General features: G+C 41.8%; 2 protein-coding genes and 1 non-coding gene across 3 annotated transcripts; 2 read left to right on the top strand and 1 right to left on the bottom strand.

The window, feature by feature from the left end:
* The first annotated feature begins 437 nt into the window (after positions 1-437).
* On the top strand, positions 438-2,061 carry LOC127185925 (testis-expressed protein 13C-1-like). Its single transcript, XM_051142556.1, has 2 exons — positions 438-1,047; positions 2,012-2,061. Exons 1-2 carry the CDS (start codon positions 438-440, stop codon positions 2,059-2,061), a joined length of 660 nt encoding a protein of 219 aa, XP_050998513.1.
* A 5,753-nt stretch (positions 2,062-7,814) lies between these two features.
* Positions 7,815-7,921, top strand: LOC127186115 (U6 spliceosomal RNA). The gene has a single exon (XR_007830345.1). It is a non-coding gene; the product is annotated as a U6 spliceosomal RNA (small nuclear RNA).
* A 22,934-nt stretch (positions 7,922-30,855) lies between these two features.
* Lamp2 (lysosomal associated membrane protein 2) lies at positions 30,856-79,481 on the bottom strand. Its single transcript, XM_051142560.1, has 9 exons — positions 79,267-79,481; positions 63,870-63,988; positions 62,431-62,644; positions 55,294-55,452; positions 53,114-53,313; positions 51,370-51,492; positions 45,911-45,974; positions 44,703-44,867; positions 30,856-31,381 (listed from the first exon to the last, which is right to left on the bottom strand). The coding sequence occupies exons 1-9, from the start codon at positions 79,328-79,330 to the stop codon at positions 31,242-31,244; spliced, it is 1,248 nt and encodes a 415-aa protein (XP_050998517.1). The 5' UTR covers positions 79,331-79,481; the 3' UTR covers positions 30,856-31,241.
* Between the last annotated feature and the right edge of the window lie 35,214 nt (positions 79,482-114,695).

Genomic DNA, 114,695 nt, shown 5'->3' on the forward strand with positions numbered 1-114,695 from the left:
GGACTTGATGAGCTGGGGTGGGTTGGTGGGGATGGACTCCCCTTTTCTGAGGAGTAGAGGATAGGAGGAAGAGGCAGGGAAGGTGGCATGGAGAAGAGGGGAAAGGAGAGAGGAGGCTATGATACCATTGTAAAGTGAATTCATTATTTAATTAATTTGGGGGGAAAAGAGCAGACACCCAACTCACCCGATGAACCAGAATTATCTGTCACTGAATTTTGGTCCTAGCAGGCTGTCCTGCAGGTCTCATAGCCCATGTCTATGACGTCCCTGGCATGTTAATCCCTTAGTGGGAGGAGTTAGTGTGCGTGGCTCTAGGGTTTCAGTCTAGGAGAGGAGGGGGAGGGAAGGAGGTAGGAGCTAGGAGCCAGGACTGGACAAGACACCGAAGTGACGGGTGAGCCCGTTGCAGTCCAGTACTTAGAGCAGGCTCAGCTATGGCTGTGGACTTGAAAGACCCCAAGAGCGGTTTCCGCCACTGCGATGTGGTTCTGTTCATCAACGAAGAGGTAACAAGGAACGGTGGTGGCCCTGCCTTCTACCTGACCTTCCGTTCTCGGCCGTGGAAGGATATAGAAGATGGCCTGAAGTCTGTCGTGGTTGATGCCCATGTACCGCGCACCATCAAGAGAGCCTGCGCCTGGAGTGCTCTGGCCCTGGGAGTAAGGGTGGCTACGAGGCAACGACAGAAGCAGATACAACGTGTTCAACAGCTGTACAGTCAGGTCGAAGAACATGAGGAAGCCACCTGGACTTTGGCCACAGACATCCGACGGCTGCGCGAGGAACGGGATGAAGTGCTCTCGGAGCTTCGCAGTGCAAGGGACAACCTAAAGCAAGTGCTACACGAGCGCGATACGCTGCACAGAAGGCTGATTGAGTTTGAACTGTCCCAGCAACTCCTTGCTGAGTCACAAGATGCTGATTACCCAGGTACTCCGCCATGGTCTCTAATTGTCAAAAAACATAGAGAAGCTCTTGCCACCGGCTTGCAGAATGGCCAGTATGCAGTGTCCCCGAAGAAAACCCAAACAGCACCCATAACAGGTATGGCAAGATCCCCTCCCTGGTCCTTGAGCCTAGGCCCCACATCCCCCTCCACTAGTGTTCTCTGCATTGTTCCCAATGGCATCCCCCCCCCAAGCCGAGTACTCAAGAAGGAGAAGGAGGCGCTCCATCCACTAGCTCCCTTGCCTGCAGTTGACTGCAGTTGGGATCCCTGTGCTGGGGCCTGAGGGACCAAATTTGTTGACAAAAACTAATGGAGATATCCCCAGGGGAACTGGGAAGCTTTGGCCGCAAATAAGCTCCTCGCAGAATTTAGGGAGGGAGAAAGTAAATTGGACATATGTTCCAAAAGGGAATAATTTCTTAAGATCCCTTTCTTAATATATGGGTTTTTTTTCCATTTATATCATAGACTATTTGAAAACTCACGTAAAACTTTTCACTATTCCACTACCAAGCAATAACCCATGAGTTTCTTTGTCTGCTGTGCTATGGGATCTAACTCATGGCCTCGTGCATGCATGCTAGGACAGTACTCTGCCAAAGCTATAGCTTTAATCTGCAATTACCCTCTTTAGAAAAGTAAATCTAATAGCATATAGGGATCTCTTTCTAAAGATTCAATTATTCTATAAGTGTGTATAATTTGCATTGGTTTTGAAAAAGGATGAAATTGTACTGAATATGTCAGTTTCTCTTTAAAAGGAAAACGTTTCCAGTTGCAGGTACATTTACAGGCACACAGGAGTTGACTGTTATACATCCAGTTACCATTCTGAAGATGCTGATGCTACGGAACATTCTCTTTTTCTTTTTCTGTAGCTCTCCTTAACTTTCTTCTTGCACAACACCAGATCTTCTGCAGGCCATAGCTCTGCTTTGAAAACAGAAGGTGCAGTGTGCTCTGGGTAACATGCCTTTCCTTTGAGAATGCTATTGTTTTACTGTGGTGTTTCTTTCATTTGTACAACATTCACGGGTGCTATTCTTTTGTGTCTCTAAGTTCTAGAAACTTTGCATGAGGCTGAAGAATTTCCAGCTTCCACTATGTGACTCTTCAAGAAATCCCCTTGAGAAGCAGCCTCCACCTCAGTAAGACCTCAGCTAGCTACTGCTACTAAAAGAAATGAAGGAATTGGAAGAAGAGGATGTCTGGGTATATGTTTTAGGAGGAAAAGCATACCAATCTTGTTAGAACTTAATCCACTGACATCGCAGAGTTCAAAGAGATTCAAAGACCGATGTAAAATTTCAGAGAAAGTCCCAAGTTTGTTGAATTTCATTCTTTAGTTCCTTGAACAGATACAGATAAATTGCTGTCTGGTAGAAACCACAATTACATTATTCAGTATGCACATATAATCCCTTTGGCTAAGCTTGGTTAGATGACAATAGAGAATCTAATTTCAACCCCAGTGTGAATCATTGTATTCTTTGCCCTGCATGAAATGTAACCTTTGGAAAAACTCTATTGGGAAAAAAAAAAAACAATCAAGATCCTTGTCTCTAATTTGGGGTGGCAACATTAGACGTTTATTTGGGGAACACCAAAGTACAAAACAGTCTTGTTGAAATGTAATTTCTCCCTTTATCAAGGAATTAACTTGATGACTGAGTAATTTAGAGAGCTATAGTATTAATAGAAAATATGATAAGTTTCATGCAATTCATAAAACAAAGTTACTGATTTCTGGGGGCTTACTAGGAGTTGGAAACCATATGCTCTATTAACTGGTACACATCATGGTCCTCCTTGGTTAGTTTAGCTAGATGACAAGAAGGGAGCATAATTTGGGATACAAATTCGATGAGAAGTTTTTCTCTGTCTTGCATATAGTGTGGTCCTGGGTAAAACTGATAGAATATCCGGATCCGTTTTTGAAGCTAGTTTTGGGGGCAACGTGAAAGAAATCATCAAGGGTGGATCTGAGTGATCAAAGTGTTCCTCTTCTTAGTCTAAAGTTAAGACAAATGCACACTGGCAAAGACCGGGAAGGTGGTCTCATGGAAACACAGCTAGAGCTTTTCTGATCCTCCAACCATTTCCTCTCTTGAGAGCCATAGGTGTTTCCCTACTGGATTGTCTTAAAGAAAGTATTCAGGGGGTGTTGGCTATACTCTCCAGCCCTCAATCCTGACCTGCCCACACCCCAGGCCTCTTTCTCATCAGAAATGCGTGAGGAACGTTGGGGTCACCACAGCACTCTGTATGAATGGTGCTTCCTTTGGGGGCATTAATTGCGTTTTACAGACTCCTCTTCCAGTAGGCATGGGATTTGCAGGCTTTCTACTCCTCTGGGTCAGCGGCTGCAAGGTATGAAGAAGCCAGGGTGTAGCTGGACCTGGGGGGTTAGATACAAACTTCAGTCTGAACTACAAGCGTCCCTGAGTTCCTGGAAGGATCCTGGCCAGCTAACCAGGATCTACTTTTATCAGAGTTTTTCTTTTAATTAGTAATGGAGGAGACACTTGGGCCTGGTGTATGTTCTGGGAGGATTGTATTTCAGAGATTTGTTCAAAACTGACAGCTCCAATCCTTACTTTCCTTCTATTCCAACAAGGTAAAGTTCAGTCTCATTCTCTATTGGAATGCTGCTCCTTTTCTGAAGATTACCAAGAACTGGAGGCACCTCCATGGGGCCTTCAATCCACTGTAATTTTCCCAGCTACCTTCAGTGTCTGACATTGCATGGGCCCTTGAAAGTGGATATAGCTGCAGTTCCTCAAGAGAGCTAGGGGAGTGAGATGGGTGTTTTTGCCCTGATATCTGGGAGGCTTTGTGGAACAAGAAGTCATTTTCCTGAGGCTCCCTGTGGTTCCCTAGTATAAATGGAAATCTCTCTTGCTTTTCTGCCCCCCCCAAGGCTTTGTCCCCATACTCCCGTACATAATTTTCTTTCTTTCCTTTCTTCCGTCTTTTCTTCCTCCCCACCCCCTCTCCTTCCACCACTCACCCTCTCTCTTTTCTCCCACCCATCTGTCTGTCCATCTGACTGTCTTTGTATCCCACACTGGCCTTGAACTTACTACCTGATGATCCTGCAGATCCTCTTGCCTCCTCCTTCTGAGTGCCTGGATTGCACATGGGGCCCACCACTTCCAGGTTTATGTGAAGCGGAGGACTTTCACCCTGTGCCTGGTAGGGCCAATTAAAATACACCCTCAACTCTCTCCTACACATAAGCTTGCCAATGTGATGATGGTGACGGTTCTGGAGCAGCCAGACTATAGACTAGCCACAAGATAAAAATTCCATGAGGCTTAGCAAGAGTGTAGGCTGGCTGCCTGCTTCGTATTGGGATAAGAAAGGGGAGAAATAACAAAAGTGACTGCCTTAGCAGTGTTCTTACACCCCAAATTTATGATTATTTATAGGGTCTGGAGTGCTAGAGAGAAAGGAGTCCACAATGGATATTAGTCCCAAAGCTAGACTGTCTGGGTTGGGGCAAGTTTTATGATATTCTTGCATGTGATCATAGCTCCCTGGAATAGGGGAAAGACAGGACACAGATGAGACTTGGGAATGTCATGGTCCTCTTTAGTGTGGAACCAATAGCATTAAGATTACTGGTGACTTTGTTAGATGTACATTCTTGAGTACTACTCAGATGTCTGGACATGACACCTAGCAGGTAAGTCAGATGCATGCTGAAATTTAAGGTTTGTCTTAATCCACAGCATAAGGTGGACATACTATCCTGGATCTCATCGCAGCTGCTTCATCTAAACAGACTCTCCGTTTATACTTTGAGGCCCACCAAAATAGCTATAGGTCTCTATGTGTCATTTTTTTTATATAGATCAATGGGATTACCTACTATTACAGGGGTATTTTTTTTCACATCAAGTTGCCAGGATCTTTGACTAGATAGATTCCTTTACAAAGGTTTTCAATTCCCTCTTCTTCATCCTAGTCAGGATACATGAAGGTAAAGATAGTGAAGTGTTTTTTTGGTGGAGGGGGCTGGACCATGAAGCCAAGGGATTGGGTTCAAAAGGCTACTCTGCTCTGCAACCTCAAACATGTTACTAAATATTTCCAAGCCCCCCTCAAGTATTGGCCCCTCCATCTACCATCTGAGCTGTTCTCTGTAATGATGGGCTAATGGTTTAGAGTAGTAGTAGCTAAGAACCTACACATACCATTAAGAGCTTAGTATCTGAAACCCTATGACTATTATGCTGTTGTTGGCTGCTGAGGTTTGGATGTTGTTTGTCCCTCCCTGAAAGGTTTATGTGTTGAAGACTTGGTTCCCCATGGCTGGGAAGTGGCAGGACCTTTCAGTGGTAAGTCCTAGTGGGAGATCCCTAAGATATTGGGAGCACTCCACCAGAGGTGAGCATTCTTCTCCTGGAGTAAATTCTGAGGAGAACATGTTGTAAAAGCATGAATGTGAGTTCTGAACAAAAAAAAAAAAGGTTTTTTTTTAACTTCCTGTTTGAAGATGTAATTTCTGTCTCATTCACATGCCCTGCCAGGTGATGCAGCCAATCGGGCCTTTAATTAGAGTTGAGCAGACACCATTGCCATACTTTTAGATCTCAAAAAAATGAGAGATAAACGTTTTTTGGAATTTTTATTTATTTTTATTATAATAAATCACTCCTCCGTTCTCTTTCCTCCCACTGAACCCTCCCATATACCCCTCTGTACTCTTCCAAATTCACAAATTCATGTCCTGTTTTTCAGTAATTGTTGTTATATATCCTGGTCAGTTTGTATAATGTTACTCCAATGTATGTTTTTCAGGCTGACAGGTTGGTATTATATAAGCAATTAGCATGGTTTTCCCTGGGGAAGACCAATATTTGTACCAGTATCAGTATTCTTTAGTTGTCTGTAGGTCTTAGCTTAGGGTTGAGGCCTCCTGGGCTTTCCCCCCATCTACTTTGGCATGTCTACTGTTGTTGTTGTTATCCTTGCTCAGCTCAAGTTTAGGCAGTTATGCTAATGAGACTTGATGGGTGTAATATTCCTAGGAAACACAATCTCAGAGCAAACGATCTGACCCTCTGGTTCTTAGAATCTTTATGCCTCATCTTCTGCAATGTTCTCTGAGGTTTAGGCGAAGAAATACTTTGTGGATGTATCCACTAGGACTAGGCTCCACACCTGTGCATTTTGATTGATTGTGGTTTTCTGTCTGTTGCAAAGTGTCCTTGATAAAGAGATAAGACTACACTTATTTGTGGGTATAATTAGGGATTATGCAGTTTTAGTAAACGGGTGGTTGTAGGTTCTCCTCCAAGATCTATGGCTTCACCAGCCCTGAGTGGCTGGTTAGGCTTTCAGCACCAGGCATGCTTTCCCTCTTCTTGATCAGGTCTTGAGTACAATTAGAGAGCTGTTAGTTCCCAGCAAAGTATGTAGGCCGCTACTGCAACCCTAGGATTATTGGGCCTTGTTGGTTCTTATTGTGGTTCACAGACATCATAGCTAAGTAGATGTATTGGTTGTTTCCTTCCCTTGAAAGCTTGTATGATGCTTTCTGGTGCCATGAGTGCTAGTCCTCAGGGAGGAGGCCATCAGGTCAGTTCCAGTTCAGGCATTTCTGGGCTGTATGTCTGAAGCCGCAGTCTTCAGCAACAGGGACTTACCTTCCACCTCTTTGGGGAAACCAAGAGCAACAGTAATAGGCATGTTCTTGGACTTTAATCATGAAGGCGTGTTGGAGTTTGTCAAAGGCTTTTCTCCGTGTAATGAAATGTTCCTGAGATTTTTGCCTTTTAAGTTCATTTACGTGGTTTGTTACACTTATTATCTTGCATATGTTGCACCATCCCTGCATTTCCAGCAAAAAGGCAAATTAGTTGTAATAAACAGTTGAAGTGGAAGTTTCTGGATACTTTAAAACCTTAGTTGTGTCATGCGATGTTTTTCTGGAGGCTGTCTTGTGAGAGAGCATTTGATATTTTGCTGAAAACAGATACGGTAAGAGGGTGCGTGATGTTAAAAAAGAATATATAAAGAACCCCACAGACGATGACGATGCTTTTGCATTGCTATGCCATGCACTGATTTCTTGGTCTTCACTTCATAGAGAGAAACACACCAGAGAACTTCTTGTAGTATTCCAGCTGATCCAGGCCACTTCTGTTGTTGATTCAGTAGAGCTTTACTGTTTCTGCTGGATCATGCCACCCCTACTGATTCATGTTGCTGTTTGGTGTTTGCTATTGAACTGGACTGCTGGTATCCTGACAACGCAGAGTGGAATCACACCCTCCTCTCCAAGGAACTACATCTAAACATGCCCACAACGCCCTTTTCCTATTAACCTTCTTTCTCCCATACCTCTGGTCAGTGGGTTAGAAGGAAGGTAGAAGCATTTAAGAACCCTAAATAAAGTAGATTGAGAAATATCTAGGCCTATAAACAATCTTTCTGATATATGTCTGTGCACTGTTTTGCAAGTATTTTATTGAGCATTTTTGAGTCTATGTTCATCAGGGATACTGACCTGTAGTTTTCTTTTTTTGTTTTGTCTAACTGGTGTTGGTATTGGTGATGATGGCTTTGTAGGAGTTTGAGAGCTCTCTCTCTGTCTCTCTCTCTCTCTGTCTCTCTTTGACTCTCTGTCTCTGTCTCTGTCTCTGTCTCTGTCTCTGTCTCTGTCTCTCTCTCTCTCTCTCTCTCTCTCTCTCTCTCTCTCTCTCTCTCTCTCTCTCCTTTCTTTCTCCTCCTTTGTATAGTTTTAAGAATTGGCTGTAGATCTTCTTTGAAAGTCTAGTAGGAATCTGCTGTGAATTCATCTGACCTTGAACATTTTTTTCACCTGGAAGGCTTCTTAAAAGTACTAGTATTGGTGCTCGCTTCGGCAGCACATATACTAAAATTGGAACGATACAGAGAAGATTAGCATGGCCCCTGCGCAAGGATGACACGCAAATTCGTGAAGCGTTCCATATTTTTATGCTCCGGAGGAATCTCCATACCTGATCTCAAACTGTACTATAAAGCAATAGTACTTAAAACAGCATGGTACTGGCACAGCAACAGGCTGGTTGATCAGTGGAATCGAATCGAAGACCCAGATATGAATCCACACACATATGGTCACTTGATTTTTGACAAAGAAGCCAAATCCATTCAATGGAAAAAGGATAGCATCTTCAACAAATGGTGCTGGTCTAACTGGAGGTCTATGTGTAAAAAAATGAAACTGGACCCATATTTGTCACCTTGCAAAAATCTCAAATCCAAGTGGATTAAAGACCTCAACATAAAACCAGAGACACTAAGCCACTTAGAAGAAAAAGTGGGAAAGAGCCTGGAACATATTGGCACAGGAGACAACTTCCTGAACAGAACACCAACGGCCCAGGCCTTAATGTCAACCATTAATAAATGGGACCTCATGAGGCTGAGAAGCTTCTGTAAGGCAGGAGACACTGTCAAGAGAACAAAGCGACAGCCTACAGACTGGGAAAAAATCTTCACCAACCCTACATCTGACAAAGGTCTAATATCCAAAATATATAAAGAACTCAAGAAATTAAACACCACCAAACCGAATAACCCAATTGAGAAATGGGGCTTGGAACTAAACAGAGAATTCTCAACAGAGGAGTATCAAATGGCTGAGAAACACTTAAAGAAATGCTCAACCTCCTTAGTCATCAGGGAAATGCAAATCAAAACAACTCTGAGATTCCATCTTACACCCATCAGAATGGCTAAGATCAAAAATTCAAGCGACACCACATGCTGGCGAGGATGTGGGGAGAGAGGAACACTCCTTCATTGCTGGTGGGAATGCAAACTAGTACAGCCACTTTGGAAAGCTATCTGGTGCTATCTCAGAAAAATGGGAATAGGGCTTCCTCAAGACCCAGCTATTCCACTCCTTGGAATATACCCAGAAGATGCTCCAGCACACAACAAGAAAATTTGCTCAACCATGTTCGTAGCAGCCTTATTCATAATAGCCAGAACATGGAAACAGCCTAAGTGTCCCTCAGTAGAAGAGTGGATAAAGAAACTGTGGTACATATACACTATGGAATACTACTCAGCTATTAAAAACAAGGAATTCCCGAAATTTGTGGATAAATGGATTGAGCTAGAAATGATCATAATGAGTGAGTTAACCCAGAAGCAGAAAGAATCAAATGGTATATACTCACTTATATCTGCATACTAGCCCAAGGGGCATGTCCCACGAAAGCCTTCACTTACCAGGAAACTGGGACAGAGGGGAAGGCATCCGATTGGGACTCTAAATGAGAGACGCATGGGAGAACAGCAAAATAAAAGGATACAGAGGGTCCTAGAAATCTACAAGTAGAACAATATGATAGGCAGATTTGGGCCCAGGGGTCCCGCTCAAACTAAGGCACCAGCCAAGGACAATACAGGAGGTAAACTTTAAACCCCTTCCCAGATCTAGCCAATGGTCAGAATATTCTCCACAGTTGAGTGGAGAGTGTGATACGACTTTCTCACGTACTCTGGTGCCTCACATTTGACCATGTCCCCTGGAGGGGGAGACCTGGTGGCACTCAGAGGAAGGACAGCAAGTAGCCAAGAAGAGACTTGATACCCTATGAGAGTATATAGGGGGACGTAATCCCCCTCAGGAACAGTCATAGGGGAGGGGAATAATGGGAAAATGGGGGGGGAGGAATGGGAGAATACAAGGGATGGGATAAACATTGAGATGTAACAAGAATAAATTAATAAAAAAAAAGAAATTATAAAAAAAAAAAAAGTACTAGTATTGTTTCCACCTCCTCACCTGACATGTATGGGTCTGCTTAGGTTGTTGAGCTCTTCTTGGTTTAATTTCTTTTAGGCTTTCCAGCTTAATGGCACACAGGTAGTAAATTTAAAAATATTCCCTTATAATGTGAATTTATTCTGTGTCTATTATAATGTTTCCCTGTTCGTTTCTGGTTCTGATGAGGGTCCTCTCATTTTCTTTTGATTAGTTGTGCCAAAACTCTGTCAAGCTTGTGTATCTTCTCAAAGAACCAGCTCCTAGATTTGTCTATTGCACTGTTTACTGTTTCTATTGCACTGACATCTACTCTGATTTTCATTAATTTTTGCCATTAACTGGGTATGGATTTGTTCTTATTTTTCTATAATTTCCACTTGCATCACTAAGTCATTTATTTGTGCTCTTTCTTTTTTTTTTTAATGTAAGAACTTAGCTATAAATGTTCCTCATAGAATTGTTTTAACTGTGTCTCAAGACCTTCTTTGTGTTGTTTTCATTCTCTTTTGAACTTTGTTGTGTTGTATTTTCATTATCTTTTAGTTACAGGAAGTCTTTTTAATTTATTAATTTCTTTGACCCATTCATCATTCAGTAGTGAATTGTTTAATATCTGTGTTTGGCTAGAATATCCTAAGGATATCTATTAAGTTTATGTGATGTATACTGTCAATTAATTCCGATGTTTCTGTATTTTTTGTCCAAATGAACTGTCTATTAATGGATTGCTGTTACTCGCTATCATTAAATACAGTAATATATTTTTTTATGAAACTGGGCACCCCAGAGTTTGGTGGATAAATGTTTAGAAGTCATGTCTTCTTGGTTAATTTGTCCACTTGATTAGAATGAAGTATCCTTCTTTATCTCTTCAGATTAGTTTTAGTTTGATGCCTATTTTGTCAGATATTAGGATATTGATGCCTGTTTGCTTCCTGATCCCATTTGATTGGAGTGCATTTGGCCATCCTTTAACTATAAGGCAGTGTCTATCTTTAAAGCCGTGCTTCATATAGAAAACAGGGAGACAGATTTTGTTTCTTGGTCCATTCAATCAGCCTGCGTCTTTTGATTGGGGAATTGGGGCTATTGATATTTAGTTGCTATTAAAATGTGTGTGTGTTAATTATGTTCACCCTGTTGTTGGTTTTTGGTACTGCGGCCTCAGTGGTACTTTGTGTTTTGATAGTTATGGCTTCATATTTCTTTCCACAGTCTTTCTACTCTGCTCATTTTACATTTAGCCAGAAATAGTACTTTGTATTGACTATGCTATGCCATGTGGATGTGAAGGTTTTCTTTTCTATTTGTTTTTCAGTGTGTTTCTTGCATCTATATAGGTATGTCTTTCCTTAGTTTGGAAAAGGTTTCTTCTCTGATTTTATTGAAGAGCTGGTCCACACCATTAGATTTGGGAGTCTTCTCCCTCATCTATACCTATAAGTCAAAGGTTTAGTTATTTCACGGTATCCGTTTCCTGTGTGTTCTTTTCTTGTAGTGTTTTTAATTGTTCATATTCCATGCCTTTTTATTTAGATCCTCTAATTGATATTCAAGCCTTGGTATTCTATTTTCTGTTTCTATGTCCTACTTGAACGGCTTTCCTTCAACTTTCCTGGTTGAATTCATTGGGGTTTTCAATTCTCTCTTCATTCCAGCTTGAATCCTCTTCAATGTTTCTATCTTCTAATTGAATTCTGTTCTCAAGTCCTGGATTGTTTTTGTCTTTTCCAGCAGACTTATGCTTGTGTTTTCTTGAGCATCACTTGGGCATTTATTCTCTTAATTTCTTTGAGATGTATCTCTGTCTTCTTTAAGCTCCTTGGATTCTTTGATGAAACTTACAATTGTTCTTTTAAATGCTGTGCCCTGGGTTCATCTTGGACATTGTCATCTGCAAACATTTTTACACTTACTCTTTCATACTGTTGGTATTTTTTTGTGATGAAACAAGGACATGTGGACTTCTTTTGTTAGTTATGAAAATGGCAGAGCAGGTTGGGGCAGAACAGAAGTGCAGGCAGGTTGGGCCTAGAACTTGGAAATGGCTTGGGTGGGATGAAGTCAGGTGGACAGAGGGGACTGGGATGGTGTACAAGATGTGCGTTCTGGTCCAGTCCTGGAGTGTGGCGATAGATCTGGCTGGTTGGAAAGGTTGAATATGGCATGGGTTGGATATGGCATCCTGTGAGATGGAGAATAGTTGGGGATGATCCTGGCCAAAGCCTCGAGATCATTTGTGGCACAGGCAGGGGAGCCAGACTACACTGGGACACTGGGTGTGAGACTGAGCCAAATGTGGCAGGTGAGGGAAGAGGTGTGGATGGGGAACACACAGAGACTCGCCAGGCTAGATCCTAAAGAGGGAGATGGGAATTTGAGGTGGATGCAGGCATGGAATGAGCACAGAAGGGACCTGTTGGTGGTGGCAGGTAGGGCAGATCCTGGGAAAATCTAGAGGCTGGCTATGGTGTAGGAGAGATAGCCAGACTAGGGAGGGATATTGGATGTGAGACACAATGCAGGCCTCTAAACCTCTTTTCTTTGTAAAATATCCACCTTAAGATTTCATTGTAGTGGCAAAAAAAAAAAAGAAAAGAAAAAGAAAAAGAAATGGATTATGTGGTGGTTTGAATGAAAATGACCCCCCAAAGGCTCATAGAGAGTGGCACTATTAGGAGGTGTGGCCTTGTTGGAGGCAGTATGTCACTGGGGATGGGCTTAAAGGTTTCAGATGCCCAAGCCTGGCATGGGGTTTCTGTCTCTGTTTCTCTGTCTCTCTCTCTCTCTCTCTCTCTCTCTCTCTCTCTCTCTCTCTCTCTCTCTCTCTCTCTCTCCTTCTCTCTGTCTCTCGCTCCCTCTGTCTCTCTGTCTCTGTCTCTCTCTCTCTCTGTCTCTCTCTCTCCCTGTTATCTTCTAAGCTGAATGCAAAACTCTCAGCTTACCTCTTCAATACCATGTCTCATTATGTGCCACCATGCTCCCTGCCATGATTGATAATGGACTAAACTGTAAAGCAGCCCCAATTAAATGCTTTCGTTTATTTTTTTCCAGTTCCAGAATATACAATTTTATTACTGTTATTTTCTTACATATGTTGTTTTATGGGTATTTTTACATAAGTTTAAAGAAATCAGCTCCACAACATAGAAAAATCAACTCACTTTTCTTCAAGATCAATGTCCCTGCAGTTGGCAGGCACAGCTGCCACCAAGAGTTCGGAGTCCTTTTCCTGTGTCCACCCTACACAGTTATTTGACCTCAGGCAAGTCATCTGACTTCATAAGTTTCGGGGTTTTTTGTTTTTGTTTTTGTTTTTTGTTTTTTGTTTTTTACATTTTCTGCTGCCACGGACATCTAGAGCTGCACCTATACAGATTCTTCCAAATGTATGACATCCAATCTTTCTTGTGGACCTCTCTTTTCTCTACATAATTTCTGATTAACACTTCAGCAAGAACTTAAGAAAAATACACACCATCTTTCAATCATTTCTGGATTTCTAACTTTTTATTAAAAATTTTTATATGTACATTTATATTATTAAACATATATACAATAAACTACATACAGCAAGAAGAACCATGAAACAATCAGGAATTATATAAATGTTACATTCCTAGTGTTTTGGCTATTTGTATTTGGCAGCCTTGAAGAAAACATCTTTCCTATCATGGTGAAATGCTTTCATTTATAAGAGCTGCTGTGGTCATGGTGTCTTTGCAATAGAAACCTTAACTAAAACAGATCGATATAGTACTTACTATCATTGTGCATGGTATAGGTATAACAGGATACCCTTATGAAAAATGCTTCAGGGAGCCAGGTGGTGGTGGCACATGCCTTTAATCCCAGCACTCAGGAGGCAGAGGCGGGCAGAGTGAGTCTGGGACAGCCAAGGATACACAGAGAAACACTGTCTTGAATAAAGGAAAAACAACAACAACAACAACAACAGAATTCTTCAGGGACATTTACCCAGTGTACAGAAGTATAAATCAATCGCGTACCCATAGTCATTACCTTGAAAAAAGTGTAACCAGGATTCAAATCCCAACTTGACTGGCATCAAATTCCCATGCTGTTTTTACTGTTGTGCAATACATTAGTAATCTTTTATTCTTCTAGGGAAGGAAGAGGGGATGAGGGAGGGAGGGGGATCAGAGAGTGATGAGGGAGGGGGCTACAATTTGGATGTGAAGAATTCAAACTGCAGAACAAGCAGGTAACTTGTATTGTAATCCCACTACATGGGAATAGCTCTGAGACTGGCTGAGACATGAATGCCTATGCATAGACAAGGCTTCTTGTTGGTCACAGAATCCCTGTGACTTATTATTAGATGCCATTCTTAGTATGGCATGAAGGAAGATTTACAGATGTCTTTCTTCTGTTCATGCAAAGAGCAAAGAACCAGCCTTAATTGTTCTGTTTATCCCACACACCTCATACAATTTTAATTTTAGGACTGTAAAATGCTTGTGAGAAATTACATGTTTCCAGAACAAAAGAACTCGACACTGACACTGGATCAGACCTGACAGGATTCATTCCTCTCAGCATGCTGGACCCTGACATCCTGCATCCTTCATGTTTCAGCCCCAAGTGCTTCAGTTGCTGTGGCTCATCAGAATAGGACAGCTTCAAAGAAAGCTTCCAATCACAATTGGTTCAGTCCCACACAGGACTCTAATTAAGCCTGGAGTTTCTCAACATTAGGAAACTGGACAACAAATGCTATTCCTAGCTAGTTTAGTCATTTTCCCCAACTTTATTTGGGCCCCTACAAAGGTATTATTCATCTCAAGCCAGCTGAAAGAAACCTTCAGAGAATGATGCCCCATTTCCCTTAAAGGGGGCTGGGCAGATTTTTGGTTGCATTCTTGGGTTCTAGATGTTTGTTTTCATTGAGGTTTGGTTATAAGTTATTATTGGTCTTATTCAGAGAGAAAACAAGGTTGGACTCAGAGATGTCTCTCCTTTATCTTTCTTTTGCAGGTATGGAGATGGGGATTGAAAAGAAAGAAGGGGGACTATAGAAATATATAGGGATGATAGGACAAAAAGTAGATTATTGAATCTACTCCTCAACTTAAGGACTTGTTACTCACAAAGGTATTTTTAATTCATTGGTATAGAATTTTGTATATTGATACAGAATAAGGTTAATTTTGATATATTTGTATAGAATTCAATTTTAAGATTATTCTTCACACATATTATATATATATTTCTATTCTGAGATTTGTACCCATACAAATTATAATGCAAGGTTTACTTCCAATACTTTGAAAGTGCTATTGCAGACTGTTTAGGATAGTAAATTATACAGATTATTAGTTGATCAAATCATGGTCATGTCAATTACTAATCTATTTTTATCAGAGGAATATACATCCTAGGTTTAACAGATAGATATGATTCTTTAGATCGATAAGGTAAAATAGATAGATAAGGTCTTCAAAAACCTCAGAGACCTACAGAATATGGCATTTTAAGATGTTTTTATTAGTTTAACAATTCTTTGACAATAAAACAGGTTAACTCCTGGCACCACCCAACCTACCTCAAAGAAGATGATGAGCATCAAAGAACCTCCTTGTGGAGATAGCTTCAAATGTGACAAACCAGGCACTGGGCAAAAGGTCCTTATTTCTTCCACAGACAGAAATCTGCCTAAAAAAGGGGGCAAGCTTGGATGCAGGCAGAGTTGACGGCCAAACTCTGCAAAGACAGGGTAAGCAAGTCCTCAATAGTTCCTGCCTCACAAATATGTCTGTCAGATATACTGGGCCAGAAGGCTGAAGATGGTGCTCCAATGTTATAGAGAGTTTTGGGTGACTGTTCAGGCAGCAAACTGCCTCTTAATATTCTCATTTGGGAAGCTGCTAACCTGCACTTCCTGTTTACTCAGGTAAACAACTTTATTCTTTCTCAAGTCTCTGATGAAGTATAAGACCAGATAATTTAGTCTTACAATTAAGCTTAGTTGTTTAGGGGTTAAGATGTTTTTAGGTCTAAATAGATGTTTCAAGTTGATAATGATGAGATATGATAGGTACTGATTTACATTCAGAATTTTAGATGCACTCAGAGATAGGAAAGATGTTTTCTTCAAGACTGCCAAATACAAATAACCAAAACAGTATGAATTTAACATTTATATAATTCCTGATTGTTTCATGGTCTTTCTTGCTGTATGTAGTTTATTGTACATGTGTGTAATTATATTAATGTATATGTAGAAAAAGAAAAATAATTTTAAAAACTCATAGTACATGTAAAAAAATCTTTTATTCTTGAAAATTAATAGTAAGCAACAGGATCTGGTGATGCCTTTACTCACGGGAATGACAACAGTGTAGGGAATTTCAGTTGTAGAGGCAATCTGATAGAAAGGGAAGAGGGTAGAAGTGGCAACAGAGCCTTACAAATTCCCTAATGTTGGTGACAATTGAGCACATGGCCCATTGACACCATCATGGACATTGATAGAGCCCCTTCCCCTAAGCAAGTCCACTCCTGTTTGTCTCAACTATAAGTACTGGCTCCGAGATGTCCTCAGTTGGTTAAATTTTTAGTGCTACTATTCACTTTTGCCCATGAGTCTGAAAACTGCACACTAGCATAATAGAGCAAAAGTGGAAAATTTGGAAATAATAATAAAAATTCCCATTTTGACAAATATGTAGTGAAACATTCATATAATCAAATATCATATCACCATCTAAAATCCATTTAAAATATGGTAAGGTGTGATGACAGAAAGCACCTCTTGCCTGTCACCTGAAACAGACCGGAGAACTGTGCTTCTGCACCCTTCTGGGGTGAGCGCCTGAAAGCACAGAGCCATGTGCCTCGACAACGAACAACATGAAAAAAAGGAACCACTCTTGATAAATGTGTGTTTCCCCGAGAGCTGTGAGATGTGGCAGGAGTCAAGGCTTTTTCCTTTCACAGGGTTAGGCTCTCATTTGTGTGCAGAAGCAGCCAAGGAGATTCAAGATCTGCTCTGAGGAAATTATTTTCCCAAGGCCTTTAGCACTATCAAGCAAATTGGATGCATCACAAATGAACTACAAAAGTGGTAAAAAGCATTCATAATCCCAAACCAGGAACAAGTTATTTATACTCTTCTCTTTTTTGAGGGGGTTGGTTTTGTTTTTTGTTTTAGGGGGGTTGGGGTTTGTTTTTTTCTCAAGACAGGGTTTCTCTGTGTAGCCTTGACTGTCCTGGACTTGCTTTGTAGACCAGACTGGCCTCACACTCACAACGATCCGGCTGCCTCTGCCTCCTAAATGCTGGGATTAAAGGTGTGCACCACCATGGCCAGCTTTGATTAATTTATATAAACAAATACCTTTCTACAGTCATTTATTGAAGCCATGGCCCAGTGTATCCTTCAGTGGTAGACTGTATACTCAGCATAAGGGAAGACCCAGGGACAGGAAGACTGTTTGGAGGGGTAGAGGAATGATGAAACAGGAAGAGAAGTTTATCAAAACAAAATGGGATAACATACTTTTGAGAACCAACCTTATGTATATGCAGATGGCAATGAATTTTTTTAATGTAGCTGAAGATGACCTTGAACTTCTAATAGCCCCACATCCACTAGTGTGATGTTTCCAGTCACTAGGATCACAGGCATGCAGTGCTTGGGAACAAACCATCTTTCATGCCTGCTAGGCAGGTATCTCACCCACTGAACAACATCCTCAGCCCATTATTTTTACTTAACAGACACATTGCCGTTCTTATTTGAGAATGTGATTTTAAATGGCTATATAATACTCTATCATATGAATGCTTCACAATATATTTTTCAAAATTGGAATTGTGACTATTTCCAAATTTTCACTTTCACTCAGTATTATGCTAGTGTACAATTTTCTGACTCATGGGCAAAAGTGAATAGTATCATTAAAAATATAACCAACCGGGGCTGGAGAGATAGCTCAGCTGTTAAGAGCACTGGCTGCTCTTCCAGAGGATCCTTGTTCAATTCCCAGCAACCACATGGGGGCTCACAACTAACTGTAACTCCAAGATCTGACACCCTCACATAGACATACACGCAGGCAAAACACCAATACACATAAAATAAAAATAAATGTATATACATATGTGTGTGTTACACATATGCACACACACACACACACACACACACACACACACACACACACACGGGTTGGCGAGATAGCTTAGTGGAGAAAGCACTTACTGTGCAAGCTTGGTGATCTGTGTGCAACCCCTCATGATCTACAAAACAATGGAAGGAGAGAACCACTCCCACTGGCTGTCCTTTGGCCTCTATCCATGTGCCATAGTATAAGCACCCACCCACTTTCACACATCACACACACACACACACACACACACACACACACACACATACACGCACACACACCGAGACACAGTATTTTTAACTTGAATAGACATTTAGCATATTTTTTAATTTCTGTTTCTTCAGCGACCAGAAAGATGGAGCCTCCTCTTAAGTTGTCACAGTATTTGCAGCTTTTCTGCTATGATTCACCTAGTCAAGCTTTTGTTTCAGTTCACTCGTGGGAATGGCTGTTTTCTCTTGTTTTGTCAGTATTTGGTAGTATACTTCAGAGAACAAATATTCTCTTGTTTCTGCTGTCATGTTTAACTTTGTGTCTGGTGTCACTTAAATGCTCAGAAATAGTAAATTTTTATGTATTGAACTGTCTCCCTTTTCACGGTCATTTTTCAGCTTTCATTGTTTGTTTGTGTTTGTGTGTTGCTGGGATTGTTCTACAGCCTTCTGCATGACAAGCCACATGGTCCGCCACAACATCCTCAGTACTGTGCTCTTTGAGGTAAGATATGTAGCTATCAGTATTTAATTCTGGATCTTTTATAGTTTAAATGTTTAACCTCTTGAATCATACTTGCATTTGTTTTAATGTTGTGAAGTTAGATGTCTCAATCTATTTCCCTCTAAATAAATAAACTATTGTTTTAATAGCTAAGCATCAGGTTCAATGATCTGAACTCTACAAATTAACACACACACACACACAAACACACACACAAATACATAACATGCTTGTGTGTTCTATAGCTTACCTTTGAAACTGTTTATTTTCATAATATATTTCAATAAATACATTATTTTGTTACTCATCAGTTCTTTTTAACTCATTGAAATATGGCCTTTTAAATTATTGTTTTATTTTATATATGATGCATGTGTGTTGTACATGTGTATATGCTTGTATGTGTGGGTATGTGTTCCAGCAGAGACCAGAGGAGGACCTCAGGTGTAATCTCTTGAGAGAAGGCCTCTCACCTATCCTGAAGCCCACCATTTCAGTGGTTTGGTGTCTTACCAGCAAGCTCCCAGGATCCATTTGTCTCTCTGCCACAGCTCTGTAGTAAAAGATGAACATGATGGTACCTAGATTTGACGTGGGTCCTGGAGACTCAAACCCAGATGCTCTTCTTCGCACAGCAAGCCTCTAGGCAGGACAACTTATTATATATACTAGTTTTTTAATATTCAAAATAATATTTTCCAACTATAGCTGCCCTACTCTGCTATAGAACACTAAAGGTTATTCCTCCTATCCGACTTTATCTCTGTCCATCATTCTCTGTCCACCCTCCTTTTCCCGTACCCTTCCAGGGCTCCAGCTGCCGTGATTCCACTCCAGACGTTCTACGGGAAAGACTTTTTAAAATTATTTATTTTTATTTTATGTGTATTGGTGTTTTGCTTACATGTATGTCTGTGTGAGGGTGTCAAATCACTTGGAACTGGATTACGGTGTGAGCTGTCACGTGAGTGCTGGGCATTGATCTTGAGACCTCTGGAAGAGCAGCCAGTGTTCTTAACTACTGAGTGCTAAGTTTGCTCATACCAACAAGAACATATGGTATTGTCTTTGTATGCCAGACACATTTCACATAACAAATATCCTCCAATTCTATCCACATTGCTGCCAATGACTAAATTGCATTGTTTTCCTCTTTCTACTTAAAAATAAAATACGTGTATGGGTGTTCAGCCTACAAGCATGTCTGTGCACTATGTATATAGCTTCTGCCTGTTGAGGTCTAAGGGATCTGACACCCTCTTCTGACCTCTGAAAAGGGTGTCAGATCCCCTCGAAATGGAGTCACAGATGCGTGTGAGCAGACACGTGGGCAGTGGGACTCAAACCCAGGACCTCTCCAAGAGCAGCCAGTGCTCTTAAGTACTGAGCCATCTCTCCAGTGCCACACTGCGTTCTTCTGAGAGTGACTAATGTTCTACTGTGTGTTTGTCCATGTTCTTTATTCCTTTGTCTACCAATGGACACATGGTGCTTCCATAACTGGGCTCTGGTGATAGCACTTCAACTAAGCTATAAGTGGAGAACCATACTGATTTCCTCTGGACGTGAACCCAGTAATGGGACTGATGCACTGTGTGATAGTTCTACTTCCAGTTGTGAGGAATCTTCATATTATTTTCCACAAATATATGTCCACAGCAAGAGTTTGTCAAGCCTTTGTCAATGTTAGGTTTTGCCCTTTTAGTGGAGGTGAAGTAGTATCTCGCTGTGGCTTTCTGGTACTCATCACCTGTGTATTCTCTTAGATGAAGCTTTAAAATCAAGTTATTTATTCCTTTGAGCCTCGTGTGTGCATCTTTCAAGTGCTTTCTGACAATCACCATGTAACTTCACAATTCAGTCTTCTTTTTCTAACCTTGAATATTATTTTTCCGTTTCTCTGGGTTTTATCTTAGTCCCGTTCTCTCTCCATTCCCTCCTCCTGTGATCACAACATCTGAATTTATCATGTTAAAGGAAAAGTTCTAGCTTGATATCATTAAGCAAACATTTATTGCTTACTATGTATATATATATACATATACACATAAGGATATACATATATATATACATATTCTTTTAAAAATTTAAAACTCTACGCTATAGAATGTATTGTTACTTTAGAGATAGGTAAACCTAACTTACAGAGGTTAAATAAATTGTCCAGGGCCACACAGCTACTCTGTAGTTTAAAAGTCAAGGTTCAAAAATCTATATATGTCATACTATAGAAGATACAGCTGTACTTTCAGCTCCTGGGGAATCTAACGCCCTCTTCTGACCTCTGTAGACCCCTACACTCACATGAATACACACAACACACAAGTGCACCTGTATACATACAAATAAAAAGAAATCATGGGACAGGCATGGTGGTGCACACCTTTAATCCCAGCACTTGGGATGCAGAGGCAGGTGTTATCTATGTGAGTTCGAGGCCAGCCTGGTCTACAGAGCAAGTCCAGATCAACATGAAGAAACCCTGTCTCAAAAAATAAAAATAAAAACAAATGAATAAATAAATATCTTTTTTAAAAAAGATAACGTTTATGGGGAAGTAAGTGGAACATACTTTCTCATGTGGACCCTAGTAAAAATATACATATGTTTGTGGCTTTGTGGATGTGGTTATTAGTCATAAAACTAAAAAGAGGACCATGAAAGTGGATCCCCTGGAACTAGAGTTACAGATGGTTCCGAGCTGCCATAGGAGTGCTGGGAATCTAACCCAGGTTCTCTGCAAGAGCAACATATGCTCTTATATGCTGAACCATCTCCCCAGCCCACACATGTCAATTGTTTAAAAGTTAAGAAGATCATTGCGGTAGATCAGTGGGTTACCATTAACTGGCACCAAGCCTGACAAGCTGAACTGATTTTATTTGATTCTTGAGATTCACATAGTGGAGGGAGAACCAACTCCCACAAGTGGTCCTCTGACCTCTGCACATGCATGCATGCACAACAAATAAAAATGTAGTAACAGGTTTCAAAAACGGAGAACTAGTATGTTGCTCTATTGAAAGGATGTAATAAGAATACATATAAGGGCCCTGGCTTGATCTGCTTCGATGATACAGATTGTATATAGCTAGCTATTCATTATTAGTTAATAATTAATGGTAGATGACATAATCTATGTATAACACTCTCCACAATGCCTGGAAAATATCAATTCTAAAATCCCTTTTCTTTCCATTTTTAACATCTTTGAAATCAGCATGCCTCTTATGGGCCTCATTATAATTGGCAATATTGATCTTATAATTGATAGATCTTAGACCAAATGAAATAAGGTATTTGGTGCATAATGAATGTTTAGCTACTGCATGATTGTTTATTCATTCAATAAGCTTTTTTTCCTGTGCAAAATATGTTAGGCAGTAAGCATTTTAGGGATTGGGACAGAGTAGCAGATTCACCAATAACTCCTGTTTTCACTAAATCCATCTTCTAGAGAGAAACATACTTGAAACACATTAACAAGTATGAGACACAACAGTTCTGATGGATGCAGATAAGTGACAGAAGGGGAATAAAAGTCATAGGAATGCTATTATCGCGTGTGTGTGTGTCATGCGCACATTCACATACTCATGTATCCATTACAGCAGGTCTATGTGCACATACAAAGGCTAGGAGACATTGAGTGTCCTGGTCTATCACTTTCTGCCTTATTTCCTTAAAACAGTGTTTCTATTTTTTTCATACATTATGTTGTTATCCTGTTTCTCCCTACCAACCCAATTTCATGTTTTCTCTGTCCGATTCCCTCCTCAATCAAAACAAACAAAAACAGTAAGAAGATAAAGAAAGGATTTCAAAAACAAAATGAAACCATAAACACACACACACACACACACACACACACACACACACATACACACACACGCATACACAAAACAAAAGCAAAACAAACCCAGAAGTTTCTTACTGGCCTGAAGTTGGCCACTTCAGCTCCGCTGGCTGGCCAGCGAGCCCTTCCAGGAGCTGCCCGTGCCTCTGCTCTCCAGTGTTGGGGTGATGATTATGCATGGCCATACCCAGCTAGGGCTTCAAATGCACATCCTTAAACCTGCACAGCAAGTGCTCTTACCCACTGAGCCATCTCTTCATCCTTGGAGTGCCATTTTAAACAGGCTGCGCAGGTAATGCTTCACTGACAAGATGACAGCTCAAAGAGACTTGACAGAGATGGGAGGGAGAGCTATGACGAGAGCGAGGGAACAAGCTTTCCAGGTAGAAGGCATAGAAAGCGCAAGGTCTTGAGATGAGGACACCATTTGGGCCTTTCAAGGGTCAGTGTGGCCAAAAAAGAGTGCAGGAATGTATACGAGAAGGTAAACTACAGAGTATGGCTCTTAGTTTAAATATGTAGGTAAGAGTTTCTTGATGCTCTTTCCAGACTGCTCTAGATTTGGGAGTAGGAGCTGTGTATCAGGGCTCAGACTGCCAAGTGTCAAACAGCTATGGTGCACTTAAAGCCAAGGGATGACTCCAGGATAGGAATGACATTAATTTCAGGAAAGCGGGGACAGAGAGAGTTCCATTTAGTTTCTTAAACACAGTAATGCACAGTCAAAATGATTCATGATGCAGAAGAATTTGAGGGCAGAATGATGATACGTGATCAGAATAACTGGATGGGGCTAGCTTGGGAAAACAACAGTGAAAGCTTAACATCAGTAATGAGGCACACTGCAAGCCAGCACTGATCCTTCAAAAGGCATTCTGCCACAACGTTTATCCACCCTTCCAAACTCAATAGTGAATGAAGAACAGCTATGGATTGATTATAGGCAAGCTGGTAGAGCACAAAAGTCAGGTTTCTGTAACTAATAAGGCAAATGCTTTATCAGCCTGGTGTTTCTTAGAAGGGCAGGACATATAATGCTAAATGGCATGGTCTGTGAAGGCAGACAAAGCTGAGCTCAGATGTCAGCCTGGCTACTATCTTCAATGCTTCGGTGACCTCACCTCTGTAAACTGGGAATGGTAATATAGAACCTCAGAATTACTGTCCTAAATAACACAATGTGTGTCAAGACCTTATCATAGGAGGTGCTCATGGAAACTAGAGTTGCTATCAGGTGGTTGGTGGTGGCGGCACACACATTTAATCTCAGTACCGAGGAGGTAGGAGATTCTGTTAAGTTTGTGGCCAGCCAGGGCTACATAGCAAGACCTTGTATTGAGAAAAGAAACTAGAATCATTTGCTATTAAAAATGCATAGTGAGTCGGGCATGGTGGCCCATGCCTTAATCCCAGAACTCTGGAGACAGATGCAAGCAGATCGCTGTGAGTTCGAGGCCAGCCTGGTCTATAAGTGAGTCCAGGACAGCCAGGGCTGTTACACAGAAAAACTCTGCCTCAAAAACCAAAACAAACAAAAAATGCATAGTGGCCTTTAATCCCAGCACTTGGGAGGCAGAGGCAAGTGGATCTTTGTGAGTTCAAGGCCAGCCTGGTCTACAGAGAGAGTTCCAGGACAGCCAGGGCTATTATAGAGAGAAACCTTGTCCCAAAAAAACAAAAATAGATGGAGCATGGTGGCTCAAGCCTTTAATCCCAACACTAGGGAGGCAGAGGCAGGCGGATCACTATGAGTTCAAGGCCAGCCTAGTCTACAAAGTGAGCCCAGGACAGCCAAGGCTACACATAGAAACCCTGTCTCAAAAACAAAACAAAACAGAAAATACTTAAAGCTGTTGGCGCATACATTTTGGAGTGGGTATTTTCTTGGCATTTTCATGAATATGTAGGCACTCATGTTTGAAGGCTCTTGTACCTTCCTTACAATGGGACTTGAGTCAAGTTTCAGACCTTTGAGATCATGATTCCTGCTGACATGTCAAAAGAACTGGATTTAAAGATATAAATCTAGAAACCTACAAGAACATTGTGATGGGTGGATCGGGGCCCAGGGGCTCTGCTTAAACTATTTCACTAACCAAGGACAATACAAGTAGTAAACATTGAACCCCTACTCTGATCTACCCAATGGACAGGATATTTTCTGCAGTTATGTGGAGAGCGGGGACTGACTTTGACATGAACTCTGGTGCCCCATATTTGAACCACCTCCCCTTGGTGGGGAGGCCTGGTGGCACTCAGAGAAAGAACAATCAGGCTACCAAGATGAGACTTGATAGCCTATGACCATATAGTGGGGGAGGAGGTCCCCCTTGGTCTTAGGCCTAGCGGAGGGGGATAGGATGAAAGCGGGAGGAAGGGAGGAACGGGAGGGTACAAGTGATGGGATAACAATTGAGTTGTAATCTGAATAAATTAATAGAATTATAAAAATATATAAATCAATCTAAGCTCTTAAGACTGTGCACACAGAATAAAAATGAAGTTATCCATGGTGGCATGGAATGCATCACCTTTATTTATTAGCTTTAAAGTATCAATCTAAAATAACACATATGAGATCAAACAAGAATACCACAGTATACTTTATTTTCCCCGGATCCATTAGTTCCTTAAATAGACAAATCCAAGACTTGAAAGAACAGCACACATCAGTTTTCCCAAAGACGCTTAGGTAGAAAATGATTCACTATTCATGAGTTCAAAGTCTTCGTCTGATCCCCTGTTCTATTAGTATAACACGAATTCACAGAGAAAAGTTAATTGAACACTCAACTCTGTTCACAGACTTTGAACTTCCTGTATTTGATTGGAATTGAATCAGCTTTTTAAACCTTCTATTATTTTTATGTTTTAATGCTCAGAGAATAAAAGTCATGTCTGCTAATTGTCTAAGATAAAGCCATGACACCTAATGAAGAATTAGTTACATTACTTTTCTGCTCAAAGAGTAAAAAGGTTTTGAATAAGCCCATACTTTTGGAACCTATCTGACTATTCAAGTCATACACTTAGCAAGCCAAAAAGTCCATTTAATTAATTATGCTTCTAGATAGTATCCAAAATATGTATTGAAAGGAAGCCACTGTTCCTTATAGTAACAGCATTTTTGCCTAAATGACTTTTGCTAAATAACAAATAAGCAGGAGCCTTTGGAGGACATCTTGTTAAAAGCTATTGTGTAGATAGTAGAGCAAATGGTTGACTCTGCTCAAGGAGAGGGATTGAGTAATCTGACATTCTACTCACTTGGGAGTTTCTGCTTTTGAGATGGACATAGAGATAAGATAAGAGGGAAGCATCTTGGCTGCCCTGCTTTCTTTTTAACAGGATTTCCTAACTGCAGTTAATGACAAACTATCCCGGCATCGGTTTGTGGCAGCAGCCGCAGTGTGCTGAGAGGTAGATTGGGACTTGATCCTGAGATCTGCTATAGAACTAATATCACTTAGACCAGTGGTTCTGAACCTTCCTCACGCTGCGACCCTTTAATGCAGTTGCTCCTGCTATGGGGACCCCCAACCATACAAATATTTTGTTGCTACTTCATAACTAATATTGCTGCTGTTATGGATTGTAATGTAAATATTTTTGCAGACAGGGGTTTGTTTTTTGTTTTGGTTTGAGGTTTTTTTTTTTTTTTTTTTTTTTTTGCTTGTTTGTTTTTTGTTTTGTTTTGTTTTTGAGACGGGGTTTCTCTGTGTGTAGCCCTGGCTGTCCTAGACTCACTCTGTAGACCAAGCTGGCCTCAAACTCACAGAGGTCCACTGCCTCTGCCTCCCTGAGTGCTGGGATTACAGGCGTGGGCTGCCACCCCCTGGCAACAGAGGTTTGTTAAGTGTGTCACGATCCACAGGTTGAGAACCACTGACTTGGACTTAAGATCAATAATTTTAGGCTTAACAAAAAAATCTCTCAAGTGAAAGCAGATCTTTGGACTCTTCTATTTTTAGTAGAAAGAAAACAGCTCGAGAAAAATCAACATGTGCCTCGTGCTAATATCAGGTGTCCAGAGCTGACATTTAGAACCTAAACATGCACAATATTAAACTTCCAAAGTAACTGAGCAGCTAAAGAATCCAGCAAAGGTAAGGATGAGTAGGCTCTACTATTGTACTCCAGAAGCCACAGCCATTAGAGGCCCCTACAGGGCTAGAAGTCTTGATGAAGATCAATCCCTTTAAAAGATCATCCCAGGTAAGCTTTGGTTAGGCAGCTATCTGAAGGATGGCACGTCAGGGTCCAATAGATTCACAGGAGCACTTGCTACTGTGAGAGGAAGAAGTCAATGCATTTGAAATATCAACTTGAACTCACTGAGGCATAAAAAGTATACAGAGGGGTTTTTTCTTTTGCTAGTACAGAATGAATTAACTTTCTGAACAAGGTAAAGTTGTGAAATAATTCTAAATTATAGCCTTTAAAAAAAACATAGCCTATTCTAAATCAACACCTTAAAAACGCTGACAATATTGCTTCATTTAAGAGTAGAAATGTCAGGTTTGATATAATCAATACATTCGAAACTGCAGAAGCAAAAAAAAAAAAAAAAAAAAAAAAAAAAAAACTCATGTTAAAATATAGCAGCTCTAACAGTAATGGCGAAATAGGCAGAATTTTCTGTTGAGTGCATTTTGGGTTAAAACACTGTCCTTGCAGTTGTAAGAGCGGAACCCAGAACCTCACATATGCATGCAGTACCACTGAGTACAGATTTAAATAATTCTCCTTAGAAGGTGAAGAAAGTCATTCTTATTATGAGCCAAATTTTTTGTTCATCATCAAAGATGATGAACTCATTACATTTTAAAATTTATTTCGGGAAGCAAGTAAAATTCTCTATCAGCTTTGATTTTGCAAATAACATCAAAGTAGCAAAATACAACTAACTGCAGCATATAAAATTATACTTCAGTAGAAAGTCTTTCAAAATTGGATCCAGATGCTTAAAATTATTATTTACCTTAAAAACACAGTCTAAGTTGTAAGTTTTCTTTCAATTACATCTTAACATATGGAGAAGAAAATGAAGGGGGAAAAAAAAAAGACTGGTCCTAATACATTTTTAAGGTTCTATTCATGTCCAAACCAGCTTGCAACTCACTGAGGTCAGTTTGTGAATTCTATCTATCGCATAGCGACTCTTGGCTTTTAGCCAATGGAAGCCCTAGCTTGACTTGATTATACAGACTGATAACCAGTACGACTTTTCCTCCTTCCAATCATGTAAGATATAAACACGGCAATTATAAGGAAGCCCAAGGCCACACCCACTGCAACAGGAATAAGAAAGTTGAGGTCAGAGTCAGCAGCACATTCTTCAGCTGTTAGAAAAGAAGAGACAGACAGCAAAGAAAGGAAATTAGTAAGGATGCAATGAGATAGAAAGAAGCAAACAAGAAGCACTGAGAGCATTAACCACATGCTAATTTTTTAGAGCATTACTCATATTTTCTCAATAGCTGCCTAAACGTATGGAACCCAAGCACATTTGGGGAAAAATAGTCTATACAAGTAAAAGACAGGATCAAGATAACATGCTATAACTTCTTAAAGATTAATTTATTTGCATGTTATATATGTGGCTGTTTTGCCTGCACATATGTCTGTATACCACATGTGTTCAGTGCCTGTGGAGGCCAGAAGAGGGCATCAGATCCCAGAACTGAAGTTATAGGTGGGTAGTATTAGCTACCATGTGGGTGCTGGGAATCAAACCCAGGTCCTCTACAAGACCAACAAATATTCTTAGCAATCTCTCTAGTTAATATTTTTTACACACAGGCATCAGGTCACTCACAGGTCACATGTAATTCTTTTCAACTAACTGATGGCCTCGATGAAGAATATCAGCATCCAGGCTATAAAGCCCCATGATTAAATTGGATGCCTGTGGGCACAGCGTGGTTTGAACTCATCCTTGTGGCACCTATTATGGTTAATACTCTAATATTTACCTGTGAAGAAATGCGTAATTTGGAAATGTGCTGCTCTTGAGACAGATGTATAATGGATGCTATACATCCTTTTCACAGCATTCTTCATTTTTCACCTGATTCTGTGTGCATATACACAGACAGGATACATACACACAGCTGTCCATTTATTGTCCTGGGATGACTGTTGTAAACTAATTATCGCCATTGTTTAAACTGCCCTTGTATTTACATTTTACTTTTTGGATCATGTCAAGCCAATTCATACATTCCCTTTGGAATCAAATGTTTGAGAATTTTCCAGAAGTGATTCCCTGGAAACAGACTTGCTTCTCCACCCTGAAGTGTTCACATGCTGTCAGGCCTTTCTCATTTATAATAGTGTGGGTTTTGTTTATTTAAGGCAGTCAATTGGGTCACTTTTCTAACGTTCTATAATAAACATGTTTTCATAAAAAAATGAAAAAACAAGTCCATCCCATGGAATCACCAGACCACTGCACAAGCAATGTAGACATTAAACGTTGACTTAAGATGTAACTGAATTGGAAATCAGACTCTCTGAAGTACAGACTAAATTAAGGAACTCTGTCAAGGAGGCTGGGCCTCACTTCCTTCCACTAACGCCTCCACTATAAGGTACATCAGGATTAAACATATTTTAAAGTATCTGGCCCACAGCAAGTGATCCACAATTACTCATTTCTTTCCCTTTTCCTCCTATAGTCATGATCCAAAGCAGCTTAGGTTTTGACAGCAGGTATGTCTTAGACTAAGAAGGCCTATATTCATCATTTCCAAAGGCCTAAAGCAAAACAAAGGACTACTCAAAGTGCCCACCTCTGGACTCAGAAGTTCAAGTTTTAATCGGTCATCATTTTGCTATCAAGTGATTACATTTCAATGATATTTTAATCCAAATACTAATGATTTCATTGCTCCTGAACATGCAACATCAGTGAAGTCATGTCCCTTTCCACACAACTCTGGACTTGAGTAAATAATCTCTAAGGTCTTTTCAGTACAAGACTAAGGCAATGAATAAATTATAATGTTCTGTGTTATCTGTGATCCATCAACAGCCTGAACATATCCTCTGAGATCTCTTCTTACACTTTTGTCATTCACAGAAACATTGTCAAGGTTCTGAAAACATAATGTAAATTTCAGTATTTACAATTAGCCTTTTTTTTTTTTCAGGGCTACTGTTTTACAGAAAGCTCCCTATCAGACACTGACAGCTGGAACCCTAAACACATTTGTACTGTTAATTAGTACGTGACAGAAACTCTGAACAAGCCAATATACACATTAAAATGAATTAATGATCATTTTAGTGTGAACACGGTCTCATTTGTTAAATCTTTTGATTTATTTATATGTTCCATCAGCACTTCACTTTTACCATGAAAATGTTTCAATCTGGACTAACTGTCTAGCTAATTTTAATGCCATCAGCCTCCTTCTCAGCCCCTCTCAGCACTGTGGCCCGCAGTGGCTGTCTTGGAGAAGCAAGAGCTGCAGTGCTTCGTTACCTCCCTTCTGAGATTGCTGTTAGCTTCCATTTCATAAGTACCAGTCTGATGACAACACTAAATAGATTTTAATGCTCCAGAGATCAACAAGATGAGGTAGAGAAACACAACACAATCTGTCCTAATTAGTTCATAGAATCTTCTATCCTTCAGTGCTAACCAGGCATCCAAAGAGGAAAACAAGGCAAGTGGTTAAATGTTTGAATCTTTTCAGTCTATACTGCTAAAAATAAAATTTTCTTTAAAACCCAGGTTGGGTATATTAACACATGCCTGTGATCTTTGCATTTGTCAAGCCTCCCTGTCCCACTCTCCCTCCCTTTTCCCCTCTCCCCCTCCCCTAGTCCTCAGAAAGGGGGAGCCCTCCTCCCCTACCAACTGACCCCAGTCAATCAAATCTCATCAGGACTGCCTGCATCCTATTCCTCTGTGGCCTGACAAGGCCACCCTGCCAGGGCGAAATGATCGGAGAGCAAGCAACAGAGTTCATGTCAGAGACAGCCCCTGCCCGAGCCTGTTTTTAACCTAGGGAAAAATCACAAGTTTGAGAATCTAATTTCATATTTAACTTGAACTCAAGGCATCTGTGAAAGTCACAACCAGAAAAAAAAAGTGATACTTAGCCCGCCAGGCAGTGGTGGCCCATGCCTTAATCCCAGAACTCAGGAGGGCAGAGGCAAGAGGATCTCTGAGAGTTCTAGGCCAGCCTGGTCTACAGAGTAAGTTCCAGAAAAGCCAGAACTACACAGAGAAACCCTGTCTCAAAAACAAACAAACAAACAAAAAACAACCAAAACAAAAAATGCTCTGGTTTCTCTTGAGATCTTATAAAAATGTGGATGGCCCTGAGGACTCTCTCTCTGAACATTTCTGATGGGCATTTTAAACCATGAAGTAAATGTAAAGACATAGCAGTGATGAGTTTTAATCAGGACAGCTGTTACACATCAAAACAGAACACCAGTGGGGAAGCAGTGTTTATTAATTTCAGTAAGATACAACTCCATACTTTAAATAATGGTCATGTTAATAGGTTTAAGGCATCTTGGATTAGGATCCCAATTTGGCCAAAGCTTCTTAAGACAGACCTTAAAATATTGCACATACATGTTTTTTCTTTTTTAAAAGCCAGTCTGCATTTTAAGCTGATCAGAGAACAGTTTTTTATGAAAAAAAGACTGATCTCAAAATGCTGGAACTGACTTAGGAGTGAAAGTTCTGAGGTGTCTGTTTTAAGCAGCAAAGTGCTTCATACAGCTGACAAACAAGAAAACCTTGTTATTTTAATGTATTTTGTAATATAAGCAATGAGATTGCAGGTTCTAAAACTGCTCATATCCAGTATGATGGCGCTTGAGACCAATAAAATAAGCCAGCAACACTAGAATAAGCACTCCTGCCAGGGCTGCTCCCACTGCTATGGGCACAAGGAAGTTGTCTTCATCTGCACTGCAGTCTTGAGCTGGATGTGGAAAGAGGACAATTGAGAACAGAGACAATGGCATTTCATACGTCTCCATTTTAAGTTAAATGACAGCACTTCCCAACATACAGATTTTTTTACATCAAAATAGCAAGTTATCAGTATAGCATTCATTGTCAGTATTGAGATATCTCATATCAGTAAATGAGGTGGTCCCTAAAAAGTGAGTCCTTAAAACAAACAAAAACAAAAAGCAGCACCTGTATGTGTACCCCCTCTATAAAAAGCAGTCATTGATACCCTAGCATCATATTCAGGGGGAGGAGGTCCCCATCAGTCACAGTCATGGGGAAGGGGAATGGGGTGAAAGTGGGAGGGAGGGAGGAATGGGAGGATGCACAGGATGGGATAGCAATTGAGATGTAATATGAATGATTTTATTTTTCAATTAAAAAAGTAGTCATTAGGGGAGAAATATTTATAGTGATCACACACTCCCAGGCTTCTTACAGAAACCAATGACTAACTAAAACTCGCTTTTCCTTGATCAGCCTGGGGCTTTCAGAGCCAACTATCACACTGAATCCTGAATGTTATAAAGTACTAACTCACCAAATAAATAGCTATTTACAGCAGACACAAATGCTCAACACATAACATGTGAGCTCGCTTGGTAATAAGAAAAGATAATCTGGCCCTGTTGGCATCAATTGTTGACTTCATGATGTGTGTGTAGTCTAGGAAGAGAGGAATACTTATTTGCTACTGGTAGGAATGTAAACTTGGTTTAGCCACCAGGGAAATAAGTATCAAGTTTCCTCAAAAAAAAAAAAAAAAAAAAAGCATGAATCTGGAAAAGTGACTGATCAGGAAGTAGGGCATGTTGATAGGGATGGGAGGGAGATTAAAAGGTTACAGGACAGAGTTTTGATTAGAAAACAATATATGCATATATAAAATTTTCAAAGAAACAAAATTAATCTGAAAGTTAAAGAGAGAAATACCATATATACAGTCATCCAGGGATTCACTCTGGCTATGTATCCACAGACAATTAATTTAGTGTGTCAGAACAAAAACACTAAAAACAGAATTACCATATAACCCAGCTATCCCACTCCCGAGTACATATCCAAAAAAGAAAATCAACACATCACAGGGAAACTTGCACAAGTCACAAAATATATAAAGACCTAACCTAGATGTCCAATGAGCAAATAGATAAAGAAAGCAATATGTAGTCATAAAGAAAAGTGCAATTGTGTCATTTGCTGGAAAAACTGCAACTGAAGATCACTATGTTAAATAACCAAAATAAGTCAGACTCAAACACCATTTTTTTATATGCAGTTTCTAAATGTGTGTGTAAATACAAAGAAGACCATGAGAGGGGGAAAGCTTCTAAAGAGGAAGGAGATGATATTTATGTGGTATATATGTAAGGTCTAAGGATGGCATGAAAGCAGGAGAGGCTATTTGTCAAGAAGGGATCAGCAAGAGGAGAAGAGGAAAGACAGGGAAGGCACTGGTGAAGAAGAAAAGAGAATAAAATATAATGGAGTATATGTATGAAGTGTTATAATAAAATGCGGTATACTAACTTAAAAAATAAAAACGTGTGTAGTCTAGTGCGAGAGTCAAAGAAATCAGCAGTTAGAAAAGATGTGCTGTAGTGAGGCAAGCAATACACAAAGGAGCATGGAAAGGTTTCAGGCACCCAGTCAACTCAGCTTTGTTACATGAGACACTTTGGAAAGGTGACATTTGATCTTGAGTGGGGGAGTGTTTTGTTTTGTTGGGGAGGTTGTTTGTTTGTTTGGGGGTCTTGGGGGTTTGTTTGGTTGGTTGGTTTTTTGGTTTTTCTAGACATGGTTTTTATGTGTAGCCCTGTCTGTCTTGGAGCTCATTCTGTAGACCAGGTTGGCCTCAAAATCAGAGATCCACCTGCCTCTGGCTCCTCTGAGTGCGTGATCTGAGTTTTTAAGACAAGGAATTAACGATTAGTTAATTGTAATAACTATGCATTGCAGGTGTTAAGAAACAGTGCAAAGAGGGGGTGGTGCCTGTTATCCCAGCACTCAGGAGGCAGAGGCAGGTGGATCTCTGAGCTCAAGGCCAGCCAAGTCTAGAGTTCCAGAAGAGCCAGGGGTACACAGAGAAACCCTGTCTCAAAAAAGAAAAGCAATATAAGCAAACAAATATAAAAACAATTTTTAAAAGTGCTGTAAACGCATGGAGGGTAAAAAAATTAAAACTCCAGGAACAATGCTAAGGAAGTTGGCAGAGCAATGGATGGAAGAAAAAAAAAAAAGTGAATTTAACTCTTAGGTGGTTCTGCCTTATCCCAATGAAAAAACAAACAGTAACATGAATTCAAGCTTTTTTAAAGAATTGCAGATGAAAGGTAGTAAGCCAGGAGCCATCTCTATCACTAGCATCCAAGTGACCAATAAAATTTTCCTGAACTGGGTTAATGACGTGTAGACACAAAAGGGAGAGACCATAGATCAATTTAGAAGGCAAAATTGACAAAAATGGATGTAAAGAGTGTAACAGGCTTTGATAACAGGACGGTTTCCAATTCCACACTTGAGTGGTTATGTAGATGGTGGTGCCCTTCATAATGATAGTAATCCAAAAGAAAAATGTGAATTTTAGACTTGCAGCACTCATAGTTACTGAGGATGAGTGGGTTAGAGAGTGAAAGAGGATATGTAGAAGAGGGAGATACTCAGTTTTGGGTTGAATTTAAGATGTCTGTGTCCCAGCTATACCATTCCTGAGTACATACTTAAAGGAGTCTATCCTACCATAAATACTGGCACATTTGTGTTTATTACTGCACTGTACATAGTAGTAAAATACATAGTAGGAACCAGCCCAGATGTCTATGAAAAGGTGACTAGATAGAGAAAATGTGGTACATATATACATTGGCATTTTATTTGGCCATAAAGAAAAATGAAATCATCCCCTTTTAAGAAATATTGATAGAACTAAAATTAGTGTGTTAAAAGCAAAATAAGCCAGACTCAAGGGCAAATACCACATGAGTTCTCTCATACTCAGATACTATATTAATTTGTATATACAGTCATGAAACTGTAGGGAGGAAGAGTGTGACACAACATATGTGACATGAAAGCAGGAAGAGGGAAGCGGAAAGAGCATCAGCAAGAGCAAGCATGTAGGAAACTACCTTAATGAAAAGCCTTATTCTCTGTAGTATTTTTTAAACACTAACAAAATAAGATACCTGGGTCCCAACCAAACTGTCTGTAAACTGGGGAAAGTACAATGAAAAGGGGCCAAAGAGAAAACCCCTAGGAATACTAAATTTGAGGGACAAAGGTATAAAAAAGAAGTAGGAAAGGCGGGTATAAGATAGCGTCACAGCTCAGGAAGGGAGAGCTCCCATCATGAGAGAAGAGTTTCCTATACTAGAGAAGTCTGAGACGATGCCCATTAGATCTAGCGATGGGGAGGATTGTGGTATGAGTCAAACTGCTACAGAGACAAATGAATGGCAAGGGACTAGCTGGTGATCAATCATGACATCAAGGACTAAGGAGAATAAAGCCATTTCTATCCATTTAAGATTAAGAAAAAGACAGCATGGAGGTACTTAGCAGAGGGACATAAAGAAAAGGTAGCATCTGGAGTAGATAAATATGAGTGTAAGATGAGATAAATGTTCATAAAAAGAACAAGGCTAATGCTTCTCCCCCCTTGTCTTATCGGCAGAGTGGAGTTGCTTGAATGTGTGTTCTGTGTGGTATCTCAGCAAAGTTAATGGACAGCAGATACAGAGTTAATAGTTCCCCTTTATGAATGTGGACTTTGGAGCTTTTAGAAGTGTCTTTTATTACCATCTGCAGTTTGAAGAAGTTACATTTAATTTTTTAAATTTAATTTTAAAAAGAGCAAGGTGCTTTTTGACAAGTTGGTGCCAAAAGCAAAAAAGGAAGCTCTTGCCCTTCCCAAAGCCAAAGCCCAAGTGAAGGCCTTGAAAGCTAAGAAGGCAGTGCTGAAAGGCACGCACAGTCACAAAAAGATCTCCATGTCACCCACCTTCTGGTGGCCCAAGACACTGCAGCTCCAGAGGCAGCCCAAATACCCTCGAAAGAGGACACCCAGGAGAAAGAAGTTTGACCACTAAGCCATCGTCAAAGTCCTATGAGCACTGAGTCAGCCATGAAGAAAATAGAGAACAACACCACACCTGTGTTTATTGTGGATGTCAAGGCCAACAAGCACCAGATCCAATAGGCCTTGAAGAAACTATGGCACTGATGTGGCCAAAATCAATTAACAAGGCCTGACGGGAGGAGAAGGAGCATGTTCAGCTGCCTCTTGATTAGGATGCTGCCACCAAGATTGAGATCATCCAGACTGAGCCCAGTTGGCTAGTTCTAAATACACACTTTGAGCAAGGGTAATGACATGTTGAAGAAGGTTTCTGGGACATAAGAGAAATGAGATTCCAGAAGAACTGATCATGAAAAGAAAAATCTACGACAACTGCAGGGAAGGATGGAGAGATAAGACACTTGCAAAGAGACAAAGAGGAACAGGATGGTGAAACGCCACTTACCAGTATTCACCAATCCCTTGCCTCGTGTTGCCTGCAGTTTTCTTCCAGGGGTTAGACTATACCAGAGGTTGATAAATCATATAGTTAAGTAAGTCTGAGGATTGTGTCAAAGAAAGAATGAAGGGAACTGGAGTTAAGAGCACTAGCTGCTCTTCCAGAGGACCCGAGTTTTGACTCCCAGCATCCACATGGCAGCTCACAAACATTTGTAACTCCCATTCCAAGGGATCTGAAGCCCTCTTCTTTATTCCACATTCAAAGAAACACAAGTAGTACAGATACACACATGTAGGCAAAAAAATTCATACACAAAAAATAAAAAAAGAATGAACAGGCTGCAATGCAGTTCTGACTATGCTTTGCAATCACAAAATGTACCAAGCACTTTTCTGACTGCCAGTCTCTGGGACAATAACTGGAAACAAGATGCAACCCCAGAGTTAATAGACATTTTGACATTGACTTTGCTGCCAACGTGATGGTCATTTTAAAGTGTGTTCTATTAAGAATCCAGATAGTTGATAATGCCAGATTTGACTTGAGAACAGATGGGGTGCTAAAGAGCTCCGTTAACTCTGCCCCTTCAATTTCCCACATTACCACCCAGCCTAGAAACTATTAGGTGGCATATACCATAAAGTATTATGCCTTGGATTTAATACCTCTTGGATTTTAAAACAATCATTAGTAGCTTAATTTCTTATTTAGGCTAAAGTCTCCACAGTCCTCTCTTTCCCAAATAGGGTGTTTGACTTAATACTGAAATAGCTTACATAAATATTGCCAATAAGGCTTTCATGTAAGACAATTATTCCCAGAGCAGATCAAAAAGGCAATTCTACTAATACAAAGATCTTTCTAGATGCTGTCACTTACTTAAAATGTTCACTTTGTATGTGAAATACTAATTTATAAAACTATTGATTTTATGAATTTAACTTTAAAGGAATCTGTAGGTAACTGAAACAAATTCTGATTAAAAAACAGTTGCTTTACTCTTTGTTCTTTTCTGTTTTTTTTTTATTAATTTATTCTTGTTACATCTCAATGTTTATCCCATCCCTTGTATCCTCCCATTCCTCCCCCCCCCCCCATTTTCCCATTATTCCCCTCCCCTATGACTGTTCCTGAGGGGGATTACCTCCCCCTATATATTCTCATAGGGTATCAAGTCTCTTCTTGGCTACCTGCTGTCCTTCTGTTTTTGAAACAGGATCTCATACAGTCCAAATTCAACTCAAATTCACTATGTGGCCAAGAATGACCAAGAAATCCTGATCTGCTGAGATTATGGGTATGCTCCACCACTAAAACAGAGTTAATAGGACTGTGTCCTGAAGAAAATAAATACTTATGTAGGTCAACTTGACCTCAGCTATTTGCCTAATGTACACTTAATACTACAATGAAAATGTTTCTGAGAAAAGAAATAAACTGTATTTGTGGGATACTTTTTGAGACTGGATCTCATTGTGCTATCTTGTTTGACCTTAAAGTCAGTAATGCAGACCTGGATGGGCTTGAACTGGCAGAGATCTGACTATCTCCAAGATGCTGCAATTAAAGGAGTGTGTGGCATTGTGCCTAACTGTTGAGATTTCCATCCCACTATCCTCTCCTCCCATCCTGTAGCAGTGGGAATTGAACTCAGGGCTTGATACAAGCTAAGAAAGTGCTCTATCACTGAGATACACCCAACCCTGTGAAAAAGTTTCAAAGCCACGGGATCAATAAAATTTAAAAGATTGCCAGGAGTGGCAGCATATGCCTTTAATCCCAGCACTTGGGAAGCAGAGGCAAGAGGATCTGAGTTCCAGGCTAGCCTTGTCTGCAGAGTGAGTTCTAGGGCAGCCAAGGCTATTACACAGAGAAATCCTGTCTTGAAAACCCAAAAACAATGTTTCATGGCCATTAAAATTTCATTGAATAATTACCTATAAAAGAAAAAATACACCCTGCTACTCTTCAATTTTCTAGTCAGAGACCTTTCAAAGATAATTTTCAGTCTAAGATTTAGAAAACAGTTTTATCTATAACAAAATATGAAACTCTTCTTTAAAACTAATTGTTCTGTTTTAGAGTCACTTCTGACTCACCTTATTTATTTATCTTTTAGATATATACTCGAAAACATTTTAAGTTTATCACATGAAGCTGAACAGATACTTGAAAGTGGCACTGAAGAGCCAGGTCAGTGGGAAAAGTACATGTTGTGTAAGCATGTGGAAGTAAGTTAAGATGCCTAGCATCCACCATGTGCATCTGCAACCCCAGGTCAGCACTGGGGGATGGAGACAGGTGTGCCCATGAATACTCTGGCCAGGCAGCCTAGCAGAAACAACAAGCTCCAGATTAATGAAGACCCTGGCTCAAAAATAAGGTAGAGGGGGCTGGAGTGATGGCTCAGAGGTTAAGAACACTCACTGTTCTTCCAAAGGTCATAAGTTCAATTCCCAGCAACCAGAAGGTGGCTCACACCCATCTATAGTGAGATTTAGTGCCCTCTTCCAGCGTACAGGCACACATGCAGGCAGAGCACTGAATACATAATAAATAAATATTTTTTTAAAGGTAGAAAGTACACAGGATGAAACTTGACATAGAATTCTGGCCTTAACACACACACACATACACACACACACACACTATACAATACACACATGTAAGTACCTGCATGTATACACACAAAGTATTTGAAGCTATTCAGTATAACTTATACATGTCTACACCAATTTCAAAGATAAAATATAATGATTACAGACAGGAATCTAGCTTCCCAGGTAGAAGAAAAGGAGATCAGTAGAAGAAAAATGAAACCAAGATAATTTATCTACCTAAACAAACAGATAGAAAGTGCCATAATCTTAAAAATATATGAATCTTCTAAGACTTCCTCTTGAGAGTATGCAGGAAATGTAAGCCGTATATTGTTCACTGAGTTTAAGTAAGCACTTGAAATAAAACATGTGGCTTCTCCGGTTCCTTCAAAAATACTCAAGGGTGTATTTATCTTTTCTGAAACAAAATGTACTACTCAAAGAAGTAAAAGCTGGGTGGTGGTGGCACACACCTTTAATCCCAGCACTTGGGAGGCCGAGGCAGGTGGATCTCCGTGAGTTCGAGGCCAGCCTGGACTACAGAGGGAGTTCCAGGACAGCCAGAGCTGCTATACAGAGAAATCCTATCTCGAAAAACCAGAGAGTAAACAGAATTTTAAAGCCCCCAAACTCTAGATGAAGAAACCTATAAGACTAATACCCCCAAAGAAATTCAGTGACCTGGCCAAAGTCACAGCTGAGAGCTGTGATAACAAACTGCAATCCCCGTAGCTTACCTCGGTAACCCGGGAGAAACCTGCCATCTGGGTTGCTATGTTGTCTTGCATGACATACTAATATGACTGGGAAATTACATGGAGATTGGGAAACCAAGTGTTTGGGGAATACTCTAAGAGACAGATTGTGTAATAAATATGAAATGATACCTCGATTTAAGAATTGAGAAGTGTACTAAATAGATGTTCTGAAGCTTTTACTATGAAACAAATATCCTAGATTACTATTTCCCTCACTAGCTGGGAGCCTGATTCAACAAGCATGTGCACACGTGCGTTCTCATCCCTCCCTCCCTCCCTCCCCCCACCTCTCTCTCCCCTTGTAAGAGTCTTGCCAAATAAAATCATCCAGACCTAGAACCTAGGCATGTCTTAAGTAATTCTTATTCTGCAGCCATCCTTGTGTCAGTCAAACTTTACATGTGGGACTTTCTTTCCAGACAGAGCAGCACACAGACAAAATGTACTGCAGTCTAGTTCTACTCTTGAGCACTTCTTCTAAGATGTTTTTCCCCGTTTGAAATTTCCATCATGTAATATACAAAAATCTTCACTTTAACCACGGGAAAAAATGTGAGCAACTTTCCTTAAGAAATAAAAGAATCTTTATTGATTTAGAAGCAATGTTGGGCAAACAGACAGGCAAATATCTGAGAAGAGATAATGTACATCAACTAGCATTTTAAACATTGAAAAAAAAACATGGAAAGTATTTACATGGACCAGTTTCTTATACAATGCTGTTGTTGGGTTTTTGTTTGCTTGCTTGTTTGTTGTTTTGGGGGGTGTTGGTTTTTCGAGACAGGGTCTCTCTGTATAGCGTTGGCTATCCTGGACTCACTTTGTAGACCAGGCTGGCCTCGAACTCACAGAGATCCCCTGCCTCTGCCTCCCGAGTGCAGGGATTAAAGGCGTGCGCCACCACGCCTGGCTTCTCATACAATGCTAAGTGTGGAAAAACATCCCAAACCAAATAAGAGTATTACCATCAAGTAGCAAAAGCAGTAAAACAAAACAAAAATACAAAAGATATAAAGATAGTGTGTCTCTAGGAAACAATAGTGTACATAGCACTACATAAACTGGCCCATGTAAAATACAAAAATATTTATTGAAGTCAGATCTTTCTATAAAACAGTGCTTTAGAGGTATTTTAATATGAATCCGATATATAATCTAAATGTAAAAACTTCTAGAAACATTAACAGCATTAAGCCAGTGGCACCCACTTGTTCCAATTAGTCTTTTTTAAAAACTGTTTTGTTGATTCATGACAAATATATAATACCTGTGTTCTTAAAAGCATAATCCTTTAAGATTAGCAAGCTTATGCTAAAACACAGTTTAATGAAAAATTTATTTCAAAAATCAGATTTCTGTTTCATTTCTAGTGAGTGCTTTAAGCTGGCCATGCAGTTCCCTGTTGCTCTAGGAGACAGGAATATGATTCTGAACTAGTAAGAAGGTTTTCAGACTAAGTAGACAGCAAGTTGAAGTGACACAATCTCTGTCACTCTTATATAACTCAAAAGACAGTTACGGACATAAACATGCTAACATGCAATTGCCTATATATGTGTGCATATGTAACATATATTCAACATCAGCATTTTGGAACCCAGATAGTTCTTTACTTCCTTGTAAATGAAAGGCATATAATCTGCCCTCCCCAAATAATAAGAACCATCTATATATGGCTGTGGATCAGTACTTTAAGAAATATTTGCTGGGCTATACCAAAGTGTACACATGAATGCATACATGTATGGAAGATCTCCTAGAAGCTGCAAGGAATACATGATGTACTAACTATCAGGGTGAACTAATTTGTTCTTTCATATAAGCATAAGATGGTGCACTGTAAATGAACAATTGGTGCCATCTCTGAGTACAAAACTGAAATCAAAAGCACCACAATGAACAGTAACTACGTAAGTCTTGAGTATCACAGAACCACTTAAACATGAAAGCCAAATCAGTAAATGCTGTAGCAGTCAATGCCAACTGGACATGAAGACCATGTTAATGGACTAAGTAAGGCAAGACCACGACCTCTGGACCAGGGGCAAGCTATTTTATTAACGTTAAGTGCACTTCGTTATCTAAGTTCTAGGACATACTAAACTAACATTTCTTCTTAAGGAAAAAAAGGAAAGAACAAAGCATATTGCCACCAAAAAGGAAGACTGGAAGGTTCAAGAGAAATCTACATTCCTCTTAGTGCTGCATGTAGAGGCCAATTTCTGGGTACAAAGCACTAATGCTCTCATTTGGCACTGCCTAGCAATTATCTCTAAAGCACCTAAAACCAGATTGAAGTGCCCAGTTGGAATTGCCTTGTGTCTTGCAATTTAAAAGATTGAAGTATCCAGTTTTTAAAAAGAGATTAAAATAAAAAGATTAACATCTATTGTAAAATTTAAAAAGCCTTTGTGTTTTTCATTTCAGCCACATTAAAACAAATGTATTCAAAAAGCATAGGAAAAGAATTTTCCTGGCAAGAACATGATACTGCTGGGCTCTGCTCAAACCTACTGACAGCTCTTCCATAGGTCAAACATGGAGCAGTGCCAAAGTAGCTAAGTTAACCTACAAATGAAAGTCATGAACAATGCAAAAGGAGCAAGTACAAATCCACTGGAGACTGTGATATCCAAAGTCAACCTCCTGTAGGCAGAAAACACCTGCTTTTTTTTCTACACTATTCATTCTTGTCAGAAATCCAGCCAATCAAACAGAACCTGTAGTCCAGATAGTTTTGTACGTGCCTTTTGCTATAGTAGTTTAAAACTTCTTAGTCAGGGAAATCAAAACCATATGACTCACTTGTAGTTGATGGTATTTGGGATTTTGTTTGAGCTTGGCATCTACTATACCACCCAATCTAAGAGCAGGGCTGTAACTAAATGTACCTTCAACAGTATTGCGTGCGTGAACTTGTACTTGCTTTATTATTTTGTAACAGAGATCACATGTGGATTAGTGTTACAGAGTCTGATATCCAGCATAACTTTTTCTTCTGCCAATTAGGTAAGCAATCACTATAATGATAATCAAGCCTGAAAGACCAGCACCAACTATAATTGGTATTAGAATGGTGTCATCATCCAGCGAACACTCCTGGGCTGTAGGTGAGAAAAAGTGTGTAACAAATAATGAGTATAATCAAAAATGAATGTCCAAAAGTAAAAGATGTTGATTCAAAAGTCAGAAATGCTCTTATAAAATAAATTTCAACTAACAAAAGCAGGCATATTTTTATGATAAAGTATAGAAAAAGATGACCAGTTAAAGCTAAAATCCTAAACTGTTCTTTCATTTGTGAGCACATATGTGTGAATAATGCAGATTTATTTATAGCTCTAAGTAAACAGTATACCACATGATATACATGCACTGTATTATACTTCTAAGATGGGAGAATTACTTTATAATAAATAAAGAGATCTAACCCAGCCCACGTCTATAGAACCAGCTTAACCTCTGAGTGGGAGAGTGTACATCCATGGAGAAATAGAGAACATCAGGTTATTAAAGGACTGAACAAGCAGGCTGCCTCTCGAGTTCCTTAACAATAGGGGTCACCAAACTACAGCCCATGGGCTAAATCTGGCTGAAGAGCTAAAAATAGCATGAATAATTTTTAAATGACTGGAAAAGAGGACAGTCTTTTGTACAACATGGGAGTTACAAGACATTCCAATTTTCGTATCCTTAAAAGTTTACTGGAATGCAGCCACACTCATCCAAGCTACAATAGCAGAGTTAAAGAGTTGTGACACACACCATGACCTCAAAGCTTGAAAAATCACTGTTGAAACCGGTTCACAAATAGCTAGTATGTCCCTGTCTTAAAATATGTGATTTGAGTGGGAGCAAGAGTTAAGAAGCTCTTACTAATTTGAGTGTGTTTACTATGTGTTTGTCAATCTGGCTCAGAATAGCAGACCAGAGGGGCTATTTTTTCTATTTATAGCAAGTAGTCTGATCTAATAAAATTCAATCAACACTGTTCAACCTGACTCCAATTCTATTTCCTCCCTGAACACACTTAAGTATTACCTGTGTGTTATATTTATAGTTACCCACAACCAAAAACCTAGTTCCATAAATAGATCATGCATTCAATATCAGTATTAAATGTTATAGATCTCTCTAGCACCCAAACTTTCAAATTAGGCAAAGAGCATAGCTCATCTCAGGCCACTGCCAAATGGATAAACAGACCTGAACTGAGAATAGTACTGCAGATGACTGTAAATTCTAAATACAAAACCAGACCTCAAATTAGGATAATGATGTAGGGGAGCTAGATGGAGATTTCAAAAAAAAATCTATTACAAGATCAAAATAATTAAAGTAATAATCAAAGCAAACACAGGAAGACATTTGATTCTGTTTTGGTTTCTTTAAAACAGGATCTCATAAACCCCAGGCTAGCTTCGAACTGATTATGGAGCCAAGGATGGCCTTGAGCTCCAGATAATCCTGCCTTGACCACCTGAGTACTGTGAGTACAGGCAGGTGTCGCCACTCCTAGTAAAGGAAACGGAGTCCTAAAATTTCCTAAAGTTGTGATTAACCTTTCTACCCACAAGAATGGAAGGGTAAAGGACCTGAACAAAGCCAGCTAGGATTTCGGTAGCACTGCAAAGGCAGCTGAATAGCTGAGTGTCTCCACTGACTTATAAGCCTCTAGATTAACTGTTTGAACGGATGGGGATGACTGGAATAGCTCTGCTCAGCAAAGCTCACAAGCCTCCAACTTTAAGTAATTGGTTTAAAAGCATAAGTCACTTAAGGAATATGCTGTACTTTTTTCTGTTGTGCAAATTTTAATCTTGCAATATCAAATACATCTTTCATATTCACACAAATGCAGTATAATGAAGCCTAAATGAGGATTTCATTAAAAACCTAGTCCTTTTAAAGTAGGTCTTCAAAAAACCTTATTTGAACAAAGACATGCTTTAAGGATTCCCATGTCACTTTGGCTACCAAGACTAGAATTCATGGGATATGGGGCTTTGCTACCACCCTTTGTCTTGTGCCTTAAGGAAATCAAAGCAAGCTGTTCTCATTGGGGTATGAAAATCTTCCCCAAGAAGATGGTCCCAAGAAGGCTGATGTAAGATACTTAAAAGCTGCTGCTCCACGTGCCAGCCCCACTTGAATTCAACCCCAGGGGAACACCTGTTCCTTACAAAGGACTTTAAGTACTTCAAATGATTTTCAAAAATTGCATCTACTTTGAGCAAAAGGATGAGCCGAATGAAGAGTTACACAATTCGTTCAAGGTTGTGAGAACTTTCTATCAGAATCAAGAGGGGAATCTATTTCTCTCTGTTCATGTACAGGACCCCTTCACTCAAAGAAAGGCCACCTAGAAGGTGATAGGAGAATGTAGTGAATAAAGGTTGTCTGAGTCTTACCTGTAGAATACTTTCCTTCTGTGACATTAAAAGGTTGAACCTTTAGGTTAAAGGTGTTTATCTGAAACTTTTCAGACACGAAAACCACCTGTTCTTTGTTGCACAGATAAGAACTTCCCAGAGGTGCATCCCAGAAGCTAAGGTTATTATTTGCAACACTGAAAGCTGCAGGAAAAAAAAGGCAGGATAGTAACTTCTTAGTCTATCAACATAAGAAAAGAGACAGTTGTTAGGGGTGTCTAATGTGTGTGGGTGAAGGGGATACGTGTGTGTGTGTGCACACATGTGCAGTTGCACACTCACATGTTGATGGTGGCCAGAGGACAACCTTGAGTATTGTTCCTCAAGTACTGTCCATCTGTTTTTGGACAGAGATATTTCATTTGCTTACAGTTTGCCAAGTAAACTAGGCTGGCTAGCTAGCAAGCAAGCCTCAGGAACCCACCTGTCTCTGCCTTCTCAGCACTGAAATCATAAGTGTACATCACCACACCCACCCCATCTTTTTTTTTAACTCTTTGTGCCTGCAAGCACTTGAACAACTGAGCTATCTCACACACCAGGGTTTTAAGTATAGGAATTTGGAGTCAGGCTCTAACCCCTCAAAAAAAAACTCTTGCCAATCACTAAGTCCACTTCTTTGTTTTCTGAGAAAGGGTCTCACTATATAGCCCAAACGGATCTAGGGCTCATTATGCAACCCAGGCTGCCCTCAAACTTCAGGCCTCCTGTCACTGCTTCCCAAGGCTGCAATTTTGACATGCACCACCACATCCACTTCTCCCTCCCTCATCTTGCCATAGATGTTTCAGTAGTCTAAAATTCAGTCATTTCCTTTCTGCAAGGGATAGAACACTATAGCTCTATGTTAGATTTTAAGTTGTGATCAAGAAAAGCTTTTTATGCTGGGAATGGTGGCGCACGCCTTTAATCCCAGCACTTGGGAGGCAGAGGCAGGTGGATCACTGTGAGTTCGAGGCCAGCCTGTTCTACACAGCGAGTCCAGGACAACCAAGGGTACACAGAGAGACCCTGTCTCAAGAAAAAAAAGAAAGAAAGAAATATAGATAGAAAGAAAACTGTTAAAGAAAGACTTTTTACATAGCATCTTCTATTTCATAAGATACAATCTTGCCATAAGCTAATTATCATTCCCACTCCTTCCATAAAATCCATACTCTTCTCCTTCAGGCCAATGTTGTGCTTACCTGAGCCATTAGCCAAGTACATGCTGACATTCACTTCCTTCAGATAGAATCGGTTTTCATTTTTCTGTTTGAAAAAGACCTTCCAATTAATAACGTATCACAACTGTCTAAAGAAAGAGCAATCTAGTACTGTTATACAGATGAGGAAACCATCATAAGACCTGGACCAGCAGCAGTATAAACTAAGTATTGCCACTAATTGTAACAAACCCATTTTCCAATGCATTTCACTTCTAAACTCTTTGATCACAGTAGTCAGACATCCCTGGACATAGGGCAATTCATCCCCTCCTCTCTTTTACTTTTCATGTCACTTACTGAGTCCATATTATCTAGCCTAGGTCACAATGCGACCATTTTTGTTTTGTTTTTCGAGACAGGGTTTTCTCTGTGTAGTCCTGGCTATCCTGGGACTCCTACACCAGGCTGGCTTCGAACTCACAGAGATCCACCTGCCTCTGCCTCTGGAGTGCCAGGATTAAAGGCGTGTGCCACCATGTCCAGCAGTTAATTGTATGTATTAATGGAGCTCAGTTGTGATATTCTGACACATGAATACAGTGTGTGCTAATCAAATAAAGGGGAATTGGCACTTCTCTTGCCTTAGCACTGTTACTATTTGAAGCTTTGAAGTCTCCTACATCTTCATAAAATATAAAATGGGGTACTTTGAACTAGTCATCCTCTTGTGTGGAACATTTACTGTCCTTCTACCTAGTTTCCTCTCCCTATTATCTTTCTGAAGTATTTAACTTATCAGTCAGTCATTTTAATTGTCAGTGTTTAGTGTGCATAAAGTAGCATGTCTAAGCACTCCATGGATCTAGTAAGATGAACCAGACTTGTAGTTTGCTCTCCCAGTGCTTGCAATCTACAGCTCAGTGGTGGAGTATCTATGAGTCCTTAGCATGTATGAGTCCTGGAACGAAAAGATATACAAAGAAGTTAATCCTGTTACAAAAAAGAAAGTAGCAAGTTAAGAAATTTGACAGGAAAGAAATTATGTCCAATGAAGGAAAATGCAAAAATCATGCCAGCTGAGGGACAGGGAATTTAGAGTGGGCAAGATTTGGTTAGGAAACAAGTAGACAAAGGATATATTTAAGAAGGCAAGAGCATAAGCAAAGGTAATCAGAAATAAGCATTACCTAAATAAACACTTGAGAAGTAAGTGCCAACTGTTATTCTTTCTGTGTGTGAGACATTGGAGATTGACCCTAGTATTCTCCACACATTGGACAAGCATCCTGACACTGAGCTAGCTATATGCCCCCAGGCATTTTATTTGCTATTTTGACACAAGGTCTTACTAAGTTGCCCAGACTAGCACTGAACTCAACAGTACAAGCTGGCTTTGAATTTGCAATCTTCTTATCTCAGCTGCCCAAGTGGCTGTGATGACCTATGCCACCAGCCCTGACTCCAACACCCCTATCCTACTGATGCTGTTATTGTTTAGGGTAAGTCATTCAAGCACAGAGTTGCTAAGTGACCTCCCCCCCCCCCATTGTTGCCAATTAGTAACCAGTGAGCTGGTTACTGCTGTGCTTTTAGACCTCACAAGCTATTGCATGAAAGAGTGAAAGAAAATTCATGAAGTGAATTGAAACTGCAAGAGTAGAGTTCAGTGCATGGAGGAAAGGGCTTGAGTCCCCTTCTGTAGTTTAGATGCTACCTTATTGGCAAAGGAGAATCACTGAAGATTTATGGGGAAGAGGTGTGCTTTGGGAAGATTAATCTAAGGGAAATAAGGAAGAGGGAAGGTTAGGTAGGAGGCTTTTGGATAATCCAGGCAAGAGGTACCACAGCTGGAAGCAGACCTGAGGCAGAGAGAGGTGAATGAAATAAAGACAGAGAGAAATTTCCATACCAAGTGTAATGAAGGACTTGATGTCCTCTTACTATGTCCTTACCCAAGATTCTCCTAAGTTTGTTCGAACTACACCCATTTACTCAACTAAACACCCATCTCGCATCATCCTCCCAGCTGATCTTGATTACATTCCTTTACTCAGGGACAATCTTTACTTGTCCACTTGTCCTTATTTCTGTATGTACAAACCTGACCTATCCTTGAATGGCCTCAAATGTCATCAGTTCCATTAAACCTTTGCCTCCTCTCCAGTGAGAACTAAGCTCTTCCCTTCCTCTTTGCACCCATAGAACTTTGTGCTAACATCTAGCCTGACAGTAGCATGTAGCAAGGTATGCTATGCTTGCCTGGCATTTGTGAAGCCCTGAATTCAGTCTCAAGAGAGACAGAGAGAAGGAGAGGGAGAGGGGGAGAATGGAATGACTGTCTAGGAAGGCCTGGTCTTGGCGCACGGAAGAGGATAATTCTTTTCTGTTTGTCATTTTTGCAGTGCTGGAGATGGAATCCCAGAGATTCACACTACTAGGCAAGCATTTGACCAGTGAAACTCAAGAGTATTTGGACATTTTTAGTAGTAAATGGGTGGTCACATATATACTGTAACATAGACTTTATTTGAATATTAGGGAAAAGATTTTTTTGTCAACATCTATAAATAAAATCGTTCAATATACTCATGAATTGCTCAATAAATAGTCTGTGGAGAAAAGTATATAGTAGAGATAACATGTTAAATTTGAAATAACATACTGGCGTTTTTGTGTGTATTGTTTTTTGAGACAGCACCTCACTATACAGCCCAGGCTGGCCTTGAAATCATGATCCTCCTGCTTCACTCTAGGTAGCTATATACCACTTTGGCTGGCCACAGCTACTTTTTATATATCAGGTGCTAAGACTGTATCACCATCCCTGCATACAGTAATACAAACTGAAAGTAGAAGTGTTTTGTATATAGTTAGACAACAGTTGTACTCAAAAATGGTAGTGGCTCCCCATCTTCCCACACCTGTAACTAGCTCCTATTCTTCATTCCCGTTTGCTACTATTGTATATGTAACAACCACACAAAATTAAGACTAGCAATTGGAGGCTGGGCACGGTGGTGCGTGCCTTTAGTCACAGCACTTGGGAGGCAGAGGCAGGCGGATTGCTATGAGTTCAAGGCCAGCCTGGTCTACAAAGTGAGTCCAGGATAGCCAAGGCTACACAGAGAAACACTGTCTCAAACAAACAAACAAAAAGACTAGAAATTGCTTCTGAAATAATAGAAATTAAGGTCCTCAGTTATTAACAGATGCTAGCAACAAATAAAACAGGTATACCTAACTTCTCACAGTTCAGGTCTTTTTTAAAAAGATTTATTTATTATGTATACAGTGTTCTGCTTGCATATAACACCTGTAGGCCACAGTAGTGCATCAAATCACATTATATATAGTTGTGAGCCACCATGTGGTTGTTGGGAACTGAACTCAGGACCTCTAGAGGAGCAGTCAGTGCTCTTAACCTCTGAGCTGTCTCTCCAGCCCCACAGCTCAGCTCTTAATATAAGCATGAACAACAAAAACCTGAATGCTGGCACTGTAAGGATCCTGATTTACTGAGTCAATGTATCCTGTATATAACAGGAGAATCATCCCTCAAATTCTCAGAGGATTAGTACCAGGATCCACTACAGATAACCAAACTCTAGGGTGTCCAAGTGCCCCTTTCAAAATGGTGTGCGATTTACTTTTGATTTATACACAGCTCCTGTATACTTTCAATCATCCCCAAATTACCTACAATCCTTACATATAAATGTTATGTAAAAGGAATAGTGTACTGTTTACACTTTAATAACAAGAACAAAGTCTATACATATTCACAATAAGTACAATGTTTTGTAGTTCTGAGGATCAACTGCAGGGTCTTGTGCATTCTAAGCAAGAATGTCTGGCATGCCAGGCTAGTGAGGCCCACCTTTAATCCCAGAACTCAGGAGGCAGAGACATGAGGATCTCTGTGAGCTTGAGGCCAGCCTGGTCTACAAAACCAAGTCCAGAACAGGCAGGACTGCTACACAGAGAAATCCTGTCTCAAAAAAACAAACAAACAAACAAACAAATGTCTGCCACAGAACTTAAAGACATCTTTACTTAATATTACTTCAAGGTTGGTTTAATCTGTGTATGCAGGACCTAGAGAAATAGACAGCTATCTAGGCTCATTAATGCTAGCTATTACTAGTAAAGACACTATAAAGAATTTTAACAGGGGCTAGAGAGATAACTCAATGGTTGGGAACACTGGCTGCTCTTCCAGTACCTGGGTTCAATTCCCAGGACCCATATGGCAGCTCACAGCTATCTGTGACTCCAGTTCCAGGGTATCTGGCACCTTCACATATACATATATGCAGGTAAAATACCAATGCACATAGTAGCAAGTACATCTTTTTTAAAAATAATCTTAACTATAAAAGGTTTAAAATGTGATGTATAAGCCTGGTATAGTAGTACACACACCTGTAATCCTAGCACTTGGGAAGGCAGAAACAGGCAGATCTCTGTGAGTTCCAGGCCAGCCTGGTCTACAAAGTGAATCCAGGATAGCCAAGGCTACACAGAGAAACCCTGTCTCTGGGGTAGGTGGGTAGGAGGGGCTCCTCTTTTCCAAGGAATAGAGGAAGGGGGTGGGGGAGGCAGGGTGAGACTGGGAGGAGAGGAGAGAGGGGGTTATGGCAGGAATGTAAAGTGAATAAATAAATAAATTTAAAACAAAAAATGTTATGTGTAACCATGAGCACTGTTTAATACTAGAGAAAAATATCATAAAGACTAAGTATAAACAGGGCATGGCAGTGCACACTTTTAATCCCAGCACTGGGGAGGCAAAGGCAGGCAGATCGCTGTGAGTTCGAGGCCAGCCTGGTCTACAAAGTGAGTCCAGGACAGCCAAGGCTACACAGAGAAACCCTGTGTCAAAAAACAAAAATAAAAAAAAAAACCCCACTAACTATATAATGAGTAATTACAGTTAGCGCGCACTCTCGCGCGCGCTCTCTCTCTCTCTCCTCTCTCTCTCTCTCTCTCTCTCTCTCTCTCTCTCTCTCTCTCTCTCTCTCTCTCTCTCTCTCTCTCTGTGTGTGTGTGTGTGTGTGTGTGTGTGTGTGTGTGTGTGTTTTCAAGACAGAGTTTCTCTGTGTAGCTCTGGCTATCCTGAAACTCACTCTGTAGACCAGGCTTTCCTCAAACTCAGAGATCCACCTGTGTCTACTTCCCAAGTGCTGGAATTAAAGACACGCACCACTACTGCCCAGCTACATAGCTTTCTCTTGGTGTAAGTTCATTCTTGTTCCTACATTAGAGTACATATAATGGCAGAATGGCCGCATTCTGTGATTATGAATACAAGAGTGCAGTCTGTCGACAATCCAGCTGACTCGGAGATGAGAAAGGAGACGATAGCTTTACTTCATAATTAAATAGTCTTATAGAAGCAAAGAAAGCAAATTATCCCCTGCACACCCCTACCACAGGTCAGACTTTCAGGTCCACTTCTCAGAGAAAGAACTTAACTTGAGCATACAGTCGGTACTCACCACAGCAAAGACAAAGTCAAGATACTTAATTTGGCTGTTGTTCAGCCTAAGTTGAGCCTTTTCAGGATGACAGCTGCCGGTAAAGTTGGTCATGCTGGGGTTGATGTTAAAAATGAAAGGTACCTTCGGGAGAATAAGCAGAAGGAAGGTGCTGATGAACTTTAAAAGTCGACAACCATGCTTTATACACTCATAAAACCAACTTCAACACACAACACAAACTCCCCTGGGTGGATACTTGAATTCATGCTGTCTTACTTTCACAAAAACTTGGAACAAGCCTTCAAGCTATGACTCATATGACTTCAACAACAACAACAAGAGGGAAGTTTCCTCAGTAATGAGCCAAGTGAAAACACCTATTTTCAGAGCACAAGAGCCATCTGTCTGGCTTGTTTCAATGGCAGAATCCTGATAAATTGGATGTGTTCAATGGTGCTCCCCCTGGTGCACCAATGAGGTACTGCAACCAGACAAGAGCCCTATTTCCAGGCATTACGATAACTGGGAATATGGGGCCACCCCGAACTTCTCCAGTTAAAAGATAGTTTAGAATATACTCGCTGTATAAGACTACCCCTCTTCCAACGCACCCTGTGCATCAGATTCAGGCATGTGTCTATTTGCAGGCAGGGCACAGACAGCCAGGTGCTTTTTTAAAAATATATTTTATTAATTTATCCATATTACATCTCAATTGTTATCCCATTCCTTGTTTCATCCTACTCCCCTCCCCTATGTCTGTGACTGAGGGGGACCTCCTCCCCTGTATATGCTCATAGGGTATCAAGTCTCTTCTTGGTAGCCTGCTATCCTTCCTCTGAGTGCCACCAGGCCTCCCCATCAAGGGGACATGGTCAAATATGGGGCACCAGAGTTCATGTGAAAGTCAGACCCCACTCTCTGCTCAACTGTGGAGAATGTCCTGTCCATTGGCTAGATCTGGGTAGGGGTTCGATGTTTACTGCACGTATTGTGCTTTATTAAATGCTGGCAGCCAGCCAGCGCCAGCCTACACTGCCCCTTTAAAGTGCACTCCATACTCAACCTGAAGACACAACCCTCAGAGTCGAATGCTTGGCTTCTGGTGGAGAGGCAATCCATGCTCATGTTCTCCTCCTCAGGGTATAGGAAGATATATGCAGCTTGCTCCTCCTTGCTTCATACTCCCCGCAGAGAGCAAGGAATTGACCTTGACCGCGGCACCTCCCACTACATGCACTGGACATTTGAAGCAAGGGGAAGCGACCTGCAGGTTAAGATGACCTCCGACATTGGCACAGATTTCGGGGGTTAAAAAGTTGTCTTATATGCCGGAAAATATAGCACTTGAGCATAACTGTATGCTCTGACTCATCCCTGCCCACCAACCTACAGTGTAGTTCAGATAAAAGGGTGAAAAAACTTTGATTCTTAATTTTGTGCAGTGTTGGGATAGTACCTAGGGTCTCGTGCAAGTGCTCTGCATTATCTTATCTCACCCCCATCTTAACTACCTGTATGTAGGCTGAGCTACTGAAAGCTGATAGAATCTAATCCATACAGAAATCTTAAACTGACAGATGCCTTGGGGGTGGCATTAACTCTTTATGGATATAGTCATTCCAAACTAATCAAAACTCAAGTCGGCACTATCTCTGTATTAAGTGACTCATTCTAACAGCTCCTAAGTGTGTGGCAGGCTATACATTACTTGAGATGCAAAATTTTTAAAAAGGTTTACTGATAAAACAGACAGCCCTACCTTCTCCTCAGTGATGTTCAGCTGCAGTCCCATGGTAGCCAGCAGACAGGTAGTATTGCCATTAGTAATGGAATAGTTTCCAACCACTGGAGTTGGAGGGGGTGTGGAAGTTGGAGTGAGTGCCGTAGTATGAGGTGGCATGGTGTTGTGAGTTCTGGGTTCTTTAGTGGTGATATCGCTGTCTTCCTCACACTCGTATTCTAAAACAAAGGGTAAAATAAGCTAGGGTGCTCTTTTTGCTTTATTAGGCCAGGAAAGAGCAAACTTCTCAGAGTTAGAGTGTTAATTAGAGCAAAGGAAGCCATTGGTGGTTTACTTTTAAAGTGGATGCACTGTTTCATGAACAGACTGCCTCTTATCAGTTGTGGCAAGAGTAGAAAAACTCAAAACATATCAAAAGGTTATAGTTACTCAAGTGTACTAGAGTAGACTATACATTACTTGAGATGCAGATTTTAAAAAGGTTTACTGATAAAACAGACAGCCCTACCTTCTCCTCAATGGTGTTCAGCTGCAACCCCATGGTAGCCAGCGGATTAGTAATGGCACACTACCACATACTCTTCTTTTTCAGGCCCACGAAGGCCTTTATTTCAAAGAATTTCACCTGCCTCTGATGGGAAATCCAGAGATAGGTCTGACAACATCCCCTCCAGATAAAATTTCTTTGTGCTTCCAACATACAACCACTGTGAGGAAGGATACTGCTTACTAAAAAACAGTTGGAAATTGTTAAAGAATTTAAATACAAAGGAATCTTTTGTTTCCATTACACCTACAGCAGCTTGCCAGCATTTAAATTCCTTCTTAGGAGATGTTAGTAATTTTCTAGAAATGAATGAAAATTATTACACTTCCATTTAAAAGCACATAACATTTTAAAATCAACTTCTAAAACTAAGGTTAGAACAAAAAAATCGAATTTTTAAGCTTCAGGCAAGGAACGGCTAAGAACACATGGCCAAACTATTTGAGGACTTGTTTTATAAGCTGAAAACATCACAGAAAGTATTTCTTAAAAACTATTCCAGGGGCTCAGCAGTTAAGAGTTCTCTGTTCTTCCAGAGGACCTGATTTTGAGTCCCAGCAGCCACATAGTGGCTCACAACTCTAGTCCCAGGGAATCCAATACCAGATATGCATGTGGTGCCCAGACATACATGCAGGCAAAACACATAAAACTTGGGGCGAGGGGAGACCATTACAGAGCCAGGCATGGTGGCATACATCTTTAATCCAAGCAGTCTAAGAGGAAGAGGCAGGTAGATCTCTGTAAGTTAGATGCCAGCCTGGTTGCTATAATGAGTTCCAGGTCTCATCCTTCTCACAAAAAAAAAAAAAAAAAAAAAAAAAAAAAAAAAAAAAGCCATTCAAAGGCTGAGCCTAGAAAGATAATTCAGTTGGTAAAGCACTTGCTCTGCAAGTCTGAGACCTGAGATAAACTCCCAGAACCCATGTAGAAAATCTAAGCATGGAGGTATATGCTTGTAACACCAGTGCTGGGAGGGATGGGTGGAGCACCTGGGAGATTCCCTGTAACTCAATGCACAGCCAGCCTAGCCTTCACAATAGTTTCCAGGACAGTCAGAGACCCAATGTCAAAACTCCATGTGTAGTGGACCCAAGAAATTATATTTCACTGCTGGCCTCCAGTGTATCCTCCTCTGTGTGTCACTAGTCCTCTCTCTTTCTCTCTCTAGCGTTCTCACCCCCCTCTCTCTTACACACACACCCACATACACACACCCACACACACACCCCGCATATCACACAGAAGAGTAAAAAACCATTCGGTATAATTTCAACTGAAATTATCAGTAAGAATGACTATCACTTTAAGCCAGCAGTGGTGGTGCATGTGTTAATGCCAGGAGGCAGAGACTGGTGGATCTCTGGAGTCTAAGGCCAGCCTATTCTACAGAGCAAGTTCCAGGATGGCCATGACTACACAAAGAAACCCTGCCTCAAAGAACAAACAAACAAACAAAAAAGAATTACTATTACTTCAAACATATTTAGTCTGAGCCGGGCGTGGTGGCACAGAGAAACTGTCCTGGAAAAAAAAATTTAGTCAACACCTTAAAAACTGTTCTCAGCTGATGACGTCAATGAATGCTACCTGATGTAGTCTGCTCTTAAAATAAGAGCTACATATATAAATCAACAGTTTAAGGACTCACCTTTTTTACTCACTGTACCATTTTGGATAAAAACTTGTAGGTCAATATCCCAATAGTTCTGGGTAACAGAAGCCGTGCTGAAATTGAATAAACTACGGCACTTAAAGATGACATCGAATGGAAGTTTAAGGCTCTCAGAATGATCAACACGAACAATTCCTATAAAATAATATTAACAATGACATTTCCAGGAAGACATGAGAAACTGCTAATATATTTATATTATATTAATATATAAATATAGGTTCGCTTTTCTTCTAGGCTTTCTCCACCCAATGCCAAAGGTGATAAAATGTGGGGCATGTTGACAGGAATGACAAATTCACTCTGACTAAAACCATAGCGAGTAAGGAAGACAAGTAATAAGTGTTAAGAAAGAAAGCAGTAAGGCTGGAGGGATGGCTCCATGGTTAAGAGTACTGGCTGCTCTTCCAGAGGAACCAAGTTCAGTTTCCAGCACCCATTTGGTAGCTCACAACTAACTGTCTGTAACTCCAGTTCCATGGGGATCTGACGCCCTCTTCTGGCTTCTGTGAGCAGCCTGCACATAGACATAAATGCAGGCAAAATGCCCATACGCATAAAATAAAAGTTAGAATAATAAAGAGACACTGTTTTGTTTAACAAAGAAGATATTTCTAGGTAGTGTTACTCTGAAACTTCTCCCATCTAGGAACAGTATGGGCTTTGTTAGCAATGGAAAGCTTGCTTCAGTTTTTCACTCTATGTTATTATTCTGGGTGTGTGTGCACTCGTGTGCAAGCTGGTTATGAACACCATCCATGTGGGGAGCTCAGAGGATGAACTGCAGATGGCTCTCTCCTTCTATCTCATGCTCCAGAAACACAACTCAGGTTGTCAGACTGGCACAGCAAACCCTTCTACACACAAAGTGATCCTAACAGCCCCCACATCAGGGACTGTTATTTAAATTTTTCATACAATATATTTTGATCATGTTTTCCCACCCTCAAAATCCTCCCTACCTCCCTTACCCACCCAACTTCATGCTCCTCCCTCTCCCTAAACCCTCCCTCTCAAAATGGCCAAGAGTACAGCAATGAAAATTGAAACAAACAAAAAACAGTAAGACAAGATGTGTCAAAACAAAAGGTACACACGTGTACACACACACAGAGACACACACAGACACACACACACATACACACAAACCACATAGGAGTCCATTTTTTGACTGGCTAACTACTCCACTAGAGAAAAATGATCTCTTACCAGAAGATACCAATTATACAAATTAGCTTCTTATGTAGGAGTGGTCCTTAGTTTATTTTAAAGAATATAACAAATTTGCAGACACAGGCAGAGAAAAACCCTAACCCTAATTTTTAATTAACAGGGGAAACAGAAGGCCAAAGCCTGCTTAGGTGAAAAGTGAGAGTGAAGGAGTGTGTGTGTGTGCCAATATTAATATAGTGAAGGGCAGGAGGAAGAAAATGAAGGTTAAATTAAAAATGCCTCTCTACAGTAAAACAGATAGGACTTAGTTACTATAAAAAGGGAGAGTTGGGGCTGGAGAAAGGGCTCCGAGGTTAAGAGCACTGGCTGCTCTTCCAGAGGTCCTGAGTTCAATTCCCAGCAACCACATGGTGGCTCACAGCCATCTATAACGTGATCTGGTGCCCTCTTCTGGCCTGTAGGTGTACACACGGGCACTGTATACATAATAATAAATAGATAAACCTTGGAAGGAAGGAAGGAAGCGTGCGTGAGCCACTCAATGTGGTGCAAGACTGTGATTCCAGCACTCAGGGAGGCAGAGGCAGGGGGATCCCTGTGTGTTTGAGGCTAGCCTGATCTACAAAGTGAGTCCAGGACACCCAAGGTTACACAAAGAAACTCTGTCTTGAAAACCCAAAAGGAAGAAGAAAAAGAAGAGTGCTGACAATGTAGTTCAGTGGGTAGAGCACTAGTCTACAGGCATATTAGAGACCCCAGGTTCAATACCCAGCATCCCATAAAATGAGGTGGTGGATCCACAGGCCAGTACTGAAATCTCTGTCACTCCAGTGGTAGAAGCTGGAAGAGTGGGACTTCAAGCACATACTTGGCTTCAGCTGGCTAGAGGCCCACCTGGGCTACATTAAAAATGTTAGATCCTTCCTCTTTCTGGAGCTAGTGAGGTGGCTCAGAGAGTGAAGTGACTTGGCACACGGGCCTTGTAACCTAACTTTAATTCCCAGGGTGTAGATGGAAGAAGAGAACTAACTCTACAAAGTTATTCTCTAACTCCCCCCCACACACACACACCATGGCACACACTGGCGCACACACGCACATAATGATGATGATGATAATTATTTTTCAAAAAAAAGATTGGATTAAACACATATTTTTGTAATTAATCAATATTTTTGTCCTACTGTCGACAAGTATGTTACATCAACTCTAATTTACTTATGACCTAGTTCCTGCATGGGGTTTCAAGATGATTCCAGCCTGACCAAGGTGGCAGACACCTGCAATCCCAGCATTGAGGAGGCAGAGGCAGGAGGATCTCTGTGAATTTGAAACCAGCCTGGTCTACTAAGTGAGTTCGGGACAGCCAGGGCTACACAGAGAAATCCTGTCTCAAAAAAAAAAATCAAAACATAAGATTTAATAAATAAAATTTTAAAAGATGATTTCATTTCAGGAAATCTTCAGGTAAAAGAAGTTATGTCATTGTGAACAGAATTTTGACTGGAATGCCTATAGTGAAACTGCAAAATACTGAGATCATATGGATCTAGGTGGCTTAAATCTATTGGAGAAGCAGAAAAGAATGTAGTCAGGATCCTTAATGCAGGCCTTCTGTGAGTCTGCATCATCTAGCAAGGTGGCCATTTAACACTGTCTTGGCACCCCCTAATGGACAGATGAGGTTTTTGGAGTTTTTTTAAATTTGAAATTTGTTTTCCTAAAATTGTCTCCCTGTTATCAAAAGGGAACAGATGTGAACTTGCTATATAAAGACAGACCTCAAAAAAACAATGACGGGAAGCCAGGCATAGTGGTAAATGTCTTTAATTCCAGCACTCAGGAAGCAGCAGATGGCTCTCTCTCTCTGAGTTTGAGGCTATCCTGGTCTACATAAAGTTGAGTTCCAGGCCAACCAGGGCTACTTAGTGAGACCCAGTTTCAAAAACAAAACAAACAAGCAAACAAAAAAAAAAGATTAAAAAAAAACAAGTTCCAGACATTGAAAGTTATACTATGAAACTATAAGGCCAGGCAGTGGTAGCGCATACCTTTAATCCCAGCACTCAGGGAGGCAGAGGCAGGTGGATCACTGTGAGTTTGAGGCCAGCCTGGTCTACAAAGTGAGTCCAGGACAGCCAAGGCTACACAGAGAGACCCTGTCTTGGAAAGAAACTATATAAAAATTAAAACTATTATTTATGAACATAGACAACACATACTACACCTGAAAGTTAGAAGGCTTTCTAGCAGGCAGGGAGGAAAATGGGGCTGAGAAGTACCTCAAATGTGTCAGTAAAGTTTTACTTCTTTAAATAATGTAGCAGCCATTTTAAAATTACGTTTATTAAGCCAGGCATACTCCTTTAATCCCAGCACCCAAGAGGCAGAGGCAGGCAGACCTCTGTGGATTGGAGACCAACCTGGTCTATGTAGGGAGTTCCAGGACAGCCAAATCTACACAACAAGACTCAAAGTTTTTTTAAAAGTTAATTCTGGGTAATAAGACTCTGTGGGTCTGCGATATTATTCTGTCTATGTTTTTTTTTAATCATGCAAACTTTTTTTTAAATAATAGCTTCAAAGTTACTTCAATTATTAAATGTCTAAAAATTAGTATTTCAGAGCAGGGCAGTGGTGGCACACCCCTTTAATCCCAGCATTCAAGAGGCACAGGCAGGCTGATCTCTGTGAGTCTGAAGCCAGCCTGGTCTACAGAGCAAGTTCCAGGACAAACAGGGTTATCACACAGAGAAACCCTGACTTGACTTGAAAAAAAAAAAAACGGTATTTCAAAATATTAAATTATTTCAAAGGCAATTAATTCTCTAAAGTGCATGTAAGGAGAGTATTTTAAATTCCAAATAGTTTTATCTATTTATTATTATGTATACAGTGCTCTGCCTGTATGTACACCTGCAAGCCAGAAGAGGACATCATATCACATTATAGATGGTTATGAGCTACCATGTGGTTGCTGGGAATTGAACTCAGGTCCTCTGGAAGCGCAAGCAGCACTCTTAACCACTGAGCCATCTCTCCAGCTCCCCCCCCAAATAGTTTTGATAAATACTTTATTATACAGAAGACAGTCATAGAAAAATTCAACTGCTTGTATAAATAAAGACAAGGAAGGGGGCTAGTTAGCATGTTAGTAATTTTTATCTAAATTGTCAGACTAATGCCATCTTCCTTCCTTTAGCAGTTGCCCACGTGGTTAGGGTATGCATAATCATCTCCTGATTGTTATAACACACAGTGAAGCTGGCTTTTCTACTTGTAGTCTCCTCGCTTCCAAATTAATCCAGCAGTATATTCTCTATAAACCATCCCCTCTGCTTTGCTTGTATCATTTCCTGGTTTAGAAAAACATATCACAGTTTCCCTAGTGCCTACCCCATCATGTTAAATGCCCTTTCTTGGCTTCACAGGCCCCATATAATGAGACCTACTGCACTGAGCCAACTGTCTTTGCCTCCTGCTACACATGCAGACAGCCTGGATTTTAATAAAGCAGCTCTCCAATGAGTGCTGTGTATCCTCTGCTTCCCCCTGGTGGAAACATCCTGCTCAAATTCTTCCACTTACTCATATCCCCACCATTAGCATCTCTCCATCAAGAACTTTTACCCCTCCAGCATAAACTGACATCTCTCTTTCTGCTCCGAATCCCTCTTTTCTCCTCTTTCCTCTCTCCTCTGCTCCCCTCCCTCCCCCTCAGCCCAGGAATTCGTTTTGTTATTGTTGTTTTTCGAGACAGGGTTCCTCTGTGTAGCCTTGGCTGTCCTGGAACTCCCTTTGTAGACCAGGCTGGCCTGGAACTCAGAGATCCACCTGCCTCTGCCTCCCAAGTGCTGGGATTACAGGCGTGAGCCACCATCACCTGGCTAGCCCAGGGATTCTACAGACATGAGTGGTGAACGCATAATACACTCTGAATTTACTGTGTGCTTTCTTATTGTTGGGAACTTTCCTCTCAGAGTCAAAAATATTTACAAACGCTCTACCCAATTAAAACAGAAAACAACAACAAAACTTGGACTGAGCTCATTTTTCTTCCTATCACCTGCGAACACAATCAAACGGTCTTCCTCAATGATTTCTAAACTCCTTGAAAACCGAGAACAAATCTTACCCTAGTAATTAAAATTAATGCAACTATGCCCCAGCCCCAGAGATGAATATCTAAAACAGCCAATAACCTCTTGCCTCAGTTACTGTCTCAAAGGAAGAAATTAGTAAAATTAAAACTTGAGCTTGATTTTCGAGCCTCAGTCTGTGCTAGCTCTCAAGTTTAATGTGAAGCTCATTTACTTCGGAGCCTTGTTTTTGTTTGTTTGCTTTCTGAGACAGGGTTTCTCTGTGTAGCTCTGGCTGTCCTGGAACTCATTCTGTAGACCAGGCTGGCCTCGAACTCAGAGATTCACAGCACGCACCAAAACCACCACCACCCAGCTCAGTTGAGTCATTTTGAGTTTTCCATCCACAAGTCCAAAGGTGCTACTAATCCCCAGATCTAGGCACCTGGTATTGATCTGCCAGTGTTTCTGCAGTCAGAATGCCACACTCTGTGTGAGAAGAGCTAACTATACCAGACACCATCCTAATCTCATCTCACTACAGGGGGTTGAAAAGGGAGAGAATTACATCCCTAAGAAAATCAGCATCATAAACTGAGCATGGTGGTATGCAAGTACCAGTAATCACAATGCTCAGGAGTGCTGAGACAGAAGGAGTACACATTTCAGGACAGCCTGGCTTGCCACAGACAGACAGCCAGACACACACACACACACAGACACACAAGCTGGGCATGGTGGCCCACGCCTGTAATCCCAGCACTTGGGAAGCAGAGGCAGGCAGATCGCTGTGAGTTCAAGGCCAGCCTGGTCTACAAAGCAAGTCTAGGCCAGCCAAGGCTACACAGAGAAACCTTGTCTCAAAAAACCAAAAAATAAAAATAAAAAATCTTAAAATTTCCACTATACACACCATCAGAATATTTTAATGTGTAATTGTTTTAAGAATGATAAGACTGGTAGTTGGGCAGTAGTGGTGCATGACATTAGTCCCAGCACTTGGGAGGCAGAGGCCTCTGAGGCAGAGGCAGGTGGATCTCTGTGAGCTCAAGGCCAGTCTGGTCTACAGAGAGAGTTCTAGAACAGTCAGAGTTACACCAAGAAACTCTATCTTGAAGACCGAAAAAGAATGGTAAGACGAGCCTAATCATCTAAGTTGTTCTTGACCTGAAGTTTTCTCAAATACAGCAAATGTTGCGTTTAGTTAGTTTAACTTTAACCACTATTTACACTCCAAGTAAAAGTTTATCTTAATAGTAAAAAAGAGCTGAAGGTGATGTATTTCTTCTAATCTTAAATCACTGAAGTTGTACACTTTCAATTAATAAAGAATTTCCTCACCCATCCAACATTTGTTGAGTGCCCGCTACTGAATAAATAACAGCAATTAAGTATATTAACTCTTTTGTTTTGTTTTGTTTTTCGAGACAGGGTTTCTCTGTGTAGCCCTGGCCATCCTGGACTCACTTTGTAGACCAGGCTATAGCCCAGTAAACTTTGCTTCAAACACGAGCTTTTTTTGCTCACTTATTAAATTTGGAGCCCTTGGGAAAGTCAGCAAGCCTCATTCCCTTTCTTTACTTCCCAGGGTGGCTATAAGCTGTGTACTCAGTAAAATATTGCATGGGACAATCAGGGTAATAAGTGGTATAGAGTAAAACACTCCAGCAATGACAGTCAATATCACTTTGTGTCCAATACTATTCTATGCGTGGAGTCAGGGCTGAGCTAAATAAAAAGTTTTTGATTTTTCACTCTTACTAGGGAGACAGATGACCATGATACTATTATTCTAGTTGTTGACACCTTTTCTCACAAATGAAAACAAGAGACTGTAACACAAATCCAATCTTAAGGTTACCTTTAGGTGCAGCACCAGGAAATCTTGTAGTATCATTAGTGTTGTAGGAAAGCAAGATGTTGCCAATAGAATAAGAAGACTCTGCTTTGCTAAAGCTCACACTCCAAGAGACAGAAGGTTCAATGTGTACATTTATTTTGGCCTCATTGCTGTCATCCCCACAACGGCTCCCATTATATGTCACATTGGAATTTTCTGTAACAAATACAGAACTCTAAAAGATAAAAAAGTTTAGGAGTGAGTGAGAAAAAAACAGACAGCAGTAAGCCCCATCCCTAGAGAGCCCAGTTGAGTGTGCCACTCTTAACTACACATCATACTTGCCCCTCAACCGAGAGGCCTTTTGTTTGGTGTACTATGAGAACCAGTCTCAGCTCATTTTGCTACACACCAGGTGTCTGGACAAGCTTGTGTATGTCTACAGAAAAGAGGAGAAGTTGCCTGGACTCTTGTGTTTGTTCAATTTGCCACACCTGGAGGGAGAACCCAGGGCATTGTGCACAATGGGCAAGAACTCTACCAATGAGCAATTTCACACCCTGTAGACTGTTGTTTTTTTTAATTGATGCTATAGATAGGACTTTAATAAAATAAAAACAAGGCAAAAAAGACCAAGAAGAGACCAACAAAAAGGTAGAAACAGCAAACTATTTCTTAGATGACTCGGTGGCTAAGAGCACTGGCTGCTTGTCCAGAGGACCTGGTTTGGATTCAGAGAACCCACATTGTGAGCTCACAGCTGTCTGTAACTCTAGTTCCAGGGGAGGCAATGCCCTTTTTTATCCTCCTCTGGCACCAGGCACACAAGCAGCGCAGAAGCACACAAGTGGTACACAAGCACACAACCTACATACCCACTCACAATTTTTTTAATCAAAAATTTTTAAAGATAAAAAAAAAGAAATTCAAGTGGCTGGGGAGATGGCTCAGTGATTAAGGGCACTGACTGCTTCTCCAGAGGTCCTGAGTTCAATTCCCAGCAACCACATGATGGCTCACAACCATCTATAGTGTGATCTGATTCCCTTGCAGATAGAGCACTCTATACAAATTAATTAATTAATAAAAAAAACACAAGCCAAATAAAGGAATGGGGGAGGGGGTTAGGGGGTGGGTAGTAAGGTGCCACAGTAGTCACCTAGCACCTCTGTGTCCCTGGGTTCAAACCCTGGCACCACCACCACCCAAAAAAAACCTGTTTACTATAAGAGGCTAGAAAAAAACTGCTCAGTGGTTAACAGCATGGACTGCTCTTCCAGAGAACTCCCAGCACCCACATGGCAGCTCACCCTTACCTTTAATTCCAGTTCCACAGAGGTCTATTGACCTCTCAGGGCAGTGTATGAATATGGTGCAGACACCTATTCAGACAAAACACCTATATACATAAAAAGTACATAAATCTCAAAAAAAAAAAAAAGACAAATACATTTACTTACAAAATTCCCGTTTGCCGTTTCATACATTATTAGGAAACTCATGTTCCATGATGCGTAAAGGCAAACAATACCTTCTGAATCCGTCAAAGTCAGGTTGAATGCATAGGTCTGAACAGCTCCTACATTAAAAATAACAACAATAATAAATTGCACAATATAAGCTAAAAATAAATCCTAGCTACTACTGAAGTTCAACCAGCTCTAAACTGAAACATCGATGTTTAAGTACGTGGTACCGTGGTGATTATTTTTCTTTGTAGTTTTTAACAGGACAGTAATAACAAAGGTAGTGTTTTTCTCTTCTGGAAATGGTTACTAGATCCTAACGCTTAGGGGATGGCAGAAACTAGTGACACCTGAGTCCTACATTCACGTGTGCCTTATTACTTCAGTTTTAGACAACTGCAGTTGTCTTTTTGCTGTTGTTTGTGCGTGCAGTGCTGTGAATCAAAGCCGAGGCTTCACACATTTACTTTCTAAACTCTCAACCTGCTCCTTCTGGAAGGCAGCTATGCTCACCACTATAGGACCAACGTCACTTAAACCTTCAGGTGAAAACATTTTGGGGATTTTCATCTAACTTAACTCTAATCTTCAATTACTTGAAGATGACTGAAACATTACCTACTAAACTCAAGAACCTAAAGTTCCAATATTTTAATGGAGAAGGGGGAAATATGCCAGCAAACATAGCAGGCAACCATTTGAGAACTGTCTTGCCTGTCTCATATATTACCCAAGGGGAAAGCTACTTCCTGTTAAGATCCCTGCACACCCTTTGATGCTATCTGAGCAAGCCAATGTCATCTACAGGTAGGGGCATGCTATTAGACTAAAGAGAAAACTCCTAAAAAGAATACCAAGCCAGCATGCCTCAGCAACAGCTTTCAAGCTGTACACAAAAGGCTTTCATGCCCCAGAGACCTGGCTGCCTTAGCAAGCCCAAACACTGTGCTAAAGCTTGTGGTTGCTGACAGCGACTAAGTACTGGCAGAGATTCAGAAAGGCCTAGTATGAGGAATATAGGTTTTTGCAACCATCCTTTTCTCCATACACATGGAATGGCCCCGTCAAGCAGCTCCAAGTCTACACTATAGAGTGCTGCTGAGAACTCCAAATTACAATTTTCCTAATGAACTGGAAATTTGCTTTGCCTGTGCTCACTCTCTCAGCTTGACAGAAAGTTCCCAGCTTGTATCCCTGGTATAAAGCTTACTTGGTCATGATAAATGATTTTTCTAATAACACGCTGTTGTATTCAATTTGCTTCAATTTTATTAAGAGTTTACATCTATATTCATTTCAGGTATCAGTGTACATCTCTCTTTCACTGTAATCCTTAGAAGGTGAGAGTAAAATACAAGAAGCTGGGCAGAGTAGCTTGAGAAGAGGTGGAGAAATACAATCAACAGAATCTAAGTTACAGTTAAGCCACTTAGGAGGAAGCATTCCTGATGTGCTTCACCACACTGCCCAAGACAGCAGCAGAGTACTGCACATCTCAAAAAGAAAGTACTTTCAAAGCTTTCCCACACAAAGAAATAACACCAGGGATCAACGGTATAGCTTGATTCTTTAAAATTACACAATATTCATATGCACCCCAAAATCAGGATACCCCATTTTATTGTGTACAACTATGTTTTATGTGTTCCTTAAAATCGATTTTAAAATACAGGACACCTGCCAGATGTGGTGGCGCACGCCTTTAATCCCAGCACTTGGGAGGCAGAGGCAGGCCTCCTGGTCTACAAAGTGAGTCTAGGTCAGCCAAGGTTGCACAGAGAAACCCTATCTCAAAAAACAAAAAGGACACTTTTCTTCTACTCAAATCACTCAAAACTACTATGAAAATAATTGAGAAGGCAGGCATAATAGTGCACACTTACAACCCCAGCATTTAGGAAATTGAGGCATGGGATTCAGGAAGCTGAAGTATGGGGCTACAGAGCTGGCTGAGTGGATAAGAGTGCTTGTTCTTGCAGAAGACAAAGGTTTGATTCCCAGTACCCACATGGCAGCTCACACTGTCTTTAACTCTAGTTCCAGGGCATCCCTTGTCCTCTTCTGGTGTCTATGGGTAATAGGCACCCATGTAGTGCAAACATACATGCATGCAAAACAGTAATACATATAAAAAAGCAAATCTAAAATGCCTTTTTAAAAAAAGAAAGAAAGCTGGGATGGAGAGATGGCTCAGTAACTAAGAGCACTAGATGCTGTTCCAGAGGACCTGGATTTGATTCCCAGCACCACATGGTGGCTTACAACCAACATTAACTCCAATTCCAGGAGATCTGATGTCCTCTTCTGGCCTAGGCTGTCACCAAAAACACATGTGGTCACAGACAAATATGCAGGTAAAGCATCCACGCACATAAAATTAAAAATAAATTTAAAAAGTTTAAGGGGGCTGGAGAGATGGCTCTGAGGTTAAGAGCACTGACTGCTCTTCCAGATGTCCTGAGTCCAATTCCCAGCAACCACATGGTGGCTGACAACCATCTATAGTGTGATCTGATGCCCTCTTCTGGCTTTCAGGTGTATACAGGCAGAGCACTGTATACAAAATAATAAATAAATCTTACTTTTTTATTTTTTTTAAAGCCGAGGCAGGTGAAAAGCTAACCTAAGCTTCAAAAAAATGATGGTCTCAAAGAACAGTATCTCAAGGCAGGTGAGTTAGAGTCTACAGAGCGAGTTCCAGGACACAGGCCTCGAACTCACTGTGATCCACCTGCCTCTGCCCCCCTGAGTGCTGCAATTAAAGGCATGTTAGATTATCACTTTTAATCAAACTCAAAATAGCTCATCTACTTTCTGGCACAAGAGTGGGAACAGAGGGAACACCCTGAGGACCCAGACACACCTATCCATCCCTCTCCAAGTCCGCGGACATCAGGATTGCTCAGAAGCTTATCAGCTGAACTTAACAATTTCAAAATCCAGATTCTTTTTTTTTTTTTTTTTTAACTGTCTCCTCCTAGTGGGTTCCCTCAACACCATACCGTGAAATAAAAAGGCAAAGCCTGACACTTTCTTCCTACTTCTATTCCCAATCACTCCATCCTTACATTACTACAAACCCTTCTAAGCTGTCCCTGAAAAGCTCTGCCAGATACCACTTCTTTCTCCTTCACATTTTAAAAACCGCTACTGGCTCCCAAACTCCTAAACTACATTTAGATTCCTCTGACTTTCAAAGTAATCCTTAATCTTATTCCACCCTATTGCTTCAGCATCCCTCAGAGCATTTTCCCAGAAGACGCCCTTTAATCAGGCTGAACTGGTTTCCACTGGGCCCAAAGGCTACACTCCACTCAGGTTGGCTTCTGCTGTTCCTAGCGCTTGAGATCCACTTCCTTCATATGGCTTAGATCTCCACCTCAAGGACTTCCACTCTTTGAGGCTGTGAAGGTGAAATAACTGTACTCTTCAACATGATTCTAGCCATTGGCCCACACCACTGGCTGCTACAGAAACCGGAAATTTTGGACACTTGCTTTCCCAACCTCCCTTACAGCTAAACTGTACCTAACTCCACCCTAGACTTAAAAGTCAAAATGAACCAGCTATAGAAAAAGTATCCTATGAGCAAGGAAATAGCTCAGCAGGTTCAAGGGCCCAGGAAAAAAAAAGGACACTAGCCAATGGTAGAAGCTGAAGTTTTTGTACTTGGCCATAGCAATGCAATCCAGTCATGTGACCTGGGGTACTGAATCAGGTTTACTATGTACCTTTTTAAATTTTTCACATTATTTATTTTGTGATTTGGGTACTAGAGAGTGAACTTGGGAGCAAGTGTGCTACCACTCACCTACAAGCCCAGCCCTTGCTCACTTTAAAGCAAAATATGTTACTAAGATGTAACATACCATAGGCAGAGGCAGGCAGATCTCTGTGAGTTCGAGGCCAGCCTGGTCTACAAAGTGAGTTCAGGACAGCAGAGATAACATAGAGAAAACCCTGTGTCATAAAACAAAACAAAACCAACACACAAACAAAAAGATGTAGCATACACAACATAGAGAAAATGAGTATGCAGGGTTCGGTACAGCTCAGAGTATTTCTTGTATTACATAAGCAAATGAACTCTCCTTCAAGAAGCAAAACATTCCATGTACAGTCTCAGTATCCATAGGAACAGCTTCCAGGACTCTTGGAAGATACTGAAGTTCACAGATGCTCTAGTGAGTCCCTGACATAAAATTGTGTATGAAGTATTTTCATATAACCCAGCCACAACCTCCTATATACTTTAAAACCTCCCTGGATCACTTATATAATACAATGGAAATGCCATGTAAATACTTGTGCTACTCTCCCCACAAGATCCGTAATATTCAGTACAAATACTGTTTTTCCTTTCATACTTTGATCCACAGCTGGCAGAATCTGTGGCTATGGAACCTAGGGAAGACAAAGAAGGTTGACTATAGCCCCAAAGTTCCCCATTCAGTTACTATTTCCCTTCCAAGGTAAAATGCCATCCTGTATTATAACAATATAGATGACTACTGCTCGTTTTTTAGCTTGATATAAACAGAATGATGTACTGTGCTCTCTTTTGGGTCTGGCTTCTTTCATTCAACATTCTTTCACTGTGATGTGTGTAACTGCAATTCAGTCTTTCTATTCTACTGTTTCTGATTAGGAGGTGAATCTTTGCTATATGTCTGAGGTGTTATTGATGGAAAGCTAGAAAGTTCCCAGTCTGTCCCATCACAAATGCTGCTGTAAACACTTTTTCATGTATCGGTAAACTCTATGTTAAGTATTTACCTAACAGTGGAATTGTGGTTTCAAAGCGTAAGCAATATGTCCCACTATAGTTTGAGGGTTTTGTTGTTGTTGCTCCTGGTGACTGGGTTGGGGGGAATTGTAGTTTGTTTGTTTTGAGATGTCTTTTTCCCCTTTCTTTTTAAGACAGTGTGTCACTATGTAGGCTTGGAGCTCACTACGAGCTGGCCTTGGAACTCAGAGATCATATGCTTCTGCCTCCCAAGTGCCAGGATCAGAACCACACCAGTCAGTCTTGGTATGTATGCCAGAATGGCCTTGAACTTACTCTTTTCCTAGGCTGCCTAAGAACTTCAGTCCCCTGCCTGGAGTTACAAGTCTGTGCTATCAAATGCTGCCGCACAGTTTTCAATAAATTCCCTTTCTGCTTCAGATCCATCAGGTTTTCTTTCTCATCCTTGTAACTGAGAACCTGGACTGAAGCTGGCCATGGTGATAATGCATGCCTGTAATACCAGCATTTGGGAAGCTAAGGCAGGAAGATCATGAGCTTAAGGCTAGACTAGGCTAGGCTAGGTTGAAAGCCCCCCTCCCCCCCAACCCCTGCCTCCAAAAACAAAACAAAACAAGACCATGGCTTACATGCTATCCGTTGTTTAGCAGTCACCCCTTCACAAACTTCCCTTGAACATAAAAGCCCTTATAGAGTACTCCATAATGCATATTTGCACATCTCAGTGCTCTTTACACTATCTTGAATTACTCTGATATTTTTAATGCCCTTCCAATATTTTTTATTATACGATCAAATGACAGGTAATTTTCGAATGAGGAACTACAACTGACAATATATACATTAAAAAGTATTCAACATCACCAGCTATCAGGGCAATACAAATCCAAGTTTTTATGTCATTGAATCCTGTCTCCCCTACTGGCAAGGGCTCCAAAATATAGCACTTTTTAACTGTCACTTCATAGCAAACTAGTATATGCTGTGGAAACTGATATACAGTAAGCAGTTTGTTATTAATAATGTACCAAAGCCTGTGAGTGAGTGATAGATATGGAGACAGATTCCCTTTCGCTAGTGTTTCCATCACTCATTTGAATTCCAACAATACTCCTTTAATCATAAGCTGTTATCTAAGCCACAGTTCCTAGGAATGTCTTTTATATGAATGTCATCTATCTTGTCTGTCACACTGGATGAGAACAGGCCTATTACCTTTCCTCTATCTCTTATCATTCCTAGTAGTGCTGAATATATATTACATTTTCAATAAATACTGATCGATTACATCAAAGTGAAAATTCCCTGCAATGTGGACCTGAAATGTGGCTCACTCTAATTACAGGAAGGCCTGTTCTTTTCAACTTCCAAATCATGAACTTATCTGGATATTGCCACAAACCTCATGTCACTTTTCCATAAACTCTGAGTCAGATTTCAAGCCAGAAAAAATGCTTTTCCCATAAAGTGGGAGATTAATCTTGAAATGTTATACTTGAGCAGAATGTTATACTTGAGCAATTGATTTCCATGTTTACCTGCGATGCTTGATTTTTTAGAATAGCCAAACTATGTTAAAGGCTGTGTGACCTTTAAAAGCAATAGCTTAATCTATCCTAGAATTTGTGATTATGGAGCTGAGAGTTTATTCTCAAAAGAAAAAGAAAAGACCATGCCTCAAAATCAACATTCCCAAGTACAAATATGTTCTCAGTACTGCTCCAAAAAGGTTATCTATAGGTTCTTTCAGAACTCAGACTCAGTTATCCAACACAATTGAAAAAAAAAAAACTGAGTCAGGCATAGTGGCAAAAGCCTTTAATTGCAGCACTCAGGAGGCAGAGGCAGGCGGATCGCTGTGAGTTTGAGGCCAGCCTGGTCTACAAAGCAAGTCCAGGATGGCCAAGGCTACACAGAGAGACCCTGTCTTGAAAACCCAAAAAGAAAGAAAGAAAGAAAGAAAGAAAGAAAACTAGCTAGATTTTTACAAGTCTGTTTGTCCCAAGATGTACCTGAAAAGTACACAAGGTCATACCAACACATGCCTTTAATCAGCAGAAACAGGCAGACTTCTATGAATTAGAGGCCAGCCTGATCCACAGAGCAAGTTCTAGGACAGCCAAGGCTGTTATGCAAAGAAATCCTGTTTCAGGGAAAAAAAAATAGAGAAAGACAATAGAGACAAAAATCCATACAATGGGGGTTGGTGAGATGGCTCAGTTGTTAAAATCACTTGCTATTCTTCCAGAGAACCCAGGTTCAATTCCCAGAGCCCACATGGCTGCTCACCAAGTCTCTAATTTTAGTCCCAGGGACAAACAGCCTGTTGTAGCCTCCTTGTACCAGGCATAAACATGGCACACAGACATACAAGCAGCCAAAATACTTGTAAAGATAAAAGTTTCAAATTAGCCGGGTGTGTTGGCGCACACCTTTAATCCAAGCACTCAGGAGGCAGAGGCAGGCAGATTGCTGTGACTTCTACAAAGTTGAGTCCAGGACAGCCAAGGCTACAGAGAGACCCTGTCTCGAAAAAAGAATTTAAAAACTACAACTAGAAAGCCCATACAACACAGTGGCCTCAGAAACAATAAAATGAGATGATAAAGAGAATCCATTTGCAGAACTGAAAAGCTAAAACTCCACTCAGGAAGCCCAGCTTACCTTGCCAAGTATTGCACTGAAATTTGTCTAAGGGGTTTTTTTATCAGTGGGGTATAAACACTCTGAGCTACAAGAAGCTTTCCTAGCAAGTTAGATAGACATCCTGTTTACAAGTCTCCCTTTCATTAAAGAAATCCTTTCCCATTTTAAGTTTTTTGTTTTACTCTCATCATATTAAGTCCTATCCTAAACTTTACCCATTTACTGTGAGGTTGGCCAAAAAGGAGGGGTTGAGCATACGTGGGAGGAGAAAGCATATGGAGCTGAAGAGATGGCTAGGTGGTTAAGAGCATTTGCTGCTCTTACAGGGGACCTGGGTTCCATTCACAGCACCACGATGGGGCTCACAACCATCCATAACTCCAGCTCCAAGGAAACTAACTCCCTCTTCCAATCTCTGAGGGGCACCAGGCATGCATGTAGCATATAGACAAACATGCAAGCAAAACATATATGTAAAATAAACAAAATATCTCTTTAAAGGTATGGGGCTAGGGAGATGGCTCAGCAAATAAAGGTGGTTGTACCAACCTAAAACCTAAGTTCAATCCCTGGGACCCACAGGACAGCAGAACTGACTCCTGCACATTGTCCTTTGCTTTCCACATGTGTACCACACATGCAAGTGGACATGTATGGACATGTACTTTACAAAACAGGGCATAGCCTATAATCTCAGCACTCAGGAGGGTTGAGGCAGGAGGACTGCCATGAATTCCAGGCTAGCCCAGGCTATATAGTGAGTTGTAGGCAAGCTTGGGCTACAGAAGGAGATCACTAAAAAAACACAGCAGGGCTGGGCACGATGGCGCACTCCTTTAATCCCAGCACTAGGGAGGCAGAGGCAAGTGGATCTCTGTGAGTTTGAGGCCAGCCTGGTCTACAAAGCAAGTCCAAGACAGCCAAGGCTACACAGAGAAACCCTGTCTCAGAAAACACACACACACACACACACACACACACACACACACACACACACACACACAGAGCAGGACATAAAGGTGGTTACTTTCTTCTCTATGAAGTGATGGCTTTCCCTTAAGTGTTTGTCTGGTTAGCTGTTCTCGTGCTTACCTCACTCACATCATTTTTTTTTTTTTTTTTTTTTTTGGTTAGGTCTGCTACAACAGAAAATAAGATTTTAGGCCGGGCAGTGGTAACACACGCCTTTAATGCCAGCACTTGCGAGGCAGAGGCAGGCGGATCTCTGTGAGTTCGAGGCCAGCCTGGACTACAGAGTGAGTTCCAGGACAGTCAGAGCTGTTACACAGAGAACCCCTGTCTCGAAAAACAAAAAAAATAAAAAATAAAAAATAAACAGAAAATAAGATTTTAAGTTATGAATGTCACGTGAAAAGCAACATTTAAAAATTTTAAAAACATATGGTTCTAAACCATAAAATGACTTCCTTGATTTTTTTTTTAAGGTCAGAGAGTAGGTAAGAAAATGAGACAAGTATATTGAAGTAATGGAAAGTGCCTATTGCTGAGCCACATTTGGCAGGCCTCCAGAGTTCTTTTGCAATGCACAATGGGATACCAATGAGTACTCATAAAATACACTTTTGGAACGGAAGAATCTCAGACCACTTTAGTATGGAATTGTGGCTAGGAAGTTCAGCTTTCCTGAATCACGGTTGTAGAAGTTATCGCCAGTGCTGTGAAACAATGCTGGGTTACAGACAAAAGTCCACTCTAAATTCCAGGGAAAGTAGGCTGGATACACAGGAATATCCGGATATTTATAAGCCTATCAGATGTGATAACCAATGACTCATGGACATATCGAGCCTCTCTTTTTGAGTATTTTAAGTACAGATTTTTAACTACCTGAACCATGAAGTCAAAATTATCAGTTAAATAAAAAGTTGTAAGGCTGCAGGAAAAACCAAAAACCCCAGGAAAACAATATTTAACATTTTGTCTTTCTTGTGCTCTAAACAGGTCACTGTTGTTATAAAGAAAGAAAATCTCAAACATTCTATTTTATCAATGAAGACTCTGGAGTCAGATGCTCGTGTGAAAATCTGTTAGTTCAGAGAGGTGGAAAACACACCCAGCTGACCTTCTTAACTCAAGCTGACATCCTAGAAGGGAAAAAAGCCCTTCTCCACACTATCTTAAATACCCTTCAACTCAGTGCCCCTCCTTTGTTTTCTTATGCTAATTAATTGCTTGCTCTGACTCTTGACCCATGGTTGGTTTTATTTAGCTCTTATGGACAGAAAGCTCTTGGGTTAAAGGTGTGTGCTGGGGCTGAGCCACACCACAGTAAGAAATAGATTTTCCTCCAGGAATGGTGGCACACGCCTTTAACCTTTAATCCCAGCACTCGGGAGGCAGAGGCAGGCGGATCTCTGTAAATTCAAGGCCAGCCTGGTCTACAGAGAGTTCCAGGACAACCAGGGCTATTAAACAGAGAAACTCTGCTTCAAAATACCAAAAAGAAAAAGAAAAGAAATAGGTTTTTCCATTTCACAATCTCGGTGTTCACAATGTGATCAAATATCCTACAACAGGTCACCCCACCACCCACTATCTCATCTATTCACTTTCCTTCCTCACCATCTGTTTCTTATTTATTATGGTCCTTTTCACTATCTGAAATGTTATTTACCTATTGTGCTACCTTCCCTCTCTAAAACGTAGGTTCTATGAGAACAGATCCTCACTGTCTTGTCTGTTGCCGCCTCCCTTTCATCTGGTTGTAGTGGTTGGAATACAACAGGCAGATGCTGGAAGGACCCTGCTGTTTGAGGTTGCAGTCCTCCCAGTCCAGATAGCCATTCTGAGCTCTGCATTACGTGTAGGACTCCCTCTTCCCAGCAGGGCCTCCAGCTCTCTGCCTGACTCCATCTGGAGAGTGTCTTTAAGGCGTAGGATGCCAGGGCTAGAGAGATGTCTCAGTGGTTAAGAGCACTGGCTGTTCTTCCAGAGGTCCTGAGTTCAATTCCTGGCACCCATATGGCAGCTCACAACTGTCTGAAACTCCAGTTCCAGAGGATGCGACACCCTGTCACAGATATACATGCAGGCAAAGCACCAATGCAAATAAAATAAGTATTTTTTTAAAAAGACATCGGATGCCCTTAACTACATTTGATATACGGCCCTCGGCATAGCTCCCTGCTAGCTCTGTCCTCCCTGCACCTATAGGATAATTAGGTGCTGTGTTCCTGTTCATATGACAGGAACACGCTGCCAAATGCAAAACAAGTATCCTTAAAGTGCCTGATTTCAACCAATTATGTACACCTGTCCTGGAAGACCCCCACCCACTCCCAAAGAGGTATAGAGCCTTTGTTCTCCCTAATTAAAGTTGAACTAGCTCCTGAAGTGGTTGCCAGGGTGTTTGATCTCGGTCATGCTTACAGCCTTCCAAGCCCTATGCCTGGTCTTCTTGCCTCACTTAGTCCTCTTGCTTTGGTGGGCCGGTAGCCATCAGCCCCCCAGGGAAGAGGAGAACCACAGGCGGTTAATAAGCATCCATGGGAGGGAGTCGCCCCAAGCTTGACCTACACTCAGGATAATTATCAAAGTTTTTTTTTTTTTTATCTCTAAGAAGAACCTCAAAGCTTTTTTTTTTTTTTTTAAAGTCTCATTCAACCTTTTATAAAAACAGAAGTTAAGCCTGGTGTGGTAGCGCATATCTTTAGTCCCAGCACTCAGGAGGCAGAGGCAGGCAGATATCTGTGAGTTCGAGGCCAGCCTGGTATACAGAGTGAGTTCCAGGACAGCCAAGGCTATTACAGAGAAACCCTGTCTCAGAAAAAAACAAAAAATAAAACAAAACAAAAAAACTAGTTATAAAAATCGATGACCACAGAAGTCTGTCACTAAGGAAACACAATTAAGCAATGATGTTAGGCATTCATCTGTTGCCCTTTACATGTCTCTAACTCATAGACTTTTTTTCCAAATGGTCTTTCATTGTTTATAACAATTCATTCAAATGAAAAACAGCAAAAATTTTTCTGTGAGCTACCAGTGGTGCGCACACCTATAATCCCAGCACTCATGAGGCAGAGGCAGGCAGATCTCTGAGTTCCAGGCCAGCCTGGTCTACAGAGTGAGTTCCAGGGCAGCCAGGGCTACACAGAGAAGCCCTGTCTTTAAAAAAAAAAAAACTGTGAATAACACTAACATAAAGCTTAAGGATATTTTTCTATAATTACTTTAAAGCAAGAGTTTTGGTTTTCCTTTTTCACGGTGCTTGAGATTAAACCAAGGGCCTCACACATGCTGTGCAAGTGCTCTACGACTAAGCTAGAGCCACGGCCATAAAGTCCCTTTTTGTTTTTGTTTTGAGACAGGTCTTACTAACTAGCTGTGGCTGTCCTGGAACTCACTTTGTAGACCAGGCTGGCCTCAAACACAGAGATCCACCTGCCGCTGCCTCCCAAGTGCTGGGATTAAAGGCGTGCGCCACAGTCTCACAGCAAACCAAGAGATGTCTAAAAAGAACAACTTTCAGACTTAAAAACTGGATGCTGGGGCTGGAGAGGTGGCTCAGCTGTCGCTCTTCCAGAGAACCACGCCAGCTTCAATCCCAGCACCAACAGAGCAGCTCTCAAGTGTCTATGTAAACTCCAGTTCCAGGGGATGTGATGGCCTCCTCAAATACAGGCACCAGGTACACAGACATATGGGCCGACCGAACACATACATAAAATAAAAATAGTAAATCAAGTCAGGTGTGGTGGCCCACCCACTCAGTAGGCAAAGGCAGAGTTCGAGGCTAGCCTGGTCTACAAAGCGAGTCCAGGACAGCCAAGGCTACACAGAGAAAGCCTATCTCGAAAAACAAAATAATAAGAATAAATCAAAAAGTATTTTTAAAAACTGAATCCTAGCCAGGCGTGGTAGCGCATGCCTTTAATCCCAGCACTTGGGAGGAAGAGGCAGGTGGATTGCTGTGAGTTCGAGGCCAGCCTGATCTACAGAGTGAGTCCAGGACAGATAGGGCTATTATACAGAGAAACCTTGTCTCAAAAAGCAAAAAAAAAAAAAACAAAAAAACAAAAAAAAAAAAAAACACCTGAATCCTGTATTGTTCAGTGTTGCTTCTGTAGATCCCTTTCTGAATTTGTGGATGGAGGGAATCAGCTTTGAAAAGCATCCAAAAGGACCAATCCAGTTACTCAGATCACTAGGTTTGAGCTGTAGGCTTAGATTTTTCTCACCTTCTCCCTTTATACTCTCTTTTACACCCCTAAAGCCCTCAGCATTCAACTAAATCCAGCTGGGAAAGACCTTGCCCCACATGAGACAATTATCAGCTGTGGACAAACTAAAGCCCAAACTAAAATCCCCATACTTGGGGTTAAAACAAAAACATATTTACATAACTGAGTTTACAAAGAAACCAAAACTTCTATTACATTGAGCTGTTCCTCTATATACAAATTTGGCCTGTTTACTTTCTGCACTGACCAAGCACTGCTCTTGTAAATACAAAACAAAAGACCTCATTAAAAAAAAAAACTTAATGACACACAAAAGCCAACAAGTAGGTCAACTATTTTTCTCACTTCTCTGAACAATAACAGCCTTGTGTTTGTACAGATTCAATTGGAAGAGAGTTACTGGTTGATAGGCCTTGGTCAGATGTGTTCTTGTCATTGATGTTTCCCACTGTAAACAAGCCTCTCTTGGGGTCAGCCAGCCCTAAGTGCCTCACAGGGAAGGCTCAGAGTTAAGTGTTCATGCCAAGCCTCATGGCCCAATTTCAGAAGTGTTGTAGGAGAAGTTTCTTACACAGTATGGTCAGTGAGGCCAGATCGAGGACCCGCAAATATTTTAGTCAGGATGTCCAGTCTATGGAAGACCTCAGAATTTTAGTTAGGTGAATGATACCTGCTGGCATTTGCTCTATCAGAAATGGAAGTTGAGAAATGAATAAACAGCAAGAACACTGCAATCATCAGGGTGGTGATATCATCACATATCGTGTTTCTTCTGGAAAACTCTACTGTATAGCCAAAGGCTAAGAGTGAAAAGGAGGAAGATCTTAGTATTGTTGGGGAAAGTTTTGATTCCACAGGCTCCCTAGCAAGGTCCTTGGGAGCTACTAGGTGAGCTCCTTATATGCATGCTCTAACCCTGGGCTCCTCACATTTGGCAGTGCTAATGTGTTGAAAGAGATAACTATTTGTTTATTGATTGATTGATTGATTTTTCAACACAAGGTTTCTCCGTGGTGAAGAAGATAGCTATCTATTTATTTATTGGTTTTTCGAGACAGGGTATTTCTATGTTATCTTGGCTGTCCTGGACTCACTCTGTAGACCAGGCTGGCCTCGAACTCACATAAATCCCCCTGCTTCTGCTTCTCAAGTGCTGGGATTAAAGGTGTATGCCACTGCGCCCGGGTGTAGATAATTTTATTGAGAGGGGCTGTTCCTGTTCTTGCAAGCAGGTTAGCAGGATACCTGGCCTCTGTCCACTAGAAGCTTCCCAGTGGAACAAATAAAAATGCCTCTAGAAAATATATGTATATACAAATAGAAGCATGCAATAATAATAGATGAAAAAAGGGAGCAGGAGTTTGAAGGAGAGCAGGGAGAAGTATATGGGAGGCTTGCGGGGGGGGGGGGGGGAGGGAAGGGAAAATGTAATTGAAATGCAACCTCAAAAATGAAAAACAAAATTCAAAGGCTATTATGGAAAAAATCTTAATGCCTATAGAAGATATTGCCAAATGCCCACTGGATGAGAACACACTGTTCCACCAAACTGTGAATTACAAATGTAATTCTTTGACTTCTCACCCCCCCCCACCAAATATACTTAGCTTCACCTCATTGCAATCTGGGTCTTTTTCTTCTACTTTTTTATTAAAGTACAAACAGCAAGAGCCACTGGGTAACAACAAGCAGGGTAAATCAGGTCAGGAGGGCACACTGTGATCAAAGGTCAAATTTAGGCTGCTGTGGACTCTATTGGGGCAGATGACAAGCAACCAGCGTCTCCTCTTACTGTCTAGTAAGAACACAACCCTTAACCGGTTACCTCCCACTTTAAAACCACGAGGAAGCCCACTGTGTTAGGAAAGAAGAAAAAGGGAAGAGACTGTGAAGAAAGGGAGTTAGCATACGAAACTCAGATACACAACTACCATCTTGGAAGCTTCACCCGGCTTTGGCATCTATGGATTCTTCTGTCAGAGTCAGCCTGAGAGGAAGTAGTGACAATTACAGGGGAAAAAAAAACAAGATCCTCAACACCTTCAAGTCATACAGTCACTCGGCATCAGTTTTCACTCTTCCCTTAGTCTCCAGAGGTTGAGTATACGTTTTTTTCTTTTCAGAACTTACTGCAGTCACCTTAGACCCCTTCACCCTCAAAACTCCAAGACCATTCCTCTGTCTCTTCAATCACCTTTTTTCCCAGCCTCAAATCCTATCTACAAAGTTCCCAAAGCTGTACCTGCTGCCCCTTTAGGCCCTATGGTCCTATCTACTTACCCCCCTGTACTCTTATTCCCAACAATTTCACAGGGGTACAGCGTCCTCCGTTCCAAATTACCTTTCTCACTCTATAGTTTTTCCACCATCTTCAAAACCAAGGCTCCCCGGTGTCTGCTCACCCCCACACTTTTCCAAGTTGCTTTCTCTACCCGATGGGGTCTCCTAGCTCCTCTTACCTAATCCCTTGCTGTCCTCCTCATCCCCTTACTTGCCCCGTTGTTATTTACTCTCAAGGGCCCTCCCAGCCTGCCATTCCTTTGCCAGGCCCTCTCTAGGTCAAGTGTGCCCCCCTCCTCCCGCGTAGCCCTCTCCCCCCCCCACCCTTCGCCCCCGCCCGCGAGCCTCGGGCGGCCGCCGCCGCCGCCGCCGCCGCCGCCACCCAGTGTCAGCTGTTCGGTCTCTCAACGCCTCCTCGAAGACTAGTCTTTCAGGTTGTGGCCTTTGAACAACCTCCCCGCCAATCCCGCCGGGCCCAACTGAAGACACTAAGGGAGAGGGCCCGAAAACTCACCCAGCAGCAGGCAGACCAGGACGAGCCCGGAGCCCGAAAACGGAGAGAGGCGGAAGTGCATCATGGTCCCTCAGGACAGGGGGCGACTCGACCGGCAATTCTAACGAACACCCTCGGAGCCCCGGAGAGAGCGAAAACACTGGTGACCACCGACCGCGGCACCCGCAAAAGCCAAGAGTCGCCGCTTCAGCTCGAGTCATAAGACCGGGGGCAGGGCTCGTTCTTCCTCTCAGCCAATCGCCATGCTGGAAAGCAGTGCGAGGGGCGGGGATGTCTGGGCGAGAGGGCGGGGTGACCACGCCCTGGTTTTTTGGTTCACAGCCATTATTACACTAGGAAGGGATAGACGCGGAGGGCGTTTTTTTTTTTTTTTTTTTTTTTTTTTTTTTTTTTTTTTTTTTTTTTTTAAGGCCAGCAGGGGAGGAGGAACTTTTGGTGCTTGTGAGATAGCGGGTTATTTCTGTTCCAGATCCTTGAGAACAGAAAGAATCATTTTTTTCTGGTTTCAAAACTGTTGCTGGGTATCTCGAGGTAATACATACAAAAATAATACACGATTATTCTCCAAGCACAGAAACTACACAGTTTATGCTATAGGTGGATGGGAAAGCTAGGGGGTAGTGTGGAGTCACTGAACACTAGAGCTGATCGTGCATTTGAAGTTCACAAAGTTACAACACTCTCCCTAATGAGGAAATTGAAGCCAGAAAGGGGAAGCATATTTTTAAATAGAGGAAGAAATAATGAGAGAAATAAAACAAGAATAGAAGGAAATAAAGATCATTCCCATTACTGCCCAGAAACGCTGTTTACAAAATACGTAAACTTCCAGATATTTTTCTGTGCGTATACAAGTACACAAATGTTCTCTAATGAGTTTATACTAAACAGTACTCTGTACACTTGCCAAGAGAACAATAAATAGACACAACTTAAACCAATAGAGGAAAACATTCGAACAGAAAACTGTAGAGTCGTAGTAAAGCAGTGATCCTCAAATGTTTAGTTTTCACACACACACACACACACACACACACACACACACACACACACCACTCAGGGGTTTTAAAAGCACTTTTGTTTTGTTTTCTTTTGTTTTTGTTTATCTGATGCCTCAAAGATTCTGGAATAAATAGCCGGTGTCTGTCCTACAAACTTACTGGTTGCTTCTTGGCAGCACTGGAGGGTTATAGCCCAGGACCTCCTCACACATGATCTGCAAACCCTGAGCCCTTTTTGAATTTTTTTTTTTTTTTTTTAGAAAGTCCTTCTAAGTTGCCTAATAGTTTGATCTCAAACTCACAGTGCAGCTGGAGCTCAGGCAGAGCTTGAACCTATGATTCCCCTGACTCAGGATGCCCAGGAACGGGGACTGCACATTTTTGCCTCCAGTTCTGCCTTACATCTTTCTTAAACAAACACCCGGAGTGATTTCAATGCTGTGGTCTATAAACCACCCTTTGAGAAGTGGTAAAAGCAGGTCATGGTGGCACGCACTGTTCCTTTAATCCCAGCACTCTGGAGGCAGAGCCAGGCTGATCTCTGTGAGTGAAAGGTCAGCCTAGTCTACAGAGTAAGTTCAAGGATAGCCAAGGCTGTTGCAAAGAGAAACCCTATCTTTTTAAAAATATATATTATTAATTTATTCATATTACATCTCAATTGTTATCCCAACCCTTGTATCCTCCCATTTCTCCCTCCTTCCTGTTTCTCCCTTACTCCCCTCCCCTATGACTGTGTCTGAGGGGGACCTCCTCCCCTGTATATGCTCATAGGTTATCAAGTCTCTTCTTGGCAGCCTGCTATCCTTCCTCTGAGTGCCACCAGGCCTCCCCATCCAGGGGACATGGTCAAATATGAGGCACCAGAATTCGTGTGAAAGTCAGTCCCCACTCTCCATTCAACTGTGGAGAATCTCCTATCCATTGGCTAGATCTGGGTAGGGGTTTAAAGTTTACCACCTGTATTGTCCTTGGCTGGTGCCATAGTTTGAGCAGGACCCCTGGGCCCAGATCTGCCCATCATAATGTTCTTCTTGTAGGTTTCTAGGACCCTCTGGATCCTTCTATTTTGCTATTCTCCCATGCTTCTCTCATCTAGAGTCCCAATAGGATGTCCTCCTCTCTGTCCCACTTTCCTGGTAAGTGAAGACTTTCATGGGACATGCCCATTGGGCTAGTATGCTGATATAAGTGAGTATATACCATTTGATTCTTTCTGCTTCTGGGTTACCTCACTCATTATGATCATTTCTAGTTCCATCCATTTGTCCACAAATTTCGGGAATTCCTTGTTTTTAATAGCTGAGTAGTATTCCATAGTGTAAATGTACCACAGTTTCTTTATCCATTCTTCTACTGAGGGACACTCAGGCTGGAGAAACCCTATCTTAAAACAAAACAAAACAAAAGATAAGGAGAAGCACTAAAACATAGCTTCAAAAGTCATATACTCCAAGAGATCTTAAATCTGGGGTTCAATATATAAATAAACTTCAGCAGAGGTTTGGGAGGCGACTTAGTAAATTCTCAAGAATTACACAAGTCACTGATGAGGATTTTTCTGTGGAACTTTCTAGATTTAGCTAATTCTCTGATGGGACTGGTGACTATCCATCCTAGCCCCCAACTCCAACCCAAATATTAATAAGTACAGATTTGCACTCACTTTAATGTGATCAATGCCTGAAAGTAAGAGCTCTTGCTGATGAATGCTTTTCCTCATGGGTGGACAAGGCATGAGCAAATGACTTGCTGAACGTGGGATGATGTACATTGCAGCATTAGTCATTAACTTTAGCAAAATGTTGTTTGAGCATTTTCCAACTTGTGAGAGCTGGCTAGAGCTATGTTCTGGGTCTACAGAGAACACATGGCTGAATCAAGCCCTCAAAAGCTGCCCCACCAATCCTTACTTAGGAACTGTCCATTTCCTCAACTCTCTTGTTTTGTTTTGTTTAGTGACACAGGGTCTTACTATGTTGCCCTGGCTGGCCTGTAACTCATATAGACTAGGCTGGCCTAGAACTCACAGTGATCCTCCTGCCTCTGCCTCCAGTGTGCCACCAGGCCTGGTTGGAAGATCACAGATAAATCCTTTCCCCAATATCAGGACAATGACTGATATAATAAAGACCCTGTGGATATGACCGAAGTTTGTCATCATATGCAGGTATGACAGGATCACACAGAAGCCCATTAGTCACAGATGTTATTTATAATAAAAAAGAGATAATGACTGGATGAGGTAGTGAACAACTTTAACCCCAGCACTCAGGGAGGCAGAGGCAGGTGGATCTTTGTGAGTTCAAGGCCAGCCTGTTTTACAGAGTGAGTTCCAGGACAGCCAGGCCTACATAGAAAACCCTGTCTTGGGGGGGGGAAAAAAAGCAAAAACAAAAAAGTTATAAAGTTTTACCTCATTCTTCTCCTTTAAGACAGGCCTTGAATTTAGGGACAGCTGTTCTTCCTGTCTCTACCTCCCCCCCCCCTCCCCGCCAAAGACCTCAATTTTTAAATGGCTCTGTAAACTGAATTTGTGTGGCTTTACAATAAGTTATTTAAATAAATAAATAAACATTCTTGCCAGGCATAGTGGCACATGTTTGTAATCTCGACATGAAGGACTCCAAAGCCAGCCTGGGCTATACAAGTAAGACCATGCATAAGAGAAGAATTTTAATCAATAAATTCTTAAGACTCACTCTTCCAACCTCATGTGGTCAGAATAAAAATTGTGTCACAGAACACCACAACTGTATTTTATTTTATTTTATTTTATTTTATTTTATTTTTTTATTTGAAAACTGGTCTCACTATATTGTCCAAGCTGTTTTAAAAGATTAGGTTCAAACAATCCTCTGACCTAAGAGCTCTGAATTGCCAGTACTCCAAGCACATGCCACCATGCCTGCCTCACCACCATTTTATTTCACGGGGAATTTTGTTTGTTTCTTTGTTTGTCTATTTGTTTTTCAAGACAAAGTTTCTCTGTGTAGCCCTGGCTGTCCTGGAACTTGCAGTGTACACCAGGCTGGCTTCGAACTCACAAAGATCCACCTGCCTCTGCCTCTCTCGAGTGCTGAGGTTGCGGGCATTCATGACCACACATGGCTTTCACGGGAAAATTTTAATCAGCAGCTTAAACTTGCTTGACTGTTTGGTCATTCAGAAATGTGTCACGAGGTAAGCGCTTGTCAGGGAGACAAGAGCAGAGCAGTCTCTGCCCTGTGCAGTGCTGAAGTAGACATCCGGAGCCCACTCTGCCGTCAGATTATCACTCAAGCATCTGTTCTCAAAACTTTCAATGAATGGGATTCGGCCCACCCAGTCACTGTCTTTCTTCTTCGGAGAGCTGCAGTTCTATTCAAAATTCCTTTGATCTAGTTGCATTATGACCCCACAGTTTATGTGGCATAACTTGAGTTCCTTAAAGTCAACAGATTAATTAACTTCAATAACATTTGAACAATACTATCAAAGTAACTAGGCTAGTTTTAGGTTGATGAGTTAGCCTTACTGACACATTAAAAGATCATCAAAAAGGAGCATGTTATTTCATTAAAAAAAAATCTTCGTAACAATATTGTTCCAAGGACAGTCTAGTTCCTGGAAAGATACATCTGTGTGTGTATACGTGGGACCATTTATTTTGTACTGGGGGTTGGATGTAGGGTACTGTGCATACTGGGCAAGCACCTTATCACTGGGCAATAGCCCCACCCCTTTCTGCTTTTGTATTTTTACTTTGAAACTGAGTCTTACAAGGTTCCCCAGGTGGCCTTTGATTCTCTCTGTAGCTCTGGCAGGCCTGAAGTTTACAGTTTCTGCCACAGCATCCCAAACACCTGGGATTGTGTGCTTGCACCACAAGGCCTTGGCTGCGATGTAGTGTTATCAGTGGTTCTCAACCTTCCTAGTGCTGTGACCCTTTCCTACAGTTCCTCATAGTGTGGTGACCTCCAACCATTCAATTATTTTTGTTGCTACTTTATAACTAATTTTGCTACTGTTATGAAGAGTAATGTAAATATTTTTGGAGATAGAGGTTTGCCACAGGGGTTGAGGCCTGTAGTAGGATACTTGATCCCATTGTGATCTCTGAGATTGTGAACTGTAAAAATCTGTTGGTGATCCCAATGTGATCCCAGAGATTTAACTGTAAATCCCTGTTTCTTGTGCTTGAACCCTAACATACCTTTAATCCAAGAGCTTTCCGTTTATTGTAAACAGGTGATTAAGGGGTGGCTCAGCGAGCCTTACGCACACCTTTAATCCAAGAGCTATCTGTTTGTTGTAAACAGATTATTAAGGTGTGGTGTATCTAGCCTTACACACACTTTTAATCCAAAGCTATCTGTACACAGGAGTTAATCAAATTATCCCTAGGACAAGGGGCAGAGCAAGAAATCAGGTGATAGGGACTAAAGAGTGGGAGGTGTATTTAAGACAGCATGTAGAGGTAGAAGGGGTCTTTGGTGCTTTTAGCTCTTGGGCTTTACTCTTGGGATTTTATCTTTAGCTCTTTGGCCCTTAGCTCTCTAGCTCTTGGGCTCCTTGGCCTTTGGCTTTTTGGGCTTTCAGCTTGCAAGCCTTTGGCCCTGGGTTATTTGGCCTTTTCTTCCTGGGCTGTCTGTCAGCTGACCTAGTGAGACTTTTGGGGCCTTTTCCGTCAGGTGAGCTGAGTAGGAAGGTCAGCTGGGTGTTTTCTCTGCCTCTCTAAACAAGCAGGGTTTTTTCACCACAGCATCTGGCTCCTGAGTCTTCATTGGTAAAGTAGACCAATCTGGGATTTTCAATTAAAACAACAGAGGGCCGCAGGTTGAGAGCTGTTGTAGTGCATACTAAAAATAGCACTACAGCAGCTCAGCTCAGGAGGCAGAGGCAGGTGAATCTCTGTGAGTTGGAGGCCAGGCTGGTCTACAGAGAGAGTCCAGGACAGTCAGGGCTATTATTACGTTGAGAAACCTTGTCTCTAAAAATTAAAAAGAAAAATAGAACTACAAAGAGAATGAAAAAGCCTGGCTGTGATCTCACACATCTTTAATCTCAGCTCTTGAAAGACAGAGGCAGGTGGATCTGTGTGAGTTCAAGTCATCCTGGACTATATGCTAGTCCCAGGCCAGCCAGGGTCTCAAAAAGAAAAAAAAAAGACTTGTCACAAAAAGCAAACAACAACAACAAAATCAACAAAATATTTCATGCCTAATACTGGAAAAATGATTTTTTAATTATCATGCAACATCAGGAATTATCACTTTATCCCTTTGTGTATCTTTCCCTTTCTACATATAAATTATTACAACCAAGTTGACATTCATATTTTACAATTATTCTATACAAATTGCATACACATGGAGAAAAATTATAAAACCACTGCTAAACACAAAAACAAAAATGGAAATAACCTAATACCCCAACTTTTGCTCAGCATGTTCTTCACTGACCTCTGTCCCTCTTCCCCACCTCTCCACTCCCCCATCCCCCCACCCCTGCCCAAGGATGACTCCTGCTGCTTCTCCAGGGGTCATGTTTCCCTTGAGAAACCCTCCTAAATAAGCGAAGGAGCAAAGGGATTCAGCCTATGTGTTTCCCCAGCACCCTGGATGTCCCTCCACTAGTTGTCTTTTTACTGGTCCTAATGCTATAGCAGCTTTAAACTTCTTCAGGGCAGAAAAATGTGGTGGTATATTTCCACATTCTGTTGTCATAGTCAGTGCTCAATAAGGATTAAATGTTTCTTGCTGGGGGGCAGAGGGGGTTCGGGACAGGGTTTCTCTGTGTAGCCTTGGCTGTCCTAGAACTCACTCTGTTGACCAGGCTGGCCTCGAACTCACAGAAATCGACCTTCTTCTGCCTTCCTGAGTGCTGGGCCTGCACCATCACATTTAGCTGTTGCAAGTATTTGTTGTTGTTGTTGTTGTTTTGGTTTTTTAATTTTTTATTAATTTATTCTTGTTACATCTCAATGGTTATCTCATCCCTTGTATCCTCCCATTCTTCCCTCCCCCCTCCATTTTCCCATTATTCCCCTCCCCTATGACTGTTCCTGAGGGGGATTTCCTCCCCCTGTATATGCTCATAGGGTATCAAGTCTCTTCTTGGCAACCTGCTGTCCTTCCTCTGAGTGCCACCAGGTCTCCCCCTCCAGGGGACATGGTCAAATATGAGGCACCAGAGTAGTGTGAAAGTCATACCCCACTCTCCACTCAACTGTAGAGAATGTTCTGCCCATTGGCTAGATCTGGGTAGGGGTTTAAAGTTTACCTCCTGTATTGTCCTTGGCTGGTGCCTTAGTTTGAGCGGGACCCCTGGGCCCAAATCTGCCTATCATATTGTTCTACTTGTAGGTTTCTAGGACCCTCTGGATCCTTCTACTTTGCTATTCTCCCATGCTTCTCTCATCTAGAGTCCCAATAGGATGTCCTCCCCTCTGCCCAGTTTCCTGGTAAGTGAAGGATTTCGTGGGACATGCCCCTTGGGTTAGTATGCAGATATAAGTGAGTATATACCATTTGACTCTTTCTGCTTCTGGGTTAACTCACTCATTATGATCATTTCTAGCTCAATCCATTTGTCCACAAATTTCTGGAATTTCTTGTTTTCAATAGCTGAGTAGTATTCCATAGTGTATATGTACCACAGTTTCTTTATCCATTCTTCTCCTGAGGGACACTTAGGCTGTTTCCATGTTCTGGCTATTATGAATAAGGCTGCTAGGAACATGGTTGAGCAAATTTTCTTGTTGTGTGCTGGAACATCTTCTGGGTATATTCCAAGGAGTGGAATAGCTGGGTCCTGAGAAAGCCCTATTCCCAGTTTTCTGAGATAGCATCAGACAGATTTCCAAAGTGGCTGTACTAGTTTGCATTCCCACCAGCAATGAAGGAGTGTTCCTCTCTCCCCACATCCTCGGCAGCATGTGGTGTCACTTGAATTTTTGATCTTAGCCATTCTGATGGGTGTAAGATGGAATCTCAGAGTTGTTTTGATTTGCGTTTCCCTGATGACTAAGGAGGTTGAGCATTTCTTTCAGTGTTTCTCAGCCATTTGATATTCCTCTGTTGAGAATTCTCTGTTTAGTTCCAAGCCCCATTTCTCAATTGGGTTATTTGGTTTGGTGGTGTTTAATTTCTTGAGTTCTTTATATATTTTGGATATTAGACCTTTGTCAGATGTAGGGTTGGTGAAGATCTTTTCCCAGTCTGTAGGCTGTTGCCTTGTTCTCTTGACAGTGTCTCCTGCCTTACAGAAGCTTCTCAGCCTCATGAGGTCACATTTATTAATTGTTGACATTAAGGCCTGGGCCGTTGGTGTTCTGTTCAGGAAGTTGTCTCCTGTGCCAATATGTTCCAGGCTCTTTCCCACTTTTTCTTCTAAGTGGCTTAGTGTCTCTGGTTTTATGTTGAGGTCTTTAATCCACTTGGATTTGAGTTTTGTGCAAGGTGACAAATATAGGTCCAGTTGCATTTTCTTATACATAGACCTCCAGTTAGACCAGCACCATTTGTTGAAGATGCTATCCTTTTTCCATTGAATGGATTTGGCTTCTTTGTCAAAAATCAAGTGACCATATGTGTGTGGATTCATATCTGGGTCTTCGATTCGATTCCACTGATCAACCAGCCTGTTGCTGTGCCAGGACCATGCTGTTTTAATTACTATTGCTTTATAGTACAGTTTGAGATCAGGTATGGAGATTCCTCCAGAGCACCTTTTATTGTACAAGATTGTTTTAGCTATTCTGGGTTTTTTGTTTTTCCATATGAAGTTCAGAATTGAACTTTCAATTTTTTAAAAAAATTGTGTAGGTATTTTGATAGGGATTGCATTGAATCTGTAGATTACTTTTGGTAGGATGGCCATTTTTACTATGTTAATTCTCCCGATTGTTGTTTTGTTTTGTTTTGTTTTTCTACACAGGGTTTCTCTGTGTAGCCTTGGCTGTCCTGGACTCACTTTGTAGACCATGCTGGCCTTGGACTCAGAGTGATCTGCCTGCCTCTGCCTCCCAAGTGCTGGGATTACAGGGGTGCACCACCACACCCAGCTGCACTTATTTTTATGTAACAGTTCTACTGTAAATATTTCAAAATATCATTCACACATATCTCCAATGGAATTCTGCTAGTTCTTAGCATGGTACTATATACTGATGAACTAATAAAAAAATATCACACATACAGCCAGGCGTCGGGGCATAGACCTGTAATCCCAGCACTCTGGAGGCAGAGGCAGGTGGATTGCTGTGAGTTTGAGGCCAGCCTGGTCTACAAAGTGAGTCCAAGACAGCCAAGGCTACAAAGAGAAACCCTGTTTGAAAGCAGTTTAATTATACATCCATTTAACAGAACATCAGCAATCAGTTTTCAGAGCCATGTTAGAGGTGAATCCATCATACTTCTTTTTTTTACATACACATTTATATTATTACACGTATATACAATAAACTACCTACAGCAGGAAGAACCTCGAAACAATCAAGTATTATGCAATGTTACATTCATAATGTTTTGGCTATTTGTGTTTGGCAACCTTGGGGAAAACATCTTTCCTATCTTGGTGCATCTAAAATTCTGAATGTATCCCACTCAAACTAAGGCACCAGCCAAGGACAATACAGGTGGTAAACTTTAAGCCCCTACCCAGATCTAGCCAATGGACAGAACATTCTCCACAGTTGAGTGGAGAGTGGGATATGACTTTCTCACGTACTCTGGTGCCTCATATTTGACCATGTCCCCTGGAGGGGGAGACCTGGTGGCACTCAGAGGAAGGACAGCAGGTTGCCAAGAAGAGACTTGATACCCTATGAGCATATACAGGAGGAGGAAATCCCCCTCAGGAACAGTCATAGGGGAGGGGAATAATGGGAAAATGGAGGGGGGAGGGAAGAATGGGAGGATACAAGGGATGGGATAAACATTGAGATGTAACAAGAATAAATTAATAAAAAATAAAAAATTTAAAAAATAAAATAAAATTCTGAATGTAAATCAACATCTATCATATCTCATCTCTATCAACTTAAAAACATCTATCTAGACCTAAAAACATCTTAACCCCTAAACAACTAAGTTTAATTGTAAAACTAAACTATCTGGTCTTCAGCCTCATCAGAGACTCGAGAAGGAATAAAAATTAATTACCTGAGTAACCAGAAAGTGCGGGTTAGCAGCTTCCAAAATGAAAAAAAAAAAATGACAGAGGCAGTTTGCTGCCTAAACAGTTACCCAAAACTCTCTATAACAATACTGTCTCTTTTGAAAGGTGCAAAGTAGAAGCTAAAGCTACTTGGAGGGGAAGTTCAAGTGACAAAAAAAAATGTCTCTCTTTTTTGGGGGCAGGGGGTTTAGAGACAGGGTTTTTCTGTGTAGCCCTGGCTGTCATGGATTCACTTTGTAGACCAGGCTGGCCTCGAACTCACAGCGATCCACCTGCCTCTGCCTCCCAAGTGCTGGGATCAAAGGCATGCACCACCACTCCCAGCCGAAAAAAATGTCTCACTGGGCTCTGATGAAGTTATATGTTCCACGATGGCAGGATATTGACAAAGTCAAAATACATCAAAATGAAAGGTTTGAAAAATCTTCCCATGGTCAGGCAGGAGGCTGGAAGTCTCAGTAAGATAGTCATCTTCAAATCCCCACAGATGGACTTGAGAGATGATGGCTCAATGATTAACAGGGTTTAATGCTCTTGCATAGGACCTGGGCTCAGTTCCCAGCACACATAAGAGCCTGTAACCTCTTTCTTAAGGGATCTAACGCCTCTGCCTCTGCTGGCACCCACATTTGTTTACACATACTGCCTCCCACATCAAATTAAGAATAAAGTACATCTCTTTTTAAGTAGTGTCTAAATACCTCCAAATAAGAGAAGGGAGAAAATTTATTTCATGCAGTTCCAGAGAGAAAAATAGAAAGAATAGTTAGAAATTCCCCTTTCCTGCTGACTGAACTTTAGCTTTTTAAAAATGTTTCTTTCATTTAAAAAAATTATTTATTTATTTTATATGTGTGCTTTATCTGAAGAAGAGGGCATCAGATCACATTATAGATGGCTGTGAGCCACCATTCGGTTGCTAGGAATTGAACTCAAGACCTCTGGAAGAGCAGGGGGCACTCTTAACCACTGAGCCATCTCTCCAGCCCACTTCTTTTAAATTTTCAAACAATACCTTGAAAATTAGTACTCAACCAGGCAGTGGTAGCACACATTTTAATCCCAGCACTTGAAAGGCAGAGGCAGGTGGGTCTCTGTGAGTTCAAGGCCAGCCTGGTTTATACAGTGAGTTCCAGGACAGACAGGACTGTTACACAGAGAGACCCTGTCCTGAAAACCCCCCCAAAAAAGGTAACTCAGGGTCACGTGCTTCAAAGTCATACCAGTTTGCAGAGACAGCAAAATAACATGTGAAAGGAAACTGCATGAAGAGATTTACCATCAGAAGAAAATTTAATTCAGGTGACTTCTATGGACTGTGCCAACTTGTACCTCATGGCTTTTGAAAATCCCTTGATGGCTTAGCAGTTAAGAGCACTGCCTGTTCTTCCAGAGGTACTGAGTTCAATTCTCAGAAACCACATGGTGGCTCACAACCATCTATAATGAGATCTGGTGCCTTCTTCTGTTATGTAGGCATACATGTAATCAGAACACTGTATACCTAGTAAATAAATAAGTTTTTTTTTTTTAAGTTTCTTAGCCAGGCGTGGTAGCGCACGCCTTTAGTCCCAGCACTCGGGAGTCAGAGGCAGGCAGATTGCTGTGAGTTTGAGGCCAGCCTGGTCTACACAGTGAGTCCAGGACAGCCAGGGCTACACAAAGAAACCCTGTCTTGAAAAAAAAGTTTCTTGGGCCTCAGTGTTTGATACAGTGAACAAGAATACACCTACAATAGTGGCATCTAAGGAAAGACATTCATTGTCAACACAATTTCTTTGACAAATGCTTCAAAAAGACTTTGTCCTTTTAAAAATGTACAAAATAAGCAGAGGTGGGTGCAGGTGGGGTCATAGTTCATTGTTAGCATTTGCCTAACATGCACCAAGCTTTGTGCTTGATCGTAGAATTATTTTAAGATTAAATATATGCATATATTTTCAAAGAGTCACATTGATTTTCTGTGGGCAGAAAATCTGTGGGCATTTGTCTGCATGTATGTGTACCATGCACGTTCAGTGCCTGCTGAGGCCAGAGGAGGGCGTTGGATTCCCTGGAGCTGAAGTTACAACACTCTGCACTCTGTGGGTCTCTATGTGTGTGCGTGGGGCAGGTGTGGGGAAGCGGTACAGCAGCTACCTAGCAAATGGGTTCTGGGTTCAACCTCTAGTACCGAAAATGAAGACAAGCAAACCAAAGAAACCCTAGTAGGGACTGGAGACACGGAGAGAACTAGCTATCAGGCCCTGAGTTTGGTTCCCAGCACCCACATGGCAGTTCACAAGTCTGTAACTCTAAGTCTAAGGGATCCAAAGCCATCTTCTGGCCTCTTTGGACACCGGGGATGCACACAGACATACATGCAGGCAAAAAAAAAAAAAAAAAAAACATACGCATAAAATAAAAATAATGAAAATGGCTGGGCAGTGGTGGAGCACTCTTTTAATCCCAGCACTTGGGAGGCATATGGGAGGTGGATCTCTACAGAGTGAGTTCCAGAACAGCCAGGCCCATGTGGAGAGACCCTGTTATAAATATATAGATAAATAAATAAATGACAAATATGTAACTAAATAAATTAAATAAAAATTATTCATAGTAGCATGAGTACAGGCAAACTTTCTAACTCTGGTCAGGGAACAATGTTGCCACAAACATGTCCATATCTTTTTGTTCTTTTTTTTTTAATTTTTTATTAATTTATTCTTGTTACATCTCAATGGTTATCCCATCCCTTGTATCCTCCCATTCCTCCCCCCCCCCATTTTCCCATTATTCCTCTCCCCTATGACTGTTCCTGAGGGGGATTTCCTCCCCCTGTATATGCTCATAGGGTATCAAGTCTCTTCTTGGCTACCGGCTGTCCTTCCTCTGAGTGCCACCAGGTCCCCCCCTCCAGGGGACATGGTCAAATGTGAGGCACCAGAGTACGTGAGAAAGTCATACCCCACTCTCCACTCAACTGTGGAGAATGTTCTGTCCATTGGCTAGATTTGGGTAGAGGTTTAATGTTTACCACCTGTATTGTCCTTGGCTAGTGACATGTCCATATCTTAATTGTTAGGGAGAGGGTTTTTTTTTTAAGTGAATTATTGCTTCTCTGTTGAAACAAAGTTTGCTATCATCTGACTTTTATTTTACTGAGACAGGATTTCAGGCTGACTTCAAACTCAGGCTCTCCTTGTCTCTGCATCCTAAGTCCAAGGATTATAGGCTTTCATCTGACTTTAAAATGAGCAAATTATGATAGATTCTCTACAGTGGGCCTAACATGGTCACAGGCTCATCATAAGTGAAAGAAGGAAGTGGCAGAATCCGTCAGAGTGTTAGGGTCTGAAACACACTGAAGGAAAGAGCCCAGACTCAAATAGTACGCAAGCAGCAAAGAGCACTTATCTTGCAGAAATCCAGTATGCTGGGGTCACCACTTAGACAAAATGGCAACACTGAGGTAAACTCGCAGGCTCTTCTTAAAGGCATTCAGTGGAATTTAAAAGGGGGGGGGGGTTAGGTAATCTTTAACATTATTGGAGCATTCAAATTGAAAACGTGTAGGCAAACTTAGTCAGCAGTCAGCTGTTAATCCTAAAACAAGAGATTTCCAGTCTGACAGACAATCATCCTTAAGCAACTGGGCCAGCAGCAAACCAACCTTAAGCAATTTTATCTTCCTCTGGCCAGGTAGCTAAGCCGGCTCTGATTGGCTACCCATTTTCTGTGGTATTCCCAGTAACCTCTGAGCTCAATTCTGAGGAATGGGGACTTAAGGTCTGTTCTAAGGTAACAAGAAACTGAAGCCTATCATGGAGTTGGCTAGGCTTATTTAAGAGAAAGATGTGACAATGGAAGAAGGGTCGGAGGATAACTCCAGGAGGGCCTGACCAATAGGCCTCAGAGATGGGGCATGAGGAACAATAGGGTGAGACAGCTCACGGCCCTAAGGCTCACGGTGAAGATAGTGGGATGGTCAATTCCAGCTGTGCTAGCCCAGGGCCCCAAAACAGATCTCAGGGACAATGTGAGCTAGCGCTTCATGTTCACAGGCAACTTCAGGACTCCCTCTCCAAGAGAGCATGTGCAGAAGGCTTGTGCCCTTTCCCTGGACCCATCAACTTTAGGGGTCAATCAACTCCTACGCACATTCTTGCCTTTCACACATCTAAGACTGATTTCTGGTATAAGTGGGTTCTGAGGAAAGTGCGTCTTTTCTAGAAATGACTTCCCTGGAGGGAGGAGGCCCAAGGAAGGGGATAGCAGAGAAGCTAGGATGCAGGCTCCTGCTACTTGGCTCACTGGCACTTCTGGATTCATCTCTTTACAGAGCTCAAGAAGCAAGGCTGCTGTTGGAGTGGAGACCAGAGGAAACTGGACACTTCTCGATAACAGGGTCTGTGAACCAAAAGCATCAGGCTGACTCACAGAAGCTGGAAAAGGCAGTCTCCTCAAGAACCTCCAGAAGAAGGGCCAGCATGCTGACACTTTGGTCTTAGGTCAGCCGCCTTCCAGAATGGGACTGCAGTACACTTGCATTGTTTAAGCCAGCTAAGATGTGCTGCTGTGATGACTCAGCAAAAGAGAAAAGAAAGGTGTGCCTTTTGAGGGGGGGACGACAGTGGGTCTTTGATTATTTCACCTTGGAAATTGACATTTAGAACGTGCTGAAAGGAAATGGGAGGAGGTCTGTTTTTATTTTTATCTACTCTTCTTTTTCTTTTTTTTTTTTTTTTTCACCTAACAAAAATCAAGAGGGGGTCATGGAGGAGAAGAGGTGAGGTGAGGGAGTGGGAGAGAAGAGGGTCAAAATCAGAGGAAAGAAAGATGGAAAAAATATCAATATGAGGAAGAGGGAGGGAGAGATGAATGGGGAAAAGAAAGCAAGCACTGGGAGGTCTATGGGTAGCAGAGGCAGGGAGAGAAGGGCAAAGGAGAGGGGATGGAGGGAGGGAAAGGGGGAGGGGAAGGGAAATGGGAGTGAATAGAGAAGGGAGAAGCAGAGGGAGGGGAGAGGGAGGGAGAGGGAATAAGCAGGAGGCGACAAGTAAAAGTTGGCGTAGGGGAGGGTGGGCTTTAATGATGGAAGCAAGAAAGGAGAGGAGATATGGGGTGATGGCTGGGACAGGAGGAGGAAGGAGGGGTGTGGAAAAGAAGAGATGGGAGGCCTGGAGGGTAAAAGAGGAGAGGCAGGAAGAGAGAGGGGTGGGTATGGAAAAGGTAAAATAGGCAGAGAGTGGGGATCATTAGAGGTAGGGGTGAGACAGGAGGGGAAAGGGAGGACAGATGGGAGGGCGTAGGCAGAGGAAGAGGTACAGAGGGGATAGTAGAGAGGAGATGTGATGAAAGGACAGAGGAGAGGAGGAAAGGAAGGAGTGGAGGCAGAAGGAGAACTCGGAGGCACCAGATGAGGCAGTATTGAGGGAGAATGGGGATGCTAACGTTGAGTCACGGAAATGCAGGAGGGGCAGAGGAGTAGAGGGGAGCCGAGGGGAAGTGGAAAGGTTTGTAGCGCTATAGGGGGTGCAGAAAGCAGAAGGAGAGAAGACAGGAGCAGTATGGAAAAAAGAGGAAGCAAGGGGAATTGGGTACGGATGATAACTAGAAGGGAGGCGAGATGGAAAGGTAGAGAGCCGAGGTGGGGAGAGCAGGGAAGGGGGAAGTAAAAGGATGCAGAAAAAGAGGGGGGACCACACGAGGGGTGTTAGCACATGCTGGTCTTCCTCCTGGAACCTGCAAGTCAGGACAGGAACTCCAAGGGCATTTGGGCACTCTGGCTGCATTTTATAACAAGCACAATGGTACATTGTCCCTTCCACAGGTCAAATTGTAGGAAGGCAACCTGGAAACAGCCTCTGCTAACTTATGTCCATCTCAGAGGCTACCCACGCATCCTTAAGTTCAGTCTGCAGTGTTTAGTGGAACTGCAATCTTGCTTGGAAGCCACAGCGCTACTATTGATTTATCTATTTACTTATTTATTTAGAGACAGACTTTGCTTGTGTATCTCTGGCTGACCGTGAACTTGTGATTCTCCTGCCTCAGCCTCCCGAGTTCCGGGCTTAGAGTGGTGTGGCACCACAACTTGCTTCTATGCATTCGTTCACTGAAGCAGCTAGGCTCCTCTCTGTCAGTAGCTTCCCTGCTATTTGCCATGGCCCTGGCCCTGGCTGCTTTGTCTGGAACATTCTTCATCCAGATGGCTAGCTCAAAGTCTTTGCTTAATTGTCACTTTCTTTTTTGTAGATCTATTTGTTTTACTTTAAGTGCATGAGTGTTTTTTCCTGCCTGCATTATGAGCATCATATGTGTGCATCTCATGACCAGGGAGGTCAGAAGCGGACACTGGATCTCCTAGAACTGGTGTTATGGATTATTATGAGCCTTGTGTGCATGCTGGAAATTGAACTCAGGTCCACTGCAATAACAAGTGTTCTTAACCATTGAGTCATCTTTCTAGGCCACTATCACTTTCTTTTTCTTTTTCTTTTTTCTTTTTTTTAATTTTTTTTCTTTTTTTAATTTTATTAATTTATTCATATTACATCTCAATTGTTATCCCCTCCCTTGTATCCTCCCATTCCTCCCTCCCTCCCATTTTCCCCTTATTCCCCTCCCTTATGACTGTGACTGAGTGGGACTTCTTCCCCTGTATATGCTCATAGGGTATCAAGTCTCTTCTTGGTAGCCTGCTATCCTTCCCCTGAGTGCCACCAGGCCTCCCCATTCAGGGGACGTGGTCACTATCACTTTCTTAATGACTATCCTATTTAATACTGAGCCCCTGTGCCTGTAATCTCAGCACTTGGGAGGCAGAGGTAGGTGGATCATTGTGAGTTCGAGGCCAGCCTGGTCTACAAATGTGAGTCCAGGATCGTCAGGACTGTTACACAGAGAAACCCTGTCTTGGAAAAAAAGAAAAAAAAATACTGAGTGCCCCCCCCCAAAACACACACACAGGGAGAGAGAGACAGACAGACAGACAGACAGAGACAGAGACAGAGAGACAGAGACAGAGAGACAGACAGAGAGAGACAGAGAGAGACTCAAATTCCTCATTCCTATCTATTTTTCATAGCACTTACCTCCTTCTACCATAAAATAACACTTTTATATTTACTACATCTTCCCTCGTTAAAACATTAATGGCCGCTGGAGAGATGGGTCAGCGGTTAAGAGCACTGACTGCTCTTCCAGAGGTCCTGAGTTCAATTCCCAGCAACCACATGGTGGCTCACACCCATCTATAATGTGATCTGGTGCCCTCTTCTGGCCTGCAGGTGTACATGCAGGCAGAGCATTGTATACATAACAATAAATTTTTTAAAAATTAATGGCCAAAGCGCAGGGATTTATGTCTTTTGCATTTACTAATATTAATGTAAAGAACCAGGAACAATGCATGCTAAATAGCTGGTCTTCAGAAAATACTATTGAATAAATCCATTTTTCTTCTTTGGCTATATGAGACTAGATCCCAGGGTAGAGCTATAGAAGAAACCGGATAATGTGTGGCTTAAAATCTGCCTGTTGGGGCTAGACAGATGGCTCAGTGGTTAAGAGCACCGTCTGCTCTTCCAGAGGTACTGAGTTCAATTCCCAGCAACCACATGGTGGCTCATAATCATCATGAGGCAGAACACTGTATATGTCATAAATAATGTCTTTCTTTTTTTTTAATTCTGCCTGTCCTGGAGCCTAGCATGACTGTCTCCTGAGAAGCTTCACCTAGCAGCTGATGGAAACAGATGCAGAGATCTACAGGCCAAACAATAGGCAGAGCTTGGGGAATCCTGTGGAAGACTGGGAGGAAGGATTGAAGGAGCCAGAGAGGTCAAGGACACCACAAGAAAACCTACAGAATCAACTAACCTGAGCCCATAGGGGCGCACAGAGATGGAACTGCCAAATAGAGGGAGCCTGCATGGGAAGGACCTAGGCCCCCTGCACATATGTAACAGATGTGTAGCTTGATCTTCAGGTGGGACTCCTAACTGCAGGAGCAGGGCCTGTCTCTGACTCTCTTGCCTGCCTTTGGGTCCCTTTCTCCTGACCGGGCTGCTGTGTCTAACCTCAGTAGGAGAAGATGCTCCAAGTCCTGCTGCAACTTGATATGCCAAGACAGGTTGCTATCCATGGGAGGCCTCCCTTTTTCTGAGGAGAAAAGGAGGGGGAGATAGGGGTAGGAGAGAGGAGGGGAGAGAGAGGGACTGAGAAGAGAGGAGGGGGGAAGCTGTGATTGGGGGGTAAATAAAGTAATCAATGAAAAATGTCTGCCTGTTGAAATATTACATTCATATTTGATTATATTTTGACCAGTCTGAGCTATAAACACTTGGAGGCAAGTACACTGCCTGTCTTGAACTTTCCCTTAAGTTCTGTGGTGCCAAGTGCTTTTCCTCCCCTAACTGCTAATCTAATAGAATACCTACTCCTTTCCCCTTTCTCTCCACTGTGCAATGCAAAGGAAATTAAATCACTCTTTCACACAACCTGAGTATTTATGAAAATGTACATGTATGTATGGCATTGAAGCCCTGTGGACAAACAACAAAAGAAATTATTTAGAAAACTAATTTTGTGGTTTATTGTTTGTTTATTTTCTTGGTTTGCAATTCAGCTTTTTATTTAACTTTTTAATCTTAATATATGTTTTCACAAATATCAGAGAAATAAGTATTTACTTCCTGACATCTTACTTTGAGTCAGTTTCATGCATATCCTATATAATTTTTTTAATTCTTAGACCTATTACATGAGACTGAGCACTTTCTTTTCTTTTCTTTTTCTTTCTTTCTTTTTTTTTCTAAACAGGGTTTCTCTGTGTAACATCCTTGGCTGTCCTGGACTCTGTTTTTAGACCAGGCTGTCTCAAACTCTTGCCTGCCTCTGCTTTTAGAGTGCTGGGATTAAAGGCATACACCACCACAACCAGTGGGCATCATTTTTTTAATTAAAAATTTTTTAATCTGTTCATTTTACATCTGGATTGTAGCCCCCCTCCCTCATCTCCTCCTGGTCCTACCCTCCATCCCTCACGTTTATTTTTAGAGACAGGGTCTCTTCACCTAGCCCTGGTCAGCCTGGAACTCATTATGCAGACCAAGCTGTTCATGGTTTGTTTGTTTAAACTTACATTTGAAGGAAAACCTCAAACAAGTCTCAGTCTTCAAAAGTAAGGCTCATGCACTCAAGCACACTTGGCCTCCAATAAATGAGAATACAAACTTATAAACACAGACTGCTTTGGGAGTGGCTATTAGCATTTCAAAGGATACCTGCATTCATAGAAAGAATTCACTACAGGGCTATTTTACTCAGCTTGTTGAAATCACACACACACACCAAAATGGAGAAGCTGGGCTCATGTGATCCATATTCAACTCATAAACGAACCATGAACTAGCCATTAAGGCATGTGTTGGGGGACAGGGTGTACCTCAGTTGTGCAGTGCTTGCCTACCATGCAACAGACACCTAGAATTCAATTCTCTCAGTACCACCAAAAGAAAATAAATTTCATTCATTAAAATTGGAAAATACAGGCATTGTGATGAGGGGAAATATTTTAGAAACAAAATTGCTTAGTGACAATAATTTCTTAAAAGTCTGCAACAAAAAGGTTTAAAACACCCAAATTATTAACAGATTATTCCCAAGGACAGAAATTCAAAATGCTTTTCGTTCTGTCTTACGAGTGGTCCATATTTTCCTTTTAGGCTTTTCAAGACAGTGTTTCTCTGTGTAACAGCCCTGGCTGTCCTGGACTTGCTTTTGTAGACCAAGCTGGCCTCGAACTCACAGCAATCCACCTGCTTCTGCCTCCTGAGTACTGGGATTAAAGGCGTGCGCCACCATGCCCACCTCATATTTTCAATAATGAGCACATAAAGATAAAAGCAAACTTTTGGGGTCTGCAGAAGTGGCCAGCAGTTAAGAGCACTTGGCACTCTTACATAGGACCCCAGTTCTGTTCCCATGTCAGGTATCCCTGGCTGCCGATATGATGGGCTTGGTAGCGCAGGCCTTTAATCCCAGCTTTCAGAAGGTGGAAGCAGGAGAATCTCTGTGAATTTAACAGCAGCATGACCTATGTAGTGAGTTCCAGGCCAACCAGGGCTATAGAGAGAAAGCCTGTCTCAAAACAAACAAAACTGCCCCCAACTCCACCTCCAGGGGTTTTGACACCCTCCTCTGGCATCAATGGCCACTTGCATTCACATGCAATACCTACACACAGAGGCACATATATACAGACATTTACAATAAACTTTTAAAAGTGAAGGTCAATTGATTTGTACAGAAGTATAAGGAGGAGGGAAAAAATCTCAAGATAATTGTTGATCAAATCTCTTAAAAATTTTGAGGGCAGGGCAGTCACGATATGGCTATGTAACACAGGCTGGCCTTGGGTTCCAGGTGCTTAATGCCACGGCCTCTCCAGGCATCACGAGTGTTCACAACTATCTGGTGCTATTACTAGTCAAATATTTATCTAACTCTTCAATTGGGTTAAAAATAAGTCTGTAAGCCAGATGTGGTGGCATAGACAGAGGCAGGCAGATCTCTGTGAGTTCCAGGCCAGCGTGGTCTGCAAAGCAAGTCCAGGATAGCAAGGACTATTATTACACAGAGAAACCCTGTCTCAAAATAAAAAAAAGAGGATGGGTCTGTAGATATTGTACATAGTGACAATATTTGATAACTATGTTTTAAGACTCCCAATCACTAAAAGTAGCTTTTGTGTTCTCCTCACAAAAACTAAGAATGATAAGTTGTGCATATGTTCATTAGCTTGATTTTGCCATTTCAATAAAAAAAAAAGTTGCAGGGCTGGAGAGATGGCTCAGAGGTTAAGAGCACTGGCTGCTCTTCCAGAGGTCCTGAGTTCAAGTCCCAGCAACCACATGGTGGCTCACAGCCATCTATAATGAGATCTGGTGCCCTCTTCTGGCACGCTGGCAGACATGCAGGCAGAATACTGTATAAACAATAAAATCTTTTTAAAAGGAGAGAGAGAGAGAGAGAGAGAGAGAGAGAGAGAGAGAGAGAGAGAGAGAGAGAGAGAAGTTGCCATTGGGGCTACAGAGATGGCTTGTGGCTAAAAGCACTCATTGCTCTTCCAAATGACCCATGTTAGGTTCCCAGCACCCATGTCCTTTGCCACAAGCACCTGTAACTCCAACTCCAGGAGGATCTGACCCCCTTCAGCACCTGTACACATGTGCATGTAGACACACATAATTAAAATCATAAAAACATTTAAGTAGCAACATATCAAATATAGTATACATAATAAACAACTTTAATAATCAATTTATATATTATTAAGCACATAGGTTTTTGTTCATTAACAAAAAGAGAAGAAGGCAAGAAATATCTATAATAATCCAGAATTAAGGTAGAAGAGTAAGAAAATGTGTGGCCATTGCTTCCCTGGGAAATGAGCCACGTGCTTCTTTCAAAACATCCTATCATTTTGTAGGCTTGAAATAAACTGGCTAAAGGAATTAGCTGGCTTGAGTTTTAAATAGTTGTGGTTTCTTTTTTTCAGACAGGGTCTTACTGTGTCTTAGGCTGACTTCCAACTCATGCTCCTAAACCCCTGCTGTGACTACTCTTGGCTTTCAGGTCTTTTATTTTTTAAACTTCCAAGTCATTTGTAGTTTGAGTTAAATAATAAAGTTCCGTTTGGAATGTTCAAAAGCGGTAGCTGGGAGTGTAAAAGAAAAAAGAGAAGGCGGTGATGACAAACCAAGGAATTAAAGGTGGCGGTTAGGAGAAATCGCTGAGTCAGGAGTCGGACAATCACGTGAATAGTTGAGCAAAAAATGAAACTTAGACGTACACAGCCTCCCGCTGCCTCCACCCTGTCGAGCCACTGTGAAGGGCTGGGGAGCTAAGGGTTCCGAGTGTCCTTTGCTTTGTCCCTTGGGCAGAACCCAGGCTGAGGGTGGCGCGCCTTGGGGCACGTGGGATGCCTTTGCAAGCGTTGCGGCGCAGAAGCGGGGGGGGGGGGGCGAGGGCGGGGGGGGGGGGGGGGGGCATTGGCTTTTGTTGTCTTCTGCGTTCCAGAACCTTATCCGCCACTGTGAGAGGCCGTGCATGCTGCCAAATGTCAATGCAGCTTTGTTCAGCAAAAGGGACTATTGTACTTTTGAGAGAGTGACTCCCAAAACCTTCTAGGCATTCTTTCAGGAGCTTTCTCCCCCTGCAGGCCTGGGCTTTAAATGCAGTTTGTTTTTACAGTGCTGCTTTACTCTTGGCGTTGGCGCCAAGGGCAGCTTTCAAGCCCTACTAGTTAATTATGGCCTTTTTGAGAAAAGGACTGTCCTTAGGTCTAAAGTTGATGCTCCCGGCTTTATGGGCAGGGGATGCTTTTGAAGTCTTTCTTCTGCATACCTACTCAGCTAGCATCCGGTATGCAAGCATGAGCATGCCCATAAGCCCAGCTTCTTTTCTGGCTTGGCACATGACTTGTGTGGATCCACAGAGACTTCACCATCACTTCCTGTGCCTGATTTCTCACCAAACTGGACGCTCGAAATATGTGTGATTTACATGTCAACAAAGCTAGCTGCAAAAAGCACCCTCCCGGGAGTCAATAATCTACATTATCCTAGCTTCTAAGTAACTAACAAGATACAAAAAACGTGTCTCCTTGAAAATCGCATCTATTTCTCTTTTCACTGGGTTTACTTTAAAACCCCTGAGTTTCTATAAATACAGGAGCGTGGTTTTACTTGCACAGTTTTTCCATTAGAACATTTCATTAATGTTTTATTTGCTATTGTCATACAAACTGAAGAAGCACAGTGGGGGGACAGCCCCCCCCCCCGTGTTAAACAGCTCTAAAGCTATTGAAGGATTGTAACATCTTCATTGTGGAGAGTTGAAATTTTGCAAACCCAGAATTATCTTGAGGTCCTTTAATTGCCACCCATGGCCCACCTAGAAGAATATCCTTGGGACTGTCTTGTGACGCCTTTGAGGATGTAGTAACTTAGATCATTAGCTTCCGCCAACCCCAACAGGAAGAATGTCCTCAGCAAGAACCCGTAGTCTGCCTAGCTGGTGTTTCCCCCACTGTCTTTGAAAAGCATCTTGATTTACGGTTTTGCTTGACTTTGTAAGTATAAAAACTTCACAAAACTGTTAGTGTGTGTTAAGATGATGTTTGAAGCTACCTGAATCTGTGTTCTGGAGCTGTGACAGTTCAAAATTTTGTCTCCAGAATAAACTAGCTCTTATTTCCTTTGAGGCAAGAGCTTTGCTTTTGCATTGAAAGCCATGATACCAAAGAAAACAGGTCAAGATGCCTCAATAGAGAGACAGACACTGGAAGTGGTGGCACAAGCTTGTGACTATCAGCACTTCAGAGGCAGAAGCTGGAGGATCCCAAGTTCAAGGTCAACTCAGGTTCCAGATGTCATTACCACCCTTATCAACCTTCCACTCACAAATAACCAGAATGACAAAAAAAAAAAAAAAAAAAAAAAAAGGAAAGGAAAATAATAAAAAGACCAAACCGGGTCTTGGGGCCTAATGGTATATACTCACTTATATCTGGGCATTAGCCCAAGGGGCATGTCCCATGAAAGTCTTCACTTACCAGGAAAATGAGACAGAGGGGAGGACATCCTATTGGGTCTCTAGGTGAGAGAAGCACGGGAGAATGGGGAAACAGAAGGATCCAGAGGGTCCTAGAAACCTACAAGAAGAATATTATGACAGGCAGATCTGGGCCCAGGGGTCCTGCTCAAACTATGGCACCAACCAAGGAAAATACAGGGCATAAACTTCGAGCCCCTACCCAGATCTAGCCAATGGACAGGACATTCTCCACAGTTGAGTGGAGAGTGGGGTCTGACTTTCACATGAACTCTGGTGCCCCATATCTGACCATGTCCCCTGGAGGGGGAGACCTGGTGGCACTCAGAGGAAGGATAGCAGGCTACCAAGAAGAGACTTGATACCCTATGAGCATATACAGGGGGAGGAAGTCCCCCTCAGGAACAGTCATAGGGGAGGGGAATAAGGGGAAAATGGGAGGGAGGGAGGAATGGGAGGATACAAGGGAGGGGATAACCATTGAGATGTAATATGAATAAATTAATAAAAGAAAAGAAAAAATTATCTAAAAAAAAGACCAAACCATTGCTGGCAGAATGCTTGCCTAGCATGCATGAAGCTCTGGGTTAACCTCCGGTGCTGCAAAACCAGGTACTGTGTACATACTGTAACCTCAGCCCTCAGAGGTAGAGGCAGGAGGAGAAATTCAAAATCACCCTCAGCTACAGAGTAAGTCTGAGGTAAAACTACCTAAGACCCTGTCTCAAAACAGCCAAACAAAAACCTCTAACAGCCAAGTCGGCAGTGACACAGCCTCGCAACGAGAACCCCTGATTAAGTCTCCAGGCTGCCACATTGCTGAATTCAAACTCTGCCACTTACCTTTGCCAAGCCTGAGTGCTGAGGTTAGTCATTTATTCTCACTGTGCCGCTGCCTCCTTAGAGAGTTCTTGAATGAAGCAGTGCTAGCAGAGGAGGAGGTGAGGGATGGATCCTTTGCTTGGTGCCTTTACTCTAGCTGGGTCTCAGATCTGGGCCGCTGCCTACTATGTTTGTGTGTAGAGTTGATAAGAGAATGAGGACCATAAAAGTGGGTCTTAGGTGAACTCCATTGGCCCTAGTGCTAAATTAAGGAGTGAGTATGGATTGGGAGGAGCTAGTTGGTGAATGTCCTCAGAGTGAAAGTTTCCCCAGCTTCGAAGACTTTTAAGAGTCAAATGAGGGCTGGAGAGATGGCTCAGAGGTTAAGAGCACTGGCTGTTATTCCAAAGGACTTGAGTTCAATTCTCAGCAATCACACGGTGGTTCACAACCATCTATAATGTGATCTGGTGCCCTATTCTGTACATGCAGGCAGAGCACTGCATACATAATAAATAAATAAATGCTTTAAAAATAAAGAGTCAAATGACATAATTGTGACGATGATAGGTCAGAACAGTGCCTGATACATAGTACTGTTTGACTTTGGCAGAACTATGCATCTCATAGTATTGCTGGGAGCAGAGTATTAAATGAAATGAAGCACAAGGCTGTGATGGTGTTAGTTCTCATGCCCTTTCTGAGTGTCTCCCCCGCTTCTCCCCCACAAGTCCATCCCACTTCATAAAGCTTTCCTTGCTCCATGTTCCCCAGCTCAACAAATGTAGACATTTTTGTTGTTTTGGGACCTCATGGGGCCCACTACCAAGTGCAGGTCGGTGTGGGAGACCTGACTTCTTGGCACTGAGTTAAAGGGAAGCATGTAAGTAAGCTTGTCTAGAGGTGTCACCCTGGCCTCCAAATGTTTAAGTTTAGTTCTTATGGTCGTTTGAATGAGAATGGCCCCCTATGCTCATATATAGGAATATTTGGTCCCCAGTTGGTGGACCTGTTTTGGAAGGATTAGGAGGTATCCCCTTGTCGGAAGAGCTGTGTCAACAGAAGTGGGCTTTGGGGTTTCAAAAACCCATGCCACTCCCAGTTGGTTCTCTCTATTACTTGTGGGTCAGATGTAAGCTCCTAGCTACTGCTCTAATGCCATGCCAGCCTGCCCGCTGCCATTCTTACCACCACCACGGTCATAAGTCACCTTGGCCATGGTATTTTGTCAAGACAATAGAAAAGTCACTAAGGCCAGGCGTGGTGGCGCATGCCTTTAATCCCAGCACTCGGGAGGCACAGGCAGGCGAATCGATGTGAGTTCGAGGCCAGCCTAGTCTACAAAGCGAGTCCAGGACAGCCAAGGCTACACAGAGAAACCCTGTCTCGAAAACAACAACAACAACAACAAAATGCTTGTTAAGCACCACACCCCTTCCATATACTCACCAGAAGCATCAGCATTGCTTCTTCTGATAATTCTACTTGAGAACCCAGTGGAAGATGGATTAGCAAAAGACACGAATTACAGTGCTATCATGTGTTTTTAATTAAATATACTTTGGAGGCCAGGTCTCTCTACTAGCCCTAGCTGTCCTAGAACTCTCTATATAGACAAAGCTGGTCTTGAATTCACAGAGATCCACCTTCCTCTGCCTTCTGAGTGCTTTAAAAGTGTTTGTGCCTGGCCTCCTTATTAAAAAATTTATTAGTTGGGGCTACAGACAAACATGCAGGCAAAACTAATGGACAGAAAATAAAAATTGTTTAAAAAGTCATTTAAAAATTCAAATAGTGTAGCCAGGAGGTAGAGGCAGGTGGATTGCTCTGAGTTCAAGGCCAGCTTGGTCTACAAAGAAAGTCTCAAAAAGCAAAACAAAAAAAATTTAAATAGTGGGCTAGAGAGATGGCTCAGAGGTTAAGAACACTCACTGTTCTTCCAAAGGTCCTGAGTTCAATTCCCAGCAACCACATGGTGGCTCACAACCAACTATAGTGAGATCCGGTGCCCTCTTCTGGTGTGTAGGTGTACATGCAGGCAGAGCACTGTATACATAAAAAACAAATAAATAAGTCTTTTTTTTTTTTAATTCAAATAGGGGGCTGGAGAGTTGGCTAAGTGGTTAAGAGCCCCGTCTGCTCTTCCAATGGACCCGGATTCGATTCCCAGCACCCACATGGCAGCTTACAACTGTCTGTAACTCCAAAGTCTGACACCCTCACACCAATGCACATAAATTAAAAATTAAAAAATTAAAATATTAAAAAAATTTCAAATAGTTACATTTAATATAATTAGTTCTTTTTAGAATCTTAATTACTTTATTCATTTAAAACATTAGTGTAACACCGGGCAATGGTGGCACATACTTCCAATCCCAGCACTTGGGAGGCAGAATCAGGCAGATTTTTGAGTTCTGAGTTCGAGGCCAGCATAGTCTACAGAGCAAGTTCCAGGACAGATAAGGATACACAGAGAAACCCTATCCTGAAAAAAAAAATTAGTCTATCTCAGGGTGTGAGGACTTCATCAAACCCTCAACCAGGCAAAGGCACATCCCAGAGAAGAGGGAGCCCTTTGTGGCACAGTTGTGCTGTGTATAGAGTCTTCTATACCCTACCTAAACCTTCAGTCAACATGGCTACTTCCTACATTTCTCCTAAGAATTTCCCATGTAAACCATGATTTTAAAAAAAAATAGAGCCAGGTGTGGTGGTGCATGCCTGTAATCCCAGCACTCGGGAGGCAGAGGCTGGTGGATTACTGTGAGTTCGAGGCCAGCCTGGTCTACAATGAGAGTGCAGGACAACCAAGGCTACACAGAGAAACTCTGTCTCTACAACCCAATAAATAAATAAACGATACAAAAAGAAAATTTGCTTTATGATCTTTTGCATAGGATCATGTGGGTTTTTTTTTTTCATTAATTCAACAAATGTTTATAGATGACTTACTATGGACCAGGCAGGCATAATGTGATGAATAAAGCAGGAATAGATCTACCTTTTTTTCTTCTCTTTTTGGTTTTTCGAGACAGGATTTCTCTCTGTAGCCCTGGCTGTCCTGGAACTCACTCTGTAGACCAGCCTGTCCTGGAACTCACCGAGATCCATCTGCCTCTGCCTGCTGAGCACTGGGATTACAGGCGTGCGCCACCACTGCCCAGCTCTATCTTCAGAGAGCTTCTAGTCAGTCTAGTTTAGGAGGCTAGTGAGATGTGATTAAAGAAAATAATGTCAAATTTCACTGTTCTTATAAAAATTAAAAATAGGATAGTGGCTGGAGAGGTGGCATAGCTGTTAAGAGTGTTTTTTGATCTTTTGGGATTCTGAAAGCAGCTTACAACCACCTGTAACTCCAGCTCCAAGATTTTAGACGTCTCTGGTCTCTCCAAGTAACTACACTCACACACACACACACACACACACACACACACACACACACACACACAGATGCATACATACATACACATAAATAAAAATACGATAGACATAACAATAGTTAATACTTGTTGACATACAAGTGAGTTCTAAGACATCTTAAGAGTACAGAAAGACCCTGACTCAAAAAATAAACAGACCCCAAAAAACTTATCATGTGTATGAATGCTTTGCCAGCATATAAGTAAGTGCACGATGTGCATACAGTGCCCTGGGAGACCTGAAGGGGCATCAGATCCCCCAGAACCGGATTGATAGTCGCTTTTGAGTCACTACATAGGTCCTGGGAATGAAACCTTGGTCTTCTGCAGGAGCAGCCAGTTGACGTAACTCATGAGCCATCTCTCCAACCCCAAGAAAACTGGATTTTAAAGCCATAAAACTAGATGCGGGCTCATAAAAAGAGAGTGATAATAGAAGCAGACTCAGAATGGAGCATTGAAGGGAACTACCATTTGGACACAGGGGTGGAGATGGTGGGGTGGGGGAGGGGGAGGGGGGAGGTAGAACAGCATAGCTGTAGCAAAAAACTCCTCAGAAGCCAGAAGAAATGTTATTTTAAGGAAGCTAGTATAATTATCTGGGTCAACAGTCAACCATTGCCATTGTGGTATTACTCGAGGGAATAGGAGAGGACTGTGTGAAACTGTTGAAGGGGATCCAGTTGAAGAAAGAATAAAGCAGAGAGACGCACACCCGGCATGACTGTGCCTACCACTTTGCCTTGGAGAGGTTCAAGATTACACTTGATGCCCCACATCTCATCCGATTTAGCATTTTATCCCACGTTTGTAAGTGCTGTGGCCCTGGGTGGGGCCAGGTGGACGGTGAGAGGGCTTCCATTCCGCTATAATAGTACGAGTGCCCATGTCCGCTGGCATACCATGTGACACAAAAGGAGGGTCCCAGCACACTGGTAGAGCCTCAGAAGGGGCCAAGAACAGGGCCGTGGTTGCTTGCCCTGTCTGCCTGGAAGTCTCCTCTGGTGCTGGCAGCCTGGCACCTCCCCATAGTGACCGTGGGATGGTGGACTACCCCAGAGCTCACGTCGGTTCCCCATTGGTTCAAAGGCTGTATAAAAATGCTTGCTGCTGCACAACAGAATAGATCTGCACCACAACACTGGTCTCCAGAGTCTGTTTCCCGCCTGGATCTCAGTTCCCACACACACTGTTTTTGCTTTTGGACTAAATATTACTATTGATAGTTGTGACGAGGGTGGGGATATAGCTCAGTGATAAAGCAATTAGCATTCATGCACAATCCTGGATTCTGTCTCAGTTCTACCCCCCAAAAAGTTGTATTACAATACTTTTGGTTTGCTGGGCATGGTGGCATGTGGCTAGTGGCACAGCTAGTTGGGAGGTTTAAGGGGATGTATCACAAATTCCAGCATTGAGACCACTTAGAAAACCCCTGGTCAACATGAAATATTTTTGTTTCTTTGGTTTTTCGAGACGGGGTTTCTCTGTATAGCCCTGGCTGTCCTAGAACTCACTTTGTAGACCAGCCTGGCCTCGAACTCACAGAGCCTGCCTCTGCCTCCCAAGTGCTGAGACTAAAGGCATGTGGCACCACTGCCCAGACATATAAATATTTTAAAGGCTGGGGTTATAGCTCAGTGTTAGAGCACTTGCCTCAAATGTATGAATTCAATTACTGACACACAGTACTATGTAATCAATTCTGGAGCCATTATAGAGAGCTAGAGTTTAAACTTCCAGTTTCTACAAAGGTCTCACACAATGAAATCTGAGCAACAGCCACTTGATAACTCATCTCTTTAAAAAATATATTGCCGGGCGTGATGGCGCACACCTTTAATCCCAGCACTTGGGAGGCAGAGGCAGGTGGATTGTTGTGAGTTCAAGGCCAGCCTGGTCTACAAAGCAAGTCCAGGACAGCCAGAGCTACACAGAGAAACCCTGTATCAAAAAAACATAAAACAAATTTAAAAATTAAAATATACTGTTTTATTTTATGTATATATGTGTGTGCCTGTGCCTGTGTGTGTGTGCTTGTGTTCAGCACCCTGAGTGTGTCAGAAGGTGCCAGATGCCCTGAAACTCAAGTTACCAGAGTGTAGGCCACTATGTGGGTGCTGGGAACCAAACCTGGATCCTCAGCAAGAGCAACAAGTGTGCTTAAACACAAACGGTCTTCCCAGCCCCTCATTTTTTTAATGACTTATTTTATGTGTTTGAATGTTTTACCTACATGTATGTATTTGCACTACATATGTGACTAGTATCTGTGGAAGTCAGAGAGGGTGTCAGATCCCCTGGAACTAGAGTTATGGAGGGGTATGAGCCATCCTGTAGGTGCTAGAAACCAACTTGGGTCTTTTGCCAGAGCAGCCAGTGCTATTAACCTCTGAGCCGTATCTCCAACCTCAGGTAATTCATTCCTTTTCCTCATGTTTGTGGATTGAACATAATTGACTTCTTCATCAAGAAAGCAGACAAATCAGTGATAAGAGGAAATCTGCCTTAATTCCAGCAGCGAAGAGCAGATAACCAGAGTTCGAGACCAGCCTGGTCTAGAAAGCAAGCCCAGGATAGCTAAGGCTACACAGAGAAACCCTCTCTTGAAAAATAAAACAACAACAACAACAAAATAGCTAACCACCTCAAGACTCAAGACCCCAGGAGGGGTGGAAGGAAGCGTTTGGCACCATCCAGCTGCTACTGCTTGCTGTACTATACGTAGGTCAGTGGTTCCGTGGCCTGGGTCCTAGTGGTTTCCGTCCTGTGGGCTGCAACTCCTACAGGAGTTCCATATCAGACACCCTGCATATCAGATATTAACATTATGATTGACCCCAGCAGCAAAAATGCAGTTTTAAAGTAGCAATGAAAATAACATTATGGTCTGGAGTCAGCACAACACGAGGAACTGTATTCAAGGGTCACAGCATTAGGAAGGTTGAGAACCGCTGGGCTAGGAGTTCTTAATGTGCGTTTCAGAAGCTATCAGGTTAGTACGAGCAATAGAAGCCTTGAGAATTTGCAGGCCAGCTGTACATGAGATATGTGTGAGAAGCCACAGAGTGTACAGGGGGGGGGCAGTCTGAACATTCTCACAACAGTAAATATACAATTATTTTACTAATTAATGCTTTTAAAAAATTGTGCTGAGCATGGTGGGCGCGCGCCTTTAATCCCAGCACACAGGAAGCAAAGGCAGGCGAATCACTGTAAATTCGAGGACAGCCTGGTCTACAAAGTGAGTCTAGGACAGCCAAGGCTCCACAGAGAAACCCTGACTCGAAAAGCCAAAATGAATAAATAAATATAAAAATAAAAATAATTTTGTAATAAAGCTGGGTGTGGTAACCCACCTGTAATCCCAGTACTCTGGAAGGCAGAGGTAGGTGGATCTCTGTGAGTTCGAGGCCAGCCTGCTCTACAGAGTGAGTCTCAGACAGCCAGGGCTAGACAGAAAAACCCTGTTTCGAAAAAAATGTTTTAAAAAGTCATTTTAGGGGGTTGGAGAGATGGCTGAGTAGTTAAGAGCACCGCTTGCTCTTGCAAAGGTCCTGAGTTCAATTCCCAGCAACCACATGGTGGCTCATAAGCATCTGTAATGTGATATGGCGCTCTCTTCTGGCTTGCAGGAGTACATGCAAGCAGAGCACTGTATACATAATAATAAATAAATCTTTAAAAAAAGTCATCTTAGAGGTAGTAACCTCAGAAAAATAAAAGTATGTTCTTACTGGACTGAATTTGATGATGTGAATGTAAGTTATAAAATGTTTGTTGATGTCTCCCATCCAAGAGGACCACGGTGTTAAATATGATCACAAGGGCTGGAGAGATGCCTCAGAGGTTAAGCACACTGATTGCTCTTCCAGAGGTCCTGAGTTCAATTCCCAGCAACCACATGGTGGCTCACACCCATCTATAATGTGATCTGGTGCCTTCTTCTGGTCTGCAGGTGTACATGCAGGGAGAGCACTGCATACATAATAAATAAATAAAAATAATAAAAATTATCACAAAAAAACCCAGAACGCATCAATCTGATTAAAAAAAATAAAGATTTATGTCACAAATCAGTGGTTATTTCTCGCCCCCCCCCCCCGGGCGACACACACACCTTTGTTTTTTTCTCCTTCTAACACTCAGAAGGCAGAGGCAGGCAGATCTCTGTGCATTTGAGACCAGCCTAGTCTACAAAGTGAGTCCTGGACAGCCTAGGCTATTACACAGAAAAACTCTGTCTCTAACTCCACCCCCCCAGAAGAAACCAAAAGAAAAAAAAGACAACAGCAAAAACCAAATGCAAACAAACCAAACCCAACAATGTGAGGGAAACCTCCCATCAGTGTCCTCAGGTTAAACTGACAACGGTCAGATCATTTCATCTACTTCATCTCAATTTTAACTTTCGAACAACCTTGTTATTCATGACCACATGGATGAAACTGGAGATCATTATGTTAAAGGCCAGGAACAGAAAGACAAACACTGCCTGGCACTCCTCATGTGAAGACGCTAGAAAGCTGGCCTGGGACTGGAGACATAGCTCAGCTGTCTTTTCCGGAGGAGCCAGGTTGGATTCCCAGCACCAACATGGTGACACACCTGTAACTCCAGTTCCAGGGGACCTTATGCCCTATTCCGGCCTCCTCAGCTACCAGACTCATACATGGTACACAGACACACATGCAGGCAAAACAATCATACACATAAAAATTTTAAAATACTTTAAGGGGGCTGGAGAGATGGCTCAGAGGATAAGAGCACTGTCTGTTCTTCCAAAGGTCTTGAGTTCAATTCCCAGCAACCACATGGTGGCTCACAACCATCTATAATGTGATCTGGTGCCCTCTTCTGGACTGCAGGTGTACATACAGGCAGAGCACTGTATACATAATAAATAAATCTTTTTTTTATTATTAAAAAAATACTTTAAATAAAATGCTGACCTCAAGGAAGTTGAGGTTACCAAACAGTGGTTACCAAAAGCTGACGAGAGCAAGGCATGTGTATGGTTTGGAATGGGAACAGTAGATAAATGAGTAATAGAAAGGAACAAGAGGTTCAGGTGTGCTATTTCTCAACAGGATGACGCACACACCATTAAAGCACCATACATATCAGAAAGCTAGACAAAAGCATTGTGAAAAATTCATCGTGAGGAGATGAGAAACATTAAAAGAGATAGATATGCTTAGCCTGATTTAAATGCAATAGTATGCACCAACATGTGATACAATGACCCATAAATCTATACAATTTTATGGTTTCACATATCATACACATTAAAAATTAAAGATAACTCTAGACTTATCCTCTAAAGTAATATTTTTTTCTTGGTTTTGTTTGTTTGTTTGTTTGTTGAGACAGGGTCTCAACTCTCTAGCTCTTGGTGGCCTGGAATCCGATGTGTGGACCGGGCTGACCTGCACCTCACTGAGATCAGACTGCCATTCCAGTGCAGTGCATCATCACATTTTGATGCTCCTTTTGCCGAAGGGGAGGCACTGACAGCATTTGAATGCTATTAGAAGTTCAGCTGGGCGTAATGCTGTATGTCCAGCACTCTGGAGGCAGAGGCAGATTGATCTCTGTGAGTTTGAGGCCAGCCTGGTCTTGGTCTACATACAGAGTTCCAGGACAGGCAGTGCTACATAGAGAGATCTTGTCTTGAGGAGGAGGAGGAGGAGGAGAAGACAAGGAAGAAGAGGAGGAGGAGGAGGAGGAGGAGGAGGAGGAGGAGGAGGAAGAAGAAGAAGAAGAAGAAGAAGAAGAAGAAGAAGAAGAAGAAGAAGAAGAAGAAGAAGAAGAAGAAATACCTGCATTTCACTCTTATAAGAATGAATAACCTCAAAAAAATTTAACAAGCCAGGTCCAATGGTATAGAATTGTAATCCCAGCTACACAAGAGGCTGAGACTGGAAGAGCATTAAGTTCAAGGCCTGCAGAGACAATGGGTGAGTTGAAGGACACCCTGAGCAACTAGGTGAGAACCTCTCTCAAAATAGAGAGCTGAATAGTAACAGCATGGCATTAAACTAGACACCTTAATCAATGGAATGGAATTGAAGACCCAGACATAAGTCCACATGCCTATGGCCTGATTTTTTTTCAGGTGTTTTTGAAGCAGAGTCTTTCTGTGTAGCCCTGGCTGTCCTGGAACTAGCTCTGTAGATCAGCTGATCTCAAACCCAGAGATCGGCCTGCCTCTGCTTCCCAAGTGCTGGGATTAAAGACACGGCGCCACTACATTCAGCTTGGACACCTGACTTTAGACAAAGATGTCAAAAATACATATTGGAGAAAAGGCAGCCTCTTCAACAAATGGTGCTGCTCAGACTGGTTGGATGCATGGAGAAGAATACAAATATTTATCACCCTGCACAAAACTCAACTCCCAATGGATCAAAGACCTCAACATAAAACCAGATACCCTGAGTGTGCTAGAAGAGAAAAGGAGGAATAGGCTTGAAGTCATTGGCCCAGAAGAAGTATAATGACAGTCTTAAGATTTCTGGAACTTTGGTTCTTTTTTAAAAACATAGAAATATTATATCTTTTCGTTTTAATCCCAGGTGTGGGCTTATGGAGCTGCTTCAGACTGTCTGCAACAGCTGACTGTGACTTGCCTTGTGCTCTAGCATGGTTTTGCCAACTGCAGATAGTTTCTGAGATTGTGTGATGTTTAGAATTCTAGGAATTTTTCAGAGGGCACAAAAAAGTGAAGGCCCCTAGAGGTTGTATGGGTGGTTGTTCGTCATTTAGGAGGTTGGTTGAGGTTTAGTAGTAACCATGGTCAAAGAAGAAACAGAAGGAAAGGGGCTGGAGAGACGGCTCCGAGGTTAAGAGCACTGTCTCTTCTTCAAGAGGTCCCGAGTTCAATTCCCAGCAACCACATGGTGGCTCAGAACCAACTATAATTGGGTCTGATGCCCTCTTCTGTCATGGAAAGAAATTAGATTTAGTGATTTTTCCCATTTCCTCTCTCCCCTCTATCCTTGTTTCTCTCCTGTCTACTGTTAGAGAGTGAAACTGAAGGGAATAAAAGGTGGGGAAAAGAACCCCTGAAGCAGTAAAAGTCCAGCTACAGAGAAGACATCCTTAACAGGCCACTGATAACACAGACGGTAATGCTAACAGTTAATAAATGGGCTCTCCTGAAACTGAAAAAGCTTCTTCTGATGGCAAAAGACAACATCATTCAAGCAAAGCCGCAGCCTACAGAATTAAAAAAAAAATCCCTACCAATTATATATCTGATAGAGGATCAACCCACATCAGAAAAGCTTCCTCTTGTAGTAGATAGGAATTAACACAGATACCCACAATTGTACAATGTGCAGAGACTTCAGAGCGCTCAGTCCTAGATGCCTTCATCAAACTCCTCCCCATCAGGGCTCAGGGAGCTATGCAGAAG

This window comes from Acomys russatus, chromosome X (genome assembly GCF_903995435.1).
Source record: "Acomys russatus chromosome X, mAcoRus1.1, whole genome shotgun sequence".
Taxonomy (NCBI): Eukaryota; Metazoa; Chordata; class Mammalia; order Rodentia; family Muridae; genus Acomys; species Acomys russatus.

Bases quoted from the DNA above. Each gene is read 5' to 3' on its own strand.
- LOC127185925 (XM_051142556.1), top strand. From the start codon at position 438: ATGGCTGTGGACTTGAAAGACCCCAAGAGCGGTTTCCGCCACTGCGAT. The intron at 1,048-2,011 runs GTATGGCAAGAT...TGTGTCTCTAAG, and splicing joins CCAAACAGCACCCATAACAG to TTCTAGAAACTTTGCATGAG.
- Lamp2 (XM_051142560.1), bottom strand. From the start codon at position 79,330: ATGATGCACTTCCGCCTCTCTCCGTTTTCGGGCTCCGGGCTCGTCCTG. The intron at 51,493-53,113 runs GTAGGGCTGTCT...ATTCTCCCGAAG, and splicing joins TGAACATCACTGAGGAGAAG to GTACCTTTCATTTTTAACAT. The intron at 44,868-45,910 runs GTAAGCACAACA...TTTTTCCTGCAG, and splicing joins GTACTTGGCTAATGGCTCAG to CTTTCAGTGTTGCAAATAAT.